This window comes from Rhipicephalus microplus, chromosome 2, assembly GCF_043290135.1.
Source record: "Rhipicephalus microplus isolate Deutch F79 chromosome 2, USDA_Rmic, whole genome shotgun sequence".
NCBI lineage: Eukaryota > Metazoa > Arthropoda > Arachnida > Ixodida > Ixodidae > Rhipicephalus > Rhipicephalus microplus.
Genome location: NC_134701.1, coordinates 282,200,022 through 282,318,322, shown reverse-complemented (window position 1 = coordinate 282,318,322; position 118,301 = coordinate 282,200,022). Strand labels below are relative to the sequence as shown.

The window sequence follows — 118,301 nt, the reverse complement described above, 5'->3', positions numbered from 1 at the left end:
ATGACAATGCATGCGCTGTAAGGAATGTCATGACTTCGTCAGCGACTGGTGGTCTCTCAAAGACTAGCGCAGTCGGGTGCTTTACTAGCGCGCGATTCATGACCGATACCCCGTGGTGGGCTTAGCCACTTCTCTTGGGTCGAACCCACCATCCAACGACGATGAGCAGATGTTCAATGAGTGACCTTTGCGAAGTTATACGCATGCAGCGGGAGATTAACTCTAAAGGTGATGAAACCAAAGAATTTGCGTGATGACGACGCTATATGGCGAGAGAAACAGTGCTTGCAAGTTTCATGAATATATGCTAACGTCACTCTGCGATCAATCATTGTAGATGAACCTCTGGTATCATGTGTGGTGAAAGTTTCAGATTGCCCTCGAGTAGATCTATCGAGCATGGTAAAATCATTTTAAACAAATAAATACGCACAAATACAATATACAATACAATGGTGTTTCAGAAACCCTGAAGATGCTTTTCGGAGTAAGGTCATGCATCGTTCAAGACCAGCATAGGTTGTCACGGCATTTGTTCTAGTTGCATCTATATCGACATATCGGCAACTATGCAGGAAAAAAAATTACGTGTTTACAGTGACATCAAGTTTGCATTACTTTAATTTGCTTGTGTTTATAACTTTAAAAACTAAAAAGAAGAGTCACGTGACAATATTGAAGCCCAGCCATGAAAAGTGATGCAGGAGCATGCTGGGCATTTTGACGAAAACACGGAGCACTAGTGGATATCGTTTATTTATTTATTTATTTATTTATTTATTTGTTTATTTATTTATTTATTTATTTATTTATTTATTTATTTATTTATTTATTTATTTATTTATTTATTTATTTATGGTGCGATCTGTTCCCAGATCATAGCAGGGTGGTTATACATAAAAAATACAAGCAATTTAGCACACATAAAAATCAGACTTTCATCAAACATTTTTAAGAGATCAAAAGAAGAAAAAAAAAACACTGGTAACGAACAAATGAAATAACACAAAGAAATTCATAACATATTCAGATGTTTTTCAAACATGGCTAAAGACTTCTGAGAAACTACATTTGTAATAAAATTATTCCAGTCCGTTATAGCCCCGGGAAAAAAACAACACTTAAAACAGTTATTCCTTGTGGTAAATGGAACTATGGTTAAAGCATGTCTTTGCCTTGTTTCATAAGCTGTTGAGAAAGACAAATAATACGATTTGTTGATGTTATAATAACCATTTACGAGCTGATATAAATATTTTATTCGGCAGACACGGTTGCGCTACTGCGTTTCTACTGCGGTAGTCTACTGCGTTTAACTAGCACTCACTCACAGATGTGCGGCCATAGGAATTAAAAATGAATCGAACTACTTTATGCTGTACACGTTCAAGTTTTTTACCATTCATTGAAGTGAATGGGTCCCACATAACCACTGCATATTCCAACAATGGTCGAATGTATGAATTGTAGGTTAATAAACGAACAGTAGGTGTGGATGACTTCAATGTGCGTCTCATGAAAAACAGTTTGCGCAAAGAACTAGAAGGAACAGTACCAATGCGCTTATTCCAAGAAAGACTATTGGTGATCCACAGGCCCAAATGTTTGTGCTGTGTTACTTGTAACAGCGATACGCCGTTCATGCCATATATTTAATGAAGAGGTCTTTCTTGTAATTCTCATATAAACAGTTTTATCAAAACTAATTACTATTTGCTATTTTTCACACCATGCAATGACCTTTGCCAGGTCATTATTTAGGCGCACCTGATCATCAACTGAACATACCTTAACATACAAAATACAGTCATCTGCAAAAATTTTCACGTAAACACAAAGGCCTGCCACAATGTCGTTAATAAGTAATAAAAGTAATAGTGGTCCTAGAACTGACCTCTCGGGGACGCCAGAGACAACCTCAACACTTTCGGAGGAAGCATTGTTTAAGGTGACGAATGGGCGACTGTCAAATAGGTAGGCCGTAATCCAAGCAAGTATCTGATCGTTTTCTATGTATTACCTTAATCCGTAAATTAATTTATTATGTGACACTTCGTCAAATGTTTTGCGGAAATACATAAATATAGCGTCTGTTTGTTTTCCTTCATTAATCGATAGGGCGAAATCATGCACAGTTTCAACTAATTGAGTACACGTAGAAAATCTGCGCCTAAAACCATGTTGTACATCCACGAGTACTTTATGCTCTTGCAAGAAACCTACTATATGTTTATGAATTGTCTCCGTTTCGTTCTGCGATTCTTTCAGCAGAAGGACTTGTTCTTGGGCTAGTTGGTGCTTGCTAATAATCATAATGTAGCGCGAAAAGACACAACGGACACACAGAGCCCGCGGTGTGTGGTTCTGTGTGTCCGTTGTGTCTTTTCGTGCTACATTATGATTATTAGAGGAGAACTGTGCCGTATGAGGTTGGCTTGCGGGCGCTATGCGCTGGCCCTCGCCTATTTTCGTTTTAGCCCAGTTAAAAGACAGATAAAAAAATGAAACCTGAGCATGGTGGCAATCGTGACACGAGCACGGGCAAGTAGTATATATATATATATATATATATATATATATATATATATATATATATATATATATATATATATATATATATATATATATATATATAAGGAACAAGGAAAAACGTTCCTTGTTCCTTATATATATATAAGGAACAAGGAAAAAATATATATATATATATATATATATATATATATATATATATATATATATATATATATATATATATATAAACAAGGAAAAACGATCCTGAGGGATCGTTTTTCCTTGTTTGACACAATATTAATGAGATCTAACACACAATAATGCCAAGGAATATGTAGGGGAAGTTATTAGATACAATGCAATGTAAATAAGAAGAAAGAAAAGAATAAATAAATAAAAGTGGGTGAAAAAATAAATTGCCGTGAGCAAGAATCGAACCTACGACCTACGAATAACACGTTTTATGCTCTTTTTTCACCCACTTTTCTTTCTTCTTACTTACATTACATTGGTTCTAACAACTAACCCTATAAATTCCTTTGCATTATTGTCTGTTAGATCTCATATATATATATATATATATATATATATATATATATATATATATATATATATATATATATATATATATATATATATTGCGAATCAGCCCTGCAAGGTCATTTCAAACTTCAATATGCATTGTATTTATTTTTGTCTCTCGAAAGATTCGGATAACTGGAAAACAATAATAATAATAATAATAATAATAATAATAATAATAATAATAATAATAATAATAATAATAATAATAATAATAATAATAAACTTTAGATTCCCTCCCTCCCTGTAACTGTGGGCATTATTTTAATGTTGCTGCCAGCACCAGCCTGAAAGCGCGCGGTGAAACGCTTGATCAAAACCGAAACGAATGTTTTTTTTTTCCTTAGCCTAAAAGAATGCAATTGCAAAAATTTAAACTTAAGCTCTTTTCTGACGTATTCAGTTTTATTGAACATTACGTAAGCTGTTTTTGTTACTAAAACTCACAACTGCCAAACAAAAGTATGCGAAACTAAGTGTAACGCATGCTGTGGCTAAATTTGTACGTTCTTAAGAAACATGATCCGGATTTTGCCTGAGCATCGCTGCCTGTCCGCTGGACCCTGCGATATGCCGGCGTGTCCTGCGTGTTTTGGCGCATGAACTCGCGGACACGTTTGGGATCCGTCTTCAGTACTTACGTTATTGCTTTTCTTCACGTGAAAGTGACGGCGCCGCCTTCTCAGCGATATCTGCGCCGCGCCTAACCGGGTTCCAGTTGGTACGTAGCTCTTCGCTCAACGTCCAGCGCAGTTTATGTGGCATTTACACCTTTTCATATCCGACGATATGCGGTGAGCCTGTCTAGGTATTCTTTAGTCTTTAAGACCGACCACTGTTATGTTCCTAAGTTATTTGTTTCCCTGTTGGCTCAGGCACTAGCGGTCAGTGTGAGCCTAGTGACCGGCACCCATAACACGCATGTAAGACCAATTCCAAGCGATCTCGCTTGCACTGAGTCAAATATTTAAGCGTCAACTGCAGTCGATGTTTAGCGATGAGGTCAACAGCTCACTTTGCGCTTGTAGCTCACGTGTGCCACGATCGCAATGTCTATGCCTCAGTGCTCTGAATGTAATGAGGTCGTATTGACCTTTCAGTGCGCGTAGACAGTTATTTTGTGTCTTGTATCAAATAATTGCATCGTGCCAGCAGATACGTAATGCTTGCATAAAGCCATGCCATCTGAGAAGTTCAAGGCTGGAAGCTTATTGTTCTTTCGAATCTCTGAATTTGAACTTGGGCCGCTAAATTCACACGCCGATGCCTTCGCAACTGTCACCTGTCATTCAAAACACATCGAATCCCGCCCATTATGCTTGTACCTTACATGTTGCGAGCTAGTTGCGCTACAGCAATAAACACATGCTCCAGTGATGCATTTAGAACAGAATCACGATCGAAAGTGTAAGCATTTACTGTAAACAAAGAACATAAGTGTTTTCCTTAGTTTAATGATGTGTTATGACTGATGAATGGGAGCTGCTAATTGTGATTACTCCTGAAAAAAAAAGAAGTACAAGTCATTTCATGCCTTACTATTTTAGGAACTCCATACAGCAATCTTTGGTTGTGGAAAAACAAACTCATAATCTTGTAGTCTGCTGCTGGTTAGAAGCCTGTCAGGAACATGCAAGATTAAATTCTTACCATTAGCAAAAGTGTGTGGCCTTTAAAGATAATAACTTAAGTTTTGTGACAAGAAGAGCGATCTTTCTAGCTTATGTGGGGCTCTGTCACCAGAAAAGTAGAGTGGAAGACACAGAAGTGTGCTAAAGAGATTTGTGTCATGCGTGGAATTCCAAGGTAAGCCAGGCATCACGATGTTGCCAACCTAGAAGTTTCATGCCTACGCAAGTAGATTTTTTAAAATTAAGTGTCTCTAACCAGAAGTTGAATTACTCTTGGCTCATGTTTTTCAGCTCATCATCGGCCACTGCATGCAAACATGCAGTTATCATGTTATCAAAGCTGTTTTTTCACCAAATGGGTGTACAATGTTTCAGTTTTCTATGCAGGGGTGATGCTCAACAATTTCTACTAAATATGCAACGACGCAACACCGACCCTGATCAGGCCCGACGAAATGCAAGGGCAGACAGGGCGTCCCCGAGCACTGCTTCAGTTGGCAGTGCATCATCTGCCAGTAAGAACACTAATCGGGCTGTAAGTCATAGCTTCCATTTCTATTCCTGGTGAAGGGCTTCATTACAAATGCCATGGAATCTCTCTCTTTGTTTTTCAATTGTTATTAAAAGTGAAATTGGTATTCAGGAGAGTTGCTTGTTGGGCAAGTCAGTACATAGTTAGTAAACTACAAAAGCCACACAACGTATAAATCGGAAAAAGCAAAGCAGGAGAAACAGAGCCGAGACGTGGCACAAACAACTGGCGTTTATTTCGGGGAAAACTTTCCTCTCAAGTCCGAACAACACATGTGCAGATAAAAAAACCAAAACACCAAGCTAGCTAATCTAAGCAAATCACCTCTGTGCTAGAAACAAATATTATTTTCTGGTGAGATAAACTGAAGCTGCGCTAACACACTTGTCAAGACCCAGTTTCCAGATATGAAATGCCTCGATAATCTCCCGTTCACGCTGCGTTCACACTGCGTCTTAGCCTTACCTAAAACTGTCACCTTATCAAAGAGAGGCGTACAAACACACGACTTGCAAAAGGGTTGCGCAGTTTGGCACGATAAGCAGTATGTGTGACATGAAACATGTGAAGAAATACTGCATGTGTAATACATGTGTGGTGTATGGCATTCCGTTAAGTTGCGACAAGTTTTATGTTAGACAATCTGGTCGATGTGTCAACGTTTGGCTAAGGGAGCATGAAAATCTTCTACCCTCGAGCATTGGTGGTAATATGCCATTGCACTACAAGTCGTGTGGTTGTACGCCCCTCTTTGATAAGGTGACAATTTTAGGCAAAGATGCAGCGTGAACAGGAGATTATTGAGGCATTCCATATCTGGAAACTGGGTCTTGACAAATGTGTTAGCGCAGCTTCAGCTTATCTCACCAGAAAAGAAGGTTTGTTTCTAGCACAGAGGTGATTTGCTAATATTAGCTTGCTCGGTGTTTTGGTTTTTCGGTTTGATATCTGCGCATGCATTGTATGGACTTGGGACAAAGGTTTTTTTAGAATTAAACGCCAGTCGTTAGTGCCACGTCTCTGCTCTTTGTCTCTGTTTCTACTGCTCTGCTTTTTCCAATTTCGACGTTTTGTGGCTTTTGTAGTTTACTAATGAAATTGATGTCATTTATGGGGTTTTAGGTCTCATCGTGTCGTGGAAAAAAAAGCTGTAGGATGTCAGTTCATTATAAAAAGCGAAACTAAGGTGCTACGCAGCACAGGAAAAATAGTGCATCTTCAGAGCATCATTGAAGTTATGGATGCATGTTCATTATTGCGCTCCACCTAACCATGCAAGATAAAACATACTCTATTAATTCATTTTTAAATTCACCGGTAATTTGCCAAACTGTCACGTACTATGTACGTAAAGAAATTCTGTGTCCACTTTCTCTTGAAATAAGACCCCTTACAGGCTAGTTGTTTCATATCATTGAATGGGTAGTCTACTATGCAAGCATGAGTTCTATTCTTCTTATGTATTTTGCACTTGCACAGTACGCTACCCATCTGATTTCACTCGAAAGCTAAGCTGTTCTTATTGAAGTAATTTTCCATGTCTTATTTATCGCAGTGTCCTTGGCTGTTCAGCCAGAGGCAGTTGTGGCTTCTACATCTCTTCTTACATAGCGCTGCTATAGTTGACAGTAACATTGAGGCACCGTAGAAAAAACACAATTTTTAGTGTCCGTGTTAATTAATGGCTGCCTTGTGGCCTCGTTGGCTAATATTTAAGGTTACTTAGCAAAATTTCTTTAATGTCGAAAAATGCTCTTGAGCTCTTGTGAACATATGTGCGAAGTATTATTGCATGCAGCAGAGAGTTCAGTATTTTGTGTTAACAATACCCACAAATCGCTTGCTGTGTCCTCAACAATGCCGTTATTAACCAAACAGTATGGGAAACCAAGTGGGTGTGCCAGCAATCAATTTTGGAGACCACAGCGGCTTTATGTAGCTGCTGGGGCTGCCCACGGTGTACCACCTAAAGCATGTGCGGCACACATTTGAACTAGAAATAGTGATTCATACGCGTAGAAAAATAAGATTAATGGAGGGATTGGCATGTGGGAACATTTAAACTGGCATTTGCCCTCTTGCCATCCTCTCCTTTTAGTGCACTCGTGGCCATAAAAGGAGAAACAAAGGGCTAGTTTTGTGCGGTAACTCTGCTAATACTTGAATTATTCTAAGAAAAAGAAATTGCAGTGGGAGGTTTACGAAACGATAAAGTTAACTACTAAGGTTGTTCAATAGTAACTTGGCATCATGGGCCACTTTCAAGGGACCAACAACTGGCCAGAACATGTAACTAGATTCTGCTCGAAATAAAAGACTATCAATTACAGTGAAAGATCAAAGCACGTTTTTCACAATCTGAGTAGAATTCAGAATTTGATATGTCATTTGAAAGTAAAAAACAAAAGCGGTATGTCACGCAGCCTTACGAAAGAGTCTGGAAGTGGGATTATGTAGTCGTTAACTTCGCTGTACGTAGTGTGATGCTTTCATGCAGAGCATAATTATCACTCAAAATTACAGTTCATACATCATTATTCATCTCTGCTCTATTTTGTGCTGCTTACGAAGTAAAAGGAGTTGCATGTTCATACGCAGTGGGACCTTCGGGGCAACAGTGAAGCATGTCGAGCAAATGCGTGTGGAGTGCATGCACGCACAGCGAACCACCGTGCACAAATACAAATCACTTTCCACTTACCTCCCACTGTTTGCAGCATGTGTTGTTTGTATACGACTTCACAGTCACCGCAGATTGAAAAATTTGGTTACAAGTATTTCACGACGTTTTCTACATTACCATTTCATGGTACGACACTCTGATCGGTGAACTTTCCATTGTGCTATAGGAAAAAGGTACCATAGAAATTGGTCACTCACAGATTCTGCATATTTGGGTTTTGTCTGACACACCAAATTTGTTGGCAAGCTGTTTCTTTGTTGTTTTTTTACCTTTTTGAAGGGACTGTTTGCTGGCTTTCAAGAGGACACATTTATATAATCGAAACCTTACATGTGCAAGTGCTTGATATACACATATGCTTTACCGCAACTTTGACAAAAAGTGTGATAGCAATAATGTACTGTAAGTATTGCAGTCAAAGCAAATGCATTGTTTATAGATACACAAAAAAACAATGGTGTCATGCTTATTTGTGGGTGAAACTTACCTTGCATGAGTTGTCTTTGCTTACCTATCAATAAGACCCATGACCTTGAATCTATTGGTACGCAAAGTTTTGGAGTTGAAAATTCTGCATATGGTTTTGCACACACACAGAGAAATTCTGTTGTGTGAGCTTGTAACTCTACTTGTGTTTTTTTTTGTTTGTTTTTAATTCATGCTTTTCAGCATGACACAAGTGCCTTGACCAGCCGATTGAAACACCTTGATGATTGCATGCGGCAGGTGAAAAGCCTGATGAAAAACCTTGAGAAGTCTGAAGATCCTGTGAGTATCGTAGGTGTTTGACTTCCTTCTTTTTTACCATGGCATATTTTACTTGTAATGGAAGTAAGGTAAGCTAGTTGTGACGAGATTCATTTGAGATAAAAGTCACATATGCAGACACGGGACACTGGTGGAAGGAGATGAAGTAGTGTTTGTCTTTTTCATTTCTCATTATGGGCGTTCATGCATGTATGCTGAACTTTCTTTGAAACTAAACACGCTCTTATTTTTTGTGGCACTAAACAACTCAAATTATCTGTTCCCCTTATATTGAAGGTAATTCTATCTGATTTATATTGTCACAATTTCAGTTAAAAGCCTACATAGAGAAGTGCTGAAAATGACAAGTTCATCATTTGTAGGAACTTTTCTGCATGTTGAGGCACAGTTTTAGCTGCAATGTTTCCCCCTCTAAACGTACCATGGTTTGCGGCATTCTGATCCTGAGCACATGGGCACACATGTAGTTCCCTGATATGGCTGCAGAATTTTGGTGCAAGGCAAAAAGCCAATGCACTCACATAGTTGTCATTAAATGCACATACAATAACCCCAAGGAATCAAAATTTAGCCTAGAGCCCAGCACTAAAGTGTCTCCCATAAACCTGGAATCATTCTGAGATGTTAAAGATCACTAATTATTATTTTGCTGCTTTGTTGACTATTCATGATGGCTTATGAAGAGCTGGTCATATTCATATCAGCTTATTAGCTTTATTCTGTTCTCAATTATAACTTTCCTGTATTTTCCCAAAAGATGTCCAAGCAGGTTCCTTTTATAGAGCACCTGCTGTTGTGCTAGGATAACATTAGAAACTCATCTTCTTGATGTTTCATTGTGCATAGGATAGAATGTACTTATTACCATGGTAAAAGGTAACCTCTGGTTCAAAGTGCTCTGTAGTGCTCTTAGATGTTACAATACTTCATCAAATTACTTTGGTAATTTTTATATCTAGATTGTGTGAACAAAAAACAAAAGGTCATCTGTTAACCGCGATGAGCTGTGGTCAACAGTGCTAATATGCTAGGGTGAGGGTATTGAGAATTTTCGAAGATAACCTAACAAGCTTTTGTTATTGGCCAGAAACTAACGGGTCCTGCTGTTTAATCCTACTGTTTTTCAGTGTTTAGATGGCGCTCATATCTACAGCATTGTTCATTTTAAGCAAAATTTTGGTGTCCTGTTTCGTTTGAGTGAATAGATATGAGCTGTACCATTGCATCATGTTCTCATTTTGAGTGATGTATGAGGCGAAGTAGCCAATATGAATGTAGCAGAGTTGTATACCATGTTTGAAAATCGTGTTATTGAAATTGCAAGTTTCATTGTGTTCACTATTTGATGCCAGCTGAGATGACATTGTGTAAAATCCCTTTCGTGTATATGTGTTTCCTTACTTTTGTGCTTTTGTTCCTGTCGATGCAGCGTGCTCTAGAAGAACTGTGTCGTTTGCAAAGACTTTATAGCGACTTGGCGGACAAGTCCGACTCAATGCAGTCCCTTTTGGACCAGGTGTGGCTTAGTGACCCTTGCAACCACACTTTGTGTGTTTCATATGCCTAAAAACATCACTAATTATTCATTTTGTGGCTAACTATACTGTTGCACTACATGGAACTGTGAATATTCAAGCACAAACATGTCAATACATACCGTACATTTGACAATAAAAATTGAGCGAGAATTTGTGAATAGCATACATTTAAATAATTTGTGGGTGAATAAATGGTTTTGGTTGGTTTTGCAAAGTTGCAGAGAATGCAATCGGAGCACCTGAGCTCATTAATCAGTGTAGTGAGGGCAAATGATATCAAGTAGTAATTTAGAGAAGGAGCGAGTTTCTTAGTATATCATTCCAGCATAAATCAAATGCATGCGCAAGACATATGAGTGGCTAGATTAGCAGTGACGTCCACAGTAGCTGAGTATTACGGAATTGTATTGCTGAGCATGAGCCCGTGGCCTCAGTTCTGCTAAGGACATTTGGATTAAAGCTGGTTGTAAACTCTCTGTGGGCCCTAAGGTGTAAATGCATCGTAGGAAACCCAGATGATCAAAATGAAGTCGAAAAAGTCTGCTGTATCGCTTCAGTCAATCACTTGGCTGACCTATCAACATACACTTTGTTTCCATCTAGCTTCGGATGCATTCAAGGCAATTTGCTCCATTATTCACATTTCTATGTAGTATTTCTTGTCAGCAGCATGTGCCTAAGCCTGCAGAAAGTGTTTTGTGTCTAGTGAATATGCCTGTTCAGTAGTTTATGAAACCCACTAAGCTGTGTGACCTGTTCACTGAGATGCATGCTTTTTTTTCCCTTCCTGCCTAACATCTAGATGGCTCAGCAACAGTTAGTGACCCTACATCAGATGCTGGATCAGCTGAACATTGAACATGCTAATACTGATGATCGCAAAGGAAGGGTATGAAACCTAGCAGCTGTATTTACCTTCTAAAACTGTTCGAGAGTCTTAAAGAGGCTGTGACTCCCAACTTTCAATCATAATCTGTGTTATGTGGGTTAATCCTTACGCATTCACAAAAACACTAGCAAGATTTAGCACTTTGTAGTTGGATATTTTTATAAACTCACAAACAGCCCAAGAATCGGGCAGCACTGACAGAGTTGCAAGTTTGGATGTAACCAGCTGCTTACTGTATGAGCGCCTACATTCCATTGAATGATTTTGTTCTGTGGTCAGCTGCACTTGTAGTCGAGCTATTGCAGCTTTCAGCAGCTTGGCAGTGAATTTGAATGACTTGCAGCAGCAAAGACCTTATAACATGGCGGCTCCGTTCCATGCAGCACATGTTGTCGTGCACACTTTGTCGCAATTTTGGTCGCCTGCGGTATATAGGGTTTGTATTAGGCGATTTCTAGGGCTTATTTTGCACTGAAATACTCTTTCACGGTTTATTTTTCACGGATCTGAAGGCATAAACTTTTATGAATAAAACCTTATGAAACCCTTGTGGGGTTTTGGCTGCGGCTGGTACGAAAACCCTCAGAAAGGTGACCAAGCCAGACAAAGAACCATCTTTACTGCTCCGAGCCTAGACCAAACTGCCCCCGACTGCTAACCGCATGTCATGAGCGCACCTGCAATTGTCAATCTGTTCTATGAGTGTTTACTGCTGCCAAGCACTCCCACACTGGAGACTGCGACGACGATGACAAAAAGGTTGGCACATCAAGGAATGGTCGAGCGGCAGCCGTGAAAGAAGAAAAAGATTAGGACCACGCGGGAGGTGACGATTGTGAACAGAAAGAGATAGTGACACTGTTGAGGGAGCAGAACAAAAAACAACATAAAGAAAAAGATCACCTAGAAAGCGGCCACAGACTTCCAGGAAGGCGAAGGTAAGTGCGGCGCAGTACATGTCGTGGAGCATGCGCACAGTCTGTTCATTTTAAAGAAGATTGCTGCAGTGACCGATGAAAGGTGGGTGAGAGAAAGCTGACGGCGCGAAAGACGCCCTTGGTGGATGAAAGACAAAGAACGAAGAAGTCAAGGAAAAAGAGGAAGAAAAAGATATGCAGGGACGGCACCTCAGACAAACTGCAGTTTGTTGAGGTGGAGGCGTGGAAGCACAAGTACTGTGAAAAAACCAAAGCCTGGAAGAGTCATGGTGAAGGGATGGAAGTCCAGGTTGTTGTGAAGGGAGGAGACAAGAAGAATACAGGAGGGAAATGTTGCCCGGACAGCATTGGTACTGGACACTGGGAGACAGCAGCCAGCGGTGTGAAGGGTGAAGTCATAGTAGAGAGTGGAGAGGGTGCGGAGCATCGTGTGGAGGGTGAGGGCATGGGCCGAGATGGCGTGTGGGAAGAGATGGAGTATGTGGACCCCGATGGTGCAAAGTTCATGGATGACGTTAACGGCACCGCAGATGCCGTGGACGAAAAACCTATTGCAGAAACTTCAGACAACACAGCCGAGAAGTCAGAAAAACAATCTAAAGGAGTAAGGGGAAGAGACCAGAACAACTCGAGCAATCTGGGAAGCCAATGCTAGGACTATGCAAAGTACCATATCCGTTGGAAATTTTTGCCTGGTACCAATATCGGCAAAGGCCGTGAAGTGAGCTTCAGAGGCACATGCAGTCAGAGCTTTGGCCGGGATGTCACGACTTCATGGCTGCTGGGGTTATCGGCAGTCAATGACTACTATGTGAAGGAATGGCTGCCACCCATATGAGAATGATCCGAACAGCTACAATGGAAAAACATGACTCGGCGAGACTCCTACTGTGACAATGGTGACATGCAACAGCGGCAGCACAGCTGTACCCCTGCATAAGTAGGTGGTTACGACGTCCAGCAGTCCAAGAGGTTCCACAAGCAGTTGTGGATGTGTAGGGCTGGTGTGTAGTCATGTTTGCCATGTGCGGTCCACCTTGGCCAAGGGTAGCCAGGACACTTGCATGGGCTACCGGTGCGAGGTAGCCAACGTCTTCTTCCCCCACTTTTCTCAAGATGAGGGGGCAGTATGGGAGTGCTCGGTGGCCAGGAGCGCTCATAGAAGAAGAGAATGATAATCGATGGTGCGCTTATGGCATGCGGTTAGCAGCCGCGGGCAGGAGGCAGTTGCGGCCGAGGCTCAGAGCAGTAAACATGGTTCTCGGTCAGTCTTGCTTTCTTTTTTGAGGGGTTCTGGGCCACCTGCAGCCCGAAACCCTACACCCTATACTTCCATGTTTTACTGAAAACTGCAAAGTGTTCAGTGACCATGTTATGGCCCTTTTAACAGCTTCATTCAAGTTGAATCTGCAATTCCTTATTAACAGGATGTGAGAAGTCTTGCATCATCATCATCATCAGCCTGACTATGCCCACTGCAAGGCAAAAGTATCTGTATATGAAAGGGGCCCTGCAACACTTTTTGAGCATGGTCAGAAAACACTGCTGATCGGTAGTAGAGGCTCCCGAGAACATGTGAGCGGAATATCATAGCGCAGCACGTGGCCTAATAAATTATCAACGTCAGCGAAAAGTTGCTTTCTCTCCTCTTAACAGATGACAGAAAATGCTCAAAAATCACTTTTAGAAGGCCTTTTATCAGCCATTGGCTGATTTGAACATGGTGTGCTCGGTCGTTACAGGGATCGCCGCAGGAGGCCTTGACTTGGCCACACCTGCGCACGTGATCACACTGGAAAAGCTACATGTCTGAATTTAAAAAATAGAAAAAAAAAGTGCTCAAGGTCACCAGGCGCGTGTAACTTGTTTTCTTTGCCCCTGCCATCTCTCCCTGCCTAGCTTCCAGTGCTTTCGTCACGACGAGAGAAGAGAGAATGATTGAACCGTGCGGCGAATCTTTGTAACTTCGTTCGTACTGTACGGATTCTTAAAATTCTTGCGGCATTGAACTCGCGAGGCGATAAGCTTCTTTAGTGAATTCATTCTATGATTACCTGAAAAAGTGTTTCAGGGCCCTTTTAATAGGGACGGTTGAATCGGCAGAGCTTAATTGAGTGCTTTTTCGCTTTTGTTCTATATTTTATTCAAGCGGTTAGTTATTTAAAAGTAAGAGCAAAAGAATAATGTAGTCTTGAATGGGTTGAACCTTTTCTGGTCATAATTGCAATCATTGAATGTCATTTTAAGGCAGGGTCGTTCACTAGTGGATTGTAACACACTTGAATTTATGGTTTCTAGAAAGCAAACCATTAAGTTGAAAAAATGCAGTATACCACTTAGTGAATATGCATTCGTGCAACTGTGGAATTGATGAGGCATCGTGATGTGGGGTTAACAGTAGAAGTTGTAGATTAATTAATACGAACTGAATCATACAGGTCCCTGCTCCTTTGGTCATCTACCCATTAGGGTACTAACAGTGCGGATATTGCTTTGACATTGATTGATTGTATTGCTTAATGTCTTGACTTGTCAGCAGAATGTAGCATGAACTTAATTGCAACAGGGTGAATTCTCACACACAGAAAGAAGCAGGCTATGTACTGTGTTGGCCTTTACTAGAAATGTGCCTATGAAATGCAAAGCCTTAAATATGAAAAAATATATGTTTTGTTGCCTGTGGCAAGGCTATATGTAATCATGTAATTGCTTATTAATTAACATTGATTAAATCTAGTATAGAAAGCTCTTGGTGATCTTCAAATTGTCAAAATAGCACATTATGGCACAGGAAAGGTCAAGACATCATTGAAAACAAAAAAATTCAAATTCTTTCATTACTTTTCTTCCACTGTGATTACTGCAAAGCCATCAACATGCAGTAATTCACCATTTGTTTTACAAAAAGTTCTTTTCATTTAATCTCCTTTTTTTTTACAATTCCTGTTGGGCAAGACATCAAAATAAACCAAATATGTTTGCCTTGTTAGTCAAGAAATGTGTTTGCAAACAGAAAACAGAATACACAGAACAAGGACAAAAACATGACATGTCTTGCAGTGTTTGCCGTTGTTCTCATTATGTGCATGCTGTTTCATTTATGAGATGTTTAATCACCCAGGCCAAATCAATACACTTCAGGAGTGTTTTCCTTGAATGTCAATGGCCTCTCCTCTTTCCACAGTTCAATGCCCTCGACCTGCGGCAGCGCCACTTGAATGAACGCCTGTTAGAAACTGGAGGGCGTGAAGCTTCTCCAGCTTCTGCATCTGGCAGCCTCGACAATGGTCTCAATAGCCATCCGGCTGACGACCCACAGTATGCGCAGCTGCTACAAGTAAGAATTCAACAGGTGTTTGCATAAACTATTAGAGTCATAGCAGCTAGCATCACTGGTTGATGCTTTTTTTTGTATTTTTCTGTCATTTCTATCCACTTTTATCTTTTCAGGGGACTCGCTGTTATAGAAAAGCTTCTCGCCTACATTTATTAAAGAATCGAGCTCTATTATCAGTAAATGTTTGTGGATTGCAAACGGTGGTTTGGTGGTATCTAAATTAACTTAAGTACGTTTTCAGTTATGCCATCACATTGAAAGCGGTATTTAGCTTTAATTTTTTGTGTGAAATCACGAATGACATTAATTGCTAGCGCTCGAGTTTTGTCTAGCTGTATGTTCAGCGGTATAGATAAAGGGGCCCTGCAACACTTTGCCAAGTAATATTCGAGTGGCTTCACCATGAATGACATCAACTTCATTAAAGGAGTTTGTTTCCTCATGAATAGACCACCACAAATGCTTTTAGGGTCCATCAAGTGCGAATGAAATTAACGAGATTTGTCTACACTTTAAGCGCTTTCTCACTCATTTCGTACAAGTGAGTGCACTGAAAGTTACACAGAGGAAGAATGGTGAGGGGGAAGGACTTATGTCCTTTTGCAAGCACGTGTTATGGCCTTAAGCACTTTGTTTCTTCAGTACAACTACACCACAAAAAAGACACTGGCACCAGAAGGAAAGACACCCTGTGCTAAAGTTAGGCCAAGATATGTTTCCGTGTCTTTTTTTTTTTTTTTTCACAGTTGTACCGTATCTTCTAGTTGGTCTGACTGTATTATGGCAAAACAGCACAAACAACAAGATGGTTGCCTTGTGTTTTTCTACCATCCCACCATACGCACTGTTTTTCCATAAGGTAGTCTATTTTTGTTTCTCTTATTTCTCCCTGTAATAATACCCTAACTTATGTGTGAAGTCTCTTGATGACATGTTCATTTCTGCTAAGAGTGTCATTATAAAATGAACAGTAAAATTTAAATGTGCTTACAACACTTAAATGACAACAGTGGAATACATCCAGCTCTTACATTACACCCTGTTGAACAACTGTTGTGTTACATGTGCAAGAAAAATTTTAACAGTGTCTGAATTGCTTGAGAGATTCTTTGTAGTCGTGGGGTATAAAAGAAGATTTTTTAAATATTTTGAGTACGCATACTGCACAAACAAGCATGACTCTGTTTATGTAGACAAAAAATCAAAATTTTCCTTCATGCCCTTAGTATTCCATAATTACTTGCAAAATGTTCTGTGGAACAAAACATGTTTCAATTAAAATATTGTGCAGCAGTTACATTCAACACTTATTCATGTTTACCTGCATGCATTCATGAACAAGTTGCATTTTGCTTATTTGATACATTGTTTCTGCATGCTCAGTATAGCGTGCAAGTACCTTCCAATAGCTTTATATACATTCTTATTCATTCCTATTTTGTTGTGTTTTATTTTTGTTTTCTTTTCTTTTCTTTTTATTACTGCCATTTGTTGAAAAATAAACAAGATGTGAAATCTTTCATTGCATGTGATGCTCATAGTTTTTGATGTTGTCAATTTCTGCATACTTGAATTGTTGGTATCATTCATTAGCAAATGCGAAAAAAAGAGAGCTAAGGTCTGGCAAGCTCAGTACCGTATTTTTGCGCGTATAACCCGCCCCTGCAAATAATCCGCACCCCCACTTTCAGCTCACCGAGAAAGAAAAAAAAAATCCTCGAGTATTGCCCGCACATTTGATATACAGGAAAGGCTGTACAAAAGCTACTGCTCAAGCAACATAGCACATATGTAGACAGAAAAAGCTTTATTTAGCAAGCAGAATACGCTGTCTGCAAGGCCAGTCACAATTCACTCACTGTCGCTGCTCTCGCTAGAGCTATCACTTGAGCCGCAGTCCTCACTATTATGCACATGGTCATCTTCGGTTCTATCCATGTTGTTTGTGATGCAGCATTTCTTGAAACTTTTTCGCACCATCTCACCTAGAATGGCCTTCCGTGCCTCGACAATCCACTTGCAGAATAGGGCAATATCAGGCCTTCGGACTCGTCCTGTCGGCGTCAAGTCGTAGCAGCCTTCGGCCATCCACTTGGCATAATAGCGCTTGACAAGCGCTTTGAAGGGCTTGTTAAGCGACGCATCTAGAGGCTGCAACATTGACGTCATTCCACCGGGTATAACAACTAAGTCGGTGCTGTTGCGTGAAAGGCGGTCCTTCACTTCCTCAGTCGTGTGGCCACGGAACAAGTCAAGAATGAGCATGGACCTCTTTGCGAGCATCGCACCGGGCCTCTTCTCCCATACTGTCTTGATCCAGTCTACGAACAAGTCACTGTTCATCCACGCGTTCTCGTGTGCGCGCACCACCACACCGGCAGGCAAATTAACCTTTGGTAGAATTTTCCTTTTCAAGATGACGTACGGTCGCAGTTGCGCGCCGTCGGCGAGGGCATAAAGCAAGGCTGTGATGCGCAGTTTCGTGTTCCCGCCGGTCAGCATGCTCACCGAACTGCTGCCCGTTTTCTCAATCGTTCTGTCCAATGGCATTTCAAAATAAACAGGAGTTTCATCCGCATTGCCGATTTGTGAGAAAATGTAATTGTGCTGCTTTCGCAGGCCAATTACATATCTCTGGTACTTGAGCAGCTTCTTCTCATAAGAAGCCGGCAAGTGTTGACATATTGTAGTCCGCCGTCTGATTGAGAGCCCTTGCCGCTTCATAAAGCGGTGCAGCCATCCGCGGCTCCCACGGAACTTGTGAGGTAGGCCTAGCTCCCTCGAAAGTCGCCGCGCTTCCACTTGGGCCATCTAGGTCGATACGGCGTGACCCCTGCTTCTCACATCTTCGACGAACTTTACTAGCTCCGCCTCTAGCTCGGGGTAGGCAGCGGTCTTGGGGCCACGAAATTACCTACGGTCGCGGTGCGCGGCTTGTAGGCTCTCCTTCTTCTTTCTCCACAGTCGCACGCAGGACTTGTCCACATCGTGCCGTCTTCTCGCTTCGCGATTTCCAAATTCCTCGGCGATGGCGATGATCTTAAGCTTTTGCTGTGCCGTGAAGGCCTGTCGCCGTACGCTACTCATGGTGACAGAACAGATCGACTTAGGCTTGGTGAACGGGTCGAGATGTGGAGAACTAGCGGTATCAGGGAGGTAAAGAGCGCTCGCACTCGGCGACAACTTGACAGCACTACCCCTTCTAGTACACTGTAACAGCACCCTGGAAACAACAGTACCGAAATTCATGCCTGCTACCGCGTTAAAAAGTAGTACATTTATTTACTGATAATATCTCTATAGGCGCTATAACATCTCATTAGCCTTGCTGAAATAAATACTGCTTTATTTATTATGGAACTTTCTTAGACAGCACCACCTTTTCGGCAAGCCCTTTCCAAAAGTAAACATGGCGTCCATGACGGTACATGTGGAGGGTCACTGAGCGGCCACGAACGTCCAAAAGATATAGTTTGTGGTGTGACGATGAGATTTTACACTGAACAATCGAATTGTCTTTCCCCAAATGTTTTTCTAAACGCTTCAACGGTGCAAGCAAGCAAAACCAAAATCAGCTGCAAGCTGCCGTGCTACTTGCGGAGCAACACGAATTTGCGGAAACCGCCTCCGTAGCCTTCGCTACACTGTTAAAGGGCTTCACAGCACAACACGCATTGCTGTGAAGTAGCACTATAGAAAAAAACCCGTGTATTATCCGCACCTCCACTTTGCCACTGAAATTTTTGGGTTTTTGGTGCGGGTTATACGCGAAAAAATACGGTATATTAGGAAGAAATTTATGAGAGCTTTCATACGTGCTCCCATTGCGGAAAAATCATCGGTTATTACACTTCAAATCTCGTTCCTAGTTATTAAAATATTGTCGGTTATCAGACATCAAATCTGTTTTCTAGTTATGGAAATATTATACTGGTTTTTGTCTTTCAAATCTCGTTTCTAGTTATTGAAATAGTGTCGGTTATCAGACATCAAATCTGTTTTCTAGTTATGGAAATATTATACTGGTTTTGTCTTTTCTCTTCTTGCTCATTTAGGAGGAGAAGGAAAGCTTGATGGAGCAGAATGCAGTCATAAGAAAGATTATAGAATCTCAGAAAAAGGTATGGATCTTTATGCTGCGAAATTTCACATATACCAAGGTGTTTTCTTCTTCAAGCTGCATGTTGCATTTTGCACACACAGATTGTCTTTGGTATTGAACTCATTTTATTTTTACTAGTTGGAGCTGGTGTCACCTCCAGAAAGAACATTGCAGTGTACTAGGCTACATTAATTAGCTATGGCATTTATGTAATGTAATTAACTTGGGTAAATCTTTATTAGTTCCCTATATTCAAGCATAAAACATGTCCTCTCTATTTGAACCTGCTTACGTCAAATTTTTGTATAAGTATTACATAAATGCTTTTGCGTTCTTTGTTAGATTCTGTTATTTCCTTTATTAACACAAGTTTGTGGGACCACTGGTAGATACGTAGCAGTGCACATGAAGTTGTAAAAGAGTACGTCTACTTAGGACAGGTAGTGACCACGAGGCCAAACCACGAGATTGAAGTAATTAGAAGAAAAAGGATGGGGTGGAGCACACTTGGAAAGTCATACCCTCCAAGTCTCCCGGATTAGCCGGGAGACTCCCGGATTTCAACCATTTCTTCTGTTTGTACAGTTGTCATGAAAATCTCCCAGAAATCGAAATTTCTGTGCGTGATCTAGCCGCATTGACAAGAATTCAGGTCAATGTGCTTCGAGCTTTTTGCAAATCCATCACATTTTACTATAAAGTAATTTAGGAGGCATTCATCTAAATTTACAGTAAAATCTCAATGATGCAAAACCGTAGCAGATACAAATTCGTAGAATCCCCAGGCAAATTCTACTGCGCCCATTGGGCCAAACTTAAAATGTTCCTAACACTTCCTAATCGGGGCAGGTACCGAAACCGTTGAACGAAGGCTGAGAACAGCATTTTCGAAGCTTCGGAAGTACGCATGTGACAGCACATGCACCGTCTTCTACGGTGTGTGTGGTTGTAGTTGCTACACCACTGTGGATGAAACCGTGGTCGTTCTTGACACGATCATGTATGGCTACTACATAACTGTAAGAACTGCACGCGTCTAACGCTTGGCCAGTCAAAGGGAGTCTACTTTTAACAAACTTTGCGGACAAAACCGCAGCAGATGCGATCATAGATAGCATAAAACGACTGAAGGCATGTGCGCAGGCAGCGCACACGGATTGAAAAAAAAACGGTACTACCGTTTGCCACAACCTCTGCGCACGAAACCTTGGTCGTGGTGACACGATAGCGTTCCATGAGCTCCGAGGGCATGCGGCTAACACAGCGGTAGATTGAAGGCAGTAAAGACGGGAAAAAGGCTAGAAGCGTTTTGGCGTTCATGTCCAAAGAATCTTGTAGCGAACACAGCTTTCACCTGTGCTTTTGCAGCAGCCAGCTGCACCGTCCTGTCTGTTCACATGTGTCCCAGGAGGACACACACAAGTTTCTCGATGAAAATAGATTTTGCTAAATTTTTTTTTCATTAGTTGGGTGTATAGAATGAAATTTAGTGCTCATTCAGCTTTTTCTGTAGATTATAAACATCTGAATAGATTTTTATTAGCTTTATTTTTCTGAAAGAAATTTCTAAAAGCATATTTCTTACAGTGCTTTTTCGCAACTTTGCTTTATCAAACACAAAAGGTCTGTTGCAAAATTGCCCGAGAGCTGGTCTGGTCGGGAATACTACCGTATTTACTCGCATAATTTGTGCACTTTACTTCGCGATTTCGGGGCCCTGAGGGGGTGCGCAAATTATGCGGAGGTTTCGTGAGCGCATACGAAATATGTGTCACAGTCCTAACATGCGCAGTCTACACATTTAAAACAAAAGAAGAAATAAATTGAATTACAAACAAAGTTGTTAATTTTGAAAGAATTAGCGCGTACTTTAACCAGTCAGATCGGGTCACGCACGGTATAGCGGGAATCACTGATTCCGAAGTCCGATTGGGAATCATCGTCACGGCCACTGCGACCGCCCTCCCGAAGCGCATAATTTTCGATTCCGTTGATCGCGTTCAAACACCTCATTTTCTAAAAGCTCTTTTGACAAGGCTGGGGAAAACTAGGTCCCACGACATGGCGATACTGGAAGAACTAAGCATCCGCACATAACTTAAAAGGCCTCCTTCGAGGCAGGAAACTTTCATTTGCAAGTGCTCACTCTTCTGTTTTTTCCGCTGGTCGTCACGTTGAAGTACGTCCCCTTGAAGTAGGTACTTTGCAGCAGCACACTTCCCGTTTTCTTCGGCAAAATTTACAAAAGTGAGCTTGAATTTTGGCATATATATAATCCTTGTAAGCACAGTGCATGAGAACTGTCAAAACGCATCGACCGGATGGCGAAACCTAAACTTCTGAGATCGACCAAGCGTGTTTTGCAGGGCGGATTCAGAGAACGAGGGGAACAGCTGGCGCGACAGGCCCTCGCACGCCTCCGATGCAGAGAGTCATCCGTGCTGTGACGCAAGCCTGCATTCTTGCCATTATCATGGTGTTAGAGATTGTGAGATAGGGGGAGGCAACCGGCCTAGCAGGTCTGGCGACCCGTCAGCAGGTTTGTGTTCGGATGCGGTATTCTAGGCACTTAAGTTCGGGGGAAGTCCTTGGAAGAAGGGACTTAGCACTCGCAGCCTGTTTGACTGCGCCCGTCTGCTTGGCGAGGCGCGCACCCAGCTGACCCATCGAATGTCCAAAGGTGCACGCGCCGGCGAGCAGGCTCGGGCTGTTCGGGGAGCGCGAAATATGCGAGTAAATATTTCTTGTTTTTTCGAAAAGCTGGCTAAATATTAGGGGGGCTCAAATTATGCGTGGGCGTAAATTATGCATGTAAATATGGTGATTTGTTTTCAATGAAGTTTGAATGCAAAATAAACTGATCCAATTATGAATGAAAAATTTTTGCTTTGTGCACTTTATGATTACCAATAATTATAATTTGGTTAAACAAATTATAAGACCATAAGTAGCATCACCAGCAAGGCCAACTTTGTGGCAATCTTGTCACATACTTTGTTTCACAAAGGGAAGTTTCCAAAGAATTCTGCAAGAGCTATGCTGAAATCTTTGCAGAAATGATGTATCTTTTGTTTTAATGTATCTATTTAAAAAATTGGCTCAGTGATTTTGAATCTGCAGTAAAAGCTGAATAAGTGTATAAAATTTCATTCCATGCACACAACTATTATATACACAGACATACAGACAGACAAAGAACTTTATTGGGTCTTGAGAAACGCTACTCCTTTAGAGCAACATCGCAGGCCGCTCCCACGTAGGAACGGCGAGGCCTAGCCTCACCGCCGCATCGTGGGCTCTCTGGACAGCACGTAGTTGTGGTAGCAACTCTGAACTTCGTGAGGCAGAGTCCCAATTTTCTTCTGTGAGCCTACTTGGGCCCCGTAATAAGGGGCACTGCCAGAGCATATGTGCTAAGTCACTAACCTCACCACAATCAGGATAAGTAGAGTCAAAAGCCTCTGAGGAGACGCTGAGGAAAAATAGGCTTGGATAGAACTTGGTCTGAAGCATTCTAAACGTGATGGCCTGAGGTCTAGACAACTTGTTGTACGGAGGAGCATATGACCGCCTACTCAACTGGTAGTGTTTAGCCACTTCACTGAATGTAAGTAAAGTGTCTCTGAACATCTCATTGCCAACCTGCGGACCTACGTCTCCCCATGCAGAGGGTTAGTGCGCGTGCCTGGGAGTCGGCAGTGTCATTCAGGTTTACTAGAGAGTCCAGTAAAGGTTCGAGATGTGCCGGAAACCAGGTAATTTTATGTGGAGAAAGTGTCCTATTTTGAAGTAGTTTAAATACTTCTGTACCAACAGATATAGAAAGATTTTTTAAGACTCATGTCTATCAATAAGTATGCATATGTGTACCTTTTGCTCTTCCGTAAGCCATACAATCACTCAGGTGCACGCAGTGAGATTTCCTAAACACTTTCAATTATCTTTTCTCACAGAGATCACTAAATTTAAGCAAATCATTTTTCGCCTGTCGTCTTTGCTCTTTCATTCATTCTTCTTGCCACTATTGACAGGGGTAATCACCACCTATATCTTTCTGATTTTCTGTGGTACTTGTGTCTTTTAATATTTTTTTTATTTCTAGCATCGTACAGTACTCATGGATTGAAACTACACAATGTAGGGCTAAGTAATGCGCATACTTTCATTTTCATCATTTTAGTTGGGGTTATGTTAGCATAATTTTGGCTTAACGCGTAGATCAGAGTGAATGCTATCTTTAGAAACTGGATTCGTCACGACATGATGTGATCTTGAGCAATTGCGCATGATGGCTGCGACACACACAAAAAAACAATGTTACGTTTGAGTCCATCAGTATCGTACATCTCTTCTCCCCTGGCCCCACTCCCAATTTAACACTCTCCTGTGTACGAAATTTTTTAGAGGAGTTCTTTTATATGTTCTCTTTTGTCTACTTTTAGTTAGAAACACTTCATAGAATATAGGTCTTTACTTTTTCTTCACAGCTTTCAGCACTACGAGAGCAGCATGACATAATCAGGAGTGTTCAAAAGAAAGCTGAAAATAAACTAGCAGAGGCAAAAGCCTTTCAAGGTAAGTTTCTACTCATATAGTCCCTGTATTTGCAATGAGAGTTTGTTAATACAAAGCTGTAGCCTACTACATATTTATGGCACTTTGTGTACATGGAAGATAATATATCACATTGATCGCATCACTTGCATCTTTAAAATTGTTTCTAAAAGTGTTTGGTGTCGATCTGGGACAATAAGCATTACTGAAATTACAAGCACAAACACCTGCTTCCTTGTGTGAGGCCTCAAGAGGTTGTCAGTCGATGACTTTTATGCATGCGAAGTACTTACCCAAAAGTGTAGTGCATATTTTCATGTTTTAGTAGAATCAGTACTCTTGTTGTCACTTCTTTATTTAAATATTGTGTTGTTTTACAACATCAGTGCACTTGGTCATGATGGGCCTTTCTTTAGAGTTTCGCTGATGAATGCTTGTGCCAGTAAGCCTTATTATTTTTGGTAAACAATGAAATAAATGTTTTGACTGCTCAAATATTATTGCCTTGTTCCTAAAAAGCGTGAATATTGCCACGTTCTATTTCCCAAGTTTTTGTTATCGTCCCAAAACACCACACGATTCTTAGCGCAAACCACGCCTGCAGTTTTCTAGACGGTTCCGGACTGTAGTAGATCATTTCGATAAGATCACGCCCACTGTGCGAACGGTACAGATTGTTCTGGAAGCTACGCCACCGCCAGCGATAACGCTAGAACATTCGACGGCAAGAGTATAAATGCCGACGCGCTTCGCCGCTTGTCAGTTGTTGATCGAAGGCCGACGCTCCGTTCGCCGCTATCAGTCCGACACTGCTATCTGTGTGAGACTGCTGCTGTAATTGGACTTTCCGTTTACCGGGCACAGGTTCGCCCAAATAAACAGTTAAACCCCAACACGAAGTCTCCTGTCTTCGGCCACGTCACGACCCCGTGACATCTGGTGGAGGTGCTGCTTCGTTCATGTACCGGACGCCCCCGTCAAGCCGTGAACCCAGCCCACGTCGCGGAGAAGACACCGACGCCAACCAGGAGCAGCGAACAAGCCGCCGACAGCAAGGGCTACCACCGGAGTACGGGCTTCTAGAAGACAAGGCGCGGAAGACCAAGGCCATGACTGCGACTGCAGCGACAATGACAACCGCCGCATCCCAGCCCACGATGGTCATGCATCAACCCAGGGAACCACCAATTTTCCATGGGTCATCGTTCGAAGACCCGGAGACCTGGCTGGAAACATACGACCGTGTGGCCGCCCTCAACCACTGGGACAACGAAGAAAAGCACCGTCGTGTGTACTTCTACCTGGAAGACACCGCAAGGACCTGGCTAGAGAATCATGAGTCCACGCTCCGAACGTGGGATGTCTTCTGCGGAGCATTTCTGCAAACGTTCGCGAGCGTCGCTCGCAAAGAAAGGGCCGCTGCTCAACTAGAGACCCGGGTTCAGCTTCCAAATGAGAAGGTTGGAATTTTCACAGAGGAGATGACCCGCCTATTTCGTCACGCTGACCCAGACATGCCTGAGGAGAAGAAAGTTCGTTTCCTCATGCGAGGGGTCAAACAGGAGCTCTTCGCGGGACTAATGAGAAATCCACCGAACACCGTCCAAGAATTTGTATCCGAGGCGACCACCATCGAAAAAACCCTTGACATGCGCACCAGACAGTATAATCGTCGCCTGATTCCAGAATGCGCTGCTGCTCAAACCAGTGACTCTGAAAACCTGCGTGAAACGATCCGAGCGATCGTGCGGGAAGAGCTGCGCAAACTGTTGCCTTCGGCGCACCCTCAAGTGGATTCGATCGCCGACATTGTGCGAGAAGAAGTTCGGCAATCGCTTCAAGTTCCCCACGCACCGCTGCCCGAGCCGGAAACTATGAGCTACGCTGCTGCACTGCGCCACAACGCTCCTCCCCGTCCACGCCAAAACGCCGCCCCATCGCACTTCCGTCGACAGACGCCACCGCCGCCACCACCCCCACCGACGTCATACCGTTCGCCAGCGGCCCAGCGCAGTGCACCGAGGAAGACTGACGTCTGGCGCACCCCTGACCATCGCCCGCTCTGCTACCACTGCGGCGAGGCCGGACACACATACCGCCGTTGCCAGTACCGACAGATGGGACTGCGTGGCTTCGCCGTCAATGCACCGCGTCCACAGCCAGGAGAACGACCACGTGACATCGCCGACTACCTGACAGGAACTCGGTGGACACCACGAAGTCCTTCGCGTTCCCCGTCGCCCAGCCGCCGCACGTCACCGCACCACCGGCAGTACTCTGGCCCAACGCGGGGCCGGTCTCCTAGCCCGTATCCGGGAAACTAAGGGCAGCAACCGGTGGAGGTGCGGTTGCTGTGCGACGAACTACCGAAGATCCTCCGACGACGACGACGCCGCGACGGAGCTTTCCGAACACAACGCCAAACAGGCAAAGCCCTGACGGTGAAAGCTCACTTACCGAAGGTGGCCTGACGACGCAACATGGAAGCAGCGGAACAAGCCGACGCAGCCGTGACCCGACGCCACGCCCTAACTGTAATGCGAGACGGCGAACTAGCGACCTCGACGTTCTTATCGACGGCCACAGTGTGACCGCTCTCGTCGATACTGGAGCCGACTATTCTGTCATCAGTGGGTCGTTCGCCGCGAAGTTAAAGAAAGTTAGGACAGCTTGGAAAGGCCCTGAAATCCGCACAGCCGGAGGTCATCTCGTAACGCCTGCAGGAATCTGCACAGCGAGAGTCACCATTAACGGCCGTATTTATCCTACAGACTTCGTAGTGCTACAGCGTTGCTCGAGAGATGTCATCCTTGGCATGGACTTCTTATGCCTCCATGGTGCTGTCATCAATCTAAAAACAAAGTCGATAACGTTATCCACAGAAGAAGCACTACCGCCGCGCACGCCGTCAGGACACCATGCCTTGAATGTGCTGGAAGAACAAGTCACCATTCCGCCTCGCTCAAGCGTCATTATTTCAGTCGGCGCTCCTAAATCACCTGACTTGGAAGGCGTCGTTGAAGGCAGTCAGCATCTGTTGGTCACCCGAAATATTTGCGTCGCAAGAGGGATTGCAGAGCTGCGGGGAGGCAAAGCAACGGTTATGCTCACGAATTTCAGCAATGAGTACAAACATGTGAACAAAGGAACAACGGTCGCATACATCGAAGAAATTGTCGAAGCCACCAGTGCTTTCGCCCTCGCCGATTCTGCGGAACCTGCTCAGAGGAACCAAGCCCCTCCTATAGCTTTCGACGTCAATCCCAGACTTCCGAACGATAAGCAAGAACAGCTCAAGGCCCTGCTCCTGCAATACGAAGATTGCTTTTCGTCGTCATCGAAAATTCGGCAGACCCCAATTACGAAACATCGCATCATAACCGAAGAAAATGCCAGACCACTCCGTCAGAGTCCGTACAGGGTTTCGACGCGAGAACGTGAGGCCATGAAGAGACAAGTTGATGAAATGCTGCGGGATGACATTATCCAGCCGTCCAAGAGTCCATGGGCATCCCCCGTGGTGTTAGTGAAGAAAAAGGATGGGACCCTACGTTTCTGCGTCGATTATCGCCGCCTGAACAAAATCACAAGAAAGGACGTGTATCCTCTCCCACGAATAGATGACGCACTTGATCGGCTCCATAACGCCAAGTACTTTTCGTCAATGGACCTCAAGACTGGCTATTGGCAAATCGAAGTCGACGAAAGAGACCGAGAGAAGACGGCGTTTATAACACCGGACGGCCTCTTCGAGTTTAAGGTGATGCCCTTCGGCCTTTGCTCAGCGCCTGCAACTTTTCAACGCGTTATGGATACAGTACTGGCAGGATTGAAGTGGCAGACTTGCCTTGTGTACTTGGACGACGTCGTCGTGTTTTTCCTCGAGTTTCGACGAGCATCTTCGGCGCCTTGAAGCTGTACTTCAAGCCATCAAGACTTCCGGACTCACACTGAAGCCAGAAAAGTGCAGATTTGCGTATGAGGAGCTCTTGTTCCTGGGGCACGTTATCAGCAAGTCTGGAGTTCGTCCCGATCCACGGAAAACAGCCGCCATCGCCGACTTCCCGCCGCCCACTGACAAGAGAGCAGTGCGCCGATTTCTGGGCCTGTGTGCCTATTATAGGCGGTTCGTGAAAAACTTCGCCCGCATCGCCGATCCTCTGACTAACCTTACCAAGGCCGACGTGGAGTTTAAGTGGGAAACGCCGCAGGAACACGCTTTCCAGGAGCTAAAACGTCGCCTCCAGACGCCTCCGTTACTTGCCCATTTCGACGAATTCGCCGAGACAGAAATACATACTGACGCAAGCAGCGTAGGTCTTGGCGCCGTTCTTGTGCAGAGGGCTGACGGACTTGAAAGGGTTATTAGTTACGCCAGCCGATCGCTATCCAAAGCAGAAGCAAATTATTCCACAACAGAAAAGGAGTGCCTCGCCATCATCTGGGCTACGTCGAAATTTCGACCCTACCTCTACGGCAGGCCCTTCAAAGTTGTGAGCGACCACCACGCATTGTGTTGGCTAGCCACCTTGAAGGACCCTTCAGGTCGCCTCGCACGATGGAGCCTGAGACTTCAAGAATATGACATTACTGTCATTTACAAGTCTGGCAAAACACACTCCGACGCCGACTGTCTCTCTCGTGCGCCTGTCGACCAACCGCTACCCGACGACCCGGATGACGACTACTTCTTAGGAACGATAACTACCGACGACTTCGCTGAACGACAGAGGGCCGACCCGGAACTTAAGGCCCTAATAGAATACCTCGAAGGCAGGACCGCCGAAGTCCCGAAGGTATTCAAGCGCGCACTTGCGTCGTTCTTTCTACGGAACGGTCTTCTACAAAAGAAAAACTTTTCACCGCTTCGAGCTAAGTGCCTCCTTGTGGTGCCTTCAGCTCTGCGACCAGAACTCCTGCAGGCCCTGCACGACGATCCGACGGCAGGGCACCTCGGTGTTTCTCGCACGCTCGCGAGGATACAAGAAAGGTACTACTGGCCACGTCTTACCACCGACGTCACCCGTTATGTGAGAACATGCCGGGACTGTCAGCGACGCAAGACACCGCCGACAAGGACAGCGGGACTTCTGCAGCCAATTGATCCACCTTGCCGACCTTTCCAGCAGATTGGTATGGACCTACTGGGGCCGTTCCCGACGTCGGCTTTCGGAAACAAGTGGATCGTGGTAGCTACCGACTACCTCACCCGCTACGCCGAAACAAAAGCCCTGCCAAAAGGCAGTGCATCCGAGGTAGCTAAGTTCTTCGTCGAAAATATCGTCCTACGTCACGGCGCCCCGGAGGTCCTTATCACCGACAGAGGAACGGCATTCACTGCTGACTTAACTCAAGCGATCTTGGCATACAGCCAAACAAACCACCGCCGGACGACAGCGTACCACCCACAGACCAACGGCCTCACCGAGCGGCTTAACAAAACGATCGCCGACATGCTGTCAATGTACGTCGATGTCGAACACAAGACGTGGGACGCCATTCTTCCGTATGTGACCTTCGCATACAACACGGCGGTGCAGGAGACGACGCAGATATCTCCATACAAATTGGTCTACGGAAGGAGCCCGGCAACGACGCTCGATGCCATGTTACCCAACGTCACCGACGAAGAAAACCTCGATGTGAGCGAGTACCTTCAACGAGCCGAAGAAGCCCGACAACTTGCGCATCTCCGTATCAAGAATCAACAGACGACCGACAGCCACCGTTACAACCTTCGACGACGCTTCGTGGAATACCAGCCCGGTGAACGTGTTTGGGTGTGGACGCCGATACGCCGACGTGGACTAAGTGAAAAGCTTCTGCGACGGTACTTCGGACCGTACAAGGTGGTTCGACGTCTCGGCCCACTTGATTACGAGGTTGTCCCCGACGGCATCACGAACTCTCAACGGCGCCGATCGCGACCTGAAGTCATCCATGTCGCGCGCCTCAAGCCGTTTCATGCGCGTTAACAAACTGAACCAGTGTTTTTTGTATTATTGTTGTATCGGAATTTATTCATTGTACTTTCTTGCATTATTATTGTACTTTCATCTTTAGTTAAAGCATCGGGACGATGCCTTTTTCAGAGGGGGGCAATGCCACGTTCTATTTCCCAAGTTTTTGTTATCGTCCCAAAACACCACACGATTCTTAGCGCAAACCACGCCTGCAGTTTTCTAGACGGTTCCGGACTGTAGTAGATCATTTCGATAAGATCACGCCCACTGTGCGAACGGTACAGATTGTTCTGGAAGCTACGCCACCGCCAGCGATAACGCTAGAACATTCGACGGCAAGAGTATAAATGCCGACGCGCTTCGCCGCTTGTCAGTTGTTGATCGAAGGCCGACGCTCCGTTCGCCGCTATCAGTCCGACACTGCTATCTGTGTGAGACTGCTGCTGTAATTGGACTTTCCGTTTACCGGGCACAGGTTCGCCCAAATAAACAGTTAAACCCCAACACGAAGTCTCCTGTCTTCGGCCACGTCACGACCCCGTGACAATATTAAGTTGTGTGTGTATTGGTGCTTGTAATATGTGTACTAGAGTGAGAGTTTGTGTGTGTTAGGGTCGCTTGTGGTTCGACAAAAAAATTTTGAAGCATTTCAAGTAACAAATGGCTTTTGTACAGAACTGTAACTTGAAGAAGAAGAATTTCAACTCTTTTGTGCTGCTTTTCTTGATAATTATGGTTGGCGCTAAGAAAAAAAGGACATTTTGAATTGCTGCAGCATGGGAACACTCGTATCATTCTAACTTTTTCTTGAGCCATACTTTCTAAGTGATGTTCTTTGGTTGCCGTTGTTTACATTAACATACATCTAATTCACTTAGCTGGTTCAGTGTTAGGCTTGACTTTTAAATGCTATCGTGCCTTTGTGCACCTTACAGACCAACTGGCTGCTAGCCATCCAGACTTGAGTGTGTGGGTCAGCGAGATGCAGCGTGAAACAGCTGCCGGCACGCTGCCGATGCCGCCAACGTCTTCTTTGCGGGAATCTAAGGGGGCTGCGCCATCCCGGCGCCCCCATCATGGTGCATCTGCACCTCCATCCGATGTCGCCTGTTGTGGTGATGGCAATTGGAACTGGTCTGCTGACTCGGCTGCAGATGGGGCTTCAGCTGAGGCTCTTCTTGGAGCCGTGGGTGGTCACCCAGCTGGTGATGTGGAATTTGAACAGTTGGAACGGCGAGTGCAGCAGTTGCAGAGATTACTCGGACAAGAAGACAAGGTGAGTTATTTTATGGCAGTTAGCTGTTCTGGTTTGTGCCTTTTCTGTTGCCCGTTATGGTGATAATTGCGTTAAGTAAGATTCTGATAATGCACACTGAGGCAAAGAAGCACATGTGAATGAAACTTGTGCGTGCTTTCCAATTCACACATAATGACATAACTGAAGCCAAGCTGCAATCTAGTCGTGGCAACTTTAAGGTGTCGGAGCTGAGTCAATATCTGTTGTAGGCAAGCAACCTTGAATGGGGGAAGCAGACTAAGGGACCACGTTGATATGTTTATGATGGATGGATGGAAAACTTTGTTATATGAGACTGTAGAAATTTAATGTGAAAACCAGGAAGCACGAGATGAAAGACAGAAAGAAATGAAGAAAAAAAAAAGAAAACATCAGTATTGGTGAACTGCATAGCACGTCATTTCAATACTTATGCTTGAAAAAACCGTGCGACATTGTCTGTTGCATCTACTCGTGCCCGATCAGAGCAAAAAGTACTTTGTTTAGTTGTGCATAGCAGTGCAGCAATGAAATGCAAAACAAGCAAAATTAAAGACAATAGTTCTATGTAAGCAGTTTCTGCTTACGAAGATGTTACTGTTGAGTAAGATAATGGTACCTACATACAGCAAGTATGACACATGTGAATGGCCCATGCGACTCGAGAACATGCAGTTAACATTATTTCTGACTTCCTGCAATGGCTTCATGGCATGCAGTTTGACATTGCTGACGTGGAGAACGCTACAGTGGATGGCAATGCTACAGATCTGCAACCCAGCCAAGTAACGGCAAACATTCAAGCTTTGCAAGAACAGAAATCTCAGGTAGATCAACTTCTGCATGAACTCTCCACACTGAAAATGGAGGCCTGCAGACTTAGCATCCAAAGTAAGTAGGACGTCTACATAATCCCTGTTATAAGGCTTGGATCTTGCATTTTTTGTTTTATTAGCCGCAGCAAATTTGATGGAAGTATTGTAGAGACTAGTGATCTTATCAGTTTTTTTATATCAAGTTCAAGTTGTGCTTGTGCTCACCACTTTGGTCACTAGAATTTTATGATGGCAGTGAACAATATTTGCTATGGCGAGGCGCTGTGGTGTCCATCAAGTAAGAAAAAAAAAAGAAGTGTGGGACTAAACTTGCTTGTGGAATTACTTTCTCTTCTCTTATTCTTTGGTATCTGTTAAGTACTAAAATAACAAAGAGCTAAGCTAGTTTATGCATATTTCATGTTAAAGGGCCACTCACCAGGTTTGACAATTTTGAGACGAGGCGTTCATTATCACGTCTGCCAAAATTGGCAATGCTACGCGCCGCGGAAATGGGTCGAATTTCAAGACGAGCGCTGCTCCCCCTCTCTTCTGCTAGAGAATGAGGGCATGACGTGCGCGTATGAATGGCCCTACCTCACGGCAATGCAGTGACGTTGGTCCTCTACGTAGACGACTCTGCTCTGAGGTTGCAAACAGTGGCACGTGGCATGGCGAAAATTATTTAACACGGCATGCGCATTCTATGTAATTTGTTGCTCTAGATAACTAATGAGACGCAACAAGGGAATGCGAGCGTCTTTTTTCCATTTTCCTCCCGGGAATTGCAATGAGATGGGGGCTAATGTGTCGGGGTTTGGAATGCGTTCGTGTCTCCGCGATCAGTTCATCGAGCAGACGACCGCCGTGGAACGCTCCTACGTATTCATGCACTCATTGTGCTCAACTATTCTACCGCGTCTAAGCCAGCGTTTCCAAACCATCCCTCCGAAAGAGGCAGAAGACCACAAAATAACGCTGGTCAACAAAGTACCGCTGCTCGTGTGCTCGGGGTTTCGATTTCTTTGGGCACGTCATGCACATGTGACCCCTTGGTCGGATGCCGGAAAGGGGTGGGGAAGAGGTTTGGCTTGCGAAGGCTATGCGGAGGAGTGGCAAGGGTTTCGAGCTCGCCTCTCATTCTCATTTTGTGTCACTTCAAAAAACTTGTTTTCTCCGCTTGTGATGAACCGATTAAAAAAATCTTTGTTGCAGAGTGTTCCTTATCAGACACCCAACAACTTCCACTGTCTAACTAAAATTTGGTGTGGGGCCTAGTGAGTGGCCCTTTAAAAGACTAGGCATGCAAACCCAGACATTAGAAGTCAGTGCTTGTGGTGTCTCAACTTCTTTCTTGTGTCTGTGTTTGCATGCCCAGTCTTTTAACATTAAAACATTAATGTTTATGGTTTCATACCAAAGCAGTAACTTGTTTTGTTTTGCAGTAGCATAAGTTTTTGTGATTTGCTCTTTTCTTGTCCTCTTCATATATTGCAGGTAATCCAAGTGCTGGCAATACTAGTGAAGGTTCCAAAGGGGTTTCTTCACCGAGAGGCCCAACAAAGTTCTCGACTTCTTTTGAGCCGCCATCAATGAAAGACAAAAGGAGGTGATGCCATGATTATCATTTGAACTTGCTTAAAGACTTGAGCACATGAATGCCGAAACTGCTGCATAACAATCCTGTCACTCGAAATCATCTGACTTAAAAAAGAATGAGCACACGTAACGTTATGGATATAGTTGAAAATGTCAAGGCTTTGTGGACTGATTAAAATTTTGCGTCATCACTTGGCATTCATAGTGAAACAAATTAAGAAACCACGTAGTTTCATTTTTTGTAAGGCAAGTTTCTTGACAAGTTCTTCCGTCCCTGCTTGTCAGTGCAGTGGTGTTGTGACGATTGGTTGATCAACCACACGAGCTGCTCGGTACCTTATTAAGCCAACAGAGCTGAAACGAAAAAAAAGTCAACATGAAATGTACTTCTTTTTGTTAATTAAAGCATGTTTTGCAACCTGTCATGGCCAATATTTCACTTTAGGTACATTGTAAGACTTGGTTGAAAAATCGCAGCTCATGTTCGTACAGGCATGTGTTTTCAAATAGCCTATTGAAAAAGGCGCTAGTCAATCAAAAATGCTCATTTCTTCCAGATGTTACGTTTACACATAGTAGAGTAATCATGCAGTAGATCACTGAATGTACAAAGCTGTGCAGGGGACGTTTGTTTTTAAGGAAATGTGGATTAAAAAGCTTGATTGTTCCGGTTAGTATAGGAACAGATACTGTGCGAAATGAAACTACAATAGTACGAACACTAATATCTACTGGGATATAACATATTGCAGTGGTAGCTATTATTGTTAAATGCAATAAAAGATACTATATCGTTGAGTAGGTTATTTTGAAGTGGTGAGATGAAGCACACAATTTGCTGGCATGTCTCTTATGGCTACTGGCTGCTGTTTGGTTGGTTGGTCAAACTTTAATAGTCCTGACAGATTCAACTGAAGCACTGTGGGCTCTTCCCTTTGTTAGTTCAGCCAGGCTAATCCTGACAGCCGCAATGTGGGCTCTCAGAACGGCACAAAGCTGCACTCCATTGTTAGGGCTTCTGATGGCGAAGCACCACTTGGCTTGGCTGGCTTGATTGCTTCCTAGTAAGGAGGGATTTTGCCAGAGCATGTGCTCTACGTTAGCTAACTCTCCCGCAACAGGTGTTCAAAAGTTATCGTAGCAAATCTTGTGTCCCGAGAACTACCTGAGCTTCTGCAGGACTATAGTGCAGTTTTTGTGATACCAGGCATTCTCTCAAGCTGTGCATTAATGTTTACATTTGTGAATGCTAGTATATTAATTCAGTCTTTATTCCTGCCATTCACCTAATGCAGGCAAGTTAATGAGATGCGCAAGACTTTACAGCAGCTGAAGTCAGCAGTAAGAAAGCTTGACCAAGGAGGTTTGTCTGGTGCAGGGGGCAATTCTTCGAGTGCTTTGTAAGTTAAAACTCTGTTGCACATTTAAGATTTTACAGACACTCTATTAATTTGGTTATATGTGAAAACTTTTTAATTAGCCCAATTATGGCATTTGTACTTATTGTCGCCACATTCTTGAATACACTGTTTCATAACTAGTGTTGCATTTGCTTTGCTAATTCCGTGGTCTGTAGCTTTGATCCAATCAAAAGATCTATTTTGTGCAAGAACTGTTTTTTCTACATTATGTTAAAGAAAAGTATACAGCGAGTTCTCAGTAAACGGATATCTCTCAAACGAAACTGCTACCCATGTGGAACTGCGTCTAAGATTAGTGTTGTATTTGAACTTAGCACTCCTGTTCTCTTCTTAGGGAATAGAACTGCTGTTAAATGTAGCATACTTACCTGGTCGCTGTAGGTTTTATTTTACGAAAGTCTAACAAAAAATGCACAATCAGTTTTCAACCAAATAACTCTAGGAATACCGTATTTACTCGCATAATAGGTGCACTTTTTTTCCAGAAAATCTGACACTAAGTTCTGGGTGCACTTATTATGCGAGGTAAAATTTCCGAAAATTTTATTTCTGACTACAGCATAGAACGCTGAGAGCGTAAGTCGCCAAAGTTACGATATCTGTACTGCCGTCGAAACAACCTTCTTCATAGGCTAGCGCAACATGTGTTGAACATGTAGTCTTGCCGGTCCAAGAATTGAGGCATGCTATGTGGTGTGCTTACAAGCATTCAAATTTCCAAAACTTAACATCGAAAGATTCGGGTTGCTGACAGAATGAAAGGCAGCAAAAAAAGCTACGAAAAGAAAGCGCCATCGCGAAAATTCGCCGATTATGTTTCAGGCCACTTAGACTATGCACCTAAATTATCACGACCGAAATTTTGTGTGCTGAAGGGTAGTGAACGTTCATTTCACAGCCTCACAGCCCATATCCAAAGACATTGCAATCGAATCTCGAACCACCATTCGAGTGTTACAAGCGCCAGCCATGCCCCCTTCAAAAACAACCACTGCAAAGAGTTATGTTGATTCCATACAAAACTGCAACTTTAATCGCCTGCGACCACTATCGAAAAGCAATAAATGCTGATTAGGCTTAGTCTACCATTCAGCATGTCGCAGAAAGCTTGTACGAGACAACATGAAGATTGGGCATTGAAAATTGTACTCAAGAACTGATCCAAGCGTGCGTTATGCGATGCTTAGGTTCATGGCCGGAAATCAACGGCGACAAAACTCCGCCAAGCTTGTGCAAGCCTGCCTAATGGCAGCAAAGGTGAAAGCTCGTGTTGGAAAGCTGGAAAGCTTTTGAATTTGTGCATGAGGTACCAAACGCGTTAATGACGACGCTTTTCCTGACAGGAAGCTCTCAAGTGCGCTTGATGAGGCGATCGCACGATCTAAACGGAGTGCACGTGGCCGGAGCCATGGCGGCGCCGGTGCAATGGTTGCTCCAACTCCCACGCAACTACCCTTCTTCTTCACTTGGCGAGCCCGCGCAGCACTGCCGCGGTCTTTTTTTTTTTCCCTGCTCCACTTAAATAAGAGGGCATCGAATATCAACTGTGAAAATACGGTACAAAACTACTAATCATGGCCAAGTTCGGGGTGTGCCTATTATGCGTGGAAATAAAAAAAAAATAATTTCTCCCGACCAAACTGGGGGTGAACCTATTATGCGAGTAAACACGGTATTATCAAAGGAGCAGTGCCACAACTGATATAGTGTTTCATATTGGAAGGACACGCAGCTAATGTTTAAATATTTGCTTTATGATATTATGGGATCAAGACACTCCTATGGAGTATATCAGTCTGCCACAGTTCTTAAAAAGAGAAGCTATTTCTAAGCCCTGTAGTAGAAGCAGAAATAGAAGTCTGGCAAAACTTGAGCATTCTTATGGCAAAAACTTGAGCATTCTTGCAAACTTAATTGTGGATTTTGACATCGTTGCTTAGCCAAACATAATGTTTTAGGTAGTAACGATGAACCTTAAACTGTTGTGATGGATAACATTCACATTAGCTGAGAAGTAGTACTGTTTGAGCAGAAACCAGCTTGCATGACTGTTTTTCAAAGGTGTAGGGCAGGAATGGCATGGTTTTGTGGATGGAGCTGCCATTTTCTTAAGTTGTAATGAGTGTAGTATTGTTGATTTTAAATAAGGCTTGTCGAGGGATGCTTCAAATCCTTTTTTTGCTCCTTGTGTGTGTGCCCAGACAAGAGGCCCAGCCAAAGTCAAGAGGAAGTGCCGCGTACAAGAAAGACAATCTGCAAGGGGACTTCCCCGCACGGCGGCACTACGAAGCAGAGGGACGAGCCAATGAGGAGCCTGATGTTTTGCCCGGTGCAACAGCTGCTGCCCCTGTCTCCGTACAGCCACCAGCTGACCCTGCAAGTGCATCTCAGGCAAGAGCTAATGGAGACATGCTGGCCGAGAAAGTCAGGTAAACTTTGATCTGTTACCATTGTCAGTGTTATGGACGAAAAAAAAGAAACATCAGTTTCCCTTACGGGTGAAGTAGTGAATGCGATAGCAGTGAGGTGTAATGCTATGCAAAGTAAGGCTAGCAGCTAACTTTTTGTTTGGGACCCAATCCTGTCTAACTCAACAAACATTGTTTTAAGGGCCACTCCAGGGACTGAAGTGGTTTTCATGCCATCAGTTATCCAAATGCAAAGTAAAAGTTAAGAGCACAGCAAGTTTACCAGCCGTCTCCAAGTGCATATTCAGACAGCATGCATTACCATGCCCATCAAGTGACGTCACCCTCCTGCCTTTCCCATGGCATTGCTTCATGCATGTGATATTTGTGCGATGAAGACAGCTAGCTCATTTCATCTTTGCTTCAGTAGCATTCGTCATTGGCACTCATGAGCTTGTACTTGCTAGTACAGTTAAACCTGGATATAATGAAATTGATAAATTTCCCGAAAAATTCATTATAAAGAGGATTTCGTTATATGCAGGTTCAGTCCGAAAATTTGGAAAATAAACGGGCAAATTAAACAAAAGGTGGATTGAAGGCAGAGCTAGTCCAGAACACTTATCTTACAGTAAAAAATTGCGTTATTATTGGGATAGGAATTACATGGACACACTCGGCGGGTTTTTGCTGTCCCCGCCATATCTCGTAAAAAGTCCAAACAAGTTTTACAAACAAAAGTCCAAACAAGTGATAACATGCTCCCGCGCATCGTAACTTTCTCGAGCGGGTAAAAGCGCGTGAGCGCTGGCGAAGCAGATATCAAATGAGTCAGCTTGTTCCTATCGACTGGAAAGTTTATAACATCTCTTGCGTGTTAGAACTGCCATCGAATGCTCAAACAGAAAGTAAACCACCTGTATTAAACGAGCATGAAAACACGCGGGGGTGGGGCGCTTGAGTAGCAATAATGAACTTGGATTTTAAAAATGGTCGCAATTGCTGGCGCGCTTGCTATCTCGGCGAGTATGAGTGCGGTTTTAACGCAAAGAGACGATGTGAAAAGAGCAAAGTGATCTTTGTATGCCCGGCAAATGCAATCACTCTGGTAAAAGTTGAAGGCGCGCGATTCTCTCCACCGAAGGGTAAGTGCGCGCGCACAAGCATCTAACCCCCCTCCCCCCTCCTCATTCATGGGACAAAGTACGCATAGGAGATAAGGGCGCATCAGCGCATCGTGACGAGCTGGGCGCCGAGCGCAGGCGGCCTTTTTTTTTTCTTGAGTTTTTGTATATATAGGTATATATTATATAGGTATGTATATATATATATATATATGGTATATAGGCAAAAAAACCAAAAAACAGCCGAGACTGTCTATTACATAATTGCTATCGCACTAAAAAAAAAAGCAAAGCTGAACGTCGTTGGCGGGACACATCATAAGGGCGCAGTGAAACTGTGCATGCGCGCTAGGCATCGAAAGCGAAATGTGAATGACACAGAGACAGACACGGATATTGCGGAAAACTATTAAGTGTAGCACCCTCCATATGCAGTGCAGTCCCACCTATGTGACGCTAACTAAAAGAGTGGCACTGCAAACGTGCAAAAGTAGTTTTTTTGTTTTCGTTTTTTTAGTCGGGGTGGGGGGGGGGGGCACATCTACACATGCGTCCGCAGCGGCAAGAACGGGAACAACGCCTACTCGTGGGCTGCAGGCCCGCCTGCCCGCCTCAGGCGGACGCGGGCCGTGTGCCCACCACCATCGCTTCGGCGGCGGCGGGGCAGCCGCGAAAGATGCATGCTTGTAGCAAAGTGCCAAAATGCGGAGCAAAATTCCTAGATTGTTCGTGGAGAAAATTTGTTATATCAAGGTGTCTCCCGCAGTTACTTTGTTACATAGAGGTCGCAAATACATGTGCTTCTATGGAGCGACGGCGGGCAATAGAAAAACTTCGTTTTATCGAGGAATCCATTATATGGAGGTTCGTTATAAGCAGGTTTAACTGTGCAACATACAGTGAACCAGCCTTGTCGGCGTGCTTTTAGCCTTCCTATAACTGCATCGTTTGGTACATATATATGCTCAGGTGATGGCAATAAAGACCAGTTTTTAGTCAGTGCCCTCAGTGTTTATTACGTGTGTTTCTTTGTCCCCATGTCTTTGCGCTGCCCGTTCTAAATAAGTATCATGCACCAACTAGTCCAAACCAAAGTGCTGCTTGCTATAACATGCAACCTGACTGCACATTTGTTGTTGTGGAGTTGCTGTTTCGCAATTATATTGCGTACAAATATTTTGAACGACTTATATCCGACTTTCAGCCCACGATGAACGGCGCTGCCGCAAGGCTGATTTAGTCAAGTGTGACGCATTATAACTTGTTAGCAACCGAAATAAGGCCCTGTTTTTTTTTTTTTTTTAATGCAGAATGGTAAATGCAGTCCTTGACTTTATTCTCGCAGATCTTCTTTTTAAGTAAAAATGGCCTTTTTGAGGAAAATACTTTCAAACCTTAATGAATTTGGTAAACCGTGTGAGTTTCGTCACAATTGTGAAGTAAAACAAAGTACAATAAAACCTTGGGGCTTCACAAGCATGCGAGAGTGGTCTTCTTTGCACACATGAATGAGAATGTTTGTTCGCAGAACGTATCATACGACCTCAGTTTGACGCAATGTCTATCTTTACTGCCGAATGATCGTATTTTCCAGGAACGTATTAAGCAGAGCGTATCAAGACATAGCTGTATGGGGGCATTTCTAGTTTTCGTGATTTCAAGTGTAGGATTCGGGAAATCGTATTAAGCAGGATTGTATCGAGGGGGCTTTACTGTATTCTGCGCTAGTATCTTTGTAATTTTCTGCCCTCTAATTTGTTCTTCTTTGTAAGTATTTTCCACCATGGCTTGTTTCGTTGGTGGCTCACAGGCAGCTTCAGACGACACGCAGTCAGCTCCAGTACCTGCAATCTCTGGTTGCTTCATTCCAAGATGGCAACTCTGAACCTGCCACGAGTGCCCTGAGGAGCGGTGTGTCGTCAAGGTAAGGGCCATGTTGCATCTCATCTGCCACAGCACGGCCCATTAAGTGGCTCGTTGCCTATATGGCAAGAGATGACCTTCCTGGAAGGCTTCATGTTTGTGGTTATGTCCTTCCTCGAAGGCTTCCTGTTGAGGAGCATTCTTATCATTAACCCTATGAGGGTTGAATTTTTTGTGCCAATTATGACCTCTCAGGCTCGATTATCTAAAATGCTTATTTGATATCTTCAGACAAATCTATTTCGAAAAATTTTAAATTTTTTTAATGACAAATTTTTTGTGCTGTTACAATTACGGAATTTATTGGTGAGTAACAACAAAAGAAATTCTGGTGGAGTTTATATATAGTTTTTTAAAAATGAGGCATTGCAAAGAACATAGTCCACAGATGTACAAAAATAAGTGCACTAGAGTATGATGCTCGACTCACTTGCAGCTGAAAAACCAGTGTGCACTTTCGTAGCGTAAGTGAACTGCAAGGGTGAGCACACTGAGCAAAAAAATTGCATGGTGCTACACGCATTCGGAAAGCAAAACAAGTTAAAAACTTGAAATAATCCATCGTCTTATCGCCAACGAAAGAGAATGGCTTTTTTTGTGCGTCCCAAATAGGAACAGCATTAGTAGCAGTATCATGTGTGTAAGTTAGCGCCTCCCAGAACCAGGTGTAATTGCACCCCCGCGAGCAATCAACAACACTGTAGCAAAGTGATTTGAGAGATTCAAAAACAGACAAACATCAACTTTGCAAGTGCAGGAAGCACGTACTACTCGAAGGACAAAACCGCAGCTTGCTGCTACTCACCCGCACATTACCGGATGCGCGAGCGATAGCCAGTGCGCTGTTTTAGTAAAGCTTTAAAAAAAAAAAACGATAAGAAACATCAGAACAAAAACATAAAAATAAATAAAATTCCCTGTATTCTCGCAATTTGGCCACGGATTCTAAGCAACAAAAATATGGTAGTCGAAAAAAACATGCTTTTTAAACTTAGAAGTGATGACATACAAATACTTCAGTGACCTTTTTGACCATGTTTGCAAAGGACGTACGTGTACACCACTGACCCTGAAGGGGTTAAAAGGTTCTTGTTTTCAAAAGCACCTTTTTCCATTGACAAGCTGAAAGTGAATATCTGCTGTGATGGCTGACTAAGCCAGGAGTGAAAAATATTGCAACACAGCGCATTTCAGAAACAAGCTCTGTAATATTATCGCATTCATGTGTTCAATCAATGGTCCTCTACAGCTGCACAGCTTGTATCACTGGATCGTACTGTTTTCATAATTAGTGGTGTGCAGATAACTTTTCTAGTTAAATTGAATACAAATATTATTCAGAAAAAACAAAATAGATCATTGACATTACATCATATACTTGTAGTGAATAAGAAAGACGATGTTACCATCAGGTCAGCTATCATCAACACAAGAAGAAGGCACGAGATCGGCGATCAAGCACCGTCATCTGGGTTCGCCTGCGTTCCTTTAGTGCTACCACCCGCTTGCTCAGTCCTTCAATAAACCCCCTTTACATTTGGTGGATCGTGCTGGGTAACTGCATCACCTACACCCTGGAACTCCGATCCCGCACCCTGCCGTCGACCATGCAAGTTGACGCTGCCCAACAGACAGCACCTCTCGCGGCTCCTACTTGCCCCGGCCCGGTTCACCAGCGAGACCCCCCGATCTTTTCGGGCGCCGAAGACCAGGACGTCGAGGACTGGCTGTCGTCCTACGAAAAAGTCAGTGGACCAAACAGGTGGGATGACGCTGCTAAGTTGAGCACCGTCAACTTTTACTTGGCTAATGTGGCGAAACTGTGGTATACAAACCACGAATCCGAGTTCGAGAACTGGGCCACTTTCAAGCAGGCAATATCCTCGGTTTTCGGTCGCCCTGCCGTGCGGAAGTTGCGTGCCGAACAACGCCTGCGCTCCCGGGCACAAGAACCTGGCGAAACGTTTACCGCCTACATCGAAGATATACTCGATCTCTGCAAGCGCGTCGATGCCGCAATGAGCGAAAGTGCCAAGATCCAGCACATTATGAAAGGTGTTGATGACGACGTCTTTCAAATGCTCCTGGCGAAGTCTCCTGGCACGGTGTCTGAAGTGGTAACTCTGTGCCAGAACTACGACGAATTGCGACGGCAACGAGCTCTCACCCGTCGTCCATTTCAGCCTAACCAACCACTCGCTGCACTGGACGTCGTACCTGACCACTCCCGCCTTCTAGCACAAATGAAAGACTTTGTGCGTGAGGAGGTCGCACGTCAGCTTTCCCTCCTGCCGTTTTGTCAGCGCCAAGAGCTCCCGCAGCAGCAGCAAGAGCAACCACCGACACCGTTAGCTCCCATGCTCCGACATGCACTTCAGGACCAGATTGCCGAGGCTATGCCAGTGCCTTTTCAGCAGCAAGTTGTCGCCGCGCCTCTTACTTATGCTGACGCAGTAAAGAGGCAGCAGCCACACCAGCCCTCGCCGTTCAATGGACTGCCGCATGTTACCGCTCCTACTCAGTCTTCCGTCGCTTGGGCTCCTCCCCTCACTACCACAGCCTCGACTCAGCCGTATGCCGCGTGGGCGGCGCCCCTTGCTGCAAATGCCTGGCGAACGCGCGATAACCGGCCGATTTGTTTCGCGTGTGGCGGACCTGGCCATATCTCCCGATACTGCCGTCGTCGCGTGCCCGCCTACACAGACGTCCGACCACGAAGCAATTACATGAACCGACCACCTTTTGGTTATGAAAGTTCGGATCGTCAGTCAAACACGTCTTCCCGTGACTATCCGGCAACTTCGTCTCGTCGCTCACCTTCACCCAATCGACGCTCCTTGTCACCCATGCGTCCACGACCAGCCCCTCAAAATGAGGGAAACTAGCCGTCGCAGTTCAAGGGGCAAGAACTGCGCTATCGAAATGTTCAAGTCCTCGCACCTTGCCGTCAAATATCGTCGAAGTTTTTGTAGACGGCGCCCATGCATACGCTCTTGTGGATACCGGTGCCGCTGTGTCTGTTATAGACGCCAAACTTTGCCGCAAGCTCCGAAAGGTGACCACGCCGCTTGATATGTTCTTACGTGCAGCAAATGGAGAACCTGTTCGACCTATAGCCGCCTGCACTGCCCGACTCAAAATTGCGGAGCACCACTACATTGTTGAATTTATAGTCCTTTCCTCGTGCTCTCATGACATCATACTTGGCTGGGATTTCCTATCCCGTAATCGTGCCGTTATAGATTGTGCCCGTTCCGAACTTGAACTGCTTCCGTTCTTCGACCAGCCCTACGACCACACTAATCAAGCCGCGCACAAGCTAGTTGTCAAAGAAGACACTGACATTCCACCGACAACAGCTGTTTTGCTCCCTGTGGTCTCCGACGGCATGCGTGATGAACTAGCATTTTTCGAGCCATCACGCCTCTTTCTAAGCCGGAAACCACTTCTGCTCCCTTATTCAGCCCTCTCAATTTCTAATGGAGCCAGTGCTCTCTGCCTTACCAATCCCTTTCCGCATACGATCAAACTGTTTAAAGGCGAGTCTCTTGGATGCGTACAGCCCATTGATAACGGACAAATTTTTACCGTGCCGCAAGAATCATCCCAAAGTGACCTCGCCGCCGTCAGTGCTCTTAACCACTCTCATCTACAGGCTTCAAAAGTGTTCGATTCGGCGATCGCAGACGGACTGTCACCATCTGAACGATCTGAGCTCCTCCAACTGCTGTACCAGTACCGCGAATCTTTCGATGTTGTTCAACCTTCACTTGGCCGCACTTCTACCACTCTACATTACATCGATACCGGCTCCCATGCGCCACTACGACAGCGACCATATCGTGTTTCTGCAGCAGAACGCCAAGTTATTACCGAACAGGTGAACGATATGCTGCAACGTGGCGTCATTCAACCTTCACAAAGTCCATGGGCCTCGCCTGTAGTGCTCGTTAAAAAAAAGGATGGTTCCGTTCGCTTCTGCGTGGACTACCGGCGCCTAAATAAGATCACTCGAAGAGACGTGTATCCTTTACCCAGGATTGACGATGCCCTTGATACTTTACAAGGTGCCGAGTTTTTTTCATCATTAGATTTGCGCTCAGGGTACTGGCAGGTCCCCCTTGCAGATGCCGATCGACCAAAAACAGCCTTCGTGACACCGGATGGTCTGTATGAGTTTAATGTCATGCCCTTCGGCCTCTGCAATGCGCCTGCCACCTTTGAGCGCATGATGGACTCGGTTCTTCGGGGTTTGAAATGGCAAATCTGTCTCTGCTATCTCGACGATATAGTCGTCTTTGCGCCAGCAGTGGCGTAACTAGATAGGACGGCGCCCAGGGCAAATATATTTCCGCGCCCCTCATTATGCCCGTGATAATGTTTGTTATTATTATTATTATTATTATTATTATTATTATTATTATTATTCTTGCTGTTGTACTACAGTGTACTATAGCCGCCTTGTACGTCCATGCATCACACAACACACCAGAAGTCCACAATGGTAGCAAAAAAAGTTTAACAAAAAATGGACCTTGGTGGTCACTTCTTGTCATCTCGCTTTACTTAAAATATGCGAAATTCATGAAATCCATATAAGCACAGAAAATAGAATCACGAACTAGGCATATGTAAATAGTCCATACCATTTCTCGCTACATTACCGTGAAATGTATCATTCAAAATTAATTATTGCGTACGCCAAATCTGCATATGATGCCTGCATTTTTTCATCAGTGCTAATGATGCGTTAAAAAACTCGTTCCGGCAAACCCTGTTGTCTCCCTGTTATCGCATATTGTTGCCTTTTATGACGTCAGTGCTGTAACGCTGATCGTGAATAATTGTTGTCAAGAAAAACCCGTTTTTTTATTTAAAACACTTTATTTACATCATTTGGATATTAAGACAAATATAAAATGCACTATACACTGGAACACTCCGTAAAAACTAGAGCTGCACTTTCCTTGCTTTCGATGAAGCAAACTGTTCTATAATGACGTCAAAGTTCGTTTTTTCAGTTTCTTCTCTTTCCACACTCAGTAGCGCAAGGTCAGTAAGTCTGTCTTGGCCCATTGTGGCACGCAAATAGGAGAGTATTAGCTTCAGCTTGCTGAAGGACCTCTCACAGCCAGCGATGGAAACTCCAATGGTTAACATCATCTGAAGGGCGACGCGAAGGTTGGGGAATACGCCATCATCACCATACTCCACAATAAATTTAAGAAGTTCCTCCGGTCTTGATACTGTCTGGTCAATACGCCGTGAAAGCAGCAGCCTACAATCTAAAATCTCTTCATAGAGGTCTTGCGCGTTAACGTCGGAACTGTAGAAATTGCCAAATGTGTTGCAATTTGTTTTTAGTTCGTTTTTGTCTTCGCTGTAGCACAGCTTGTTGATGTCGAGCAGAAAGCCAAACTTGAGGTCGGTGTCCTGCAGGCGAGTAAACCTCTGGTCGATTTCCGAATGAAGACGATCGAGTGTGCATTTCATAACCCTTTCTGTTTCCTGTTTAGCCGTCAACGCCTCTCCTTTCGACTTTTCACCAGGCATCTGTTTTTTTCGTCGTGCACGCCTTTCAACGTCGACATCATACGTCTCACAGAGACGAAGCCCTTCACCAAGTGACTCACTTACCAGAGTTTCCCTTTCTTCATGAAAGTGATCTCTGAGAGCTTTCATGTCTAAGGCAGCATCGTGAAAGTTCATTTTAGGATCTTGCAGTCTTTTTTGAACACGGTCTATGCGAACAAGTACCTTGTTCCAAAAGCCCAGCAAAATCAAAAAATCATAACTTAATATCCGCTTCTGCAGTAGTGCAGCATCACTTTTCGTCTCGCTCGTTTCTTGGTCATTATTTGACATTTCCTGAACAACTTCAAGTATCTTCTCAAGGTATCTACCGACCGGCTTCACTGCTTCGACCCTTGCACTCCATCTGGTCTCAGACTCTGATTTCACAACAACAGGCACTGCATTTTTTAATTTCTCCCAACGGTACGTTGAGCGAGAAAAAAACACGTAAAGTGCTTCGATGGTCCCAAAAAAAGTCATCATCATGGCTTCTTCCTTAGCAGCATGTACACCAACCAAGTTCAGTGAGTGGTTGTCGCAGTTTACAAAGATTGCCAGTTTGTTTTTTTCCGCGATTCTTTGACTGACACCACTTTTTTGTCCAGCCATCACGGCAGCGTTGTCGTAGCATTGTGACCGACAGTCCTGTAAGTTCATTCTGTCCTCTTCCAGCTTGCCAAGTATCACGTCAACGAAGCTCTCGGCGTCTTTGTTCTTTACATGGATAAAGCCGAGGAAGGACTCCTGAACATAAACAGATTTTTTATCAAAGTCAACTTCCACATATCGCACAACTTCTGACATTTGCTCACGGTGTGCCTGGTCGGGAGTGGTGTCAAACATAATGCCATAATATTTGGCTTTACGGATTTTTCGCAGCAAGGACTCGCGAACTGTGACAGCCATCATGTGAATGAATTCATTCTGTACAGAAGGCGATAGGTACGAAGTGGACCCTGGATGACTTTCAACGTATGTGAGGTGTTGCTTCATAACGGGGTCAAAAACGGCAATTAACTTCAAAAGACCAAGAAAATTTCCGACATTGTTCTCGCGGCTGGTTTGAAAACTCTCTCGATGCCCTCGTAATGCCAAGTTCTGTGTAGCAAGAAATTTTATGCAGTGGAGGACTCTCGTCAAAATTTCACGCCACTTGTGCTTTTCTTTCTCCATCTGTGACTGAAGGTCAGCGTCAATTATTCCCGTAGTATGCATCAAATTTCTTTCCATTTCTTTCCACTGTGAGAAACACATTCGGTGATTCTTTGCATTCTCGTGAAGGGTGATCTTCTCGGGTGCCTTCCATTTGGTGAATCCCCCCTCTTGTTCCAAAGATGATAGGTGATCTGAGCGGGAAAAAAGGAGGCAACAAATGCAAAATGCTGCCTTTTTGGCAGGAGAGTAGGCCAGCCACGAACGGGTGACTTCTTCACCACGACCATCACCTAATTTCTTCTTAAACCAACTCTTAGTCATTGATCGGTTGTTTGTTGGCAAGAAAGGTCCTTCCCGATTTTGGAAATACATGGCCCCGAGTTTAACAATTTCCGTTCGTACAGCGTCAGACACAACGGCTTTTCCAGTACCAGTGTCAAATTTTAAGAGACCTAGGTCATGCTTCTGAACGAGTTCTGAGATGATAGGTTGAGGGTGCTTCGTGGAATCCAGTTTGCTTAGCTTCAGAGCAACAGGCTCAACCAGCCGAAGTCCAATGTCGGTTCCGTTGTCCTCCTCCTCTACTGCAATATCCCCGGGATTGTCTGCGCATAGCATACTGTGTTTAGAAGTTTCGTGAACGACTCCTTCGTCAAGTTGTACGGACATTAATGAAGTGGCAGGAGATGGAGCTACTTCCAAAGGACATGATGAAGTACTTGCCCCAGGTTTTTCAAAAAATGGCGCGAAAAACTTTTTTGACTTCTCAGCTTCCTGCGCCTGTAGCCTTCTCCTCTTGCGTCCTTCAGCTCCGCTCTCTTTTCTTTTTGTTTTTGTCACCCGGTCCATGGCTTTGCTTGGCTGAAAAAAATAAAAAATCCTTGAGCCGTTCATTCACTATACATTCAGATGCCTTTTTAGCCATCAAGCAATGCAGCTATGCGGCCAGTCGCCTGAACACTTGCTGTCACCGAAGACACAATGTATGTGTATTGTCATGTAGCCAGGAACGATTCAGAGTTTTTCGGAAAGCTAGTTCTATTAGAGCGAACTTGTGCTCGGCAAAAGTGCAAAAAAATGATAAGGAACACAGGTGGTGAAGAAACAGCCCACCGGTCGACGACGGCGGAAAACGAATGTCCCTGCGCTTTTAGTGGAAGCGTTCTTATACCTTGCCGTATCCTCTCCACCAACATCGTTCACACAGATAACGCTGGTCTCACAAACGAGAAGGCATAGTTCGCGGCAATATACGTACATTCTCAGATTAAGGTTGGTGACGGCAAATGATCCACTGCGGTGGCATCATCGGCCTTGGTTATAAGAATTGTTGCTGATATTAAGGTGGATTTACAATTTCACAGCTCCGTTTTCTATCCATAAATGTATGTTAACTCGCGGTTAACCCAACTGCTCAAAACGTTGTTCAAGTAGAAAAACCTCAACTATCATGAAGCATGATTTTAAAAAGGAGAAATGGTAGTACGCAAAGCTAACCTCGCACATATTATTCCCAGTGGACAGTGCACTATAGTACGCACCACTATTTCTTCGTCAAGTAGTTTAAGTAAGTTGTCACAATTCAATTCATAACTCGACAAGTACTCGCGTAATTATCAAAATAACAATTAGACATAAGTAAGCAAGTTCGAACGACATCCAACTGCGCCATTTTCAACAACGCATTGATTGCGCTCTCATTTTTGCGGCCAATAAAAAAAGCCTGCGAAATCAGAAAATAACATATGACTGCGCGCCCCCCTGAGGAAGAAAAAAAAGAGCAGCAAGCAACCGCTTTGCCTCTTGTCCGCTGAAAACAGCAGCGTTCCGCATTTTGACAAGGGTGTTCAGGGCGCGCCAACATGCGTTGCAAGTTTGCAGGAATTCCTTTCGCTCAACTGTATGTCACTATAATTATTCATATCTAGCGGTCAACCGTTCCACTGATAACGCGACCGGAGCACTGTTCTGATTACGGCCTGACTCTGTAAGTTCAAAGCGGCGTGTTTCTTTGACCGGGGATTGGCACAAAGGGCCATGCACATTTTTTTTTTTCTTTCTGCATCTATTTCTTGACGCTGGCTACCTCCCATTGAGCCTGTTTGAGGGTACTGCTTCCTGATGTACGCAGCAGTCTGGTTACGCGTCACTTTTCATATTTGGTGGGCTTTCTTTATCAACAGGAAAAAAAAAATGTGGATGCAATACGTTGTTGAAAATAGCGCAGTTAGATGTAATTTCAACATTCAATTACTTTATTTATTTATTCGTTTGTTTGACAGTAGATGATTGTCGTGGCGCAGGATACTAAAGGCGACGTTATAAGTCACCTTACTAGGCCTCTAGCACCACACAGTACATTCGTCACACAACGCAACTGCATTGGAATAAGAAATGCAAGAACATAACATTACGAAGAACTAGGCGATGGCTTCTACAAAAAAAAATTAAAAAATTAATTTGAAAATGTGTTTATAGCATACGAATCATTGCAAGCACATTTACAATAAAAAAGAGCAATAGTAGTGGAGACACCGGCGTTCCATAGGGGAACATACATACAAACTATCGTACATGAATAGCCTCATCAATGGCTACATATATAACACTTTATGCATACATATATGAGAAACTAAATGTGTAAGTATATTCTAAGCTTCAAGCTGTACAGTAATTGAACTAAACATGCCCTCCAATGAATATAATCAGGTGAGTACTTGCGGAATTATAAATACTTTGATTACTCATTAATTTATTCTCATGCATGAATGAATTATAAGTGGTTGCTCCAAATTACTAGGAACAATGTACACTAGGTTTGCTTCGCGTAACGGAGTTACTCATTTTTTTAATCGGGTTTTATGATAGTTGGGACAACCTGTATATTTTCCCGAGAATAACACCTTTATACTCTCAGCAGTTTGTGTCAACGTAGTGGTAATAATCCATGTGCAAAAGAATAACATAGGTAAAAAATACTCACACCTAGGCAGAAGTTCTATTGCGAAGACGTCCCTCGTCGTGGTGACAAACTCTGGAGAAGTGAGCTGGGATTTCAACTCGGGGTTTGCAGGAATGGAGTCATGTAGCGACTGGTTGTGGCCTGCCTCTAGGATATCTTGTTCGGTCCGGAGACTCAATATTCAATGCCTGTGGAGCTTCTGGGGTAGCTAAACAATTTAACTCGCGAATGTACGTCTCATTGACCACTCTCGTTCGGTTGACTGACCCTCGTTTCTCGCTTCTCTGGATCGACCCATAACCCCTAACATTGTAGTTTTATAACACCAAGACCACGCCTCCAAGGGCATGTACCAATAGGAATCCCTCCTTCCTGGGCTGTTGCACGGAAGCGAAAAGAGGACTATGGCGGCACCCTGTGAGAGGGCCTACTAAGTAACACACACAGGGCAACTGATTGGCTGCATCAACGATAACCAAATGTTTGTTCACAATCACGTGATCCACTCTCACTTATGAACTCTCCGGTATTCATCAAAACAAAAGCAGACACAATTGACCATTTGCGGAAATCAGCAAGCTGGCTTTCCTGCAAAGTTGTTTTCCAACCAAAAGGTCTCGTTCGCAAACTGCTTTTCTCACTCATTGTGCTTTTGCCTTCCCCCACTCCCTTCTTTACGAACGACAGGTGCCTCGCCCTCCATGCGATGTGAGGGTTCGTTAGAGGTGGGACAACCACACAGTAATTGTTGGGGGAAAAAGTCGTTTTGTCGCACTCGCGTGCCTTCACTAGAATAGGAGTGGTAAAAGCACAGTGGGCGAGAAAAGCAGACTGGGCACGATAGTTTTCTTTTTTTTTCCTTTTTGGTTAGAAAACAACCTTGCAGGAAAGCCGCCTTGCAGATTTCTGCAAATGGTCAATTTCTCGCGCCCTTACTCTGTCGGTGTTGAAGCGGTGTCGTCACGAAGGGCACTGCGCCGTGCTCCCTATAGGGCTGCAGAAATTACGTGCCTTTTCCTTTTCTTTCTAATCACACATTCATGTGATTGCTCTCGGCGAGTTAGAAAGCGGCATCATATACTTCACCACACGTGCAAATGGCCGCTGCTTCGCCGCGGCTTTAGCTATTGCCGCGATGGAGGGGGTTGCAGACTTTATACCTTAAAGCGACATCTCGCCACGAAAGCAAGATTGCATTTAATTGATCCCGCAGTTTTCTTTTGGGCGCAAAAAGAGGGGGGGGAGATAAATCGGCGCAATCCCTCCCCCCCACCTTTTTCAGAATACTTGAACTTCGCAGGTATGCACGTGCTCATAGTTACGCTCCCTTCGCGGGCGATGCAGCTGGGGAACTTCCCCGAGAGTCTGAGGCAACATAAAAACGACATGTGCAAGTTTCAGTGAAAAAGGAATACACTCGCTGAGCTGCCTGAGCACAGCGTGGTGAACGACAACCGCATCGAATTTGACAATTCCCGCGTGGTCTACTTAGAGGTCGATTACTATAAGCAGCTTTTTGTGGAATCCTGGCCCATCGAGGAGACAGCCGGTAACTTCAACCGGCCTACAGGTGCGCTGCCGATCGACAGTCTGCCTCAGCGGAATTTCGCAGACTCGCGATCCAACATTAGGTGCGAGTACATGGCAGGAAGAAGGGCCTTAAAGAGAATGCGAGATGCAAAACTTCGAATTTTTCTTGTAGCGCAAAAAAGTTTTTTTACTTGGTACTTTGATTGGCATACCCCAGTTTCAACTAAAGCCCACTAATACCTCTGTCACACGAGCACTACGGCTAACCACGGTTACAGGTATGCTAGCTACACGGCAGACATGTCCGCAGTTTGTCTCCTAACCATTGTTATCGTAGACGGGTGATTCCATGAGAGATCGACACGGATCTGAAAATTAGTATTTTCGATTTGATTGAATATTTTATATTTTATGCCCATCTCACCAAGCAGCCCGAAAAGGAACCTTGTTTTCTTTTTAAGCGCCTATATAACTTTAGGAGGCAAAAAATATAGAACATATTCAACACGGAGGGACTAGTTTCACAACTCGTCGTTCTCGAAAGTTCATGAAGATGTAACAGACAAATATTACCGTTACAAAGAAGAAATTTCGAGCATGAATTTCGTGTATGTAGAAATTTACTGAATAACAATAAAGTAACATTCTATGAAACTTGTAAAATGAAGCAAAGTACTTTCGCAAAATGTCTCACTATGCGACATTTTATGATAGTTGCTACATAACAGTTGCTACAAAGTTGATAAGACCCATCAACTCTGTCTTGAAAACAAATTTTGCTTCTTTCTCTATGCAACGGCAGCTGCGTTTCTGGTTATTGAGTTCCTCATGGTGGTGAAAACTATTTGTGCGAAGGTCAAAAAGTAAAAAAAAAATATTTTCAAAAATTTTATATGTAGCGTTGTGGGCGGCCTTCACGCTCCTGAGCGAGCAAGGCTGATTAATTTACTACTACTACACAATTTGCGCATCTACTTTGCTAGAAGAAGCACGCTGTTAGAATGGGCCTTTTCCGCGTAGATAGTCTGCCCATGCACGCTGGCGTCGGTGAGGCACGCGCCATGATTTTTGGTGGCCAACACGGGACGACAGGTGTGGACCAAGGAACATCTGGTGTTACAAACGTGCAAAATCCCCCCCCCCCCCCCCCCCATTAAAAGCGCTAATGTAGGCTTCCGCGATTGCCTACTGGCGCGCGGCGGGCCATTTCGGAGGCCAAGGGCCACCAGTTCTGATTTCGATGAGCTACGCCCGCGTTTTTGTATAGTATTTTTCTTTTTTTATTCAAACTTCCGGAAGTCCCTTACCCGTCATTGTTCTCTTCCAGTCCACACTGCAAAAATCTTGACGGCACGGGCGCTTCCCAGGCCCAAGTTTCTCGTACCTAAGCTTTCGCGCTATTTGTGCATCCCAAGGAATGCAGGGTGAGTACAAAACAAAGCAACCAGCTAGACACCGCGCCCTCGGGTCTGGTATGGGGGTTAAACTGGTCGGAGTGTTCTGCCGTTTCGCTCCGTTCGCTGTTCCATTGATGGAGGTCATCCTTGTGCGGCCGCATTCTTTCAGGGAAGTTCTTGGTTTCTCCAACGTACGAAGCGGGGCAGTCGGCACATGCTGTCGGGTACACTACGCTCTGCGCTTTTTTCGCAGGTGCGTGTTCTTTGGGCCAAAGGATGAACCTGCCCATGGCGGTGGATGGCATGTGGGAAACGTTGACCCCCGCCCTTCTATTGCTTTGCTGGCGCCCGCGATGCAGGGAATCAACAAACGTCGCCGTCGTGTCACGCTTTCTCCGTCTTTCCTCCAGAGAACTCTGCGAATAAACGCCTTTGTTTAGCCTTTGGTGCCGAGGTCACGGATTATATTCGCCCTTCCTTCCGCCGCTGCGTGGACGATTAGTCGTTGGACGATCGGCTATTTCGTTGGAGTTTTCTGTTCTTACTCAAAAAAGGTGCATTCGAACTTTTTTATTTTATTTTGTTTACGTACGTGGTTGGTTTCAGGGAAGCTTTCAGTAAGTGGTTTGGGAGGCTGGTGGGGTTCGCTGAAACTCATCTAACCCAGTGCTGCGGAGCACAAAACAAAGCTTAGCCGAGGGTCATGGGAAGGCACGGAGGTAGCGCAGCAAAATGAAAATAGAGGATCCTTTTCCCGATGCAAAAGCCATTGCGGCAACCCTTTCCTTCACCACCATCCCCACTTCCAGTCGTACATTACAACCTCGCCCCTCCCCCCTTCCAGGCGGTTTTACGGAAAAAAACATTGACAACCTTTCCAGGGGGCGCCAACCCGAGGACTCGGCTTGGCGCCCCCTCCCTAGTGGCGCCCGGGGCACTTGTACCCCCTTGCCCCCCCCTAGTTACGCCACTGTGCGCCAGACTTTGGAACACATCTCGAGCGCCTCAAACACGTCCTCACGTGCCTGCAGAATGCTCAGCTCCAACTCAACCTCAAGAAGTGTCACTTCGCTGCTAGGCAACTTACGATTCTCGGGCACGTCGTATCAAAGGACGGTATACTTCCAGACCCGGCTAAGTTACGTGCTGTCGCCGACTTCCCCAAACCAACGACTATGAAGCAGTTACGGAGCTTCGTGGGGTTATGCTCCTACTTTCGCCGGTTCGTGCGCAACTTCGCTTCTATCATTGCGCCTTTGACCGAACTTATAGGCAGCACCACTGATATTTCGTCATGGTCTTCTGAGTGTGACCAAGCCTTCTGTACCCTTCGTCGTCTCCTCACTTCGCCACCAATACTGCGTCACTATGATCCTACGGCAGCAACTGAGGTCCACACCGACGCCAGTGGTGTCGGCCTCGGTGCGGTTCTCGCGCAACGCAAGCCTGGATTCGCCGAGTATGTCGTCGCCTACGCCAGCAGAACTCTTACCAAGGCTGAATCAAACTACAGCGTCACCGAGAAGGAATGCTTGGCGATCGTTTGGGCGCTTGTCAAGTTCCGCCCATACCTTTATGGCCGTGCTTTTGATGTAGTAACGGACCACCACGCATTATGCTGGTTATCGTCGCTTAAAGACCCATCAGGTCGTCTTGCCCGTTGGGCTCTTCGGCTTCAAGAATATGACATTCGCGTGGTATATCGTTCCGGCCACAAGCATGCCGATGCTGACGCACTGTCACGATCTCCCGTATCCCCGGACATCGCATCTGTTTCCTCGGACGACACGTTGTCAGCGCTTGACGAGGATACCATCTCTTCTGCACAACGCAATGACCCATGGATCGCTTCGCTTCTTGACGCGTTATCCGAGGCACCGACACTTCCAACCACTCGAACCCTGCGCCGCCAGGCTCCGCACTTCAGTATTCGGGATGGCCTTTTGTACCGGCGCAACTATTCAGCAGATGGTAGGAAATGGCTACTAGTCATTCCCCGAACGCTGCGCTCTACCATCTGCGCGTCGTTTCATTCCGACCCGCAATGTGCTCATGCCGGTGTTTTCAAGACCTACGAGCGCCTACGAAAAAGGTATTACTGGCGCGGAATGTTTACCTTCGTCCGCCAGTTCATTCGCGGCTGCCACAAATGTCAGCGGCGGAAAAGCGCGCCACATCCTGCAACAGGTTCATTGCAGCCACTTCCATGCCCAGACCGCCCATTCGACCGTGTAGGAATTGACCTCTACGGACCACTACCATTAACAACGGCAGGCAACCGATGGGTTATCGTGGCAGTGGATCATCTAACACGGTACGCTGAAACTGCTGCTCTCCCCACAGCTGCAGCACAAGACGTCGCAACTTTCATACTCAATCGTTTTGTGCTTCGTCATGGTCCTCCTCGAGAACTACTCAGTGACCGAGGGCGTGTTTTCCTCTCCGATGTAATTCAAGCACTTCTTCAACAGTGCCATATGGTTCACCGGAAGAGTACAGCCTACCACCCGCAGACGAACGGCTTGACTGAGCGGTTTAATCGTACTCTGGGGGACATGCTCGCTATGCATGTCGCTTCTGATCAAACAAACTGGGACCTCGTTCTCCCATTTGTGACATACGCGTATAACACCGCTACGCAAGTCACTACCGGGTTTTCCCCATTTTTTCTCCTGTACGGTCGCGAACCATCACACACCATCGACACTTTACTGCCATACTCGCCAGATCCCTCCGAATACAAGCCTGTCTCGGAAGCCGCTCGTTACGCAGAAGAGTGCCGCAAGCTAGCCAAGCGGCTTACTACATCCGACCAACAGCGCCAGAAGGAGATCCGTGACGACGACCATCGTTCTGCACCAACGTTCGTTCCTGGAGCACTTGTATGGCTTCATGTACCGCCCTGCGCCCCTGGTGTATCACCCAAGCTACTCTCCAATTATCATGGTCCCTACCGCGTGGTCGAGCGTACTTCACCCGTGAACTACGCCATTGAACCCCTCACGCCACCGAGCGACCGTCGTCGGCGTGGACGTGATATCGTTCACGTAAACCGTCTGAAGCCGTACTTTGACCCGCTTGTCCCCACGTGTTAGATCGCCAGGATGGCTTCACCTTTTTCGCCGGGGGTAATTGTAGTGAATAAGAAAGACGATGTTACCATCAGGTCAGCTATCATCAACACAAGAAGAAGGCACGAGATCGGCGATCAAGCACCGTCATCTGGGTTCGCCTGCGTTCCTTTAGTGCTACCACCCGCTTGCTCAGTCCTTCAATAAACCCCCTTTACATACTGAATACTTTCACACTTATGAAGTGATCCTACTGACAGATGCTACCAGCTGTTCGTACAGAAAATGTCATGGCTACACTACCGCTCACCGTTCTGAATGGATGCAGACATAGCGGGACTGTGAACAGGAAAATTATTATCCGCCCTTTATTGCATGAAGCCTCAAGGGAAAACCATTGTGTGTAGTATACAGTTTTTTTTCTGTATTGTTTTTTAGAGAAACAGGCTCCTGTCGTCTTCACACACAAGCTCCACGTCAAGGCAAAAATGCTTTGCTGGAGCTAAAGTGTCATTGAAGTGACTAACTCTTTCAGGGTCAATGAAGTACATGTACGTCCTTGGCGAACACCTTCGAGATGGTCACTGACATACATGTATATACCATCATCTGTATGTTTAAAGCTGGCCTTTTTTGATAATTTCTTACGTGGCATGTATACTGCCACATTGTGGGAAATCGTGCAATTTTTTCTTGCACCAATATCTAGATTTTTGTTTTTATTTTTGTGCTTTACTACAGGGGTGCGCCTGGTAATTTCAGTTTCATCCTTCAGGTCGTTCCCGGGCCCATTCCTGCAATACTGATGGTTGTCTGGCATAGAATCTCTCAAAGAGTGACCGCTTTGTTACTTCATTGTTTATTGCTCATTGGGGTGCTGTTACGCCTGTTTTCGTGCAGGCACTCACTGACACAAACTATACTGTTGTGGTTGTGTTTCCTGTTTTGGGGACTAACAAAAACTGCTTCTGTCTCGTTGGCAATAAGATGAAGGAATTTATTATAAGTTTCCGACACGTTATTGTTTTCTGGATGAGTGCACAACCATACAGCTTTCTTCAGTGTGTTGTTGCTATGGTAGCATGCACAGGTTTCTTTGCAGCAAAGGCAAGTAGTTGCTATTCCTCGAAATTCTATCTCAACTATCGAATGAGGATCTCGTTCACTGAATGTCAGCCCGTCATGCAAAGAGTTATACAAGTTCGGACTTGGATGTTGGTAAGCGATTGAGATTTTTAAGGTGTGTACCTGAAAATAGTGCTGACAGATTCAAAGCTGACATTGCTTCCTATATTTTATCATTCAATGCCACTCAATATGAACTACACAGAAAGTTATTGCAACATAATTTTTAGCAGTCGCAAAACTTATTTTTCAATTTTGCTTGCTGGTACTCACGAATAAGTTATGTGTATGTAACAAGACAAATGATTTGTTGTCTATTACTTATGGTCAGTGTAAAAAAATGGCAATTTTTTTCTGGTATAGATTCACGTGAAGAATTTTAATGAGCTATAGAAAACTAGCCTGAGGGTCGCATTTTGTAAAAAAAATCTACCCTTTTGGTTACTAAGTTGTGGGCTTTTTTGTTTATGTGGTGAATGGGGCTCGACTGCTTAGCCAAAGGTTGCAAGATATTCATCAACGAATTTTAAGGCCAGTACTGAAACTCGCTGCGCACAGCATGCAAGTAGCAAATACTTTGTTACGTCGGGCTAGAATTTCCCATGAGAAGAAAGTGAAAAAATAGGAATGAAAGCTCTCTGGTAGTATAAAAAATAATGTGGTACCTTAGAAGCAGCTGATGTAGAAAAAAAAAAACATGGCACAGTTGCTCCTTCTGTAATGGTTTGCAACATTGCTCTAATCGCATGTAGTGGAGAGAGCGACCTTCGAAAGGAGCAGCAGAAGCAGCGTCACAACCTGGAGCAACTGCAGGAGCAGCGGCTGCGTCTCTCCTTGCTGAGGCAACAAGTTGCGTCCAGCCAGGCACCGATGGCTAAGAACCAACTGCGTGTCGCCCCGGAAGGCCCCGCCCAGCACTTGCCCGCAACAAGCCCCAGGGGGGCCTCAGCCGATCCGGCCCTCTCCCCAACCAAGAAGGACAACGTCACGTTGCCCAAGAATCTCTACGACACCACCAAGGCCAGTAACCGTTTGCATGTGAGTGACAATTGCTTGGTCCATACTTATTAAAGCGCAAATCTCAAACTCCTCCAAGGAATGAAACTGAGCATTGCATGGGGAAGTGGTGGCAGAGTGGGCATCATATTGACACCTACCTGATGCAGGGTTACTGGACAAGAAACGTGAAAGTACATTCTAGTTGCACAAACTTCATCTCATCCTTACCTTACATCATCTTGACCTGCTGTGGTGCTCTAGTCATTACACTGTTCGACCGCTGACTTGAAAGTTGCGGGATCGATTCTTAAAATGCTTGAGGCCTGTGTGGTTAAGTTTAGGTAGAAGCCGGTACATCTTGCTACATTCATGTAGAGACTGTATAGTTTGCATTGAGCATGTGCCAAGACGTCATTTTCGTGCTCTTCCGAAGAGAGAGAGAGAGAGAAATGACATGTGATCGAAATACATACTGTCATTGCTTTTATCATTTTTATTGGTCATTGAAGTCGATAGGCGAGAGTTGTGCAGTTGAAAGAAATCTCTTAAGCTCACTAACGACGCATTCGATGAAGAATAATATTCAGTTGAGCTAATGCTGATGAGCTAGTGCATTGCAGTGGCCACCTAGCTTTTGATTGACCTTACAATCATACCCAAGCCTAACCACCATTCGGGCTACAACATTTCCCAGCTGCAATGACATATATGCACAGTGGCTCGTAAGTGGCGACTTCAGCCTCAAAGTGCGTACCCTGCCTTCAACTTTTGCTTAGCGTGTGACATGCGCAATTATGCAAGATGGTAGGATGTGTGAGAGCTTGGTATACTGACCCAGACTGTGATGCAGGGATGAGGGAAATCGAAGATGAAGGCACGCAGTGTGAATTATTTTTACGTATGCAAGGTTTGTTTTAGCACTCTACTGCATGTGTAGCTTCAATTCAAATCGTTAATTCTGCATGTTGAGTTTTGCAGCTAGGAAGGGTGTTACGGGAAGTCAGGTTGAGATGGTAAATAAACATTGAGTTGGAAAAAGTGTAATGAGTGTCGAAATGACTAGTTTTTGTGTGATGCCAGTCTTTTGTACGAAGATTGACTGCATTGACTTCAGTACATAGTATGGGCATGCACTTGAATCTTTCAGTTTTAGTTGGGTTACTTTACAAAAAAAAAGTAGCCCTGTTTATTCTGATTTTCAGATGGCTTCATGTAGAGGGCTTATGATTTAATGCCATTCTGTGATCAGGATTTATTAACAGTTACAGTAGCTGCAGTGGCCTGTGCAAAAGCACGGTAACACATTATATCCTAGTATATCAGTACTGCTTCTTAACTTCTGTAAGAATTCAAGTTAATAGAGCTGCCTAAATAACATGCAAAAGGAGCCTTTTATTCTCACCGATTTCATGTAGTGAAGCATTGGATTCAGACACAATACTTCTATTATTTATAATCCATCTATATTATTAATCGTCCTTGAACCGAAAACCTACCAATATTTTCTTTGAAATGTGACATTGTATACTATCAACAGCAAGAGTTTGCGGGACGCGAAATGTTTAATACGGCTAATCTTCTGCTTTGTCTGCGAATTTAGTTTCGAAATGAATATTCCGTACTGCACTTGGCATTCGGACCTACCGTATATAGTCACTAGCTCGATTGCAAGCATACCACAGATATAGCAGAAATTTGCATTTGTTGTGGATCCAACGTTCTGCAAACTTTTGCTGTTGACGTCGGCTATACATAACATGTAACAAATGCATTTTCGTGTTTTTGTTGGATCCAGCACCGGCTGGATGAAGTGAAAACTTGGCATGTTTATAATTATTGAACAGCTGCAGTAGTTCAGAGGAACGGCACTTTCTTCTAACCATGAAAAAACCAAATGCAATCGGGGCTTTCTTAAAATGGTCTGTTCCTGTCTCACCTAGGACAACTCTTCCAACCTTGAGTCCTTAAGTCGGGACAAGGCCATTCTTGAAGAGCTGTTACAGCAAGAGCGAAGCAAGCAGCTTCTTTCCTATTCCCACAACGAGGACGTGCGGAGCCTCAGCTCGTGCTCCGCAAGTACTGAGCCCATTGATGGCATGAACTTTGGTGGGTCCTTTTCTCCCTTCAAACTTATTGTGCATTATCTTGATTTAATTCTCTAGAAGTTCATGGAACATAGTTTTGAATGACAGGAATGATGTTGACTGTGTGACAGGCCTAGTTTCACCTGTGCTGCAAGCTGTGGTTTCATCTGGGTATTCTCCCTGAAATGTAGCTTTTAGATGCAAAGTTTTAGATAAAACTATCATAGCGGCTTGTGGGAACAGTTAAGGATAAGAGTTATTGGAGAGTACCTTAGTAACCTGCGCTTCGCCGATAACATTACATTGCTGAGTAACTCAGGGGATGTATTGCAACTCATGACTACGGAGTTAGACAAGGAGAGCAGGAAGGTAGGTCTTAAAATTAATCTGCAGAAAACGAAAGTAATGTACAACAACCTCAGTAGAGAGCAGCGCTTCGAGATAGGTAACAGTGCACTTGAAGTTGTACAAGACTATGTCTACTTAGGACAGGTAGTAACCGCGGAGCTGAACCACGAGATTGAAGTAACTAGAAGAATAAGAATGGGGTAGAGCACATTTGGCAAGCACTCTCAAATCATGGCAGGTAGATTGCTACTATCCCTCAAGAGAAAGGTATATAACAGGTGTATCTTGCCGGCACTTAGCTACGGAGCAGAAACCTGGAGACTTACAGAGAGGGTTGAGCTTAAGTTGAGGCAGACGCAGCGAGCAATGGAAAGAAAAATGGTAGGTGTAACTTTAAGAGACAAGAAGAGAGCAGAGTGGATTAGGAAACAAACAGGGGTTAAGGATATCATAGTTGAAATCAAGAAAGGAGATGGACATGGGCAGGGCATGTAGCGCGTAGACAGGATAACCGCTGGTAATTAAGGGTAACTAACTGGATTCCCAGCGAAAGCAAGCGAGTTAGGGGGAGACAGAAGGTTAGGTGGGCAGATGAGATTAAGAAGTTTGCGGGTGTAAATTGGCAGCAGCAAGCACAGGACCGAGTTGACTGGTGGAACATGGGAGAGGCCTCTGTCCTGCAGTGGACATAGTCAGGCTGATGATGATGGTGATGATCATTGCGGCACCATCAACTAAGAAGTGTACGAAATAAATAAGTAGTCACATGTAGAAAGCACGTTTCTGCCATAAATAATAAGCAGAATGCGAAAAGTGTGGTTGCAATTGGCCTTCCATGGTAGTCTAATGGTTACGGTGCCCTAATGCTGACCGGCAGGTCATAGAATCGAATCCTAGCCACCGCGACTGCATTTTTCTTGGAGGCGAAAATGCTTGAGACTTTTAACTTCAGGTGATCGAAATCTTCAGTGCCCTCCACCACGTCTCTCATAATCGGATCATCGTTTTGGGAAGTTAAACCCCATCAATCATCGTCATGGTTGCAACGAACACAATTACTAGCATGTCAATTGACATGAAACTGCAACTTTGGTTGCCAACTTTCAACCAAAACGGTACGCATTAGGCCTAACAGAACAGTCCTAAGCAGTGTCTGCCAGTCCAGTGAGTGGTGACAAGTTGTTATCAGTATTTTATTTTTACAACATACTGCGGTCTTGAAAAAGACCAAGCAGGAGAGGCACAAAAATTAAGTGGAAAACACACGTAAGCGAGATAGATGAATGATGTGCACAAAATACAGAAGATACATTATACAGAGATATATAGGTGAGCTTAAACACAGGTTAATACGACCTTCAGAACAACGGTGATGGGTCCATCTCCCTATTATACATTCGCAATTGCGATAAACAGTAAAGCAAGTGGAGTACAGACTACAGTACAGACAATATGGCACGCTCAAAATGGCAAATAGACTGAGATGTAAAAACCACTTCAGGCAGTGAATTCCATTCCGATACTGTACGTGGGAAAAACGAATTCTTGAACATGTTTGTCTGGGCTCGATACAAAAGCAAATTGTGCATGTGCCGATGTCTCATGGGGCGCGATAGAAATGGCTGAATGTATACCGATACATTTACCTTTGTGGAACCAGTATAAAGAGCAAACAGCAGTTTCAGCCTATCGATTTTTCGTCTATCTTCCAGGGTTGAAATGCTATTCGCCAGCATTAGAGAAGTTGGCGAGTCGTTGGTCCTATATTTGTTGAAAATGAAGCGTATAGCGCGTCTTTGCACCATTTCAAGCCGGTTTTTATCTTTTTTAAGGAAGGGGTCCCATACGACCGAAGCGTATTGCAGTTTAGGAAGTATTATCATTTTGAAGGCCAGTAATTTGACATGAGTTGGTGACGCTTTGAGTTTATGCCGTAAAAGGCCTAACTTGCGTGTGGCAGATGCGCAGATGTTTTCTATGTGCTTTGACCACGACAGAGTATTGGTGAACATTATCCCGAGGTATTTGTACTGGCTTTTTTCTACCACTGGTGCACCATTTAATGAATAGGAAAACTGAAAGGGTTGTTTTTTCATCGTTACACGAAGTAGAACTTTTATCAGCGTTCAAGCTCATACCCCAGGTAGTGCACCACTGACCAATTCCCGCCAAACTGCTGTTTAACAAGACTTGGTCATTGGTGCCCGTGATTTCCTTGAAAATAAGACAGTCGTCTGCAAACAACTTTATGAAAACTCTCGGGTCAATAGCAGATGTTATGTCATTGATGTAAATTAAAAAAAAGAACCGGTCCCAAAACACTGCCCTGTGGAACGCCAGATGTTACACCAAGTCTTTCAGATGCGCACCCGTCGACTTCCACAAACTGTGTTCTGTTTGTTAAATATGATTTGATCCAGTTAATTATAAACGCAGGAAGGCCCAGAGAAGAGAGCTTAGTGAGTAGTTTATTATGGGGTACGCGATCAAAGGCTTTACTGAAGTCAAGAAAGACTAAATCTATTTGGCTGGATGAATCTAAAGCTTGTGCGATTTCATGAGTGGTTGTAACAAGTTGAGTAGTGGTAGAAAGGCCTTTGCGGAACCCATGTTGGAACTCGGAAAGGACACTGTTTGTTTCCAGAAATTTGCTAATAAAAGAGGCGATTATGTGTTCCAAAATTTTGCAGCAGGTTGATGTTAGTGAGATGGGTCGATAATTTTCCATTTTCAAGCTATTTCCTTTTTTAAAGACAGCCACAACGCGAGCTAGGCGCCAATCATCAGGCAAGACTGAGTGGCGCAAGCATAAACGAAAGATGGCGGTCAAAATGTACGATACCGGCTCGGCATAACGGCGCAAAAAAGCATTTGGAATTAGGTCTGGCCCTTCTGACGACTTTTCATTTATATCCAGCAGAAGTGCAAGAACGCCTTCGCAAGATATAAATTTTGGATCAATATCAGTCACATTCGTGAACAGCCCGTTTGTCTCAGTCTGGGGAGAGAAGACCGAATGGAAATACTCGTTCATTGTATTAGCAATGGTTCTCAGTTGAGTTATAAGGACGTTGTTTTGTTCAATTTCTTCCAAGCGTTTTTTACTGCCGCCCAGATAGCGCGAGAACTTTTGTGGTTGTGTTTTTATAAAATTTGGCAACGTGGTCAAAAAATATTTCTTTCTGGCTGTAGATAAACTTGCTGAAAGCTGTGTTTTAAGACTCTGAATGAGTTCAGCTCTAGGTGGTTTTGTTTTCTTGGCCCGTTTCAGTTTCTGCTTTAAATGAACGATATTCCTGTCTACCCAGGGACTAGCTCGGTTTGTTTTGATTTTTTTACGAGGGACATAGGTACGAATACAATCGAGGACCATCCTCTTAAATTCAAGCCATAGTGAGAGGGGATTTTAATTTGATACGTTGTCGGCAAAGGCCCAAAGCTCGTCCAAGATTGCCTGGTCGTCAGCACGGGCAAAGTTACTAATAACTTTTGCCTTGGGCTTCGCGTTTTTAGCACAGTTTTCAACGGAACAAGTAATAAAAACGAGCTTATGGTTTGATATACCCTTTTCTATGCAAAGATCATGCTGTAACGTAGCTTTGCTGATAAAAACGAGATCCAAAATTGTGCCACCATCACCAGACGGACGGGTGACATCCTTTACCACTTGGTCCAAGTCACATGCCATCATTATGTCAAGAAGTGGGTTATCATCTGTGTGGGAAAGGTGGTCACTCGTCCAGTTGATAGATGACATGTTAAAATCACCTGCCATAATAATCTTGCCCAGATTTGTTGCTGTCATATAATCCAAAGCATCGTCAGAAACTCGGGTTGGGAAGACGGTGGCCTGTATACTGCGCAAACTGTAAACACATAACCCCAGAAAGTTACTTTCAAAAAGAAGCTTTCATGACAATCAATTTGCGGAAGCAGAGTGACTGAGAAAGATTTTTTTATAATGACAGCAACTCCTCCTCCCCGAGAAGAGCGGTCGCGACGGAATATTTGGTGCGAATCAGGTACAGTACAGTCGTCGCTGACACCATCGTGCAACCATGTTTCACTTATGACCGTCAGATGGGGATCATATTTGTACAAGAGACTTTCTAACTCAGCAGTTTTATTTGCTATGCTTCGGGCATTCATATATAGGATCCTTAGTTGTTTTGGTGCACCGCAAGCTTCCCGTCAAGGTTCGGCAGGTGCGGCTTTGTTTGCAGATGCCATGTGCGCAGTACCCGGAAAGGGTTTAACACGAGTTACACGAGTGCTCAAGGCAATGCGTTGTTCCTTAGTGTCATCCCAGGTATAACTTACACCATCGATCTTCAGCTTATCATAGATAAGCGAGACGCTTTTGCCGTTTGCCTTGTCAGCTTTCGCGGATTGCCATAACATTTTGCGCTTGCGTAGTATGGATTTACTGAAATCGTTTTGGATGAATATATTTGTACCTTTGAGTTTGCTGGCACTACGTAGGATAGCTTCCTTCTCTAGGAAATCCTGGAAATATACGATCACTGGTCTATTTCCAACTCGCTTGCCGAGACGGTGAATTCTTGCAACGGATGTGCTGGGTTGTTTGAGTATTTTTGTGAACACATTGTCGATGACTTGCGCACGCAACACTTGATCACTTTCATCAGCCTGGTCCTCAATACCATAGACAACAAGATTGGACCGTCGACTGCGGTCTTCAAGGTCAGTTAGTTTGCTTATCTGTTGCTCAATTACATTCTCAAAGGAAAGTACTTTATCCTGTAGTGTCTGAATTTGCGAATATTTTTCGCGTACATCGTGTAATACCTTATCCAGTTTGGTCCAACGGTTATTTAACAAAGTGACAGCGTTTTTGGTGTCTGTCAGCCTACTTCGGATATCAGAAAGCTCTGTTATAATTGATGACTGACCCTTCATTAGTTGCTCAAACATTTCTTCGACTGTTGGACTGGGATTTTCTTTTACGTCACCACAGATGGCGAGTTTACAGGCATGAAAACAACTAGTATTCACACAGCTTGATCGTAATACTATGATCGATCATAAGTGCAGGCTAGACTGATAGTTCAAGTGGCAGTTCGTCTGCGAGTGGCAGAGATAGGAGTGGCAGTTCCTCTGCATGTGAAATAGCAGTTTGAAATGTCGTACTTGGCTCACATGCAAGTTTTGCCTAGCAGCTTAGTTGGTTAAACTACAGTCGGCAGCACAATGCATCATTCCCATTGAACTCTGATCACATGTCTGCATACTTGCACTGATTCATAGTGCATGCATGCACATATAACATGTGCAAAGATTTTGAAATAGCAAATTCTGCTTTGAGGTATGGCTTCAAGCAGTGCATGCAAGTTTGCAATGAACACCTCAACACAAGGTTTGTAGCCATCGAAAGTTTTGTGTACGAAGCAAGTCGTCCTTTTCTCCATCACAGGCACCTGATTTGCCTGTAACAAGTACCCACCATTTGTTTTCTTTGCATACACATGATCAGAATTCATTTTCTCACCCATCCTGCATGTTTACAAGGCTCCTTCAGCAGCCTTCAATGCTAAAAAATATTTTGAATGGGAATCAGCATCAACCCCAGAAATAGTATGCCATAGTTATGTTCCATCAAACAGGCTTGTTGAAAGGATGGTGCCAGCTTTTATGTTGTCCCATTGTTAAAACAAATTGGAACTGTTGGCATTGTGGTGGTAGCTCTTTCCACAAAATACTTGACCCTTCCTCGTCGAGATATCAGTTTACTGCTTTAAGTCCATACTTAAAAAAAAGCTCTCCCCTCCCCCCAAAAAAACCACTACACCGACGAACAAAGGAGATAGGATGTTCCTTTGTTTTGTGCATTTCCTGCTCTCCAACTTGCCGAACTGTCCCTGCTAGTTTTGTCTCAAGACCAACCTCTTAAGCTCGTGCCACCTGCTGTGCTTCAGGGACAGGAAGCGTCATGGCCGGAGGAAACACAACAATCGCTGCCACTTGGGGTGGCTCTAGTACGCAGGAGAACTTGGAAGACGATGAGGATGATGACGAGGACAGGCAGGAAGGCAGCATTGGGGCAGGCCATGACTCTGAAGGTAAACAGCTCTTCTCTGAACTGCAAAATTGCACTGATATAAAAAGCTATCATGTCCTGTCAGCTTTTCATATGGTTTTATACGTGACACCAAAAAATATGTGCCGAGATATTCCTGCCATAAAGGGGCTGCATATAAGTTGGACAAATCAACCATGCATGTAATTCGAATAGCCAGGCATGTCATGTAAGCAATAAATACACCTTGATTTTGTGCACCTGCCATGTGGCTTCAAGTCGCATGTTCTTGTAATTTCTCAGGCCTGTGTTAAACTATGCAACTTCCAGCAAAGGTACGTTCTTTTCTGTCTGATTACGTTTAACATGAACTAACTAGCTTACTAGCATTGCAGTTCAAAATATTTAGTGCTTGCTGTCTGATTGTAACTGGTGCTAACAGATACTCCGAGGTTTTATGGTAGAGTGAAGTATAGATGATATTCGGTAAAATTTGTGGCTTATTACCCAGTCGGGTCAAAGTGGGAGAGCACGTTTTCTTGAAATTGTCATTATGCGGTGGCACAATGAAATCAGGCTGTGCATACCTCATTACACATTGTCTACTTGGCATGACAGCAAAAGCTGCAAGCACATGCAATGTGGTAGAAAGAGACAATGAAAAGTTCACTTATAAACCTGTTTTATTGTTTTGAATTCGGTCCACCGATTTTACTTCTTGTTCTGAACTGCACATACTTCAATAGTGCAGCATGCAATTGCATTTGTTTGATTTTTGTCCATACTACGGTGTAAGAAAAATAATTTAGGGGTGGTTGCTCTCTGCCCACTGTGACGGAAAGCGCGTCCAGAAAATGTTCCATAATGTACATGCGCTGGTCGCGATTTCGTTGGGGGCGCTGCGACATGAGCGTCTTGAGAAACCTAGTGCAATAAGGCAAACACGCGTTTCTTTTTCTTTTCACGTCGTAATATTATTTTCTAAAGCTATGGAATGCTAGCAACTAGAGCTAGAAATGCATACCGTGTTTCTCATAACTGAAAAACGCCACCTGCGGTGAACGCCGCTATTGGCTGCACAGTCTAACAAAAAGAAAAAACAGAAAAACATTACACTTCTGACGCTGAGTTCTCACGTGCGCAACGCCGTAACGTACGCTATGCACGCAGCTCGTCTTCTATAGTGAATGCACCGGCCGCAGCTGCTTGAGGGGTGCTGTGACGGTGGGGGGGGGTTGAGAGGAGCAAAAAGGCGGACATTATGTGAGCATGCCGTTGGGCGGAGTGTCAACGCTAAAATTATTTTTCTTACATTGTGGTTTATACATTATTTTTGTGTTCTTATCTTTTCATTTACGGAGTTGCCTATGTCTTTTTTTTCTTTCTTCTCTCCCCCTTTTTTTTTATGCTCTGAAGGAAGCCGAAGTGACGTTGAGAATGACACTGGGCGTTCTATGCCGCCACCTCTTGCTGGGAAAGATCGCCATCACGTGTCTGCAGAGCCAGCTGTTTTACCAACTAAGCGGGCCGACAACAGACTCACTAATACACATGCATCCAAAGGTGATCTAATAGCACATTGTCTTAGTAGCTTTAAGGTTTTTCTCAGAAGCAGTTGTCCCTGTAATCACCTACTCAATCTCATGTAGCAGCACTAGGCACATGATCTGCAACATGCCACAGCACATTGTTCTTGTTATTGTAGCAAATTAGGAGCTTGCTCCTAAAGCTCGCATCCTGATTGGCAGCTGCCAGCATGTACACCGGTGTTGCCCATGCACACTTCTTGAGTTGCCGCTCGAGGTCGCCACTCCGGTAGTCTCGCCTGTGATTCCAACAATGCTCACTGGATGGCACGACGCCACCAAAGGTGACGGTTTCGATAGCTCGCACGCTCGCCTCCTCACGACTACGTCCACTTCTTTCTCGTCGTTTCGTAGGCACGGCAGCACATAGCGAGTTTCTAAGATGAGTGTAGCGCAGTATCCTCCCAAGCCTCTTCACCTGCCTGCTCTTCCACTGCCACCCAAGGCGTCGAGTCTTCGATGGCCCACACGCTTGCCTTCTCACGACTACATCCACTTCCTTCCCGTCGCTTCGCAGGCACCGAAGCAGGTGACAAATTTCTATGATAAGTGTTACACAGGGGTTCTGGTATCCTCCCAAGCGCCCTCACCTGCCTGCTCTCAACCCTGTTTAAGAACAACAGATTGCTCCATGTCTGCCATTTATATGCATTAGGTATTTGACTCATGGCAGGGGCCAGTATGGCATAAAGGGGCAAGTGGTTGACGTCCAATCAACATGGCCAGCACTGTGCAGTGCTGGCTGCAGAACGTGCGTTACAACCTTGCCTTCGATGTACAGATCATGTGCTGACTCATTAGTTAACAAGCCTTCCTATACAAATGGTCTCGCCGAGAAACACCCTGTATACCTTTGGGCTAGCTCTTCTAACACCATTCACTTTGTGAATATGGCGGCGATGTTTTTCTTCAAATATTCTTAGCTTCATGCGACTTATTCTTGTTAGAATCGGCAACCTTGAGTTTGTTTTATGGGGATTTCTCAATCCCATTGCGACACAGTTGACTGATTAATATCACTATTGGTACCTCATGTGTGCCCCTAAGTTTCATTTCGTGACAGAAATGAACAAAAATTGTGAACAAGGGATGTCGCCAGAGCCAGTGTTTCGACAAGCAAACTTTTCTTCAAGGCTGCAACTGCCTACTTTAGTGCATGTATGTGCATGCTTCTCCTCCAAGCCAAAGAAAAAAGGAGAAAAGGGCAAGTGGGGATGAGCGAGGAGTAGGGTCGGCGTGCCGCATTTGATGAGTCCCAATGAAAGAAGAAAGGGGAGGGAGGTGTGGATACAAGAGAAGTCGCACTCTTATCAATGCACCACAGTTATTTTTACTACTCATAATCATTGTTAGACACACTGCTTAGCTGCATTCTATAAAGATGCTCATTGTTACCTTTGTTGCAGTTAATGGCACTTGCAGCGGGAGCAGTCAATGGGGCCTTTGGCAAAGTACTGCTGGCGTGATCGGTACTCCCTTGCAACGTCAACATTCATCTGGTGCCCAGGGTGATTCAGTGAGTGTAAATTTTTCCATGATTTGTCTCTGGTTTTCTGATCCTCTTTCTCAGTATCGCAATAAACGCTTCGTAATGCAACTTCTTCCTCTCTTACCTACCTTGGTGAAGGGCGTGGACTGATGTATTTAGGTTTTGAAATGAATGTGGAAGGAAGCCCCTGACTAAAATACAACCTCTGTTACACGATCACAGATCGTAAGACCCTCAGGATACGAGCACAAGCTGTTGTGCTCGTAAAAACATGCACTGCTTCAACCGACATGAGAATCGGTTGTGAGCACAAAAATTCAAGCGCAGGCATGCCTCCAGTTTGTCAGCATCGTCCATCAGCAGCACGCAGTATCCTTCAAGATTGCACGTGTGAATCTTAGAAACTGTAATGAACTTTCCTTTTAGATTACATATGACTTTTCTAACGACGGTTTGAAGTGTGCACCTGTCACATTAATGGGAGCCATGTCCTTGCATTCAGACGCCTTGTAAAAGGTGGATTCAGACACCTTGTAAAAGGTGAGCAAGAAATTGAAAGATTATGTGGATGGGCTTAGTGAAGCAGCTTGGCTTCCAGGTCTCGAAACATCAAGATGCACCATTACGTTCACGCTCTCTGGCCTCCAGCTATTGCGTTTGAAGAACTTTTTCACTTGCCTTTTCCACAGTACACTAGTGTAACGTGGAAAAACAGTCAAAGAGTAGAAAAGAGCTATTACACATTTTGTTGCTTGATTACCCACGCTTGCACGCACTGTATATTTACAAGCGGAAAACTTGCAGTCATTCACCTATGTGCCTGGCAATCATTCAATCCTGAAAAGTAATAAATATGCCAGCTTTCTTTCGACACATTCTGTTTTTCTGTTTTCTGATAATATCATATCACTTAACACAGATATTTTTCATAACCCCACGTTATTTGTATCACTGATGTTTTGCTGTATATACATCAGTGGTGAGAATCCATATTTCTTGACAAACTACAGCTCTCGCTTTTTTTATTAGTTCTGTTGCATAGAAGGATAAAAGCTGAATTCTACAGCAAGTAAATTTTTTGCTTAATCCATCCCATCATCAGCTTTTAGAAAGCCTCTGAAAGACACAAAATTAAAATACCGTATTACAATTGGGACTTTCTCAGTCGGAAATAAAAGCCATACCTCAATTTTGTAAGATGCTCCTTTCGAGACATCCAAGGCGGACAAAACTGATGTTTGATACATTAATTGCCTGTCTGTGTAGGACTGTCTGTGTAAGCCTAGTTGGAACGAATTCACTTTTAGCCGCTTTGTGCGAGTCAAAGAAGGACGAAGAAAGGAGATGAAACAAGCAAGCACAAATGAGTGCCCTTTGCACTCGTTTGTTTCATCTCCTTTCTTCATTCTTGTTTATCTCACGCAAAGTGGCTAAAAAAAACGACCTAAATTACAAATTACAGTACACTCTCGGTAAATGAAATCTGAAGGGACCGGAAAACTATGTTTCCATATACCAGGAGTTCGGTTTACTGAGAGTTGAACATGAGTGCAGAATACAAGCCAGAAACCAAGCATTGCAGAGGCAATTGTTCTGTTTAAGCAGTAGTTCTGTTTAACAGATTTCCGTTTACTGAGAGTCTACTATATTGAGTGCAACAAAAACAATCTCAATGTATGGTTGGTTTTGATTTGTTACATTGTTAAATTTTCCTGCTTGTTACTGAAATTTAAAATGTGAGATTCAGCATGGTTTCATTCATAGCAAAGTGAACTCATGCGTGAATGCATGGCTGAAAATGTTCTCTCCCCTTGTATAGTCACACGCCCCTCCTGAAGTTGAATCTCTCCAGTCCATGCCTGGGGTATCTGGACTCCCTATGGTTCCAGGATGGCATCAGCTCTCACAACACCTTTTGCAACAGCTGGAAAACACCAATGCGATGTACCAGTCAATCCTGCAAGAGCAACAGGCATTTGGCACCTCTGCTGCTGCCATGTCCCCAGGTGAAGCCAGAAGCTGGAGCACAACACTCCTCAGACATTGGAAATATTCTCACTTCTGTAGCCTGCATCAAAATTACAGCAGTTAAAGAAAAAAACGTTTACATACTATACGTATTTATAGTTGTGCCCAATATGAGCTTCTTGCGATATTCTGTCTGTGCTCCAAGCAGTGCCCACACTGCACGGTGTCATCAAGCAGAAAACAATCAGTGACATAAACACTGTTTTGACTGCTGTTACTTCCAAAACCAATTTCACATTTGCCAGTGTTACAGTGTAGGATTGGGGCCCCTTCAACCATGGTCACCGTGCTGCAATTCATATTGAGTGCCACTGTACATGTCCAGTTTAGACTTCAAAGCTGAAGCAGAGGCCTAGTCAGAGAAGGATGCAATTCATGGACATTTGTAAAACACTGTCGGAAACTTGTTGTCTGCAGCACCAAGTCAACAAAACATCAAATTTGATTTTCTGCCAGCTGGGTTTTAACCCTTCAAGACACTGTTTACACAATTGTGTACACCACTCGTTCTGGCTATATTTGCATCAAGTAGAGTTGTTAAAAAAGAGCGAAATATACTGTACTTTGGATGAATTGAACCTCCCCCATGATAAATTTGTCTTCATTTAACTTCATTTTGTAGGGTACTGATACATGTGATCACTTTTCTGAAGGCACTACCACGTTTGACGAGTTGTGCAACATGCCGCTTCCTGCAAGCAATGTGAAAAGTAGAGTTTTTCTTTGCTCAGGATTCACATAACCAAAAATGAATTTGTATCATAGCCCTAGCTTGAGATTTAATTCTGTTAACGCCAAAAGTAAGAATCAATTACTTCAGGATAGAGATATTTAATTACAGCTTAATTAGAATGAATTGCTATAACACATATATATTTCACAATTGTCTCATTATTCCTCTTAAAATCAAACATTGAGTGCCTCGAAGTAACCTTGTGGTGATTTGACACATTTACAGACAGTTCTTCATAGGTGGCGTCTGAAAGAGTTAAGATCGGTATGCTCATGTTTAGTATTTTTTTATGTGAAATGCTACTTCAGGTTTGATTCCTACAAGAAAACTATGTCTAGAAAAGGGTTTTAATATGCATTCTAGTCAGCCGCATAAGAATGGGATCACATGAAAACTTTGTGCGCAGATACAAAAGATAAGCATTAGCCCATAAAAAAAACAAAACAAAAAAATGAGATTCAAAGTTCCACACTACTACAGATTGCTTTTTTGTCACTTTTTTTTTGTTTTTGCCACACATTTGCGGTGCGCATTCTTGTGTAGTAAGAAGTGCTTCTATACACTTCAGGTCCACAATTTCGAGCTCCAAACACAGACGTCCTCCACCACTATGCAATTCAGCAGCAACTGCTTCTCAGCATCATCCACTGCTACCAACTCTTGAGCATCCAGCAGATGGAGATCAGCCAGTTACAGCAAGCCAGCCATCAGGTAAGCTGACTCGTTGATGGCTTCATGATGGTAAAACATTAGTCTGTTTTGCAGTCGTGAAACCGTATTACAGCTCATTCCAACACCCGTATAAAAGTTAATTGATGGTGTACATGTCCCCTTTACTCACAAGCTACAGTATAGACCGCTTAGAACGTAAGTCGCGAAAGTCGCGAATATCCACACTATAAGCGGTACTGCACTATAACCAAAACAACCTTTTTCAAGGGCCGCACTTACGCAAAACGTGTTGAACATGCAGCTTGGTGTGTCCGAAAATTGAAACGTGCGAAGTGTACTTGCTAACAGTCAAATTTCTGAATGTTGAAAGAATTTAACATCCAGAGACGCACGTTGCCAATGAAATGAACGAGTAAGTGTGTGTGTGGGGGGGGGGGGAGGTGTCTAACAAATCAATGCACCATTGCAGAAATTCGCCCACTACTAGCCCACCTCGATTATGCACACTACATAAAAACTATGTCGAATCACGTCCAGAATTTGACGTGTTGAAAAACGCCAACCATTGGATTTCATGGGCGCACACCCGATTTAAAACATCGCAATCGAATCGCGAACCACTGTTTGAGTGCTACAGGTGCCGCCCTCGTTTTCATTAATGATACTTTTACGAGAACGAGTTGTGCGATCCCCGTCCTCGCCACGGAACTCCGAAGCGGACGCTCCCTCGCGGCTTTCAACATGACCACTCAAGGCTCGGCTACATCCTCCCCGGTCGCCCGCCCTTCTGCCCGTCCTGTCTACCCAGCACCTCCACCAAATATGTTACGAGAAGGAGACCAACTCGAAGGAGTAGTCAGAGATGTATTTTCAGCTGGTTAAGCGAGCAGTGCCAGCCACACAGATTAGCTCGCGCCAGTCTATATGCTTTGTCTTCTTCAACTCCCTGCACTGGCACGTTGCAATATGTATTCCTTCCCGTCAAGTGCGGCCACCGCAAAGAGGTTCATTGATTCGGTACCAAACCGCAACTTAAATTCACGCGACCACTACCTATCGAAGGTCAGCCAACTTTGATTATGCCTAGCTTGCTGTTTGGTATGTTGTCGCGGAAAGTTTGTCCAAAACATGAAGATTCAGCGTCAAAAAGATCGCACTAGCAGGGAACCAAGAACAGCGTGCATGATACGAAGTTCACGTTCGTGGCCGGCAGATCAGCAACGACGACAACTCGCTAAGCATATGCACACCAGCTCACTGGCAGGAAAAGTGAAATATCGCGTCGTCAAACCATATAAGGTTTTCAATTTACAGAAAAGGAAGCAAACACGATATTTGTTGCAAGCTCGGTAACGACGACGTCTTTCCCGACAAGAAACTGTCAAGCACAGGCAGTTGATAAGGATGGGAACGCACGTGCCACGTTGAGTGGCGCACGGCCGAAGCCATATTAGCGACATAGTACGCTGTAGCCGCGTCAACGCCGATGCAAAAGCTTATCGGTCACCGAGGCAACCGTCCTCCTACCTTGCTCGTCGAGCCCGTGCAGTGTCCCGCGGTCTTTTCTTTGTTTTCTTTTTGTTCCCTCGGCCCTTCGTTCGTTCACTATGTGTCCCCTCCTCCTACGTAACGACCTCGTCATTCGCTCCCCAGAAACGCACTCGTCACGCATTTGTCACAATTTCCGGCAACCGCATTATAACCGGTCTTTCATCTTGGGGGGGACTGCACAATAAGTGGTATGCATATACATGGGGTTCTATGGGAGGACAAACGGGAGTAGAAAAAGACTGCATTGTAAGCGGTTCTGCACTATAAGCAGTTACATTATAAGAGGTCTACTCTGTACTATACAATGCCCCATCACTAAATGTGTAATTCTTGCAGAATATTGTTACGTACAATCCAAATGGTGTACGAATAACTGTTTATTGGGGCGAACTTGTGCCCGAAAAGTAGCGGCGTCTGTAACAGGCGATCAGCAAAAAGGGATCAATCTCCGAGAGAGAAAAACGCTCGAGTGGTGGTCCACTTCTTCTTCATCAAAATCCCGTGCTGAGGAAGCACGCGCCGTCACGGCCTTTTCTTGTTTGATCATAAGGCCGCTGATCTCTTGGGGGGGGGCGCATGAACTAGCGCGCGTAGTTTGAATACTGCGTTCACTTTGCGTCATTATCCCTCCTCCGAAAACGCATCGTCCCGATGCGTAAAAGCAGTGTTGCTGAGATGGTCTGAATGCGTGATTTCCAATGGAGAAATAGGTATTCCTCATAATCGGGTGTGTATAATTCGATGTTCATTGCCTGTCATAGTATGGCTTCATTCTGACTACATGCACAATTTCTGTGCTCCTTCGGCATCTTGATGAGCTCACTTGTCCTTCCGGTGACACCTCGTAGTTCAAGGAGCTGACGCGACGAAGGACTCGGTAAGGGCCGAAATAGCGGCGCATGAGCTTTTCGGAAAGGCCAGGCGTCCGCACTGGAGTCCAAATCCAAACTAGGTCGCCTGGTGCGTAGTCGACTCCTCTCCGACGAAGGTTGTAACGGTTTGCATCCACGCGTTGTTGTTGTTTTATGCGATGTCGCGCCAACTGCCGTGCTTCTTCGGCTCGCTCAATGAATTCGCTGGTGTCAGGCTTGTGCTCTGTATTGTCGCCTACAGGCAGCATTGCATCTAATGGTGTGGTAACTACTCGACCATAGACTAGCTGGAATGGCGTCACTTTAGTAGTCTCCTGCACAGCAGTATTGTAAGCGAAAGTGGCGTACGGCAGTATCTTGTCCCACGCACGGTGCTCCAAGTCAACGTAAATGGACAACATATCGGTTAGAGTTCTGTTGAGTCGCTCGGTTAGCCCATTAGTTTGGGGGTGGTAAGCCGTTGTTTTCCTATGACGTGTGTGGGTAAGTTTCATAATGGACTGCGTCAGATTGGCTGTGAATGCAGTTCCTCGATCCGTGATAACCACCTTTGGGGCACCATGCCGTAGTACAATGTTAGTGACGAAAAATTCAGCTACTTCTACAGCCGTGCCCCTGGTGAGAGAGGCTGTCTCGGCATACCGGGTTAAGTAGTCTGTCGCCACTACTATCCATCGGTTGCCCATTGATGACGTGGGAAATGGACCAAGTAGATCCATTCCTACTTGTTCGAACGGAGACTCAGGTGGTTCAATTGGTTGGAGAAATCCTGCAGGTTTCAATGGAGGCGTTTTGCGTCTCTGGCAATCTCTACATGTCCTTACATAATGCTGTACAGCATCCAGTAACTTTGGCCAGTAGTATTTTGTGCGGATGCGAGCCAATGTTCTACTCACTCCGAGGTGTCCTGCTGCTGGGTCATCGTGGCAGGCTTCCAGGATTTCGGGTCGCAAGGCCGAAGGAACGACGAGTAGGAATTTCTCCTTGCTGTGCTCGAAGTTTCTTCTGTATAAAACGTTGTTTCTCATGAGGTACGAGGACAATCCCCGGACGAAAACTCGAGGAACACTAACGGATTGCCCTTCCAGATGCTTGATCAGTTTAAGCAACTCCGCGTCAGATCGCTGATATTCAGTCATGTCTGTGGTGCTCACGGCCCCAAGAAACGGAAAGTCGTCTCCATCTTCCCCAGGTGCAGATTCCATTGGTGCGCGTGATAGGCAATCAGCATCGCTGTGCTTGCGACCCGACTTGTATACGACTGTTATGTCGTATTCTTGCAACCTGAGGCTCCATCTAGCAAGTCGCCCAGAAGGGTCCTTTAGGCCTGCGAGCCAGCACAACGAGTGATGGTCGCTCACCGCTCGAAATGGTCTACCATATAAGTACGGTCGGAATTTCTGTATGGCCCATATTACCGCCAGACATTATTTTTCCGTCGCCGAATAATTTATTTCAACTCTCGAAAGAGTGCGACTAGCATATGCGACCACTCTTTCCTCTCCGTTTTGCAGCTGCACAAGGACGGCGCCTAGTCCCAAATTGCTTGCGTCCGTGTGAATCTCTGTTTCGGCTTCTTCGTGGAAATGTGCCAGGACAGGGTGGTGTAGGAGTCGCTGTCGTAGCTCATTGAACGCCTCTTCTTGCTCGCTTGTCCAGGTGAAAGGCATGTCTTCTTTCGTCAGTCGGGTTAGTGGCTCCGCAATCTTCGAAAAATCTTTAACGAATCTTCTGTAATAGGCACAAAGTCCTAAGAATCGTCTCACAGCCCTTTTATCTGTCGGTCTAGGAAACTTTTCTACAGCTGCTGTCTTTTCGGGGTCAGGTCGAATGCCTTCAGAGCTAACCACATGACCGAGGAAAAGCAGTTCATGAAAACCAAAATGGCACTTTTGGGGTTTTATCGTCAGCCCTGCTGAACTAATCGCTTCGAGCACAGTTCGTAGTCGTTCCACATGCTGATCGAAGGTGGCCGAAAAGATCACGACGTCATCGAGATAAACAAGGCAGGACTGCCATTTTAACCCGGACAGCACAGTATCCATCATCCGCTGAAATGTGGCGGGTGCGGAACACAGGCCAAATGGGAGTACCTTGAACTCGTATAACCCATCTGGGGTCACGAAAGCAGTTTTCTCGCGATCTCGTTCGTCCACCTCTATCTGCCAGTATCCGCTCTTGAGGACTAGAGAGGAAAAGAATTTTGCGTCTCGTAGTCTGTCAAGCGTGTCATCGATCCTTGGAAGGGGATAGACATCCCGCTTTGTGACGACGTTCAATTTTCGGTAGTCAACGCAGAAGCGCAAGGTCTGGTCCTTTTTCTTTACCAGTACTACAGGTGAGGCCCATGGGCTGGCCGACGGTTGAATTACGTCGTCCCTGAGCATTTCTTCAACTTGGCCTCTGATGACTTCTCTCTCTTTTGGTGACACTCGGTACGGGTGCTGGCAAATAGGTCTAACAGATTGATCGACTATGATGCGGTGTTTGATGATAGATGTTCTTTGCACTTTCGATGACGTGGAAAAACATGAGGCATACTCCCGTATAAGGCTCTCGATTTTTTGTTTCTGGTTCGGTGATAGGGCTGCTTCGATGTGGATAGATGCGAGTATGGAATCTATACCGTCAGGGTGCAGTGGTGCAGTCTCGGAAGAATTCAAATCCGTAATCGGAATGTAATCATGCAAGTGACCAACCACAGTTCCCTTCGCAAGGTGCTGCACCTCATTTCGGAAATTTGTCAGGAAGACACTCGTACACCCATCACGCAGTCGTACAATACCTCTTGCTGCACAGATCCCTTTCTCTATTACAAGGTGCCGCTAAGTCAGAAATGGCAGGATGGTACTACTTCTAGTGACATGTGTCTCTTTCAGAGCACTTAAATGTAGTGTCTGCTCATTCATGTTATACATATAATATTGTGTCAACTATTGGCATCAGGCAATATGAGTAAGTGAAAACTATTACTTTATTATTACTAATGAAACAGGGCTCGAGAAGCATTCTGCTAAACACAATAGCATCTTCAGTTTATGTAATGACATGTGAAAATTTATTGTGCATACACTTCGTGTACTGACTACACTACTAAATACACTTCAGAAGGGAGGATGTTTAGGCATATTAATAGTTCAACATACCTACTTTAGAAACCTAGTGCAGTAACATACACGAGACAAGATGAAGACAGGACAAGATTAGCTCTAAATTTATTTTGTCTCGTGTTCATTAGTGCGCCATGATTCCTGAAGCGCTACTGGATACAGCATGCAATCAAGCTTTGTACACTAGAGGGGCCCTGCAACTTGGCCGGCCACCTGCAACACTGTGGTGTGTGTAATGCTGAATACTGAGAATACTGAGCAAAAATAATTATCAAAATAGTTGCATGGCAATGGATATTGTTAGTTTTCAAAACACCAGCAGGTGACAAGAATAAAAACATTCCCTTTCGCAGTTCTCTCTGCCACTCGTGTCGTTGTCTGGTGTCACTTACCGTGCACCTCTTGTAGAGACATATTGGAAGTTTTGCCTTATTGTGGTCATTGTGCAGTACGCCTAGCATTGTTCTTGCAATTTTTTGAGAATTGCACATTCGAAAACAGAAATCCTTTTGTATCTCAGAAGGTATTGGAAGTATATTTAGAATTTTTAACCCATAGTAGTACGGCCTGGCTGAGATCTTATCAAAATTACGGCCGAGACCATACAGATATGATGCAGGAAAGCCTAATTACTTGTCATTTTATTCATGCAACTTGCCGCATCAAACCAATAAAAATGCCTAGCCCATGTCATCATTCCTTTGATGTCGGTGCATAATAAAGAACACCAGATGGTCAAAATTTCTGGCGCCCCTATTACGGTGTCTCTAATAACCATATCGTGGTTTTGTGACGCAAAACCTCACATATTAATGTCGTCATGCCCACATGATGAAATGTCACTTCCAGTCATGAAAATAGCCCTTGTGTGTTGCTCTAGTCAAAAACCAAAGTGGTTTCTTTATTGAAATAAAACTATAACAGGCTGTTTTGGCATTTCACAGTTTCAGAAGGAATGAAGACAACCAGCTTTTTTGTGTTGGAGAACCTCTTTGATGTGTACAACATAACACATAATGCACTTTGTGTTGCATTTGTTGTACAGTAGACAGAGCATGTGTTACGTTCATCAGTTCATCTTGATGGCTTCTAGGCTAGGTCTGCAAGCTTTTGAACAAGCAATAGTAGCAAGACAAAAATCACTATGACCTTCTTGTGAAAATCCTCTAGAGCATTTCCCTATCAGAAAATTTCATTCCACCATCTGACAGCTCAGCCAATGAAACGAGCCTGTTTGAATGCCGTGCATAACAACCACAGTATGAATTCAACAGACTGAAATACAGTTCGTGCAGCACCACACTTCTAGTACACCTTTAGTGCCCTGCTTGCAACAATGCCAATCTTTGAACAATGAAACAGTAGGCTAAGCAAACAACTTCCACCAAACATGAAAATTGTATGTAGAGGTGTTATACAGTTCTCCCATTGCCAGCTATTCTACATGCGCCGAGCTACAAGTGGCCTAGCCAAAAGTTTTTAACGCGATAGTGTTAAAGAGCTCGTTTAAAAGGAATTCTGCCGTCGGTGTTGGTGTCGGTGTCGTTAGTTGTGGGCGAGAAATCATCATTTTGTGTGTGACCGAAAAATCGAGAAATATGTAAGTAAAATGAATAATAAAAAATTATGGGTCTCAGTGAGGTTCAAATATAGGTCGTTTGCATGGCAAGCAACTGTTCTATCACTGAGCCACATGTCTGCTTGGAAATACAGAGAAAATAACTTCCTCTGCTTGAAAATGCAGTGAAAGTAACTTGCATGCTTTACAAACACATGCGTCCTGTATACATACTTCACAATGCAGCATCTAATATTGCAGTAATAATGCGTTGTACAAGCAGACATTTCGATTGGGCATCAAAACATGCAATTATCATGAGTTCATGGTTTAAAGCAAGCCACCCACTACAAAAGGCACACATATTACTGTGCCTTTGCCTTTAAGGCCACATAGTGGGTGCATAGCAAGTTGGAGAAGATTTCACACACGCCCAATTGCACGTAGTTTAAAGCAGGCTACCTATTGCACAGAATGCAGCCGTATGTAAAAGCTTCACTGACACAAGCCATTTTGAACTCAGTACGCACTAGAGACAGGATATAGCTATTTCATTCAAATCTTAAAGACGAAGTTTAAAGGGACTCCAAAGGCAACTATTAAGTCGACGTTGATTGTTGAAATAGCAGTTCAGAAACCTGGTAATGTTACTTTTGTGCCAAGGAAGGGCTTATTTTGAAATAAAATCACGTTTTAGTAGTCCGCATTGCAATAGCGCACTTCAAATTACCTGCTTCAAGAAACGGACAGACTCACGTCACTGTTGCCATGCACAATGTTGTCGGCTTTACTGTGCGGTCGCCGACATTAGTAGACAGAACGAAAGCAGTGGGAGCCACAGCAGCAACAATGGTCATTGATCAATTTCTTGCCATTGGCTCCGAGATGGCAGTTGTGCTTTGGTTCAGCTGGGCCCCGCTAGATAGCACGACCTGTTGAGTTTAACCACGCGAAAATTGAATTTCTGAACCACTCGCATCATTCTTCATAGTAACGGCTGGCGGTTTTTTTTTTCCATGAATCAAACAGAAATGAACAAACTGCATTTTATTATGTCTCTTGATGCATGAAAGGTTCTTTATTTCATGCAGCTAGATCGATTACTAGTGATTAATTGTAGGCGGTTCATCTGACGTCATCGAGATCATATTGAGAATGTCCTATTGCGACGCATGTATTCTTGTGCATTTACCCTAATTTCTCGGTAATTAGGGCACTGCTGTTGATAATATTGTTGTTTTAGATGTTGTCATACATTGAGCTTTCACTCTTACGTAAATTAACATTTTACTTTAGTGCCCTTTAAGGATATTCCAATTTCTTTCAAGTGGAGGAGGGAGGACTTAACCGTATAATGGTCCATGTTTGCATTCGTATGTGTGCCTGTGCATATATACACATGCGAAATTGAAAACATTCAGGAAATTTCAGTCCCCCCTCCTCCGGCTATGCCAGTGTGGGCTACGCTGCAATGCCAGTTTCATTAGGTCCGTTCGATTCGCCTGCACCACGTGAACCAGTTCACGAGGTGCTGCACCTTACCATTCGTTTCAGTGGTGCAGCATTGACGACCGCTGAACCTTGCCATTCGTTTCGAAAGGTGCAGAAGAGGTGCAGCACCGGTTCACAATTTTCCTGCACCTCCTTCGCTGACGGTGCCGGCTTGGTGCAGGCGCGCATGCAGCTGAGCAGACGACGCAGCACTTAGACGTAGGTGGCTTAGGCGCCGTACCCGCCTCTACAAATGCGGTGTGTTTTGCTAAGATGTTTGTGCCTCATAAACTGTCCGCATGTGCGTTTCGCCATAGGTTGGTGTTTGCTGAATGGTGTAAATTAACCGAAAAGAAATAAGGCCAATACCTCGTCGGCACATCGTCATTTGTTTTGGGTGTCGTGCTGTGCCTGCACCGCTGAACTCACGCTGCACAATTTCTGAACTTCGCGTGCACAGCCGTGAACCGGTTCCGACCGATGCAGGTGAATCGAACGGACCTATAGTTGCATGCTTGCTGTTCATGTGTACTTTTTTCCCTGCCTGCAGCAGAGCTGTTCGCCGAGTGTAGACGATGGTCTGAGGGGACCGAGCTTGCAGCCGTTGGATCAACAAGGGGGTCCCTTCGTGGTGGAACCAGATTCCACAGGTATCTGGGCACATAACGTACCTACAGCTGCCCTTCATTCGTCTGGACCCCATGTGCCTCGACCTCTGGTAACTGCTGAAACCAGAGGTGCCCCTCCGGGAGCCACACTCAACAACCAGGTCAGTTCCCATCCAATGTTTGCAACAGACTGCCCTTCTGTTTCTCCTCTGTTTAGTTTGTTAGTTGCTACTTGGGCTATTGTTCTGTAAATAGAGAAGTGCGGGTTCACTTAGTGCTTCATTGTGAAACCATTGAATGACACAGAACAAGAAGAAACATGCATAGGGTAGGCACTCTCTTGTCCTGTCTATGCTGTTCACGTTTTTTTTTTCTTTTTTGTGTATGTTTAGTGTTGCTCCACGATTTCACAATTCTACAATTTGTTCAATAGTACTGCGTGAGCAAAGAAAGCTTGCTCACGGTGTTGAAGCATGATTGAGACACCGCTTTGCAAGTATAACTTGAAACCCAACCCTAAGAGGACAGACAACAGAATTGAACGCATGTGCACACCAGTCAAACCCGTCTGCAAAGAAATTAAAATTAACAGGATGCATGAAAAAGTTGATTGTCATAAAATTTCGATGCAGCAAAAGTTCATGTATAGACCACAAAGGTCAGTAAAATCGGATGATCATGATTCATCCTTTGGTCCCAGCAAGCAGTTGCTAATTCAGATTGCACTTTCTTGTGCACTTCTTTGTGTTTTCCTGTTCCCTCTTTTTGCGCTCATCGTGATGAGTATGTTCCAACTAGCCCAATTTTTCACTTTACTTGACACATGTTCTGCATTAAAGCACATGCTGCTTTGCTTCTATGTTCTACTTTTTACAGGTGGTTCCAGGCAGTCGTGCCAACAACTTTTGGGATAACTTTAGAAGCTACTCCCGTCAAAATCTTCTGTCAAATCCTGGGACAGTACCAAAGACCAATGAGTTACCCGCCAATTTTCAGGTCTGTTTTATTTTATGAGACATTTACTAGCGTGAATAACTGAACGAGAAGAACACTTTGTTGTAGCAATACCCGTGAAACTTTAAAGGGGCCCTGCAACACTTTTTCAAGTAGGTGTGGAATGGATTCACTTAAGGAGCTTATTGCCTCACGAATTCACCGCTCGAAAGTTTTTCAGAATCTGTCCATTACGAGCAGAGTGCTTATCGCGTGTGTACACGTGGACAAGTCTTGGCCTCTTGCGGTAGCCCCAGTAACGACCGAGCACCCCATGCTCATATCGGCCAATTGCTGGCACTTGGCCTGGGACGTAGTGATTTTGAGCCTGTGTCGTCATTTGACAAGAGAAGAAAAAGCGATATTTAGCTGATTTTGGGAATTTATTGTGAAATACAGGCCGCATGCTGCATTATAATATTCGGCGTGCAAGTGCTCGGGAGTCTCGACTACCGCTGGGCAGTGTTTTTTGAGCATGCTCAAAATGTGTTGTAGGGCCTCTATAACAACCAACTACAATAGTTTGGTGTATTGTATTCTGCTGCAAAGTATCGCATTGCAAATTAAACTGCTGTGGCTATGTTTTTATGTGAAAATGAAGCAAAAGCAATAGTAGTCCTATACTATGAGGGCATTCGCAGGGGCGTAAGCCACAGTGCAGCTTTGGCGTTTAGATCAGTAACATGTAGATAGGTTTGTAGGAAGCTTACCTCACGATTGTGACTGGAAAGGGATGTGATATACTCCATCACCGCTGCACACGTAGACACGACTTTCCAACATGGTGCAGAAAAGGCACTTGAGACAGGTTGTCAACAAACCTGGGTTTATTAACTCAAGATGCAGCACAGTGTGACAATTACAGAATTGCAGGCCATACAGAGTAACTCCTCAAGATCGATTGAGTGTGCCTGCTGTTGGCACTAGACTATCACACAAAAGGGAGCAGTCAAACACACCGATAAAAGGTGGCCTGCTAGGGAAGCGTATGAACTCCTCATTGCTGCCCTGAGAGCATCTGTTACGACGAGCCAGTGCCAGACAGAAGTGAGTTCATGTTGGGAGGGGTGTGTCACTGGTGGCTAAGCAGGACAGGCATAGCACAATGTGCCTCTTGGCGAGCTGCGCCCAGGCGCATGTCTTGCACCAGAGAAAATGGCCTAGCATCATCGTCACTGTTGCCTAATTGCTATTCAGTCGCAGTTCGTAGCGCTCGAGCCACGCGGGGCCAGCGCACGCTTGCTGGGGAACGAGTTGCCTTAGGGAGAAACTGCACTCGATTCCTACACATATTATATTAACATGGTAGTTTTATCTTGTAACTGTGCAGGTTATTCTGTTCATGTTTCACTTTTGATCGTACCCATTGCCTCTTTCACAGGTCCAGCAATCTCATCCCAGTGGCCCAGTACTACCAGCAGCTTCATCTAGGACGAAGATGTGGGCTTCCCCACGTGATTCAAGGGACGGCCCTCCAGCATTTTCATCAGCTGGTTCAACCAGGTTTGTTACTTGTTTCTTCATGGTTGTACATGCAAACCATGACGAAAGTTGATTGTTTACTTTACCTGGCCTGAGCGTTGCTTCGAAGAACCATTCTTTTAAGCATTCTTTCAAGTATGAATGTGAGCTCTAGCAATTACTAGCACGCAGATGTATAGTTGAATGTAAACATTCGACAGAAGTCTGTCTGGTTGGGTATGAAACTGGGAGATGATTTAGACTCCAACCAAAAGTTTTGAAGAAACCCGACGTTTTGAAACCGACTTGGTTCCTTCCTCGAGGTTGACTGCGGAGCTACGTAGCAGCGCGGCGTCCTCAAAGCACTCGCGGGGTGGATAATGACCCCTCTCTCTCTCTCTCTCGTTTTGCCATGGAGCGCAGTCCATGTGTATACACTAGGGGAAGGGTTCCGAGAGAGCGGTTCATGTTATGGGCTGTCCTCTGTATGTGCCACGACTCGAGTGATAACCTTCTCTTCCAGTATGGCTCGCTTTCAAGGATGGCCGTCGCTTCGAAATTTATTCTGTGATCGAACGTCTCAGCATGTTTGGCGACTGCGCTGCGCTCTTTGTAGAGCTTCCGCACATCGTTGACGTGTTGCTTCAGTCGTTCCGGTAGGTTTTTCGTCTCGCCGATATACGAAGAGGGGCACTCGGTGCACGGAATTTTGTAAACACCGGGAGTCCTGTCCATTGTTGGCTGGTATTTCGGGCAGGGGAGGAGGCAGCCCAGTGTACACGAAGGCTCGTGCGCGATGCGAACCCCTTCCTTCTTGAAGATCTGCGCCAACATCTCGCTGGCTCCCTGAACGTATGGGACCGGTAGTACCATATGTAGTATGGGGCCGCAGTGGTCTAGTGGCTAAGGTACTCGGCTGCTGACACGCAGGTCGTGGGATCGAATCCCGGCTGCGGCGGCTGCATTTCCGATGAAGGCGGAAATGTTGTAGGCCCGTGTGCTCAGATTTGGGTGCACGTTAAAGAACCCCAGGTGGTCGAAATTTCTGGAGCCCTCCACTACGGCATCTCTCATAATCATATAGTGGTTTTGGGACGTTAAACCCCACATATCAATCAATTATTTCATAGTTTCATGATAAGCCAAAAGTTTTACTTGTGCCAGCTACTGTCATCCTTAGTTCATTTCGTTGGTGTTTATGTCTCTCTCCTTTGCAGTCAGCCTAGCCATGTGAGGCCTGTGCAAAATGTGTGGCCTCAGGAGTCACCTGGAAATCGAACAAACGACTCAAAGCAAGCCAATGGTAAGAATGCCTCTTGTTTTTCTTTACCTCCTCATCTTGAAAGTGGCAAGATGCTTTGTAAATGGCAGGGAATGAGGGAAGAACGTTTTCATTGTTGAGGCACTGTAGTCTCGCTTGCCTGCGTGCCTTTATCTCTTTACATTTTCCTGTTGCTAGGTATTCAAGGCCATATGTGCGGTGTCGAACATGCTGCTGAAGCCCTCAATATATCTCCCAGGTGCTGTATTCTTGTTTTCTGTGTAACACAATTGTACTCGCATATAAGATACTCTGAAGAAATCTTCAGAGTACCAGCCTTCTGTAGTACCATATATGTGAAGCCATATCCCGGTAGAAACCCTCACCTGCTTTAGAGTTTCTTTTTAGTTCGTTTGTTTTGTGACAAATGGGAAAGACTATGAAATATGGTAGTATAAAGAATATAGAGTAAGCATGACTGTTGCAAAATGAATCTTAGTTTTAGCTCGGCATTTTATAACTGGGAGAATCGAAACAACACTGTTGTGTTACAAATGCTTAGTTCTTGCCCACAGTGGCCCTCTGAGTATGAGTCTGCTGCACTTCAAAAGAGGCGCAGTTCCTGACTGATTTCTAAGAATATACATACACTTAAAGCTTGATCTTAAACCCAATTTTACTAAGTTCTTGATCTAACAAAGGAATTTAAAATCCTAAGCAAATATCCATAGGGCTCAGTGTTACGATCGACCCGAAATAATGAATTAGCTTGGCCACCGAACCCGATATTATGATTTTTTTTTTCTTCAGAAATAACTTCGTTCAAAAGTGATAATTTCCTTCTTATTTTGCAGAGACAGACTTTACATCGAGTATGCACTTTGGTTCTATTGCATTAAAATATGTAGGTGCCCCACTCCCAGCCCTATAACATTAGTTTGACAAGGCTAAATGCCGTGCCCTTGCATGGAGCTTTAGACTTTGCAGTTGGTAGCAATATTGCGTAATCGAATGGTGCGACAGGCGACAATGGTTGGCTTTTGGACCTTATGGTACTAATCGTATCCTTGCAGCTTTCTTGCTCACAGAATCGTTTCATTTGTTCTCCACATATAATTTGCTCGTTATTGCTTCTCGTAACTCTCTGGCCTGCATCGCCCAGACATGGTGCCCCAAGGTCTAAGCACACTCACCGACTTTTCCGTGAGAGAGCCCAAAGGTTTTCGGCGAGAGCCGCTCTCACATACTTTTCACGTTGTAGTGACACGTATCCCGAAGGAGTACGGCCATTAGCGTGGGTTCAGTTTTAGCAAGCCGCAGGGCACACGTTAACCGTCGCCATGGCGAGAACGAAGTACTGCTTAAGGTCGCAACACTTTATTGTCTGTGGCAACACCAAAACGCAGTACAGCCAGTTGCGAAGGCACGGTGAGAAAGCAAATGGGCTTATCCACGCCACGGGCGTAAAAGTACTACACAGGGTGCCACGAGCACGTCCCCGTGGTAAAGGTGATTCACGGAGACACCGATACCAAGGCCCGGTTGCTCGAGCGAGGGCAAAGGCGCTCGCGTTGGCTTCGGAGGGAAACGGATCGGCGTAGCTTAGCCACACACTAGGACAGCGTACCACCACTCGGCCGAGCGTACGCAAAGGGGCAACAAAAGGTGAGCGTTCGCCTCGGGTGCGAGGCGCCGTCAGTGAAGTCCGACGAGCCCTGAGCGACGGGAGTCGACGGACGGAAAAGGAATGCGTGGCTCACCGTAAGCTGTGCCGGAGAATCTCTCACCCGCTCCCGACACACGTGCATGAAACCTCTGAAGAGATCCTGCGCGCGGTGCCACAGTCGACATCCGCTACCGGGTGAGAGGGGTTAAAATGTCACTCCTTGCTCCCCCAGCGCGACAGACAGCGGAGGAGGAGACTCATGTCGGGACATGAGAACGGCAGAAAAGGCGGCAAAGCCCGCGCAAAGGCGGCGGGCTAGCCTCAATTCCCACATCGTGTGCAGGAGCAGATTGATTTGTGGCAAGAACAGAGACCTGGTAGCATTGAGTTGTCGCTATGTTACAATTTTAGATTTCATGGAGCCAAAAAATCTCTCGATTTTCCTAATTTTTTTATTTAACAAAATAATTCGAACATCTCCACCACCTCTTGAGATCGTGTTCCAGCTGTAAAATCTTGGGACACTTGTATACGAAGTAGGCTTGTGCGAATGTAGTGAATTTCAGGTTCGAAGCAAATAGTGATTTTGGTAGAATAATTTAAAACCATATTCGAATAGTATATATGACATATATAGAAAAATGGGCACATTTATCATGACATCTAACCTGCACAATATTTTTTTAATTTAAATGAGGTATCTATGCAAATGTCTTTTTTTTTTCGTTCAAAGGAAGCCTAAACATCTTTGAGTAGTTGCAGGATTTGACTTTCAGTAGAATGCAAGTGATGATCGGTAATAACACTTTAAAATTTGTTATACTTAGAGCATATAAGCTGCCGTAACAAGCCTTCAAGTGTAAAAAGTAATGAATTGATCTGAGGGCAATATGTTCATTTAAAGGGGCTCTGCAACACTTTTTCAAGTAGCCATGAATGGATTCACTAAAGAAGCTTATTGCCACAAGAATTCGCCATAAAAACATTCAGAATCCGTTCAGTACTAGTGGAGTTGCAAAAATTTGTCGCATGCTGCAATTGCATTCTCTCTTTTCGTCCCGGCAAAAGTGCTGGAAGCTTAGCAAGGAGCGGTGGCGAGGGCATAAAAAGTACGTCACAGGAGCTTCGTGACCTTGAGCACTTTTTTTCTCTCTCTCTTTTTATTCGTATACGTGGCTTTTCGGTGAGATCGTGCACGTACGCGTGGACAAGTAGTGGCCTCCTGTGGCTGCCCCAGCAACGACTGAGCATCCCTTGCTCGAATCAGCCAATGGCTGATACAATGGCTGGAGTGAGTAATTCATGAGCTTATGGCATTATTTGCCAAGAGGAGAGAGTGATTTTTAGATTACTTGGATAATTTATTATGAATACAGGCCCCATGCTGTGCTATAATATTTGGCTCGCATGTGCTCAGTAGCGTCGACCACTGATTGGCAGCGTTTTCCGACCATGCTCAAAAAAAGTGCTGCAGGGTCTTTTTAAATTTGAAGTGGGGCTTCGCAGCAGAGCGTATTTCTCATTTCTCTTAGGTAGGTGCTTTCGCGGTGTTGCACTCCTACACTGCAGTGAAACCATTTTTACAGGTGGTTACATGCAGATTAATATACACTAATTTGTTCACTGTGAATACTTGGAAATTTTCAATCATTTAAATTCGAATCAAAGTGAATTCGAATACTCTACTATTCCTTTGGCTAATCAAAGCATTCTGCTATTCGTACAGGCCTAATACGAAGCATTGCAGAGATCAAAGAAGTGTGTATATATGGAGCTCTCTGTTACATTTTCAGTTGTAGGCCTTTGCTATTATTGATGCATTAAAACTCATTATTTAGAGAAATCTGGAGCATTTCTAAGATTCGCTTAGAGCTAGTATTGCCATGCAGTGCTCAAATAGCTGCTTTTTTGCATCGTCTCAACCAGGCGACGGCAAACATCTCAGCAGCAGCAACAGCAGCAGCCCGCATGTGATGTCCTGAAAATGTCCATTGGGGCTGAAGTGTCACGATTGCTCGAGGGTAAAGAAGATGCAGCTAGCTTGGCTGCAGTGCTCCACCAACTGCAGCTCCTCAACACTCCCCAGCCTGACCTCACCTCAGGCCAGGCATGTGGTGGGGCAAGACGCAAGGTACGTCAGTGTTATGAACGGTTTGTTTAATCCTCATGTACATCCCTTAGTTTTGCTTCTATCATGCAGTGATTTTCCACCAACATCCCACGGCACTCAACCATTTTGATTTTTTTGGGACTAACAAAAAAATTTTTTTAGTGTTTTTCTTTCCAATTCAGCCTTCAGCCAAATGTACGATCGTATCAACTGTTAAGCTTATCAGCAATAACTGATGCCTTTGCACAAACCATCTGTACCGAGTTTTAACATATGAATTGGCTTGTTCAAATATTTGAACGAATAATACAGTATTCAAACTATTTGAAATGAACCAACATGTGCATATTAATCCACGTAGTGGGATAATCAGGGTGAACAGTAGAAGTGCCTCAGACTGGCTGGCCGACGTTTCGATAGGAGGACGATAGTCATCCTATTTTAACGTTACAGTGGAAGTGCCTCAGACTGGCTGGCCTCAGACTGGCCAGCCAGTCTGAGGCACTTCCATCGTTCACCCTGATTATCCCACCACGTTGTTTCCATCTGTCAGCTCCCATCTATATTTTGAATTTCCATATTAAACAGAAGTAACTTTGTAAAGGTGTCCTCACTGCAGTGCAGTGGTGCTAAGCCATGAAAGCATCTGTCTAAATGTAGAATTTGCGTGTAATTTTTGTGAAAGTGGTTTCGCTGTAGTGAAGTGGTGCTAAAACGTGAAAACATGTATCCAAGGGTAATCAGCACTGCCACGAAGCTCCACTTCAAAGTTAAATGAAGATATTATTTTCACATCGATTCATTTTTTTTAGTTTAAAAGCTTGTTCTATCAATTTAGATGCTCTAAGTATAGCAAATTTTAAAATGTAAGGTACAGGCTATCTCTTGCATTCTACCAAAAGTAAAATCCTGCTTTTATTAAATCCCACTTTCCTTGGTGAAATAAAAAGAGTAGTTTCACAGGCCTTGTTTCAATTTTTTTTAAAGGGATACTGAAACAAAAAATTTGGCCTCGCGTTTTTCTGCTGCAATGCGTTGCTGTAGGGCTGTTAGACATGACACAACACATTGTTTGCTGTAGCACGCAATAGATAATTAATTACAGGCCCCTAATTATCAATCAGTTTTGGTTTGAGAGAGTTCCAAAAATTGGGTGCAACTGTCGCCACCTAGCGTGTGCAATTCTTGACCACGTCAGCACACAAAACTGTGACGCACTTTCGCACGATCCTCATCAAGAATTACTTTTGAATAGGAAATGGCACTGGAATGTCGCCAAACACAAAACTTTCTAAGCGTGCGCCACGGCTACGCCCTCGCAACCAGCCGCCGAGAAATATAGACCTCGGGAACTAACGCGGCAAAAGAAAAATGGCGGCTATGACGTCATGATAACTTCTTTTGTTCACCGCAGTGGTGACGTGAGGGAAGTAGGGGGTCACCTCGGGTTCACCTCCGAGGTTGTCTATAAGGCTGTGGAGTGGGTCGCTCATGCAAACTTGAAAATTAATTTAAAATACCCTCCAAGCTACATTCGCTGTTATGTTGCAGATGATATACGAATGTTGACGAGAATTGATCCCGCAGGCTATCTCGGCCCCGAAATTTTGTGTCAGTACCCCTTTAAATACTGTGCAGGTTAGTTAGGTCATGAAAAATGCGTTCATTTTTTTTTTATAGTAAGTGATGTATATACTATTCGATTAGAAATTATTTGACCAATATCACTATTCACTTTGAACCTCAAATTCACTATTCGCACAAGGCTACGTATGAATGCTAGCAGAATCTAGACGGTTGTCGCAGTCTACAGGTGAAATATGGTTATTCTGCCATCATATCATTACCTATATTATGTTCAGAGACTCAGCACTTGAAAGGTACAAGCATCTGGGATAGTTTGTACTGCATAGCTGTCGTGAGAAATTGGCACAAACAAAAGAACATGCACAGGCAGGAGAGAAAAAGGCCTCTGTGTGAGGGCAGCAAGACAATTTTTTTTGCACTGTGTTGTTTTGAAAACTGAACATAGCTTGTAGATAGAGCTGAGGTCGTACTCCCTCCCTCATTCGTCTGAATGGAAGCTCCCAGCTGGGTTTACCTAGCTTACATGCCCCCCATTTTGCACAAGGCATTATTACATTAATGATATTACATTGTTGACCTTGTGGCCTAATGCAAGGCAACTACAAAGAATTGCTTCAGGACTTTCATATAGGTTGCATACCTTACAGAAGGGGAAGAGGAGAAAAAAAGTATGTTTTCATTGGAAATCTGGTATTCAGCTTCAAAGGGAGTAATTTAGTAATGTTTTAGTTGCATTGTGTTATGTGAAATAAAATAGAAGCATTTAAACAATGAAAGGAACTGAATTACTTTCACTGCTTTATTTTTTCTTATTGCAGTGTAACCCTGATTATACGACTTTCAGGGGACCACGCAAGACCGTCGTATAATCGGGCCATGATGTAATCGAAAGACTAAGGTTATAGGCAGTGACACTTAGTTTTGCCCCCCCCCCCCCCCCCCCAAAAAAAAAAAAACGCGTACAGACCGCCTGAATCAGTCGACGACACCACCTTGTGACTCTGCAAGGAATGTAGATTAAGTTAGATGCAAGGAAGGTAAATTAAGCAGCAAATGGCAGCATTACTAAGTTGGAGGAGGTGTGAGAAATTCTTTATCTCCAACATGAAAAAAAATCGAATATAACGCAGATCTTTCTACCAATAAACAGAGTCCGAAAATTGTCTGCGCGCGAAAACAAAAATGAAATCGCGTTGCCAGCAGCCTCCCATCAGAAGAGTCGGACACACTGCCATCGCTATCACATAATGGTGACAGACCACGAGTTAGCGTAGAATGCAGTAGAATGCCTTTGTGCGCAATTGAGCGGTGCGCATTGTAATTCGTTCCCTTGTGAAGTGCAACTATTGATGTCCCACTGTTATTATGAACTTTGACGTTAAGTGAATTTTGCACAGTGAAAACAGCTGCGTCGCGCCGGTGTGAATGCGCAAGCCTGCGGGTATGTCAAAGACGGGAGATCAGTTGTATGTCGACCAGGAAAAGCTTCCACAGACCAAAAACGTGAAAATATTAGCTTTTCAGCCATCTGAAGCTATTTTGTGCGGAAAGAGCTTGACGAGCTAACGACCCCATAAATGTACGCATGCGATTGAGGCGTACGTAGAAGTGCATGAACTTCCAAGAGAATGAATTTTTCATTCTGAGAGATCCTGTCTCTACTTTTGCAATCGTCAACGCAAGTTCATATTTTGCACGTTTGATTTGAGTAAAAATGATTTTTTTTTTTTTTCGGACACAATATGAAAGTCGGTGTAGAACTGCATCGCATAACCAAGGTTTTTAATACATTACTTCTATGTGGACTTCGTCGGGACTGATTAATTGTAAAATGCCGTTTGTCATGAAATTGAGGTATGTATAGTAATCGAAGTTCCACCGTAATTTCTTCAACAGGTTCCATTGTCAACAAAAAGTAACATCCCCAAAGAGAATCGTGCGCAAAATGGTGACCGTCACCTGATGTTTCAAAGAGGTGCCTCCGAGTCATCACCTGACCTTGTGACTAGTGTGGAATTTGCAAATGACAGCCGTTCCAGGATTGAGGTAGACCTCTATTTTTTCTGCATGTGCTAGCTGTTATACCAAGTAGACTTTGGCATAGTTATTGTTATGCAGGAAGCACTTCCACCTTCTTGGAAGCCTGTTTTTTTTCTGTATACGTACGTACACACACACACACACACACACACACACACACACACACACACACACACACACACACACACACACACACACACACACACACATACAAGCAGGTTCAAATACACTTCAGCAGTTGTGTTGCTCTTATGCATCTTGTTTACTGTGGTTTGTAGATTTTAAATAGTCTCTATGGGGACTCGGAAGACTTCGCAGATATTTCTTTAAAGATATCAGATCAATGAGCACCAGCTGCTAAAAGATGAGTCAAATGAATAGCTATTGGCAAGATTTTTGTGACGACCTTTTTGATAGAACTTGTGTTTTCTAAAGCATTTATTCTGGACTCACAGCTTTAGCGACCTTGACTTTCATTTGGCCTCAGCATGCTTGCCATGGGGCGTAAGTAACGTTCACAGCCACAGCTAGCACCTGTTGCGCAACCAAGTTTGTCACAAATCAACTGGTCGCAAATGGCTGCTTTACTCGCAATCCTCTGAACCAAATACATGCATAGGACCAGGACATTTAAGCTTATTTTACGAGGCAATGGCAGTATGAGCCATATGCGAGCTTACGGGAATTCCCTGTGGCAGTTGCACACATGTGAACACCAGTCACCTCGAGTCGCTTTTCAGTTGCCACTTGCAAATACAGTAGACTCTCAGTAAATGAAAAGTTTGCTGAACAAAATTGCTGCCTAAATGGAACAGCTGTCTCTGATATGACTGGTTTAGTACTTTGATTCTGCATCCGTGTTCATTTCTCAGTTAACGTAACTACTGTTAAATAAAACATTGTCCTGGTCTCCTCAGGTTTTGTTTAACTGTAGTAGTCACACAACCCGTGTTAGTCATAAGTTTGAATGAGCCTATAAAGACATAGATTGAAGTGACATATAAGACACATAGGCTGTAGAAAAAAATGAAGAAATAAATGCGTGTAGGCAAGCACTGCTAGAAAAGAGAAAGAAGTTGAAACCATGAACAGCATACGGTCTGGCTTCTTTGCCAATCGATAGCTTTCCTTTACATATGCCATGAATCTAACTTGGATGTTTTATTTTCTGTGCACATTTCTGTAGAAAACAAAATTTAGTATGCTAAGGCAGCACGCATGCTCACATTTAAGATACCCTTGACCGTGATGCGTACATAACTGTTGAAAATTTTAGAAAGTCACTCGTGTGTGGTGAAGGGATACAGCAATGAATAATTTTCCTGAATTGTCTGGATAAGTGCATTTATAAACAGATACAGATTTTGTAGAATCACACTTTTGCAGTAACCTAGTGGGCTGTCATTGTCACATGTGCATAACAATAATAAAATATGTTTTTTTTTTCATTTATATTGGAGTGTTGGAATATTGCCACTTCATACAGCTTGCCTTGAAGTTATAGCTTTTTTACATTACAGTCACCATAAATATTAGGCATAGAAGATTTGATTTATTATTGTTTCTACAGCACACATATAGTTGTAGCATGCTATTTTATGGGCATTCATCAAGCGCATTGATATAGCATTGAAATAAGTTGTTAAATTGCAGAGTTCCTTTGGTTACCATAACAAATAACGAATTATTCATGCTGCTTAACATCTTGGCACTGTGAATGCTGTAGCAGCCAAGAAGTGATGTAGATGTTAAAAAGTGGTACTATAACTACCTCATAAAAATGAACCTGCCATCTGCACTTGCAACAAAACCTACAAGCTGCTGTAAGCATTTACAGTCCAAATGGCACAGTTTGCTTTGCATGTAGTGTTGCAAGTGTGGTGTTTATGATCACTTGCTACAGTGCACTTTAATAAAGAATGTATATACTCGCCTCTATTGGACAAGCATTGCATGTGTTCTTTATGAGTGGAGAATATCATTAAAAACATGCCTTCCCAGCCTTGCCTTAAATGTTTTTTAGTGGCAAGTTTCAGCATTCTTTACTAGTCACATTCCTTATTATGTGCCTGCGGTTGATGGACCACTTTAAAAATTGTGCGTTAATTTTGAGCAATGCTCAACTTGTGTTTTCATGGTGGTTCTCTAGGAAACCTTGTCAGATTCATCCTTTGACAAGAACATTGCAAGGCCTCTGGCGGCAGTCACAGCTCGGAAGAGAGCTAAACCACTGTGCAGCCCTGCTAGCCAGCCCCCCCAGCTGTCCACAATGGCTGCGGCTTCTATGGAAAGAACTGTGAGTGGGCCAGGATGACATGTGGTTCTCTCGTGTTGTTACTGTTCTATTCACTTCTCCTGGACATGCGGGGTCTGTCCCAGAAGTTCCCACAATTTTTGTTTTATAAATAATTTATTCAATATCAGTTTACAATCTTTTATGGACTTTTAAAAGTACCGTAATTACTCGGATCTAACGCGCACCTTTTTTCCGGTCAAGTCAGTTCATGAATCGCATGCGCGTTAGACTCGAGTACGAAAAAAAAATGAATATGGTCATTCTATTGCCATCGGCATTTCCAAAATGGCCGCCCCCTATGTGCGTCGGCATGGCGCGTCGGCCATTTCTGCCTATGTGTTTCCCATGTGCGGCACATTGCACGTGTGCTGAGGAGTTCGTCATCTTGTAGTGCATTAGCATCGACGGCATGGAAGGGCCGACTCCAAAAACTCGAGTGCACCACAATGCCGCTTATAGAAGGGAAGTCATCGCGTGTGCAGAAACGGACGGAAATCGGGTCGCATAACGGTCGTTCGGAGTTCTTGAAACGTGCGTGCGGGACTGGCGGAAACAAAAGCAGAAGATTGTCGACAGCAAAGCTTCACGCAAAGGCTTCAGTGGACCACAGCAGGGTCGGTTTCCGCAAATTAAAGAGCTGCTCGGCAAGTATGTGCTTGAGCAGTGAGCGGCACAGCGGCCCGTGATGACAGAACTGCTCCAAGTGCGGGCTATGCAATTAGCCTTAGAAAAAGTCTAATGTGGAGCTGGTTTAAAGCGAGGAGGTGCTGGCTAACTAACTTTATGAAGAGGAAAGGCTTTTCCCTCCGAAGGGGAACGGGCATATGCGAAAAGTTTTGTGGAGGAGTACGATGAAAAGCTTCACAGTTTTCAGAGGTTCGTCCTAAAGTTGCGGCACAACAACGGCTACCTGCTTGGGCAAATCGGGAATGCCGATGAGACGCCTCTTTACTTCAACATGCCTGGCACCACAACCGTCGAGAAGAAGGGGGTGAAGCAAGTTCGCGTGCTGACATCGGTCCACGGTAAAACTACAGTGACGGCAATGCTCTGTTACACGTCAAATGGGCACAAGCTTCCCCCGTACCTCATATTTAAATGGAAGACGCTCCCGAAAGGAGTCGTTTTTTCGAGTGGTGTGACCGTGCGGGCCGGCGAGAAAAATGGGTGCACGTTGCAATCGATGTCTTATGTTTGTTTTTGTTTGTTTTTTTTCGTCGTGGAAATCGGGTGCGCGTTACAATCGAGGGCATGGTAGAATCGAGTAAACACGGTACTCCTCCCTGATTAAATGAGTGGTAAGGTTGTCAATGCATCACCCAATCATTGAAGGCGAGAACCTCCGTCACAGAGGTCGCTGAAGATGCTTTTACCATCTTAAACATTTTATGCGGGATTCCTTTCAGGTTTCCTTTGTCACTGGACACAAAAAAAAAAGCCTGGTAGTGCCAAATCGAGGCCATGCAGTGGGTGGAGCAGAGCTGCCACACTCTTTTTGGCATGTAGCTCGGAGGCAATCAGTGCGGTGTAACTCCACCTTTGTCTTGCTCGTCAGAACTTTTGGCAGCATTTTCGCGCAGTTTCCTTATTAGAAAATTTGTCGTCAAAGCACGATAAATTGTTGTTTTGGATATTCGACCCTCCTCCACGATCATGTGACCAGGGGCGTAGCCAGGAGATGGCACACCGGGCCTGTGCCCCCCATAAAAAGTTTTTTTGCCATGGCAGAAAGAGCAAAAAACTACCATTTCAAGGGGGTGCCTCTCCCGAAATTAGGGTATTGCCCCCCCCCCCCCCCCGCCCTGAAAAAAATTTCTGGCTATGCGCCTGCATCTTACCACTTCATCGCCAATCCTTATAAAATACTTGACCCCTTTCTGCAATGAGTCATGATTTCGGTAGGTGTCCAGAGTGGTCGTTGTCGTTGACCGGCTCCAGACCTTCCCAGAACCTCTTGTTCCACATAAGAATATGGTTTTGTTTTATCGCGACTTCATCATAGGCTTTCTAAAGCGTTTCGAGTGTCTCTATCTTATTTCACAGAAAACATGATTGCATGGTGTTGCTCCAAAAACTCATCCTTTTAATTTTTTTTCTCAGCAAAGGTGTAGTAGATACCTCCCTGCAATGGCTTGACTTGCCTCAACAACTGCCCGCAGGCAACCGAAACCAGACTCATTTTGACCCTTACCCCTGAATGCAGAGATGTTACTTGGTTCGCGTCTGACTTGACTTGAGTAAGTTGGCATGAAGCAAGCAGCGCACTTCAAAACGCCCAAGTCGGCCTTCGCGTTTCATGGATGCTCAGGCTGTCTTGCTTGGTCAAGTCAAGAACGAGCTTCAAAGCAGAAACACGCTGCTCGCCTGGTAATGAGGTTAATAATGAAGTTGTTCGCGTAAGGCACGTGTTACAGCAAAAAAAGATCGTACATTTCAAAATAACTCTAAAAACGAAGTGCCACAAGCATATTTTTGCCATTTTACGGCTAACAAGCGGCACATGGTGCCCGCCGCCGCAGCGATGTGGAGTGTTGCTTCTGTAAAGTGTCCGTTGCCCGCTGGTTTTAGTGGCTACCCAAATGCGTCCCATTTCTGCACGCTTGCTTGTTTGGAGGTGAAACGAGCATCATGTTGGGTTCTTTCGCCGCTTTTTTTATTTATTTTTTTTTTCAATTGAACGCCACGGCGTGCATTTGTACTGACCTGGCTCGGGAGGTAACGGGATTTTCAAGGTATTCGCCTTTCTATTTGACTGTGGGCACACTTGTGGCGGGCTAAGTCGCAGTTATATATGAAAAAATTAAAAAAACAGTCGTGGGAACAAAAGTTATTCGTATCCTTTCATTGAGCTTGGTAAACAAGCGAAATAGCGGTGATCAGTACATTGCCCTCGACACAAGTTTGTCTCGCGGGGTGTAGCAATGCCAGGTTGCATGATGGTGAAGGGGAAGGCACATGGTCAGGTAACCCGTGATAGGGGCACCTCTTTTTTTTTTTGTGTGTGTGTGTGTGTGTGTGCATGTGTGCGTGTGTGTGTGTGTGTGTGTGTGTGTGTGTGTGTGTGTGTGTGTGTGTGTGTGTGTGGAATTTTTCGTAGCAATGTGCGGCAAACAATGCCTGTCTGAGCGAGAAACAGTGCCCTAGACTGGACGAAAAGATGGACGAGGCACACAGACACAGTGCTCAGTCAATTTTGTACTGAAAGAGACGGAAACGGCGGAAAATGTCATGTTTTAGAAGAAACAGAAATAGTCCTTGCGGTACAGAACACTTTGACGCCGTCACCACCGGAGATAATAATACGCACATGAGTGTAGTCAACACGTCCTGTCACGCCAAAGAATTCAACCATTCCTTAGAAGTCCCGCATAACTATAGGAAGTGCCACCGGCTGTGGAAAGCGCACCAGCATTGCGTACAGGTGCTTTGCGATGAGTGGCGTAACTTTTCAGACTGCCTGGCACACTGTTGACTACGGAATGCGGACGAGGTTCCCGATGACTGGAGTATGCCAGCGCAGTAAAACCTGAGCACCATCAGTAGCTGTAAAACTGGAGGCACAGGGTGTTTTCGGTTGTCCCCACTTTCACGAAGCGGCAACATAGTCAGCAGCTGCCGCACGGCGTTTTTGTCGAATCTGTATCGAGCGTGGAATTGTTCCTCGTCATACAACTCCATCGGATTTCCTCTGTCACATAAAAAGTGTCGACGAATCTTCAACAGGCAGTGCATCTCACAAAATGCTACGCTTATGGCGTGGCAAGCAAACTCAACAGCGGCCGACCTCCGCTCGACGTCCATTGGAGAGGTGGCCATGTTAGAAGAAAACATGAAGTCGCTTTCAAGCTAGCTCCGCAGCTGACTTGAAGCTTGTCCTGACTTCGACAGAGCCAAGTCGCCTTCAAGTCGTCCACAAGTTCGAGAGCGATTTATGGCGAGCGGCAAGACTGTCTTGAGTCAAGAACGAGTCAAGTACGAGTCAAGTAACATCTCTGCATTCGGGGGTTACACTCCCCTCTGTGCTCCTGAAGCGCCCTACCAATGGTGTTGCTGACTACCAACGAAAATTTCGGGAACTTTTGGGACAGACCCAGTATGCATAGTTGCCAATCGGAGCATCTGTAAGTGTAATGTGCATCAAGAAACCTAGGTAACCAGATTTCATCTTGAGGTCATTGTTACAGCATTTTCTATACCCTTTGAACATCGAGCAGGACGAACTATTGTCACCATCCCCTTATACACAACCTTTTCCTTCTCTTTTTCTGTAACCTTTAGCATCATTCCTATTAGAGCTAGTTGCAGCACACTAGTACTCTATGTAACCTCTATATTGAAGGGAGGCTTGAATCTTTCGTGTGTTCGATTCCTGATTTTATTACTCAACCTGATTTACTGCTGTTCCGAATGTGTTTTTAAACTAATGCATTGATTTGTGCTTGATGTTAAACTGTTACGACCTTCGTGTGCTAGTACAGTTATCAATAGTACTAGTTAGTTGCATCTCCATAGAGATCATCATAACAATAGAGTAAAGCAGTTTAAACATGACCGGTTCACATTCCCGCATAGTTAGAGCAGCCTGCAGTGAAAGCCCTGTAATATAATGTCATGCTTTATTTCAGGCTCCTGCTGAACACATGGTTGCAGAGCGAGATTGTGGCACCAATGAGGTTTCTTGAATTTTCTGTATATATTGCATAACTTACACCTTTGAGAACTACAGTGTAGACCACTTATGATGTAACCGCTTACAATGCGGTCTTTTTATACTCCTGTTTACCCTTTCATAAAATCCCATGTACGTATATGCATACCGCTTATTGTGCAGTCCCCCCAAGATGAAAGACTGGTTAGGTACCAAATCAACGAAACTTTTTGCGGTGGCCACACTTGACGGGAATGGTACATATCGTTAATGAGAACGAGGGCAGCACATGTAGCACTCAAATAGTGGTTCGCGATGCGATTGCGATGTCTTAAGTTGGGCCTTAATGAATGGTTGTCTTAATTGAATGGTTGGCTTCTTTCAAAGGGTCAAATTCTGGACGTGATTCGACATAGTTTCTGTGTAATGTGCATAATCGAAGCGGTCTGGTAGTTGGCGAATTTCCGCGATGGCGCTGTCGTTTGTTAGGCACCTGCCCTCCCCCTTTCGCGTTCATTTCATTGGCAACTCGTGTCCTTGTACATTAACTTCTTTTAACATTCAGAAATTTAAATATTAACAAGCAGACATCGCATGTTTCGATTCACGGACACGCAAAGCTGCATGCTCAACACGTTTTGTGCAAGTGCGGCCCTTGAAAAAGGTTGTTTTGGTTATAGTGCGGATATTTGCGACTCCCGCGACTTACGTTATAAGCGGTCTATACTGTATCATTTTGATAGTTCTGGCCGTACTGATGGATGTCCGATGTACAAGTTTGGATTTATTTCTCTAGGATCAAGCAGCTTCGGCCAGACCAATAGATCCTGTGTTTGAGCAGGCTTGGCCAGAGAAGGACACAACAGTTTCAGCTTCTGTAAGTGTCAACCGCACTTTTTGTCAGTCTCTTGTAAATATAGGTGTGTGTATTCGATTTGTGCATTATTTTCAATTTTCAGAGCATTTGTTCTGCTCGCATGCCTTGTTGCAAGCACTCTGATCTTTGACAGTGCCTCTGTGTGTTTTTTTGAAACTATCCTTCTCTAATTATTCCAGTAAGACAGCACCAGTTAAACTGCTCTTAATTTTTTTATTTTGTGTATTTAGAACTGAAAATTTTATGTAATATGCATTTCTCGCAGCTGAAAACAAATATGCATTTAGTTTTCAGCTGTCACTTCCAGATTTTAAAATATTGACTGTTCCATAAACTTACATTCTGTCCACTGTTTAGACAGCTTTGTCATAAAAGATTGCTGCAAATTAGATATGGCAGTGTTCTGTAAAGAACAGAAAGTGCAAGGAAACCATAATTTTATCTTTAGCTTCATTGGTTCAAGAGTTATGGTCTTAACAAGTGGACTCGTCAGAAATCTTAAACTGTGCTTTAATTATATTGCTAATTAAATCACTGTTCTTAATGAACTTATCATAATGTTTTCGTCTTATTTCCTTCATCAATGTTTAAGTTTTCAAATGCTGCAACAGTTATCAAAATCCAACCAGTAGATCAAAAGATACTGCGGGCAATGGCCTCTGACTTGGTGAAAAATGTTTTGAGAAAACAAGAAAAGAAGTTTAGGGACACGGTGAGCACGTATATTCAACAGGTAATGGTGTAAATCAGTTCAGTAATAATGCTAGAAGCCGCCAGGAATGTAGTCATCATTTTTTTAGCACTTTCTTTTCATTGCATGCCAGATGTTTCCAGGGTTTCCATAGTTCAGATCAGCATACAGCGTTTTAACGGTGCTTGCGCAGTCATCAGTAACGTGCGCGGCAGCCTTCTACGAAACAGAAGACATTCCCGCTTTTACATAATTTTTATGTCTTTGCATCTTCATGAAACATTTAGGGTTAAAAAAAATGCAATTCAACGCAGTTTGTCCGTTTGCTGTGCCATGCGAACCGCGAGCACCTTGATCTCGAACGAGTTGCGCGCCGCATCCCCCTTCCCCCTTTTGCTCTCGGCGAGCTTCGTACAAATTTCACTTCCCTGCACTCATCACCCGTCAGCACAAGTTTCATGGCGATGCCATATTCCCAATCTTCCTCGGAAATATTTCCAGGCTCGCCACACACACTGCACTTCATACACTGAAGCAGCTTACGACGGTGAACGGCATTCCAGTAGTCGCGGTCGCTTCAAAGTCTCAAAAAACAGACCGCTCGCGTCGTGAGGCTGACGTCGACAAAAGGTCCCTTTGAATGTCACTCGCACAACACGCAAGGGCTACTTTTTCAGCATCAGAAACCAGGGGTGTGCCGATGCACAGATCTCGTGTGTGATCGTTGGCCCCGGCTATCCCGTCTGTGATCGCGGGAGCCGCGTTCGTGATGGCGTTGGCACAGCCAGCTTTTTCCATGTTCTCGGCGGCAGAGGGTTCCGCTTCTTTTTGAACGCATGAACAATATGGAACTTTCGATGACTGCCTGCCATCACACCGATCCCACAGCCGTCGCTTAGGCCTCGTCACAAAATGGCGGATTGCACACCGCTGTCTAGCAGACGAACCCCTTGACTATAGTGAACTAGAATATGATCTAGTGGCATGGCCGGCAGGCTGCAGCTGCTGTCGATCCAAAACGACACGGATGGCCGCTAGGATTTCTCACGGCGCCACTGCGCTTTTTCATGTCATGCGCGCGAAGCGAGCGTGCGCTGGCGGCGTCTTCTCTGGATAGCGCAAGCAGCACGGGAGTCAATCAGTGCGTGTGCGTGAGAATGTATGTGAGTTTGGCACGTTGAGCCACCGCCACCTGAAGAAACTTCGTCAAGGCCTGGAAGCTCTACCGCATATGTCAACGGGCTGACGACGCTGGTTGCGTTGTGCGCTGTGGTGGCACACAATGCAACCGATGCCGTCATTCGGTGGCACATTAACAGCGGCGTTGCAGTCCCTGCAGCATTACTGCGCTTCGACGAAAAAAGACTAATGTTCCATCGTTCTCTGTGTGCCGTCAGGCTCTTCGGAGTTGTGATGTGTGCTGCCTGTGGTTGTGCTCGTGTTCGTTGTTGATTCACCAGATTGCGAGCAGCTGCGGTGCCAAGGAAGTGTTGGGTCCACATTTCTGTGGAAAGTGTGAATCTGGGCTGCGAGTGTATGTGTTTGTATTTCCGACTGACCAAGGCGCACGGAAAGCATAGATCTATGGGTATCCTAAGGAATAGTGTCAGCCCAACAAAACATGAAAAAGTAAATATGCTGCTTTTTTTTCGTTTCGTGTATTGTGTTACATCTAGTACCGTGTTATTCCGTGTCACTTTTATCCCATGTGCTCATTTCGAAGTACGCGTTAAGGCCAATACCATAAACGGGAAGCATCATGCTGTCGCTTTTTTGTCATTCGCAGATGTTTGAAATCATTTTAGCCTGTGTGATATAAACGAGAGGACCAGTGACGGCAAAAAGGAAATCCTAGCGCACACGAGATACTTTTTTCGTTTCTCTGGTCCGTGTGCGTGCTTCTCAAGAAGTGTTCCTGTGATACACGTACCGCACTCTTGTGGGCCGCGGGCCGTGTAAGAGAGCGAAGCCGATGAGCGTCTCTTGCAGGCCGGATTATTGCATTTCAATTTCTAACAAGTTACTTTACTGCACGTGATACGCTGTAATCTGCTGCATTCTCTCGCCAGTACCGGGGTGGAGTCTGTACTTTGTGAGATATCCCGCACCAACAAACATGTAGCTCCCAACATGCCTAAGTGGAGAACGGATTCTCATTGCGTTGCTCTGGGTTGCCCAACTGTTAACCGGGACGCTCCGAAGGTATTTCTGTTTGCAGTTCCCAAGGATGACGATCTCCACAGAAAGTGGGAGCGCAACTTCCAGAGGGCTGACAAGCCTCTGACCGAAACTTCAGCGGTGTACGAACATCATTTCGAGCCAAGATACATCCTCTGTGAATATGTGCACATGATAAACGGCAGTGAAGTGCGCATTCCCCGAGGAAAACCATCATTGCTTCCTAATGCCATCGCCAACGCTTTTGCCAGGTTGTCCATGCAGTAACTAACTTCCTAATTTTACGTTTGCATGAACCAGAAAGCAAATGCGCGTTAGAAGTTACCACATCCGTAGCTCTGCAGGAGTCCGTGACGGCCCAAGAATGCAGCTGAAGCTAGCATGAAAAGTAGCAGTGGCGCCACCTGGCGGAATCCCTGTGAAAGCTGACGATGGGGCCCAGATGATCGTGCCACTAGATCATATTCTGTTTCACTATGCCCTTGACATCCAATAGAGAAATGGGAACTGCCCCATGTGATATAAACGCACCAATGATGTGCGAGTATTTGGTTTTTCTTTATTCGCGATAGCTGCATTGTTGCTAGATGAAAAGCGTTTTTCCACTTGGAATAGACAAAAGAAGAATATGGCTTTCAAATGAGACCAAAATGGCCGTGCTATTTGGCGTGGTTTTCAGGCGCCGCGGCGTCGAATATGACCGTTTTTGAGGTGGGTTGCCAAGGGAAAATGGTCACGAAACCGACTTTGAGACCGAATTACTTAATGAATACGCATTACTTGGCAATAGCATGTTAGGAACACCTTCTTCAGGCCCTATAAATTAATAAACAAAGTACTTCAAAAAATTGCTTTTTCGGAAATTTTTTGGCCTTCAAGATTTTTGGCCTTCCCCTTAAAACAACAGACCAGATGAGGAGGAAGACACCTAAACAAAATGTTTTGCGTACGTGTCTTCCTCCTCGTATGGTCTGCTGTTTTTGCTGATGATTTTTATTGTGAATATGAAACAAGCCCAAAAGTACATTATTTAATTTATTGAGAGATTCAACTTAACTCAGGTACTGTATTTGCACGCTTTTAAGTCAATTGGAGTGTAGATCAACTCGCCTGAAATTGTACAGCAAAAAAAAAGGGGGGGGGAGGAAGCATGAGCACATTTCATAAAAAAAATTAAAATTATTCACGATATATCCAAAAAAAAAAAACCAAATCACGAAATAGAAGGTGTCTTCACGGCAGTGCTTGAAAGCTGTGCAGAAAAGCTAGTTTTGCAGAAAGAGGCGGGAACTATTTTCAGAAAGACTTTACAAATTAAACTAGTTTTCGATTCCTTGTCGACACCCTAACCTCGGCTTTCAAATTAAAACTAAATGCGTCAGCCTACAGTCATGTAAACACAGCATATGTGAAACACAGACGTACTTTTTTTTTCTGTGAATTCCGAACCTTGCTGAACGAATGGTCCATTTATATGATCAGCTATATGGTGTAGACAATGCCTAATGGAAACAGCCATGCTGCTTGAAGTAAACAGAATTGACATGTTCAGTGAAACCTTATTGAATTGAAATCAGCCAAAAAAAATTCATCTGTGAAAGAAGGGCAGAACTTTGCAGCACAAATGTGTCACCGCTGTTATTTGCATATCAAAAGTACTTACAAATCTTTGTGTCAAGGTTCATCATAAAATGGGTCACGCTATTCAGCCAGCTTGTCATGTGCCACCACAGTACTGTAGGTATTCACGGATCCTTAAGCCAACGCATAAGTGGTCCCATTGTTGTTGTCACTGCTGCCGCCTGGCACATTGTTCGTAGCTTTATCCTACATGTTGGCATACGATGCGTGCATGTTCACAAAGCTGACCCGGCTAACTCCAGTTTTCTAGCACACCTTAACAGTTGTATGAACACACATCCCTTGCCCCTTTTTATCTAAACTAAGAGCTGTTGTCAACTACAGTGACGTAGCACTCATCCTTCACTACAAGGGTTGCAATATCTGATTCATTCAAAGCTATGCCTGATGAAATTAGCCTTCACATCTCTCCCATCATCAGTAAGATTAACTAGACTACAGAAGTCAACAGTGTATCGCTTGCCATGTGCTGTAGAGCAGGATGTACTGGAACAAGGGGTGCATGCCATTATAGTAATCAGTTAAGTGACATTATCCTGCGAATGTGTAACCACTGTGGCTGCATTTCAAGTACAAGCAAAAATGATTATACTTAGATTCAGGTGATTATTCAAGAACTCCAGGTGCTCAAAACTTCTATAGACCTCCACTATAGTGTTTATCATAATCATACCATAGTTTTGGGATTCAAAACCCTGAGTTTTATTATATATTATTACTACAATTGTGTAATGTAACTACCTATATCTCTTTAATAGTATTTGCAGTATGGTATCTATATATTTTCTTTTTTTCTTATACAACTGCACTCTCTCAAGCCTCAAATCTAAAGTTTCCTTCCTCATTTCTCCCTCTCTCTCATTCAAGTTGACAGTCCACCTCATATTTGTCATTGAAGAGCTTTTTCGTTATTGCCTCCTTTCTTGTGGCTTGTTCGTCAAACTAAAAAAAAGCTTTATTTATTACAAGAAATATTCTATAAGGATTGAACTGTCTATTCTGGTGAATGCGGCTCGCGAATTCACGAAAATGTCACTTTGCCTGCCAATTTTTCAGCAAGCTGCAGAGCTGCCTCAACCTGGTGGTGAGGGTCCTGTGGCAGAGCAATTGCCAGTATTGGACAACAACATGCTCATGATGGCGGAGGTCAGTGCATTGCTTTTTCTGCTAGGCAACTAATGACTCAACTTCCGAAGAACGAGCTTACATGTAATTAATGTAACCTGACAGCAGCTATCACGTAACCTATGTTTAATTTAACACGAGTTGGGTTGCTAGAGACGTCAGATTAACTGACTTTTTGTTTTTATTAAACTGCAGTCAAACCTGCTAATATGAAATTTGCAAAAAAATGAAAACTAGTTCAACAGGTTGTTACTTCGCTCTAAAACTTTGATAGATTTCGTCGTATTTTGGGTAAATTAACAGCCCCTTAAGATGTTTCTAAACTTCGCATATTATTCTTTTATGTATCCGTGCAAGATATGTGTATTATTGCTCCCCATAAGAAAATCAGCATCAGTAAAACTTCGTGCCCTGTCTCTGGGAAAGGGAACTTTTTGTTAAATATGAAACAGTGATTACTAATACTGTTTTATTGAAGGCTGTAAATGTCACATTTGCAGGCCCATGCCTTGCGTGGTGTGAATCAAGATGTGCAGCAGGCTATGTACAACATTGAACTGGCTTTTCTGCAACAGTGAGTGTGGTATATCATTCATGCATCATTGTACACAACTCGATATTTTTATTCCATCAAGCGACATTCGAGTAACGGGAACCATTTTCATGATGCATAAAATTTCTCACTTGAACTAGGGGTAGGTAGGTAGGGGGGCGCGAGCCACCCAGAGACACCTCCGTTGTGACTGTGCACCACCGCCGGGTAACCAAGAAGTAATGCCAACTGCCATAAGCAGCAAAATCATCAGTCGAGAGCCAGGCAATCAAAGAGACGTGCTCCAGCACGTGCTTAGCATCCTGGAACGCCAGCGGCCGAAAGCGGCGTCCCCACGGATTTGACGCGAGTAGGTTGCTGCTCCGGGACGTCCGAGCACGCTAGTGTCTAGCTTTAATCCCCCTACCCCTTCCCCCTTTATGCCGGATCGTCAATAAAGTTGTTTCACTCACTCACTTGAACTAAGCCACACCCAGTCTGTGTGGCACAGTCATCAACGTTTCTCAAGTAGTAGATGCACGCTGATCCCGGCCCGTAAAGTAAAATTAAGTGCATTAGGCATAAGAAAGAAAGTATGAAACAGAAGGGTTTGTTATAATACAAATGCTGGAAGGGTGGCCTGATTTTAACTTCTTCCCAAGCTATCAGCATTGAAAGGCAGCATGTGAAAAGAAGGAAACAATATAACTTATAACTAAGCTTTGTCTAAGTTGAAGGGGTTCTGGTGATTAACTAGTTGAACTGTGGCATTTTTATTCTGACTAATCTGGTACGCTATATTATGGGACACATTTTTGTGCCTGTGCTGGCTATTGTCCTGATTCTCTTGTCAAATGTGTTCAGTGCCCTGGACACACTGTCGTTGTAGTTCTTTCCTGCAGCCTGCTTCAAATGCACTCTACTCAAGTGTTTCTCTGTGTCTAACTAGAAGTCCTCTGTTGAACATTGCTGTGAAGGATCAAAGCCTTTTTCAAAGTTACGATGTTCTACGTACTTACGCCTGCAAAGACGTCTTGAACACATTCCATAATACACATGTGGCATGCCGAAACACCGGAATCATATTTGAGGTATAGCAAATTGCTACTTGGAGCCCTTTCATCCCGCCTCATGCTTGGGCGTTAGCCCATTTTATGTGACTTCATTTTAGTGAGTCACTGCTCTATGCAAAATTTCCAATTATGCTTCTCTAGACTTTCTTTTCTGACTTAACTATTACGTGAGACTTCAAACTGGAATCCAGAATACTTTTCTGCCCTAATCAAAATGTCAGACTGAGATTAGAATGACAAATATCTCGTCAGCATATGGGCTGATGCCACCATTCCTGTCATATTTCTCTCTCTCGCACCGTCTTACTCTTATAGATGTGCCTTGCAGCTTCAACAGACCACTCAACGACCGTTTCGGTTAGGGCAAGTGAGGCGGGCTAGGAAGCCTGCTTGCAGAAATTTGCATTTCATTCATTGCAGAGGCCTTGCACCTGGCGGCGAGCAGCAGGGGGAGGAAGCGGAAGATGACGAAGATCGTGAGCTGGAAACTGAGCCCGAGGCTGAGGGAACCCAAGATTTGGCCGAAGCCGATCAGTCGCCTGCCGCAGAGCAAGATGCCGATGACCAGCAGCCTGAAGACGTGGCAGCACCAGCGTTGTTGGGGGTTAGTTATATGCCACTGTACGCAGTAGTTCTGCTTGCTGAAGCAGCCATTAGGATTACTGGCGGAGAACACTTGTGTAGAAGGTACAGCATGACCTGATTCCAAAAAGTTCAGACATAGTGAAGTGGCATTCTGTGTGTTGAAAATTCAAACATTACACAAGAATTAGTCATTTAGAACATATTGCTTAGGGCATTGTTTTGGGCGGGACATTTGCGGCCTTTGCATTTTCTTCTTGGTTGCGAAAAAAAGTTGTCTCGCAAATTGTTTTTTCTCTCCCTCTCTCGCTCTAATGAATGCAGGCTGTAGGGGGAGCTGAAGGTGGTGTGGCAGAACAGCCTATGGATGATGCTGCCTCAAGGCAACCAGCATCTGTAAGTAGAGTTTACCTTGTCCTGTGTATAGTCCGGTAGAATTTTGGGGATAGCAAGTGGGAGAAAAAAAAGAAAAGTTTTCACACTAATATAGCTTGAGCAGAATAGAAATCAAAAACATTTATTCGCAGACCTATTTACCATTGTCTGATGCACTTAGATCTGAAACTCCCTCATCAGAGATGTCCTCCTAAAGCACCTCATTTTCAGTGCCATCACGGGCATTGGAAATCATGCAATTCTTGGAGGTACGACGAACGAGTGCCTCAGGAATTCAGACCCAAATTTCGGCAATTTATATACACCGCATCGCTGGCGAGGCTCGTCTCGTCCATCTGGCTGGCTCCCGGCCTTATAATGTGGTTCTTGATTACATAGGCACAGTTCAAACGGCTGCAGCCGGGGTGTTCTCCCGGGCCATCAAGCTTGGCTTACTTTTTTCTTTTGTTATGTGAGCCTCTCTCTTAATACACTACCGTATTTACTCTCGTAATCCTCGCACTCGCATAATTCTCGCATCCCCCACATCGCCCAAGAAAAATACGATTTCTTTTTTTTCTCGAGAAATTATCGCACCCCCGAAAACTGCCGCAATAATGTCGTCTGCTTGTTTCAACCACAGATGATGATAGTGCGTGCCATCTGTCGCTATCTCTTAAGCATTAAACGTACTATTGCACGCAGATTTAATCCAATGCAAGCCAAGCCGAAGTGGCCAGTACGCGTTGCGGCGTGTTTTGTACGCTGTGTCGGTAATCTTGGCATGTTATGGAGTGATACTGAAGCTACACGGCCGCTTCTAGTTGCAAGTGATAGATCATGCACTAAACGACGGCAACAGGACCGCCGGTAGGCCCTTCGGAGTCTGCGAGTTTAGTGTTCGCAACTGGTGACGGCAGCTGAAAGCCACCAAGACGCATTGGGCCTGCCGTGGGCCTAAAACTGGGATTGATGGTAAACTTTATTTCTTCAGGAGGAAACTGCGGACGATTCTGTTAAATAGCCATTAGCCCAATACTGACGTCCTACGCTTACCTTTTGAGGGCTCCTGTTGAGCGACGAACGCTACCATTACGCCCGCAACGCCCACAAGCTTTGCGTATGGTATTCTAGTTCTTGACTATTTGCTTGCACTTTTTGTGTCTCAAATAAATCTTGCCTTGTGTTGAACCTCGACTTTTATTGTAGAGGTAAGTTCTAATTAGTACTTCCTAAAGCTTGCTGTAAGTTGCTGGTGTGAGAATCCGAATTTGCAGCCACTTCGCTTTCTTTTTCGCTCTGTACGTTTTCGTAGAACATTTTCCCCGCGTAATTCTCGCATCCCCCAACTTTGCATCAGTTCTTCGACAAAAACAGTGCGAGGATTATGCGAGTAAATACGGTATTCGGTTTTGTTGCTTTGTTTTGCTGCACATGCATTTGGAGAGAACATATAATTTTGTGCCTTCATTCAGATGTTAAACCTTGTTCATAATATAATACAGAAGCAGTGTGCAGAAGGAAAATATTGTGGTAGAGTCTAAGATGTGCGAGACTTTTTACACCATATTGCTTAGTGATTGCGCCTGGTGTATGATATTGCACTTCAGTTGGTTGACTATTTATATCGTGGGTACATTCCTATTTAAAAGGAGCTTGCAAGCATTGGTAGGCACTGACATAAGTATTCAAGCAGCTCTCAGAAACATTAAATACTTACAATTTCCACCCAGTGGCTACAGTGTCTTGCTGTTAAGAATTATGTCCAGAGTTCGACTGTCAGCGTCCAAGGCTGCATTTTAATTCAGGCTAAATTCAAGAATGGTAGTTTAATATGCATATTGTAGGTCACCAAGGGCTCTGAAGCCCCTCTTTCTGCCTCTGCTAAATGTATCACTTTGGGGCATTGAACAGTTGATAAGTATAGTGAATTGTACTCTTCTCTGTGTACCCCCTCCCATTGCCAGGATGCATCAGAAGTCTCACATGAAGATGCAGTGCCAAGGACCGAATCAGAAGATGACCCTCCTCGCCAACATGAGGGCTCTCAGCCCCCGCCTAGCTAGTTACTTGGTGGGTGAGCCTTACGTTATAGTAATTGTTCATGGTTATAGGTGGTACATCAGGCATATTCTTTTCTTTTGCAGCAAGCTGCACACAGGCACAAACCTTTTCAACGACTCGCTTGTTTCGAGCTTGCTGTGCAGGCAACGTTCAGCAGTGGTACAGCTAAACAGCGCTTGTTATTGGGCTGACTTAGGCGAGGTGTCCTCCTGTTTACTCAGGGCATCATTCAGCCCAGGATGGGCTTGCGAACAGTAAAGATGTTCGATTTCACTCCACGTTAACAAAATAAAAAAGCGCTACTCTGCCCTTTTTTTTTTTTTCTGCACAGGAAAAGTGTATTTGCACCATTTAACGTACTACCTTTTCATTAATACTGTCATTCATCACCTGAAATGACTATAATATGCATGTTTGCACCTGCCTAGTTTTCTCTTAAATTGACTGACAAATTTCGTGGAAACGGGAAACCGATGGGAGGCACTCCAAGATGAGCAAGAATGAGGCTCAATGGAAGACGTAAATCAGTGAGAGGCATAGTAGGAAGTGAGGCGCGGTGCTAAGCGCATCGTAACCCAGCTCTTTGCGAGAAGTGGGTTCGTGAGGGCCTCGGTGAAGCATAAAGGAGTCTGTCGGCTCTTTGAGAGTTCACTCTTCCAGAGTGGCCTGCTTGTACTCCCGAGCAAGAAGTTGCCCGATAGGCAATAGAAAGCAGTGGTGTGACATAGGAGTGGCATCAGCTTTACTATTTTAACGACTTTCATGGCGTGGAGCTGGCTTTTTTTATTTTTTTAAATGTCTGCATTTATGAAACTTGGACTAGTTTGTTGGGCATGGTATAACTGTGGTTTTAGCGCACGAGACAATTGCACTGAACACAGGACAAGCACTTGGTCCTGTGTTCTTTTTGTTTCTTTATGCGCTAAAACCACAGTTATACCATGTATTTATGCTGATGCATAGTTTAAATTTTGTGTTAAATGCAGTGTCCAGTTGATGTCTATAGGCCCCGCTGTCCTGCCAAACTGTTTGTGATAGCTTATGCCTGCTGTCCTCCAGATTGTGTGCTAGAAGATAAAGTGAATCCCTCTTCTATCATTGAATCAAGATAAACTGAAAAAACTGAAGAGTTAGTTTTCAAGGCTTAGGATCAAGCTTTCTGCCGTCTGTGTGCTGCAACAGTGGAAAATGCGTTACAATGCCACCTGAACACTTCAGTGACTTGTAGCATTGCAGACGCGCACATGATGTGAAGTAGCATAAACGATGTTTCAGAGGGAAGACTAACATTTTTTGTTTTCTTTTCTCTTGCAGAATCGTGGAGCATTTATAGATCAAAATCAGTGAACTCCATGTTACATTGATGAGTCATTGAGATCTTAATGTTTTGATGTTTATTCGATTATTTTTGTGCAACCTTCTCTCCTAATAAAGTAATGGTATTTTTGCCCACCAACTGACATGACCAATAAAGTCATCACTTGTTCATATTTATTCTTCTGGTCTTTATTTTTACACCTTAAAGGAAGTGAGATGCATTAGCTCCTTTTGCTCTGATTATTTTGTATTGTTTTCTTTGCAATCACAACTTGAATTCCTCTGATTAATCAGCTTACATTCTTGCGGTGTTTAATTAATATTGACCATGCTCTGCGTACTAAGCGACATGAAACCCGTTTTAGTCATGAAACATGTCACGTTAAAACCTGCCACCTTTCATTAGTGTGGCTCAATTGTAGTAACTTGGTATGTATAAATGGATACCAAGGTGAAACAACAGTTTAACATAGATTGATAAATTGTATTCCAAGAGCACTAATGTCATAAATTTCACCATTATATGCTTAGTATTAATAACAGAAAAAATCAATGTCAAGGTTTAATTTTTAAAGTTTTGAGATCTGTGATTGATATGTGGGGTTTAACGTCCCAAAAACATCATATAATTATGAGAAACCCCGTAGTGGAGGGCTCCGGAAATTTCGACCACCTGGGGTTCTTTAATGTGCTCCCAAATCTGAGCACACGGGCCTACAACATTTTCGCCTCCTTCGGAAATGCAGCCGCCGCAGCCGGGATATGATCCCGCGATTTGCGGGTCAGCAGCTGAGTACCTTAGCCACTAGACCACCACAGCGGGGCGTTTTGAAATCTCTAGGCGCGACATAACAAATTTCAAATGGTATTATTCGTATTCTGGCAATACTGGTTCAATTAAATTTCGTCAAATTTGGTGTGTTATGTCCATGGCCTCATCACAGTATGATGCACCTCATTTTACCGATTAGCAGCTACATATGACTTGGTAGACGCTGTCAAAATCTATGAAGTCGCAACTTAAGGCGCTGGAATGTCATTTTGGTGTCGCCACTCACGATTTTTTATTGTGTGCTTTCTTGCTTACCAAGCGTCTTCTCACGGTAAGAATGGTTTCTTCGGTGTTGTGAATTTGTAATTCACTAATGCACGAAGAAATAGTTTCTTCCTTTAGTGTCCCTTTAAGGGACTTCAGAGAACAGAAAAACCTTTCGTCCGTACTTCAGACTACTACACTTGGTAACACTCGGGCAGAGCGACTGCCGGCCACCTTTTTCAAGGCTAGGTCCACCTTCAACAAGAGCACTCCTCCCTGCTCGTATGTCATCCGAAGGTCCCAGGCTCTGTCTCTGCCAGCGGTAAGTTGCCTTTTTGTCCAGTTTACTTTCTTCACATCTATAGCACCATTATTACAGTGCTCTTCAACGATACAATGAAAGTGACAGCAGCCAACATGGCTGTGCTGTTCTTGCCTCTTTATGCAAAATGTGAATGGCCGAAGCGGAGCGGCTGTGGCTACAGTGTCCAGTATGGTAAGGATCATGAGCCCTTCTCTTCTAGCTTGCGCCTCATGCTCTCGGCCCGAGTTTAGCAATAAGCGTTGCGCAGTAGCAGGAAAACGATGATGAATAAAGATAATGACGTTCAGTGTATGTGGCATTGGGCCAGTTTTTTTTAGGGAGCGACTCAGCTGTGAAGCCAGCATTCTCTTCCTATATGCAAGGGAATCGGCAAAGGTTGCACAGTGGGCTTGTTGGTTATTCATGTTGTTCGAGGTATAGCGCATCCAGGATGGGACAGAAAAGAAGACACAGAGCACATACACGGTGCTAACTTTATACAATGAGGTTTAATCCGAGTAACAGCAATACTTATACCAAAACATGGCGCGTCACAACCACGTGCTAGAACCAGAAAATTGTGATCTACTGCAACTCATGCGACATCCAAATAATGCAATTCTTTCAATGATAATGATACCGATGGCTTGCTTATACATGCGTCCCCAAACTTAGCAATGAATTTAGCTTCTATGATGAGCCTTGTCATGTAATTAGTGCTTCTTTCGATTATGCTGGTGTGAATAAAGAGGGGTTGGCACCCGCATTCTTTGCAGTGAATTGCAAGAAAACCCTCAGGCTGTGCCTTGGCCACGTTATTCTTGTGTTCGTTCAGCCTATCGATGCATCTACCGGTTCGGCCTATATAGCATGCATCACACGTTAATGGGATCCGGTAGATGACTCCTGTGATGCACGCGACAAACCTAATACGGTGATTCTTTTCACACAGACCTTTCTCTGGGCACTCCGGTTTCGTCTTTCGACAAAGACGGTTTAGCTCTATGGGTGCCGAGAAAACTACTCGCACGTTGCAATGTTCTGCTAATTTATTCAGGTTATGTGAAGCACCATGAATATATGAGATTACAGCTAAACTTTTCCTTGCAGGCGTAGCACGCATTTTCGCGCCTCCGTCGGAGCAGATTTGCCTCAGAAGGCTTTCCGCGACAGAAGTTGGGACGTGTTGTGGGTACCCCGAGTCAGCTAAACGTTTTGTTCGCTCTCTCATGCTTAAAGACAAACAATGCCAGCAAGAAGTCCTGCCAGCAGGTGACGGTTAGGCCGCTTGTTTGGACCACAGCTGCAACCGTCCTGGATAGCTTGTCAACTTCTTTACTGCTGTAGTACGAGCTGATTTGGTATATAGAGTTCCAATTTGGTATTGACACACTTTTCGCACCAGTCAAAAAGTCGGCCTTTTTGGGCAGCCTTCAGAAGCTGCACTGAGGTGAATGTGTAGCGTAAGAGTGACCGCACAGAAAACATGGGGCGGGCATTCCAACAGTTACGCAGTACTTTCAAATTTATTTCTGTTCTTTTGTAATTAAGTTGTTCGATTATGGGACACATGATTCCACTGCAAAGAAATTCTCCAAATCTGCAGGAAGCCTACGCACACCGCTTGCTCTTGTTGTAGCGACGGACTGCCTCGCCCTGTACTCGCGACGGCTGAAACCATCACGAACTTTGGTTAGAGAAATTGTGTAGTGAAAAAAGAGCATGTATTTAAAGAAACTTATTCTCAGAAACAGTGGACATTAATAACATTCCAATAGAACATCTCCACAGAACAGAACATGCAAACACACAATTTCTTGCAATAAGATATATATACATACGTACATTACATGGTAAAAGAAAAACAAGTAAGGCGTAAATACGTATATTTTGCGTATTTACATGGCATTTCTGCAGTATTGAACAGACATCGCCCTACCAAATTCAGGCAGGCCGAAAGACAAGTTTCACTCGTTTCTCACCAACAAACACAAAAGGGCAGGACCAATGCCGAAGGATTCCCTCCTCTTCGAGAAAGAAGAGCTCCTCCGACAGAACGGGTGGCAGCTCTGTGAGGGACGCTGCTGGTGCTGCATGCCCTTTCTCAGCCAGTGCACCGATGATGTAGTGGGTGATGTGGCTTCAAGCCTATTTAGCCTCCCATGGAGAAGCGGGTGATGCGACTGGCATTGAGAAACGTTAACGTAGTTTAGGAGTTATTGATGGTACCGTACTTCATGGGGCTGTATATAATTAGCAATTTTTATGGAAAGGTAGGTCACAAATATCTAGAGTGGCGAATTTTTGGGCAAAATTTGTGAAGAAAAGTGGCAACTTCTGGCGACTCCTCTCTAGTTCCCACTCGTTGTTTGGCAAATTTCACTCAAAAGTCAGTGGCAACCCTAGTAGGTGCAGCTGTAACGGGCACTGCACAGTTCATACCTACTGGTTTTACTCGCTTCTCTGCAGAAAGCAAATGCAAATAACAAAAGAAAAGGTGCAAAAAAGTAGGTTAAAAACGTGTTATTGTGTATTGGCCAAATTATGTTACTTAACGTCATAGTTGCGAACCACCCTTTCAATTAACTTGACAAGGCAGCCAATAATGAAATCTAGGAAGTTGGCTATTTAATTTCAGCGACTAGCATCTTTTTCCTGTTCAGGCTCCGCCTTAGTGATATCAAGAAGCATGGAAATGTGTATCACTGGCTTTCGCAAGTGTTTAAGAAATGTTCCAAGCACAGTCAGACAACTCCCCGGTCGTAGTCCAGTTTGGTCGAAACTACTCGGCGAGACGTGCCTCTAACATATGTTATCGCCATCTGTTGGCTCCCAGACTTCCCGTCAGGCGTACAGCCCGCCCGACGGGCTTAGAACATTTGGGCCCTTCAGAGACCCGTTGAAAAAAAAAAAAAAAAGACCATCAGATGTGAAATAAAAGACGTACAGATTGCGAACTGTCAGCAAATGTTCCGCGTTCAGAAAATTTTCATCAAGCTCGAAATGTGCTATATTGCTCGATTTGTGTAGCAGTACACAACGCACGATGTACGTACCTGTTTTACACGTCCAGTCGACACCATGCCAGAGAACATATGGTACGTCTACATGCGGCGGCTGCGACCGCGTTATCTTCTAGCCACCATAACCGCGTTGCGGAGGGTGCGCTTTTTGTTTGTAGTATAAGATGGTGGCGCGCACCTTCAGCTGAGGGGCGCCACTACCACTCCGGCAAATTTTAGCATCCTTGGCCTCGCCGCTGTCATTCCCTCCTCCTCGCTGAGAGCTCGCGCTGGATCGACGGCTGGATAGGTGGTGCAGAGGGAGCTGCGTTGCTTAGACCATAGCCTCCTCTATATAGGAGGCTATGCTTAGACAGCCCCGTCTCAAAGTCTTTGACCATAGCCTCCTATATAGGAGGCTATGCTTTGACATTCGCCGTTAGGGGCACGCAGGAAGTAGACGCTTGCGCGCGTCTCCCATGTATCCCGGCCAATCTCCGCTGACACGCAGGGCGCGAGCGTTGCGTTCCATTGTCAGTGAAGCCGTCTCAAGCTTGCTCAAGCCTCTAGGCTATGTATTATGGCGCTGCAGTGAGACTGGCAAACTCGACTGAACGGGGCCTATTAGGGTTCGTGCATGCTCGCAGGTGGTGCGTAGAGTCACTGTATATGCTACCTTATAGGTTAATGTTAATGTATATGCTACCTTATAGGTAGCATATACATTAACTCTAGTGGTGCGCTGAAAGAGAGCACCTAGCGGAGAGTGGCGACACAACTCAGGCGTTCGCGCCCAGGCGGCCGGCAGGCACTGCGCCGTGCTCCCGACCGGGTTGCAAAAATTGGGTGCCCTTTCTCATCTTCTAAC

The 118,301-nt window shown here is 44.4% G+C and overlaps 2 protein-coding genes and 1 long non-coding RNA gene across 11 annotated transcripts; 1 reads left to right on the top strand and 2 right to left on the bottom strand.

Annotated features, from left to right (window-relative positions):
• The first annotated feature begins 3,608 nt into the window (after positions 1–3,608).
• LOC119179958 (uncharacterized) lies at positions 3,609–113,268 on the top strand. 9 transcript variants are annotated; one of them, XM_037431100.2, is made up of 37 exons: positions 3,609–3,814; positions 5,112–5,259; positions 8,609–8,707; positions 10,137–10,223; positions 11,048–11,134; positions 15,257–15,409; positions 19,465–19,530; positions 23,999–24,086; positions 30,964–31,304; positions 32,024–32,195; positions 33,617–33,728; positions 35,014–35,118; positions 37,341–37,568; positions 40,482–40,595; positions 58,161–58,446; positions 60,348–60,513; positions 66,776–66,919; positions 68,293–68,439; positions 69,869–69,978; positions 71,771–71,957; positions 73,281–73,423; positions 82,520–82,735; positions 83,451–83,570; positions 84,949–85,070; positions 86,246–86,331; positions 86,488–86,548; positions 89,882–90,086; positions 93,549–93,698; positions 95,842–95,988; positions 100,614–100,661; positions 101,433–101,513; positions 107,080–107,169; positions 107,649–107,722; positions 109,174–109,357; positions 109,660–109,731; positions 111,678–111,783; positions 113,089–113,268. In XM_037431100.2, the coding sequence occupies exons 2-36, from the start codon at positions 5,140–5,142 to the stop codon at positions 111,774–111,776; spliced, it is 4,710 nt and encodes a 1,569-aa protein (XP_037286997.2). In that variant the 5' UTR covers positions 3,609–3,814; positions 5,112–5,139; the 3' UTR covers positions 111,777–111,783; positions 113,089–113,268. The 9 variants fall into 9 exon arrangements, with proteins under 9 accessions (XP_037286997.2, XP_037286993.2, XP_037286984.2 ...); XM_037431096.2 differs by having other exon boundaries at positions 82,517–82,735; XM_037431087.2 differs by having other exon boundaries at positions 5,100–5,259; positions 82,517–82,735.
• LOC142780447 (zinc finger MYM-type protein 1-like) lies at positions 45,459–52,944 on the bottom strand. The gene has a single exon (XM_075882156.1). The coding sequence runs from the start codon at positions 48,215–48,217 to the stop codon at positions 45,545–45,547; it is 2,673 nt and encodes an 890-aa protein (XP_075738271.1). The 5' UTR covers positions 48,218–52,944; the 3' UTR covers positions 45,459–45,544.
• Positions 113,269–114,921: 1,653 nt separating the features above from the next.
• LOC142788343 (uncharacterized) lies at positions 114,922–117,728 on the bottom strand. Its single transcript, XR_012889330.1, has 3 exons — positions 117,488–117,728; positions 116,414–116,614; positions 114,922–116,102 (listed from the first exon to the last, which is right to left on the bottom strand). It is a non-coding gene; the product is annotated as an uncharacterized LOC142788343 (long non-coding RNA).
• Positions 117,729–118,301: the final 573 nt, after the last annotated feature.

Excerpts from the sequence above, each read along its gene's own strand:
- LOC142780447 (XM_075882156.1), bottom strand. The coding sequence starts at position 48,217 with ATGAACGGCTCAAGGATTTTTTATTTTTTTCAGCCAAGCAAAGCCATG.
- LOC119179958 (XM_037431096.2), top strand. The coding sequence starts at position 5,140 with ATGCAACGACGCAACACCGACCCTGATCAGGCCCGACGAAATGCAAGG. Across the intron at positions 86,332-86,487 it reads CGACTCAAAGCAAGCCAATG|GTATTCAAGGCCATATGTGC; the intron begins GTAAGAATGCCT and ends TCCTGTTGCTAG. Across the intron at positions 90,087-93,548 it reads GTGGTGGGGCAAGACGCAAG|GTTCCATTGTCAACAAAAAG; the intron begins GTACGTCAGTGT and ends TTTCTTCAACAG.